We start from the raw sequence: 144,179 nt of genomic DNA on the forward strand, positions 1-144,179 counted from the left end.
AAGTTCTCCCTACATGGAGTTCGGCCGAGAGCTAAAGCTGGGGTCGAGGCAGATAACCTCGTTATTTGTAGCCTCTTGATAGCTCCCACTTCATAATTACAATAAAGTTTCACGCAAAAAGGCTTAAATACGAGTATCCCTGCCTCTCCTACACTTCCGCCATCACTTCTACTTTGGAAAACGAAAACGAATTGCTAAAGTTATGCCTTTTCATTACTGAGTTTTTCTTCCTGATTTTCATAGTTTTCACTTCTTCGTCGTCGTCTTCACTCTTTCTTTTCGGATCAAGCGAAACTTCCTTAAGCCCCAAGTAATGTCTTTCATTTGCAGCACTTTCAATTCGCAAGCTCTTGCTCTCGATTCAATTAAGCCAGGGGAAGGAGAGTTCTTTGCAGAATCAAAATCACAATGATTTGTTGCCAGTACGCTTGGCTTATGTATGTAATTCTGAATGTGGTGGAATCCTTGTTATACTTGGTTGTTGTTCCTGCCATGAGGAAAAAAAAATATTAATAAATGGGTCGTTCAAGATTGGGTTTAAGAACAAGAGGAGTGAAAGGACTTTGTGTGGAATGATAATATTTGATAAAAGGTTTATCCTTCTTCTCCAGAATTTCGAGGATTAGTATATATCCTGGAGGAGAGACGGTCTAGAGACATCAGGATGACATATAAATCAATATTATGTGGAAAGTCCAATATAGAACGGCCTTTACGAGACTTCTCGATGCAACCAATTAGAATGGGAGTGGAAACAACTCCCAGGAACTAGACACCTACATTCGGTTATATCCAAATGATTGTCCACTGAAAATGTTAGCCAAAACTGAGTTCATAGTTTTTATCATTCCTCTGATATTGCTTTTTGTAGAACACAACCTACATTGGTATTAAAGGGTAGGACATGGTATCGTAATTGGAACTGAGAGGCTGGTCCAAAACCTAGTCTCCTCACCCCTAAACTGAGAAAATAACTACATTCAGTCCGCCATTTGACTGTATATGTTGATTTAGTCTCGAAGAATCTAATGCCCAAGAAAAATTTCCTTTGATTCCGCGAGAAAAAATCATACACATTTTGTCTCCTTTTTATAGGGGAGGCCTATCAATGGGTAGACGTTCCCAATCACGGCTATTATGAGACTATCTGAGACTTCCTTAATTTTTTTCTATGGGTTGGGGTTGATGTCTTTGGAACACGCGGTTATGCCAAGTTGCCGCACTAGGTAGAATTCGAACCCACTAAAACCACCCCCGCTTTTTTGCCCATATCTCCCTGGGACCTCTTAGAACTATTTCTTCGTAAGGAGGACTCTGGCCTACGCTAATATGAACAAGTAACGCATCTGTCGCACTTTTCACGCTCGATCCAGTTCCTCAAGCTTCTCTATGATTGTGAATATTATTATGCTTGCCTCGGTTGAACTCAGTGTCTATTCCACAAGATTAGGGGGTTTGACAATTACATTGAGGGTAACGGTCAACTTCGTTCTTTCATCCGCGAATCTAGGATAGTGGAAAATAACATACTCCTGGTTTTTGCGTGAAGTGGGGCATTCTGGATAGTCGGGAGACTTATTTAATCACAAGCAATGTAAATACTTGGACTACTTGGCGGTCAAAGGGCAGTATAGCTCCCAGAGCGTGGATTTGTGCCCACGACGGAGAACAAAATCTGGGAAACGCCTGCCACCGTTTTCCACCTCCACATGGTGATCGCTGGAAATTCTTTCTTAATGAAAGACTGCAGACGGAGAAGCACGAAGGCGGGTCTCCCGCGCCTAAAAACGGGACAAATTGTACCAACTGGTCCTCCAGGTTGGGGATTGGGTAGGGCTGACAACCCAACAGGGAAAACCGAAGTTACGAAACCGCGGAAGGAGCAGACTGCAGAGCCGGAGAAGGGCATCTTCTACAAAGTAGTTGAGCGGACCGGCGAAACCTGTTCCAAGTTTGATATCAAAATCATACTTAGGGATTTTACCGGTCAAGTAGGAACTCATCATCATCATACCAATGATAATGGATTGCGGATTATTCCGTTAACAGTATCGCACGAAATAGTTCTTGGAAGTACCTGGTTTGCGCGAAAAACGGTCCACAAACAAACGTGGGCCTTTGGAGCCAAATTGATCACGTGTTAATTGAAGGTAGAAGCTTTACCAACAAGTCATCGTGCCGAAACTAAGAGGCAAATCTGATTTCCGGCAGAAAGGGCAGAAAGGACTGGCAATGAGGCATTATCTGTTTCATTCATAAAAAGGGGACATCACGCAGTGCAGCAATTATAGAGGTATCACGTTGCTGGGTGCCATTTATAAGATATTCTCCGCTATTTTGCTATGCCAAATGGTCCCATATGCCCAGAAAATTATTGGCCCATACCAAAGAGGCTTCACTCCCGCCAAATCGGGAACAGATCAGATTTTCTCTGTGCGGCGAACGATGGAAAACTGTTGGAATATGGCCACCAGTTGCACCATCTTTTCACCGACTTCAAGGCCGCCTCTGAAAAGGGTAAAACTGTACACGGCCATGAGAGAATTCCGTATCTTGACGAAATTGGTAAGACTAACTAGGCTGACCCTGTCCAGTGTGCGAGGCCAGATAAAAGCAGCAAGGATCCCTCTCAACACCATTCGACATCAACAACGGTTTACGACAAGGGGGTGCAATATCATACGTCCTCTTTAATCTGACCTTGCAAAAAGTGCTGCCGTGGTAAATGCACGAGGCACCATCCTCTTTAAGTGCACACACCTACTTGCCTATACTGACGATATCAGCATCTCGAGAAGAACGACCCGAGACGTAGAAACTGTCTTCATCCAGATCGAGCAAGCGGCGCGAGATTTTGGGCTACACATTAATGAAAATAACAGAAAATATCTATCTAGGGTCGAAAATCACAACCGATAACAACTACGATGATGAAATCCGCGCACGGTTGTTGTCAGCCAACAGAGCCTATTTCAGCTTACAAAGACTGTTCCGCTCGAAACGTCTCACCATAGGGTCAAAGCTCTTACTGTACAAGACTATGATCTTGCCAGTCCTCATGTATTCCTCGGAAACTTGGGTTCTTAGCAAGAAAAATTGCGAACTCTTGGCCGCGTTCGAGAGAAGAATCCTCCGAAGAATTTTTGGCCCCCTACATGAGGATGGACGATTTACTAGCCTACACAATGACGAAATCTATGAGCGATCCGGCTCAATAAGTTACGGTGGGCGGGTCACTTAATCCGTATGGATGAAGATGATCCCACCCGGAGAGTCTATAAGACAATATCTATGGTAGGAGAAGAAGACGAGGCAGACCCTGCCTAAGATGGAGCGATGGCGTGGGCTAGGACGCCAGATAGCTTTTAGGGATATCGAATTGGTGGACCTCGGCGCAAAACCGGAATGTCTGGAGTTCCTTATTAAGGCAGGCCTAGACCGGATACCGGTTCTTGCACCGTTGATGATGATGAACACAAAATATATGGTGGCAACGTCAGCACCAGAAACCAACCAACAACATCAAACCGCACTGGTCAAACAGGAAGGATAAAGATAGGAGACCACAACTTTGAGACCGTTGATAATTTCTCCAGGAACGAACATTACAAAGGCTGAAGACGTCCCGTTCACAAGCGGGGTCGGCTCTTAAATACTCTGCGCCGTAGGGTTTTCTTTTTGTGCATGCCTTGACAGAGGGGGAGGGAGGGAGAGGGTTTGATATTGGATAGCCAAAGGTCGGATCATGAAGATGGTTGGGACAGTAGAAGGAAACGACGTATACGAAGCCAGAGGTAGTTTCGATTGAGACACTAAAGGCAGACTTTTATGTAACGCTTGAGAATCATGGAGTTCGCAAACATCCTCCTACGACGGGTCTGAGGTCGGCAGGGAGGAACGCGTGATGATGTAGGAGAGTAAACTGAGGGGTGACGCTAATCGGGTTGTGGATCATTTAGAGATGTATGGAAGGACGTGCATGAAAAAGCTTGGGAATTCTTGGATCGGCTCTTCTTTAATTGTCGAGCTGATCGAGAAGGAGATTCAGGCTCCCCAGATAGCGCAGAAGGACCCCGCTACTATGGGGAAAGCGCTGGATACGATGAGATCGGTAGTTCAAAACCTAAAAAGGGCGGGGTTCAACTATAAATAAGGCATTCTATTTACCCCTTTTCTAGTAACCAGGAAAATGAATGTCCCAACACTTAGGGAATTCGACACATTCCAAAGGAATTGGAAGTTATCCATAACGCTAGACGATTTGGACCAGTTCCTGGAGAATCGATTGATAATAATGAGGAGGTTTCAGGGGTAGGAGAAATGTCCGCAGGAATGGTGTCTTCAATAGTTAACTTGATCATTCGGTTAGAGCACGGGTCGAAGTTTGAGACTAAGGCACTTATTGTAAGGCAAATAATCGAAAGAGGACTCCGTCGCCAACCACAACGGATCGGTGAGACCTTCCCCTGCATCTAATATCTTGCTCGAGATATTCTTGGATTAGGTATCTGTGAAAGATGGATTCCTTGCTCAAAATACACGGCTTGGCTGGGTAGTGTCGGGTCCACATATGTAGCAATGGAAAAGTTACAATTAGAGTTAAGAAGCTTCTGGGACATGCCAGTCATGAATTTATGTCAGAATTCAGGAAATTGGTCCTTATGGAGGTAGTTCCCGAGGCGTTAAGGGGGTATGTCGGTGAGGAGGTGTACTATATACCGTACCTGATTGTATTACGAAGGATGCAACTACAATGGAACTTATGAATGTGTTCAATGCATCACTAGTTGTGGTTCACTGGCCTCTTTTTTAGAAGGAGAACTCTCAACGACTTATTTCATTGCAGTCGAAACTAGGGTATACGCCCATAGAAAATCCGCAGTCAGTGGAGATAATTTCTCCATTTTTGTCATTCACACGGTTGGTGAATACGACTGCCAGATTTCTAAGGTGGAAAACGAGAATATTAGAACCAATAACAATCCTGGAATTGCAGCAGGCTGAACACGCAATAATTAAGTGTCAGCAGAGGATCCTTTTTGAGGGTCATATAAGCATAATTCAGTGGAAAAGTCTGATTAGCTGAGCACCCTCAATCCTTTTATTGAAGATAATAGCGGCGTCTTGGGAGTAGGACCAGACCCCAATCGCCTATGATCAGAAGAACTCTATTATCTTAGGCAAGTGTCATTTGTCAGACTTACTGATTCGCTAAGGGCAAGAAGAGAATACACTTTGGGGGGAAGGACTGGCACTAATTTGAGAAAAATATTATATTCCGACGTTACAACAACGACTAAAGAAGTGGACTAGGGGATGTGTGAAATGCATCAGGTTCAAGGGGCAGGTGGCGCCCCCAGGATGGGGGATCACCCTGCAGATCGGATAGCTATAGGCTTCGAGTGTAAAAACGTGGATAAGGGTCTATGTGGCCCCTTCCAAATAAAAGGGCGGCCGTTGCGAAACGCAAAACCGCTAAAAGTGTATGCTGTTGTGTTCATGTGCATGACCACCAAAGCGCTTCATCTGAAGATTTGCCTGGCCCTCACTACCTGGCTGCTTTCGAAAGTTTCCGAGTCGCCGAGGACAACCAAAGACGATGCGTGAAGAGAATGCTGTCCATGGCGAACTTGGCTTATGAGGATTTTCATACTGCAGTATGTTTTTGGGAAGCGATCCTTAACAGCGGACCATTGTATCGTAATCGATAATTAGCATGATCTTCAGGTGCTGACACAAGCACAGTTCTTAATTCAACGTGGTCTTCTTGCGCCCGCGATGAGTTGGAGGCTAAGAAGGGATATTCCTACGACAAAGTTGTGCAATCGTGGGGATCAATGCTCGTAGATTGAAAATTATAATAACTGTGGCATGTGGTGGCATACGTAAGCAGAGTGCCTTTGACCATGTGAAGAAACTTCTGGCTAAGAATTTTTTTGTTGTTTTGTTGCTGCAACCGTAAGGGCCCTAGGGCTTCAAGAGTCCTACAACTTCATAACTTTCTCTACTTGCTTGGACTGAATTATGTAGGTTGGTGTTTAGACTGGGTATACTAGCCTACATCGTGTTTCGAATTCGTAGTTAAGCTATGAAAAAAACGGCTAATTTGAGCAACTTTCTTCTTTTTAGGTTTGAAGATTGCTCAACCCTTTTGGTCGTCTGTGGCCACTCAGGATGGTCTTTTGAAAATCTCCAATAGCATACTGTCATTGTATACTTCTAAAAATTCGTTTCGGCAGATGGAGGGATGTGTAGATGAGACATTTAGACAATTCCGATTGTAATGAGACTTCACTTCTCCTTCTCTGAATGAATTTTACATCGGTCTCATACAAGGCTTTCGCGAGTGTCATATATATTTATGTCGAAAGCGAGGCCAATAAAATGTCAGACATTAAGTACCTTTTGACGTAAATTGTTCAATCATTCTTTTGCGTTAAGTCTGATTACTGGCATCAAAACCAAACAGTCCAGCTTAATGGTTTCTCCTCCCCTGTTTCCTTAATAGAGCCAAGTCGACTATCAGCTCAGTATGATTGCCCTTGATATTGCCAATAATGATTTATAACTTTAATTATTTCAAAACATTCCATTAATCAAGAGCACTTATGTTGCTTTCCTAATGCCAATTAAATCACCACATGAGGAAAAAATGCCCAAAATAACCCATCAAATGTTCGCGAACTCGGGGTCGGGGGGCCACAAAAGGCATTACATCTCCAACTAGGAAAGACGGGGTTGATTGTTAGAAAGCAGTTTTATGTATGATGAAAGCAATTTACTCTGCGGACAAACAGTCGTTTCAATACAATCCAAGGATATATATTTTCGTTATGATTGCAACAGCGCTAGAGAGCTCTCCATTAGAGGATATATAGGACTATTCGGTGGCCAACCAGAACAGTGATTTAAATGAAGTCTACCCAGTAAACAATCGGTTTTGGAAGCAACACAAAAGATCTGCACTTAATTTACAAAACGTCAAAACCATTTTCTGTACCCCTACTCATTACTAGCGTAACCGAAACAGGATTTTGACTTGGTGGTACACCCGTGAAAGTAGTTTGGCAGGGATGCCGGTCCGGTGAACAGTCGACTAAGAATTTTGGGGAACAGTTGAAGGATCAACGGAACGCCAGAAATAACCGAATGGGGATGAAAATCTGTGGAGCTCTTCAGCGCGGAATGTTGTAGAAGATTTGGCAATCGACTTTTTTTTTAAAGGGTCCTTAGTAAGGACTATTAACTCCGTGATAAATTTCCCCGGGAACGTTTTACATATCGCGCCCAATTTAACCAAATTCAAAACTTTATCAGAGTTAGCCTCTCAAGGTTGGGAGAGCTCGGCTAAGCTAGCTCTATTAGGTTGGCTCCTAACTCCTTCAATTTCCTATAAACTTTTTAAACTCCGTTAAACCCTGAACTCCCGATTCGAGATATTTTTATCTCTCCACATCTGAAACACAATTCTTTATATGTACACACTGTATCATAATAGAAAGCTAATTCTGAACCAACGCAACCATTCTCCACACTATGGGGACTCTCAAAGCCGCACGTCATAACAAAAGTGATCCTTGTTCCCCGAAAATCGAAAACAGAACTTCCATATCGATTGAAAGGTGGTTTGGAAATGTATGACACTGAGGACGGAGCCCATACGAGAGACGAAGCAGACGAAAGCGGGGGTCGACCAAATGGCGAATTGAACAATAAATCAATGACGAAAAAATGGGAAAATTGGAAAACAAGGAAATCGGGAGAAAGTTTCCCGTTCTTTCATGAGCAGAAGTGGCAGTCAGCTACAACAGGAAGTACCCAGACACGAGAAGTTCTTTCTCGATTCAACATCTCATTCCCTCAATTGAGTTTCCTGAATTCACTGGGAGAGTTCTTAATACTGGAACTGTGCCCACCTGGTCGCTGGCCTCCTCGGGACATCCGTTTGTGCAATGGATACTCAAACCGGGAAGTGTAATGATGATGATTTTCTACAGAAGATACTTTGTCTTTTTCCCGTCCGAAAGGTAAAAAGTGAACATTCTCCTTGGTTTCAATTCGGGAGCTGAATGCGTTCGTGGAATATACATGCATTGGGATCTCTTCCGGGACCAAAGCCAGGACGTCGCCGAATGCATTGCAACTGTGCTTCAGGCATGTGGGATTGCATATACCCAAGCTCGGATCAAGGGTAGCTCATAAAACCAGTTGCAAGGAACATAGCTTTCAGCTGGAAATGCATCTCTAAAATCGTAGGTTGGGTTCAGTAATTGATTTGTCATATAACCATGTTCGGCTTCCATGTCATTGGCGTAACTGGACGTCCTCAGCGTCCCATTTTCCGAAAGACATCTGGGCACAGCAGGAATATTCGCAACAAACGTTTCGTACCACTGCTTTGGGCGATTCCACTCTGATTTACCTACTGAACTGAAAGATGACAACTCAACTGAAAAATTCTGAAAAGTTTTCCACTTTGTAACAAATTTATGATAGTGCTTGGGGTTCCGTTTCTAATTTACAGCGAATTTATTATTTCAGTGAATACAGCAAAAAGTTTTGCCATGGCGGTGGCGGGTTTCGTCCTTGTTCTTCTTGAAATCTTTTCTGCGGCAGCGGCGTCGAGCTTTTTTTTTAGTTTTTCATAAAGAGACCGGCTCCTTCGTCCGCCCCAACTTTCATCACATTTTCCCGGATTTCGTTTGTCTGGTCCATGCTGGGAAAATGACTTTTTAGTTAGACTAGAGTTTTTCGTCGCCTTCACGTTGCACGGGAAATTACGAGCGTTTTCGTCCCAATATTACATACAATCATGGCGAAAAGAAAGACATATATGAGGCAATAAAACTGTCCTGGCCGAGGAACCCGAATAATAAGAAATGGTGGTGGCGCTTTCCACAAAGAGGTTGACGAATATATCATCTAACTTTAATGACGCTGAACCACCATGTTCCGTCGACAGAGCGGTCGGAACGACGTGGGAGGGTGGGTCCTGGCAGAAGGAAACAACTCTTGCCAGTTGGTAACATTTGCTGTTGACGACGGTCACACGGAGAGTCGAGCGATCTGGAAATGTCTCGACATTCGTGGAAATTTATGAAAACATGAAAATACAATTTTCAGGATCACGCGATGGCATCATAAATCAGATAATAGAGAGCTCTAGTCGCTCCATCCGTGCATCGTTCATGGCTCTCAACATTTCATTTGACCCTGCATCATGTGCCAATCGTGAAGGTGCCTCCGTTTCCATTTTCCACTTGCCATCAACTATCATAGCATATTTTCCATTTATTGTGTTTGTGTTTTCCGGTGTGGAGGGGAAAACAAATATAAGTGGAAAATGAGGTCTCATCAAACGATAGTTGGGACGATTCCAATTTCAGAATGGTTGGTATTAAGGTTAACCGTAACGACTCGATTCTGTTGGGTATCCTTGAAATGTGCAGCATTGCAAGTCCTCTGCTTTGAGTGGGTGATGATTGAGTGGAAGAGGTTAAGTGGCTGGAGACGCTTTACTCCTGTGAGTATCCTTGTGTGCGAATGCAATCCTAGATTTATTTGATTTTAATATTACATGGGAATGGTTTGTTCATTCTATTACAATTTAGGCAAATAGTCCTTGCCGTGCTCGGAAGGATTGTGACTGAGCATGTGGGTCATGTATGGTTTCATGATTTTGAATTAGAAATGACAGGAGCCGGGTCATGACCCAATTCATGAGAGAATACTAGAACGAGCGAATAATGAAAAAAAATCCAATCAATTTGGTAGCGTTGAGCATTGTTCTGAATTAAACAAACCTTGACAGACTAACAGGTTATGATCCTTGTGAAAGGCTTTTTCCAATTTGCCGGTGTCATAGAAGTGCTAGTGAGGTGGAATTAAAACCATCCGCCATCTGCGAGTTCAGGTCAAAGACCAACTACAGACCTGAACAGATTCTCCAGAGGAGACAATTACCTGGACGACTTCGATGCCTTGGATCGGGTGCTGACGGAAGATACCCTGGGATGGCAGTTTCACACCTTCAGTCGGCATCTGCACTGGTTGTTAACAGGACCTGCCGTAGAATGGTATGGGCGTCGTCAGCGTGGGGCTAGTCCCCCGCCCTGGAATCGACAGTGCAAGAAACTTGTAGAGCGAATGGAGACATCCAGAAGCTCATGAGCAATCGGGTTCAGGGGTAGGACGAGCCTTTCGACGAGTATCTCCAGGATATTCTACAGGTAGAGGACCACCTCTCCATGTTCCTTGCCCACAACGAGCTGCTCGAAGTGCTATGAGCAGGGATGAGCATTCCGCTTAGGAGAGCGCTGCCCAGATAGCGTTTTAGAATCGTAGCGCAGCTTCGTCAGGTAGGTAGGAAGCTGGAGTTCCTAGGCGGAGTGATGGAGGAGAAGATTCAGAACGTCTCGGGGACCGAACTCTTCACTCCATCCCTCCTCTCGTTCCGCTTTCAACCCCATTGTCAGCGATGTCTCAGGCGGCTAGAAATTTACACCATAGAACGTCGAAAAAGTGGACAACTAGCGGGGGGCTATTCTGCCAGCTCCTTTGTGGTGGAATTGCCGTAAGCTTGACCATCGCTTTGACCTATGTCGGCACCCCGTCGGATATTTTGCTACGGCTGCGGTGCGCCTGACACGTAGAAACCTAATTGCACGGCGTGTGCATCAAAAAATGGCCCGGAAGGGAGCACCCTACCACTAGTGGCTTCTTATCGTCAGACTGGCAGCCGTCCTAGAAAATGGGAAAGGCTGCATCAACTAATTCATAGATTTGTTGTGTCCGTAGTCCGTCCGTATCACCAGGCATAGTTCCTTCGCAGCGCGATGAATCCGGGGTTGCATTTGACGTCTGTAGTCCGTCTGAATCTGACAAGGCCATAGTGTCTTCTAACGATAACTTTATGAAAGTAACCGCAACAGCTAACTCAGATTCGTCATGAGCATTGTAGCCAATACTGGCTGCGTGAAAAATTAGTTTCCATCCGAAAACTACGCCTCACGTTAATAACGGCCGATGAGACCCCTAATTCCACGCCTGAAAAGGTTTCTGCTACGATTACGTTTAGGGGACAGCTGACTTGGAGTTCTGGATCATCCCCAGCCTTGGTCAAAATCTGTAATTGGGAGTTGATTTTGTTCGTGATTTTAATTTAGCACCTGGCTTTTTTTGACAAAGAGTATTCCGTCTACGTAAGGTTCGAGAGCTTTGAAGACAGTTGATGACACCTGTGGCCAGCGGCATGCTCTGTCGCTGGTGTAGGGGCTCCAGCTCCATGTTTCCCTCTTTCATGAAACAACGCATATCGTTAGTATCGGATCACATTGATGTAGGAGATGCAGAACTGATCAAACAGCATCACTATCCGGGATCGCCCGCTGGGGGTCGTCGAAAAGTCGCAAAGGCTTTGAGCTTCTCCGGTGGCGGTTGTCGTTATACCAGGCTAGATGAAAATGTTCCTCGATACTCGTAAAGCCAATCTCTGCACGGTAAAAAGTGTTTATCCTATGCTTCTCGTTGATGGGATCTTGAGTCGGTTGTTTAAGGCTCAATCCAATTCCGGTATTGACCTTAGGAACGCTTTCTTGCAGATACCCTTCGATGAGGCGTCAATGGATAAGACCGCCTTCGCCATTCTAGGTAGACCCTTGTACTAGTTCCGAACAATGCTAACAGGTTGCGGCTCATCTGAAGAGCGCGGGTTATACTATCAATGTGGAGAAAAGGCATTTTGCACGGAAGGAGGTATATCATCGGGGATGGAGTAGTTCGGATTGACCGTGACAAAATAAAAGCTATTGTGGAGTTTCCGCTTTCGAAATGAGTCAGACAGTTGCGTCTTTTCTTTGGGGGTCCGCGACGTAGGTTCATCCGCGACTTCGCAGTTGTTACAACTCTTTGAGTTGTTACATATACAAAAGAAAAGAACACGCCTCGGTAGATCGGAGGAAGCTTCCAGTTGGGAAATTTGTGTTCCGGGAGTGTTGACGGAGGGTTTGATTGATCGACTTCATGAACACTCCCTGTGTGCTCATGGGGGGTTTGATAAGACCCTACATTGTCTAAAAAGCGTGTACGCTTGGTCCCGTATGGCTCAAAAAGTAAAGTCATACGTGGACAGTTGTACCACGTGCAAGACCACGAGGGCGCCTAATCAAACGCTTCGCCCTCCTATGGCTCCCATTCCACTCCCCGATAAGGCGTTCCAGACTTGTTCATTGACCTCATTAGGCCGTATCCACGGGGTAAGTCGCGAACCGTCATAGCTATCATTGTGCTTGATCACCTCACGAAATTCGTTTTCCGGGAGCCGGTCCAGCGCTTCATAAGTGAAGTTGCCACCCCATTTCTAGTGGATCGAATGTTTAATGTCTTTGGCACTCCTGAATCGGTGTTGATGGACGATAGGGTATAATTCCGTCCCGCTAACTTAGGTTAGGCGATGAAGAGGCATTAAACACTTGTTCACTGCTCTGTATTCTCCTCAGGTAAAAGCCTCCGAACGGGTTAACCGATCCCAAATAGGTGCCATAAGAGCTTACGTGTTTCTTCGTCAGTGCGACTGGGACCGTAAGGTACCCGATATCTGCTGCGCGCTGAGATCATCCGTACATTCAGTCACCGGACACACCCAATACTTTTTGCCTTTTGGTCAGAATATGATCACTCACAAAGGGTCCTACTCTCTGCTGCGCCAATTGAACCTTCTTCAGGATCCTTCCTCGGTCATCTCTAGTCATGCGAGAGTAGAGCTCCTTACGCAGGAGGTCCAAGAGAAACTACAATCGGCTCAGCAGAGAACAACTGAGCATCACAACTTGTGGACAAGACCATCTACCTTCAAGGTAGGTGACAGGGTGTTCCCGAGGAACTTCCGGAAAAGCAATTTTAAAGAAGATTATAACGCTAAGTAGGACCTGAAGTCCCTGTCCAGTGTAGTAAAGGAGCGACTGGGCACCCATTTGTGGCTAGCGGATGATCGTGGGCTAGATGTGGGGGTGGTGGCAGCTCGCACCTCACCGAGCGCCTTGGGGCCAAACTGTGGCACATCAATCTGTCGTTTCGCACGAAGTTGATACCGCGGCAACCGAAAAGTTGTCATCAGCGATGCAATAGTCACTCGAGGCGATTGCCCTATTCCAGAAGGTTCAGATTTATGTGTTTGAGTTGATGGACCGAGTGGAGCAATTCCAGGGCGGAGTTGGGAGTATCTACATTAAACCGCGTAGTCGGTGTTCACGGCTGGCAAACCTGTTAGGGCAGTTTGATTGGTCGACAGTCTTGGTGGCCGTGTTGGCGCCATGGTTGTGCAAGGCTGAACTCTCATCATAACAGTATTAACCATTCTCCCATGTGCCTCGATCTCCTGTGTGGCGTTGTCAAATCTCCCATCAGGCACATCCCTTCGTACGGATAAGGGAACGCTTGGTAGATGCGTTGTGGGCATGCACATATACGCATCAGGAGATGTGCGTGCATGGGCAGGCTTATACGTAGGCCGGATAGGTGAGAAGTAAACGCCCACCAGTGGATAAAATTGGTTTTTAGGAGTGGGCAAGCGGACTCCCAGCCTCCGCATTGCCACAGGAGTGGGAAACTTGACTACTTTGGCCTCCATTGCTACAAGACCTCTTAGTGGAGTGGAAATGAGATCTACACCGGATTCTTTTCCCGAAAGCTCAAAACTTGGAAGGACGCCTGATGGCAACATTGCCTCTAGGTAGTCGAGATTCGCCGTGAGATTCGGAAAGGAACTTGGATAGTCCTCGGATTGACTTAATAACTGATGCTCCAAAAGACGACCGTGGACGGCAACACACTACAATAGCGTTTGTTCCACTGGGCGACCGCATAAGTGTGAGTTTATCAAGGAGAGAGGGAATATCCATCAAAATCCTGATATTTTGGTGCTCCGATACGTGGTATTAAGTTGTCCTACATTAGGGCGCTGGCAAAGCCATGCGGGAGACGATGCGTTGCCTTCTCAACATAAGGTACGTGAAAAAGCGGACAGTATGGACGGAATTAACTAAGACCTTGGTACCCAGCCCGTTCGAAAATAATCATTATATCCAAAAAAGAAAATATGTCTTATGTCGATATCCCTCGGAATTTTAAAGCCGATCCGAAATTGACACACCGGGGTGGCAGTGTGAGTCGTATCAGGCGTACCAGGAAGGGCGATCTGATGCCGGAGCTAAACAAATCCAGCGAGAAGACAGCAGATAGCTTTTGCGGCCAAGTGGAGGGGGTGGTAGGTGAGCAAGCAAGGTCGAAATCCACAAATAGTAATCGAGTGTACAGACCTGGACGAAGTCATATCACGCACGTTCTGCACTAAAAGAAGAATTCAACTTCAACGCAATAGACGAAAGCGCGATAAAGAGAATGAAAAAGGCAGAGGTACACAGAACGCTTGCCAGTTGAATCAGACATTAAACTGATTACCGCAGGCAAGGTAAAAATAGGCTGGATCGTGTACCGAGTTGGGGAGCAAATATCTCTCAAGGGATGTTTCAGATGCCTCAATTTCGGTCACTTTGCAGCAGCACATACTAGTGAGTACGATAAATAGAGGAAGTGTAGGAAGTGTGGAGATGAGGGCCACCTTATCAAAGACTGGTTAACACAGTGAACCAGAGAAGGGTAAATTCGGCATACCGGCCAATCGGGCTGAGGGTGTGCAGTGCAAATAGGACGGAATCTGGTGAGGCAGTGTGTGTCTTCGTGAGATGATTCCCTTGGATCTTCTAAAGAATGAGGCACACTGCCTCTATCGGAGAAGAAGGGTGAATCCGGCCGAAGTGACTGCGGGCTTTCGAATGCTCACCTGGAAGGAGCTGTACGGGAGATGACAGAAACGGTGGGATAATTGCGAAAAAGGTCGCTGGACCCATACACTGATTCAGTGTATTGAAATATAGGTCGAGCGCAAACATGGAGAATTTAATGACAACCTAACACCGTTCCTTTCGGGACACGGTTGATATAGGAAGTAGTTGTATCGCTGAGTCTCCAGAATGTCCCGAATGCGCCGCTACACTCGAGGAGTCGGAGCATGTTATTTTCCACTGTCCGAGATCCGCGGATGTAAGAGGGAGGTTAAATGACGCCCTCAACGTTGTTATCGTTCTCCATAATTTCGTGGAGGAGAAGCTGAGGTGGAACGAGCCTGAAACACACGAAGGGCGCGTGACTTAGTTGTGCGCTGCAAACCGGAGTCTCCTCGCGAAGTAATACTTCACAGTGGTCCCGGGGGATATGGGCGGAGAAGTGGGGGTGGTTTTAGTGGAGAAGAATTCCACACACTGCTACGACCTGGTGCAGGAGCGTCTTTTTAAGATTTCTACCTCCACTCTTAAAAAAAGAGGCAAAAGGATAAAGAATTGAGGACGGAGGAAAGAGGACAAGAAATGGAGGATGAAGGATTGACGGTAGCGGATAGAGGATCAAAGATAGAAGATAGAGGATGGAGCAAAAAGGTCAGAGGAGAATAAAAAATTGATTGAAGTTAGCGCCAAATAATTTCAGGTCACTTAAACTACATACCCTCCAGCGCGAAGCATATCGAACGTCAGCTTAACTTTTCCAACTTTGACTATTAAAAATAACCACTCCTAATTTGATCATTTCCCATTTGGTTAGCAGCATCATCTCAGTGAAGGTATACCTGAACCCCTTCTCGATCTTTTAAAAACCATCTCTGACTTTAGTGACCGCGGTGGTGTAATTCTAGATACCCGAGTCCTGGGTTGAACTATCCGCCTGATCCTGCTCATGAGCGCTGATTTAAGGGATGCAAATTGGTGACTCATTAACGATTTCCTTCTTTTGTCCTGGTCAGTAGTAGGGTAGGCTCTTCTATATCCGATTCGTCCCAGTCATACGCCTAGTGCAAGTGGAGTCGAAGTGCTAATTAATTAAATAACATGACGAAGTTAATTTACGTCATTTTTGAGACCTTCAATAGCATTCTCATCTCCCAGCTAAGATACGATTTAATACCTTAAAACTGAACTGCTTTTTCTATCTATTTTGTTTCTATAAACATTTTGTAGCAAACTTAATTTCACTGAGGTGCATTGGCTTGAATTTCAAGGAAACTTCCTCCACTTTTCTTAGATTAAGTTGATATGAAGGAGATACTCCTGACAGCAGGTTTGAAGTTGAACTTTCGAAGAGTTCGCTACCAACCAACAATGCACTTACCTTTTACCAACTCATATTTAATTTCAGCAGCGTTTATCGTATCTATTATCTTTTGTAGTTACAGTTTGTTCTCCCTGAAATATTCTAGAAGAAAGATTCTTTCCATTATCATTTGTGGATAATATGGAAAAACATGTCTTCTGCGAGCTCCCTTTGAAAATAAGCAAACTCACGTATGGTGGGCATGGCATTATCCGAAGCATATCTTACTCTGGAAAGCATTGACAGCGTTATCTCTGGAATTGTTATAAACCTAATAATTTCGTACAAAAACTGAATACCGAATTCCCCTTCAACCGCCGGAATGGTGTCAAAAGCATAACAACTTCGTCCTATCTAATGACTTTCCCGTGCTCGAATGAAAGTAAAATTTCTTGCTTAATTACGAAAGTTTTCCGGGAGTCCTTTGAATGGCTTTCTCCAAGTCACGCAATAAAGGAGAAACCGGCAAAGAAAAATGTTGAGTGATAGTAGCACAACAACCTTTCCTCCTTGGATAGTTGTCGAATTTAAAACACGCTCCTGGCGCTTCGTAGGATTCGAATGTCTTTGTTTCTGTCGCGCAGTTAACGGAGGTCCGGAGGAGCTTCAAATCTTGATTTAAATTACAAAGTTGATTTTCATTATTACTTCATGGAAATAAATAAATTCGTCCCCACGCTGTCGGGGTGTAATTTCGCTGGCAGAGGTTCACAGTGTGTCCTTTGAAATCTAAACTACATGAATTATTTATTTCAGTGCGGGGATAGAGAATCCATACCGGTCAACTACAAGATCCTTTGACTGCCTCCTAGAACGCATCGGGGATTTAATGTTGTTTGTTTACTGCTATCAGGACAAAGTTTTATTCACGCTTGAGGAATTCCTTAAGTTTGCGAATACTTGATTAAATTACCAAAAGTTTGTTTATGTTTTTCTTTTCGGCCCCAAAATATGATCCTGCTGTGCATTTATTTCACAGAAATATTAAGTCAGTATCGATGGACTCCAATCGAAGCGCCAAGCTGTTAAATAGGGTGGCGGAGTTGAACGTGATCTGAAATAGTTAGGGTGGTTTCCCATTTTGCTTTCATCTGAGATTAGTTGGAAACAGCAAAAAAGATGAAAGTGAGTGGGAGGAGAGGTTTAGCAAGTTAGGGAAACTCTTGACATGACGCGAATGTCATGAATTCATTCACTGTAGTAACACTAGTTTTTGAACAACACTTCCTACAAAGTCATCACTTCACTTGAAGCCATTTCTCTTTCAATAGGCTCCCTGGATTCTATCAAGTTTATTATGTCATAGCTGTCTCCTTCGGTCCATCATTCGAATAGTACCAGGGAAAATGCTTCGAGAATTAATACTCGATTAACCGCCAAGTAGTCAAGGACACATATGTAGTTAGCCAAAATATCATTAATTCGACCCTACTTGGCAGAGAGATTCACCACAGTGCAGCAAACCTCAGCGGGGATTGTTTCACGAGCCAGATCCATGATCATTGCTATCGTATCCATCGAACCTGGGGCACTATTATAAATTCACCATCGCCGCTGTATTAATGGCGGCAGCAAAGCCAATAGGTGGCCCGGTAGCGGCTGGAAGACAAATGTCAGTTATAACACTGAAATGAGGCAATTGGGTGGGGACAAAGTCGGCTCTGAGCTGCTTCAGACCCTCTAGCTTCAACGACTTCCGGTGAGCCCCGGCACCTTTTTGGCCTGCCCGGGCTCGGGATCGCTGGAGGTGTTGTCCACCGCAGCGAACAAGGTGCACGACGTGTAGGCGTGCCCCGTAGTCGCGGAAGTTTCCCGGGACACGACTCGGAAAGTGGAGGATTTGGAATCGATGGTCACCAAGCTCGCTGCGACGGTTGGTACTTTGGGTTCGGGAGGTAGGTCTCGATTGCAATCACGGTCGAGGTCTGCTTCCCGAAAAAGGCGTTCGGATAGTCGTACGCCGGGACCCTCATCTTTCTTGGGGTTCGTTGGTACCTTAGGAAATACAGAGCTAAAGCGACTAAATGTACCATCGGATGCACGTTTGGTGCAACAGAAAACTAGGCTCGCTAGGGGCCTCCGCCACGGCTACTCGAAGCGCAATACCACGTCGCCTTATAATCTTCGACTCCCTAAGCAGACGTTGCTTCCTTGTCGGTTCCCCTTTTCCCCATCCGAACACCCTATTCCCGCGAACTCGTCTCCCATCAGCACCCGTGGCTAAGGGCAGATGGACGAGAGTTTCAGACACGACCGAACGTTTCCTTGGCGTTTCATTTTAGCGGATTTCAGCATCCTCCTATTAGGCGTAGACTTCCTTTGTCACTATAGGCTCCTGGTTAACCTGCAGAACAAGAGATTATAGACCTCGTAATCACGTTACAAACGTCAGGGAAGATTTCTACCTGCCTAGATGACCATCTCTCAATGATTTTCTAGGACCTTGCCGACCATCGCATTCGCGCGCTCCTCCGAAAGTTTCGCAACATCACTACGGAAAGTAGTTTCTCCAAGCCGGTGAAGCACGATGTACTGCACCATATCAATAGCACCGATTCTCGAATTTGTTCAAAGGTGCGTACCCTTTCACCCCAGAAGCTTGCTGTTGCGAAGAGGGAGTTTGAAAATTTGTTGAAACAGGGCATCTGCAGACCATCAAACAGTTGTTGGTCCTCTCGGCTTCATATGGTCCATAAGTTAAACGAATGGCGGCCAAGCGGAAATTATAGGCTCAGACAGTTTCAGACCGATATCTCATACCACTCATCCATGATTTCGCGCACTCACTAACGAATTGCCGTGTTTTTGCGACCTTGGATCTAGCCAGGGCGCACCACCAAATCCCTGTAGCTCTCGAAGACATTCCGGAGACGGCTATTTGCATGCGGCTACTATTTCGGACTTTTGGAGTTCACTTGGCTGACTTTCGGCTTATTCAACGCTGCGCAGACTTAGAGCATCTCGAGTGCATTTTTCAACGTCTCCTTGAGGTCGGACTTGTCTTAAACGTTGAAAAATGCGGATTCTTACAGAAGCAGATGAAATTTCTCGGCCACTTAGTTACCCCTGAAGGTATCTAACCTAACCCAGACAAGGTGGAGGCGATTAAAACTTTTCCACTACCACGGTGAAGGATCTGCGAAGGTTCTGGGACACGTTAAATTTCTATTGTCGTTTCTTGGCCAAGGCCTGAACGCCTACTTTTCTGAGCCCAAAACTAAAGACTCTCGCGAGGTCGCGTGGTCTGCTGAGGCCATCCATGAGACAGTCAAACAACAGCTTGTTGAGGCAACACTGCTGGCATTTCTTCAGCCCTAGCTGTGTTGGTCGATGTCTCAGATACAGCGGTAGGCGCCGCTCTTCACCAATAGGTGAATCAAATCTGACAACCGTTGAGTTTCTTTTCAAAACAGCCCAACCCAGCTCAACGCAACTAGTTAGGAAAGCTCCTTGGCTTTAAATGGCTTGGGACTACTGCGTACCATCGACAGTCCAATGGCTGAAGGCTGAAGGTCGATCTAATGGCTCGGAACGATACGTCGTGGTCGCGGTCCTTGCCTTTCGTCGCCCTCAACGTCTGTACAGTCCAGCGAGAGGAGTTCGCGGCCAGCCCAGCAGGGATGGTTTATAGGGAGAATCTTCACATCCTCGTCGATCCTGTTCTGGATACCAGAGCAGGGTTAAACGACTCGGGAATGCTGCGTTTGTGTAAGAACGCGATTTCGAAGATGCGGCCGACTCCACCCTCCCGACAGGCAACATCGAAGGTCAACACCTCCAGGGATCTCGAGACTTGCGACCACGTACTCAGTATGGTGGAAGCCCCGCGGAGTCAGTTCTTATGTTTGTCAATAAGTTGCATGTTGTCAAAAAACTAATAGCTCTCGCTTCATGTCCGCCAACCCGGTAAGAGCTACGATCGCTCGATCATCTTCCCTAAAGTGTCTAAAACGAAAGTGAACCATACAAAAAGTACGCCAGGTGGTCCTTGGGGCTTCGGTAGCGTAGCTCGTTATTGCTTCTCCCACTGAGCGAACCTAGAATTTCTCCAGCTCCTGATGTTCCGACTCTTGCCCCTTGGCAAAGTCGCTTGAAGAAATAATTATCTCAATAGCGAGATTTGCTCGCTGCACCAGTAGTTTGGTTTTCTACTGCGGTGTAAACTTCGTTATACACTCACCTACCTGACCCACATCCCATCCCACATTCATCACTGTTTCATTCGAGCCACGGTCTCTTGTTGCCAAGAATATCTCTTCCTAAAAAGTCTCAGTGGGGCGGTCAATCATCCTAGCCTTATTAAAATGGGTTTACTGTCTGTCTTTTTATCTATCTAGAGTTGTTTTACCAAGAAAGTCGCATTAAATGGGTGCCAATTTAATGCGACTGCCGAGGTTGCATTCGAACGCTGCAAGCAGATCATCCTTGTAGCCGTCAATTTGCCATTCTTATCACGGGCGTAGTCGTCAGCTATTCGCACCGACACTTGGAGCATCACCATTGGCGCGGCTTTGGAACAACAACAATCTGATGAAGTATGGGTTCAGCTGGGCTTTTTCTCCAGAAAACTCTCAGAGTCAGAACGGTGATACTCCGCCTAAGATCGCGAGCTTTTTGTAGTTTTTAAAGATATATGTTTTTTCAACGAATCCTAGAGGGTCATTACTTGGCAATTCACGCTGACCCACACGCTGAGTCTCTTGTATTTTTCGACCCCACATTGGGATAAGCCCTTACCATATCAAAACTCAGCTCCATCAGCCAGTTTCAGGCCTCAACGGAATATACTCCAGGCATTTGAAACACTGTTAATGACGTTTGCTAACAGTCATAATGCCCTCCCGATTACGTCTCGTGCTTTCCACGAGGCCCAAGCTGGGGACAATCTCTCCTGCTAGTCAGTTCGTCACTTAAACTTCATGAGTTAGACCTTGACAGCCATTCATCGTACTACGAAGATTTCAACGGCGCATTTAAGCCATACCTGTCAGTTCCACTCCGCCGCCAGGCGTTCGATGCTACCCACCAACTGTCACACCCCACCGGTCAAGCCATAGCCAAGCACGTAGCGGAGTCTGCGCGGGGCGAAGTAATCCGTCCCACATCAGCTTCCAAAGTGCATCGTCACATTTGTAGTGAATTTTCAAAGTAGGTTTCAAGGCACCAAATGGTCCTTTCGATCACATCCGATCTAGTCAAGATGCTATTATGTCTCAGGTGTCGTCAGCGACCTTTAACGGGGCCTCATGGGATTGGGGTCGAGGCTGTGTCCCCGAGAGTACACCCGTTCCTGACTATTGCGGCAAACTTCCTTGCAGACGATGTGCTGGTAAAAATGTCCATGGAGAATAAACCTATCTGCACGAACGTGTAGAGTAACGGAAGACGATTGGAAAGCAGAAATAGCCGCACTCCCCGCTGAGAACACTGCTAGCGCCAAACGGACCACAGGTAGGGCACTCCAAAGCGAACTGGGGAAAAGTGGAAGGAGGACGATATGCTTGAAGGAAATTTTATCGAAGTAGTTTCCAGGGCCCAAAAAAAGAAAGCGAAGAAGGATAAAACAAATAAATTGACTGTCCAAAGATAAGGACGCTACGAACCAAAAACCAGTAACAGAAAAGACGAGGAAACGAAGGAGTAGACCGTCAACTCTACTCATTAAGCCGACGGAAGGCAATCCATTTGCGGAAGTCGTTTGTGAAATTCATTACAAGACAAAATCCAAAGACAACGAAGCAGAAGTGTCTTCCATAGGTCCTCGTCAAACTAGGCCCGAAGACGACAAGCAAGAGGACGTTTCGCGAAGCGGTCAAGGGATAACTGGGGCAGAAAGTTCTCGTTTCTAGTCTAAGGCCTATGTGTTCTTCAGAAATCCGAGATCATGAATGCCCGGATAGGTATCACCTCTGTAAATGCTCGAGGCCAAAGGCTCGCATCCAGGTCATTACTTTTGCGTCGGAATCTCTGATACCATCGTTAGACGGATGGAGTCCTGGAAGACTTCTCTGCGTTCGAAGTGGTTGACGCTACTTGCTGGCATGCACCAACCTGGTGCTTCCCTCAATGTGGAATATCGCGAGGGTAAACATCGAGAAGTTCGTCGAGGGTTTTGGATGAGGCAGAATCGCGCAGGAGGGCGCATTGTCGTAAACTCAGTGATACATGTGATGACGATAGCGTGTAAGGCTTTGATGCTCTCAGCCATGGGGAGCCCTCTATATACTGGTGGACGGCAAAAATTGGCGACTTACGGAGCGAGTGTCATAAGCTCCGCAGTTTGGCACAATGTTTGCACGCCAGCAAAAAGGCATGCGCAATGAAGCAGAGTATAGATTAGCAAAAAGGAGACTCCCCAGTATGGTAAACAAAGGCAAAGCTCGCGGCTGACAGGACCTGGTCAACGAGGTGAATTAGGACCAACGGGGACGTGGCTACAAACTTATTGGCCAGCATACGAAGTACCAACCCGATGCACCGCATTGTATGGGCATTATTTCCCAGACATCCCGTACAGGTTGATGTCAATAAAGTGTTCCGCTTTGCAAAACCGGACGATGACATAGATCCAATCAACGCCACCAACGAGCTGTTGGAGGAAATGACGATCGACGGTCCGACAGGGACTGACGAACCCCCACGCAAGCAGATCATGCTGAGGGTAACGCTTCTGCAGCACTCGAAGTGCGCCTCGGCTAATCCGTTTGCTTTCTTTCTAGAGGCGGACTTCGACATCGCATTAATGCAGGAGCCCTGGTTCGGAGGTGACCGAACCATCAAAGGGCTCCAAAACAAATATTTTAATTGATTCCACAGCACAGGAGGCGCTGATCAGGACAGACCAAGAGCATGTATTCTCGCAAGGAAGTGTCTGCAAACTTTTCTGTGTCCCTGACCTGAACTCCAGTGACCTAGTCGTGGTCAAGTTGGAGCAGGCGGGGGTAGGGAACGTGTATATTTCCTCAGCTTACATGGCTCACGACCGATCAGCTCCGCCAGAAGAACCACAACATCTAACGAACACCATAGTAACAAAAAAGACCAATCTGTTGATAGGCTGCGACGCCAATGCAAGGCTTTTGGGCAGCTCGGAAATCAAGAAGAGAGATGGGTCATTTTTTGATTTTATTATTACTTTAAACCTACCGGTGTGCCATAGGGGCAGTACATCAACCTTCCATTTCCCCAGGTCGGAGAACTGTGACGGTTGGACAGGGCACGTTCAAGGTCACCCTCCTCTGGGTTCCCAGGCATAGGAACATAGAGGGGAATGAGCGGGCTGACGGATGGGCCAGGCGAAGCTCTGCTCTTCGCAGCCCTTTGGTGAATACAGTCGGTGTTTCGCTGACGGCTGTCACGGGGTAGTTTACTCCCACTACCTGGCGGCTGTGGGCCTTTGACGACGAAAACTTACGGGCTGTGCCAAGTCAAGGAGAATTTGACCCGTTTATAATATAGCCCGATTACGAGAGCTCCTGTGCTAGACGCATGCAAAAGCATTAAAGATTACGGTGGTCTGCATGAAGCACTCGCCTATAGGGGAACATGTCACCAGGCTCGGTATACCCTACAATTCGCATTGCCGAAGCTGCAGAGAAGGAAGGGAAACCCTGATGCACTTTCCTTGCCCAGCTCTGATTTGAGTCAGGCTACGGAGACTGGGCAAACCATTCTTTGGAGACTTCAGAGAGACTTCTGGCTGCAGGGTGGGAGAGCTGGCTGGAATGCTACCGGCTGGCTCTGAAGATCCAAGCCGGTTACACTCTGCTTTTCTGCTCTGATAACAACAGTCACGGTCTTAGGAGTTTGTGGCATCAAAACGGCACACCATAGCGCTAATTGGGGTCCTCGGAGCAGTCACTGATATCTACCTATTTACCCCTGATGTCAATAGTGCGGAAATAGGACAGCTGGAAGAAGCGGTTCTCATCATGAGAAACAAGAAGGCGCCAGGTCTCCATGGTATCCCGGCGAAAGTTTACAAACTGGTGTTTCGCGAACGGCCAGACTTGCTGTTCGGGGCGTTCAACGCCTGCTTGAAGGAGGGTATTCTTCCTTGTCGCTGGAGGGTAGCGAGACTCCCACTGATCAGCAAAGCAACAGGAAACCTAAAGCAGCCATCTGCATACCGACCGCTGTGTGCGCTTGACACGCTTCCTATGATAATCTGAGGAGACTCGATATGCCCGAAGAGTTGTGCCTGGTCAGTTATGCAGACGACGTAGTAGTACTTGTTGTTAGACGCACTGTTGAACAGGCGCAAAGCACACTTGGCATATCGATGACTCTCACGGTTTCAGCCTTGCGCTGGAAAAAAAACCGAAGTAGTCATATTGACCAGAACAATATTGCCGAAGCTGCGACCCATATCGATCGGCGAGATGACTATAGAGTCAAAACCAGCGGTTTAATGCTCGACTCGAAGACGAGCTTCTTCGAGCAAATCAAAGCCGCAGCAGACAGGGCTGCAGCTGGAGTCAAGGGCTTGAGTCGCCTAACGGGGAATGTTGGGGCTCCTATATCTACTAGGAGACGTTTCCTTATGGGAACAACGTCGTCGGTTCTGCTCTATGGCGTAGAGATATGAGCTGATGCTCTTGATAGGCGTTCAAGTGTAGAGATGGGGAGCTGTGCGTGTGGCGTCTGCTTATCGCACTGTCTCCGAACCGGCCATGATGGTGATGGCGGGAGTGATCCCCGTTGCCGAGAAGTGCAAAGTTATCTACCGTCATAAGGGCGAGAACTTAAGAGAAGTAGTTGCCGGTGAAGAACGTCAACCCACTCTTACCGAGTGGCAACCCTTTTGGGAAAATGAGTGAAGGCGCAGATTGATTGTGCTGCTCATTGGCAATTTAGACCCGTGGCTGAACCGAACGAACGATGAGATTGATTACCTCTTTCCCAAATTCTAAGCGGTCATGGAGGTTTTCAGTCTTACCTGCAGAGAATTGGGAAGGTCCGATCTCCTGATTGTGTGTTCTGCAATGAAGTGGCGGACGACGTTGAACACACCTTTGTCTCTTATGAGAGATGGGACGGTTTTCATCAGCAGCTTTATGCAGACACAGGGGAGCTCTCTCCAGACAATATTGTCAAAGAAATGCTGAGGAGCTCAGGCAGCTGGAGTCGTGTTGCTCATTATGTTCGGGCTCTTCTTATTGCGAAGAAAATTGAAATCGATCGGCAAAGGGATCGGATGGTAAGGGGTTCCCTGAAAAGGATTCCCTGACTTGATAGCTCCCAAAGCCAGGAGAGCGGGAGGGCTAGCCCGAAGTAATGTGGCAAAAGGTTCTAGGCTAGTTCTCTGATGACAGGGAGGTGTTTCGTTGGTAGTCCGACAGCGTACTGTTGCGGGGGTCCAACACTCTGGGCGTGAAAGCATTCACCTACCCTACTCCAAGAAAAAAAAGTCGTCTGTGATGAATGCTTTAGAGTAATTTTTTCCCCATTTGTTCCGACCCGACATCAGGTAGATGTGAACTTAGGATCATCATACCCCAAACAGTAATTTAGTTCCGGCCTAGGTTAAGCTTAAACTTGTTTTTATGGTTTTAAGTTATGTAGGGCTTCCTTTTTTCTTCTTCTTTCTTTCTTTTGATATACTATCCATCTCAGAACGAAGAAGGTACATAATATCAACTTACTTCCACAGGATATACTCATACTTTCCCTGAAGCACCTTACGTAACAAGAATCATATTTTTCCACTCATCTGCATTGTGTCAGTTACATTTCACCATGAAAAATGTTGAGCCCGTCGTGTTAGGAGCTCGATGAACGACTGAGTGAACCACAGTGAATGGATGAATGAACGGATGAGTTAGAGCGTACCAGGACATCAAGGACAAACTAAACACTTGTGCCATTGTCGGGGATGTCTTATGAAGTTTCTGCTTGATATGGTATTTTATTCAAGTGAAAATGTTTAGTAGACGATGAAAATTTTCTTCGAATTATTCAAATGAAGTTTGCAACAAAGATACTAGCATTTTACCAGACCTGTCAGCATCAGACGGTTTTCACAGGGAACTCATTCCGTTGAGTGGTTACTCAGGTTCCTTTTTTCAAAGTGAAGTCAAGAATTTGAATTCAAACACCATTTTCAATGAGTGAGTGACGTTCGACCGCTGAGTAGTAGCGAACTTCGTACTACTTCAGGAAAGCTGAAAGATAGAAGATATCTTCAGGTGTAATTGCATCATTTTCTAAATATGTCAATGATATTTTGATCAGAAAACACTTGAATTATTCTCGTGGCTGAACACTGGAACCACATTCATCTCACTGACTACGAATGAATTGGATTCACTAGACACTTTGCCAGGTACTTTTCACGCCTAATTCAATTCTGCAACGAGCCAACCTCAAAATTACGCAAAGACGCACAAATGGATGCGGCACGACGATCAAACAGCAAAACATTCCATCTGAAAGGGTCCTCCTTTGATCTAAAACCGAAGTCATCATAATTAATTAAATGTTAAAAGCATCACTTCAATTAGTTTCACATTCAAAGGACACAGGCGAAAATAGACGAGAGTTCGAGTGGCTTCTCCTTGACCTACACCTGATGCTTCTTGGAAACTCTGCACGTGTATGTGTCATTTCTATTAAGTAAACATTTCATGACAACAACCCAATTTACTTCAATGCTCAAACGATGAACGGATATGGAGGGCTTTTCACCCAGAGAGATGTTAAAGTTTTCCCTGACACCAAGTCCTCCCACTGTCTCTTAAGGATGGCACGTATCAAAATACAAACATTAATATTTCCTCAACTTTTACCACAACCGCCACCTCGTCACTAATACGAAATGTGTGGGGTGGGTTCAGGGATGAAGGGGGATCCTTCACCCCGAAGCAGGGAATGAAGCAGAAAGATCCATAGAATAAAATCATGAGCCATTGAATGGGTGTAAGAAACGGAGGAATACAAGGACATATCACTGAAGACACTGCGAACTTTCATATCAGCTTAATTAAAAGCACAGGAAGTATCTCTAAATCCGACGATAAGAATCTCAACGGCTACACATACCGCTTATGGCGAAGTTTTCCTTGAACTAAGCATCTTATGGTTTGAATGGTCGCATTCATAGTAGCTGTGCATGCCTTTCTCCAGGGTACAGTCACTTAGTTCAATATCATCCCTTCCGAATGGTTTACTAATATGGCGATATTGCAAAAAGGTATGAGGCTAAAATGCACTTGAGGATGACTTTCATGTTCTAGTGCACAATGATGCTTCCTTATGAAAGTCTTAATAAGATACCCGGAAGCAGTTGGGAGTTGGTATTTATCTGTCATAAACGGGGAGGCACACAGACCTCTACTACAAAGCAAGGCAATCCAAACTTATCTATTTTGTATTTTCAGTTTTTCTTTTCAGGATTTGAATCTTGAGGTGAAAGGCGGCTAAAAATAGTTAGAATTCATGAGGGAAGTACCAGAATTTTTTTGCCCAGCCTCAGATTGAGAGAATTTTGCAGCTACGACGGTTCAATGGAAAATCTTGCGGAGGTGGATGATGATAACTATAAAGTTTAGACAAAGTTAGATGACTAGACTTCGGGGAGAATTTCTCCTCCTCACATGATACTGTTCTGCTGAGTAGTTACTTTCATGACCCGATAGTCCACTTAAGATGGTTGGACATCTTTAATCTGAAAATGGTATCTTTGCAAACCGTAGGTCTTTAAGTCTGAGAAGCAGATGAATCCTGTCCTTCTCATCTTCAATAATTGTTCCATTTGCCTTCTTCAGACAGTTGGAAGATATTTTCCTGGCTATAGCTTTGCACATCCTGGATGTTTCTATGGTTAGTTCGATCCCTTCACAGAATTCCCTGAAGCTTCTGTTTCCTGGATCGTGTTACTGTACGTCGTCAGCGCACTTTTTCATCTCTGCCAGTCTCCGGTTTGTTTCGTCCGGTTGAAGAGGTTCTGAACTTCTGTGCTTATCCTAACTAGGTTCCTGTTCTACCAGGGTATATCCGTTAATGCCGTAACTGTTTTAGCTAGATAGCTGGCTCCATATGCGCCCAGCTCTATTTCACTCCTATTGTCACCGCCCATCTGTAGATGAGCCATGTTGTCATTAAAGTGCCTTGTATAGAAGTCCTAATCGGTTCTCCTTGGATTCCTTACTCTTCTTTTTTCTTCCGAGTTCCTTCAATATCGAGTCTTGTTATTCTGTCATCTGACATAGAGGGCTCATTTGACACCCTCTAATTCATAACCAGCCTGTTCATCAAAATGTTCCCCCTAGTACCTCTTGCCTGGTACTGGTCGCTACTGTTGGTTAGTTTTCTAGATTCTATATTTCTTCTGTTGCTAAGTATAAATTCAAAAAGGTACTCACCGCTTCGATTGGTGTGGCTGCTTCTCCGGATCTCATTAGAATAACTTCTAATTCTGGTGCGATCCGGTTGGTTACCACGACTGCCTTCCCAGTTGCATCCAAAACGCGAGTTACTCGCCCCGCCAAACTTTCCACCCGAAGCTGAAACTAAGGAGGGTTTCAGCGAGGAACCAGACGCACGGCTCCCTAAACTCGCCTGCAGCAAATAAAAATGGATACGTCTCGCGAATCTCGTTCTGTTTCCGCCTTCTTCCTAGAAGAAGGGCTTTACTCGAGCCAGCCCCCTTGACTATGTCCCCGACGTTGAGATTTGAATGGTGTGAGCCTTGCTAGAGGACTTCGAAGAGGCCCTGGTAAGATGCTGCAGCGTCCGTCCTAATTATTACATGCGTACAAGATTCGAGATTCCTGGACTCGTCAACCATGTCATTGCGTCCTTGGGCGGACGCAAAAGACTAATAGTGTTGCGACCAGACCTGATGTTGATAACAGGGTCGCTGGGATGTTTCAGGTATCCCCGTATACTTGCTCCGATTGGCTGTCCGGAGGCCAAGTAGAGCGAGTGGCAGGACCTGCGACCAACAAGTCTTGGGCCCTATAGCTGCTTTCAGCGTCCTGTATTACCTATCGAGCAACCCATTGTACTGCGGGTAGTATGCGGTTGTCCGGTGGCGTATGAAGCCGAGCAGTCTGCCCAACTCTGGGAAAAGGGAGGACTCAAACTTGGTTTGATTATAAACCATTCTCGACAGAGGGCCTCAGCACAAGATTCTGCAGTAATATATCGTCTCAGGCTAGCGCGTAAATCTGTCGATCACTGTGACGCAATACCTAAAACCGTGCGAGTTTCACAACGGGCCAATGATGTTGAGGTGGGAAACACTCCTATCAGGATTGACTGATCCTGGGTGTCCTTGTGCAAGGAACGACGAAAGAAGCTTAACATGTCCAAGAACCTTCCCAGATCCTTAACAGTTTTTGGTAGCGGGAAGTTCGAAATCGCTTGCACCTTCACTGGGTCCAACTGGATGCTTTCAAGGGTTATCAGGCTGAGGAATCTCACCTGCAATTGCAAGAATTTGCATTTCTCCCCGTTAAGTACTAAACGGACTTGAAGAGGACGTTGAAAAATGCACTTGAGGTGTTCTGATTGCTTGGATTCAGAGGAACGCAACCAGAATACAATCAAGGTCCAGCAAATGGAGTTTAAGTTGGAGGTTGGCTCGCAGGTGGTATAGTTGATTGTTCTTGGCATGCCCCCGTTGATTGCACAAGATGTGATAGAGATGGGCATCGTGACTGTTTTCACTCGAGAAAGAGCGTGGGGGCGATGTTTGCAGCGCCTGCTGTATATTCTATGCGGATCTCGAACTGACTGATGAAGTTGAGTTGCCTACTTTGACGAAGCAATGTCCTATCAGAACGTGGGGTCAAGGCAAATACGACTGACCAATAGTCAGTGTGAATTTTGAAGTGATGACGCCCCAAGAGGTGTTTGAAAACCCTTAAAGCTACAAAAACTACTAAGAGCTCGTATTCGTAGATGGAGTATAACCGTTCAGATTTGGACAGTTCCCTGGGGGAAAAGCCCAGCTGAATCCACATTTAATCAGGTTGCTGTTGTTTCAATGCCACGCTAATGGCGTTACTGCAAGGGTCCTTGCGAAGAACCAGTGGCTGCCTCTCTGATAAGAATGGCGAACTGCCAGCTGTAAGGATGCCTTATTGTCCTGTTCGATCGCAACTTTGGCATTAAGTAGCAATTTAATGCGACTTTCTTCGTAGGACAACTCTTAAGAAGCTCGTGAAGCAGCGACTGGAGCTCGCTTGCGTACAGAATAGGAACGACGGTAATAGTTGAGCATTCCAAGGAAACGTCTAAGTTGTGGTGAATTCATGGGTCTGGAGAACTCTGAGATGGCTTGTGTCTTTGGCCCTGGTAGCCGAAAACCTCTCTCGTTGACGTTGTAAACTGCAAAGATTGACTTCTAGCAGGCCAACTTGGCATTTATCCCAGTTTTACTGGAGTGTCTCGAGCTGCTGGAGATGTGATGATGCTCGTTGTTTTCCGAGAACAAAAATTAGCAAATGCGGACGAATAGCAGTTTCCCAGGCAGATGGTTTACAGTGAACTGTATCGTTTGGGCTACATTTTGAGTCCAAGCGGTATGCTCCAAGACTCAAACAGACCGAAAGATGTGGTGATTTCAGTCTTGCATACATATATCTTCTGGAGCGACGAGCATGTTATAGTTGGAGGTCGAAGACTGAGAACACTGGTTACTGACGCCTTGAAAAGTTGGCTGAACAACAGTGATTATCCGGTGGTGACCCAGAAGGTCGGGACCCTGCATCGCATTCAAACTGGCCAACCAGGAAGTCACACTTCTCCCAAACACTTAAAGCCGGTGATTACACCTAAAAAGGGAGAAGTTGGGACGTCAAATAGTGAATCCAAGGTCAACATTGGCATACTGCGAGGGCAACCATAAAAAAAGACCACTGCTCAAAAAGCAGGGACAAGCAAAAGCACGTCTGAGATCAATATATCAGACATCAGGAAGGAGACAAGACTCAGTGGTGCAGGTATCAAAAGGTACTTGCGTTATCTGAAGAAAGGCCTGAAACCAGAAGGCCCAAGGCAGCCCTAAGCCATATTTATCGGAGTCAAGAAAGCGGACACCAGTGTAGAATCACCTACATGTAGGGAATGCTCCCTAAAAATGCAAACCTGAACCCAAAAGGAGAGAAAACCCTGGTAGGTCAGGGGTAAAGTCAGGAATCAGGAAGCTATGCTAGTACGAAAATTGATAGACAAGGATAACTTCCTCCAAACTACAATTTTTCGTTTTCAATGTAAATATATATTTCGGGAGTAACTTACCTCCTTCATCAGTACAAAGCTTTGTACTGTTGAAGGGGGTAAGTTGTTCCTTTAATATATATTTACATTGAAAACTAAAAATTGTAGTTTGGAGGAAGATACCCTTGTCTATCAATTTTAGGCTAGATTACAATACGCTTTCGAACAGGTCACTGGTGGACTGTGTGACCGAGGATACTGCAGAGTGACTTAGAACCATAGTTCCTAAACGACCAGGCTGGGAAGGTGTAGAACTGTCGACATGCCCCCTGCGATGATATACCAGTAGCACACATGGTGACAGTGAAAACTTACCGAGGTTTCCGAATGAATCTAGGAGGCCATGAAAACAGAAAGGACTGGAATAATAATAAATAAGAAGTAGACTTGCTGCCCAGTGAAGAACAGAAGCTGGACGATCTAGACCTCGAACTTCGGGGTTAGGATGGACAGCGACACGCAGGAGAGTGCCACGCCGAATGAGGAGGGTGATACTTCGACATTGGAGAAGAGCACCAAATAATAACGGAGCCAATGGTCTGCACCAAAATAGAACCCGTAAACCTCCATTATGGGAAAGCTATATCTACAGTAATTTCAAGGGCAAGTTCCAAGGAGAACATTGGAATAGTGCTGGCTCAGGAGATCTGGGTGTACGGGAGACAAATTCGCGGTCTGCAATGAGGAAGCGTGCAGGTAATTTGGGACTCCTAGCAAAAAACCAAAAACTTGCATCACTCTTAAACGTAATTTAAAGTATATATGTGTTTTACAGTTCCTGACCGGAGACTTTGTGACTATCCGAGTCTCACTGGAAGCCCAGGAGCACTCAAGAAGCAGTCGTGGCATCGAAATACTTCCCAAGAGACGACATCCAGATCCTAATCGCTAGACTGGTGAATTATTGTGAGAAAAGGTCGTTACCACTTCTCCTAGGCTGCGATGCCAACGTCCAATCGAAGAGGTGAGCACCTTCCTGAATTTATTTTTAGCAATAAGTTAGAGATATATAGCATAGGGAGCACTCCAACATTCGTGACCAGCACTAGACAAGACATACAAGGCAAACCTCTGGGGAATATTCGGATGGTCGATGGTTTGCTGGTCGGGAATTGGAAGGATTCGGATGAGCCCTCTATGTTGGATCACAGAATAATAAAATTCGATACTAAGGTTAAGTACGAAATAAAATGAATAATAAAGAATGCCAGGAGAATACGTTGGAATGCTCATGTAACGCACCTGTGCAATAATAAGGCTCACCTTCAAAGGGGCGGTGGTATCAGGAGCGAACTGGAATTAGGAACAGTGGTGGAAAACTTCATCAAAGTCGTCATTGACGCATATGAGACCAGCTGTCGGGCTAAGGCAGTTATCTCATGTAGGGGTGTATCCTGGTAAAATAGGAAACTAGCCAGAATAAGAACAGAGGTACGAAAACCCTTCAACCGGGCAAAATAAACTGAAGGCTGACCGAGGTGCAAAAATGCACTGACAGCGTATAGCAACCCGATCAGGGAAGCAAACCGGAACAGCTCAGGGAGATTGAACAAACCACAGAAGCAACCAGGCTTTACAAAGCTCTAGCCAAAGACGAGGCAATCTCTTCTGCCTGTCTGAAGGAGAGGATTGTACACTTTACGAGAATGAGGAAGACAGAATACACCTGCTCTTTCTCAGAACTCTTTCCCGGGTTCATACCTCAGCGTGGGAGACAACAATATTCTGTCTTACAACCCAACAACGAATAAAATAGAAAGGAGAACTGGAAAATAGCAAAAGAGGTATGCTCAGAAGCTAAGGAAAAGTGGGGAGTGGGAACTTTTAAACCATTGCAATTACCCGGAGTAGATGGCATCTTCCTGGCACTAATCCGGAGAGGCCTTGAAATCATCTTAGAGTCTCTTCTAAGGATGGCAAGGGATAGCATACTCCTGAGATATAAACCATGGAAGCGGGCAAAAGTGAGCTTTATTTCGAAGGCTGGTAAGAAGGATACTTTTCACTCTAAATCTCTCAGACCAATTTGCCTCACATTGTTCGTACTGAAGACGGTGAAGAAGGTCATAGATAACTATATTAAAACTCACGTTCTAAAGCGTAATCCCCTTTATCACTGTCAACACCCTTACCGAGCAGGACGGTCAACTGAAACTGCCCTGACGAATGCATTAAAAATAACACATCGCACACAGAGGTACAAGATAGAGCATCTTGGGATCCGCAAGGGAGTTGGAAACCCCCTTATTAATGTTACAAATTGGGCAAATAGAAGTACTGACTGGTACAAATTCTATTGTCATGAATACAACTCAAGATTGTTCACATGGTGGGTTTCTAGCACCGCTTATGTAGAGTATGGTAGCGGATGAACTCCTGGACGAGCTAGCAAATGCTGGAATACAGTCCCACGGTTACGCGGACGACATTGTTTGCATCTATAGAGGCAAATATGAGGATACCCTATGCGATAGAATCCAAAGTGGATTAAGGATTACTAGTGCCTGGTGTAGGAAGGCGAGGCTGCGTATCAATCCAACCAAGACCGCTATAGTACCATTCACTTGGAAACGTAAGCTTGATCACCTGCGAGCCATAAGGTTACATGGCATGGAGGTGAAATGAGAAGCAGGGGTCAAATATTTAGGAATTACGCTAGACCAAAAATTACTCTGGAAGAGGCTTGTCGGAAACACTTGTCGAAAAGCTATGAAGGCTCTGATGACTTCCAGGTCCATAGTAGGAAAAGAAATGGAGTTACATCCCGAAGATACTATGGCTATGGATACTAGGCCAATGATTACCTTTGGGGCGGTAATCTGGACAGAAAGAACTGAACTCAGCACAAAGACCAGGGAGTTACACAAACTCCAAAGATTAGCTTGCGTGTGTATCAATGGGTTAATGAGGACATTCCCAATGGCACCCCTGCGATTAATCCCTCTCCATCTGGACATACAAATGCAGCTAAGGAGGGCAACTTCAGGTTGTCTGGGAGTATCAGTGAGCCGGGGAGGTGCCTAAATCGAGGGAAGATTTATTATATATCCTTTGAGAGAAGATACGGTTTCACTTCGATAGGAAGTTTGAAGTACCCCTGGGATTAACCCCTCTCCATCTGCACATACAAATGCAGCTAAACGGGGCAACTTCAGGTTGGCTGGGAGTATCAGTCAGCCGGAGAGGTGCCTAAATCGAGGGAAGATTGATATCCTTTGAGAGAAGACGCGGTTTCACTTCGATAGGAAGTTTGAAATACGTTGGAATATCAAGGCAAACTGGGAAAGCGTGGCTGTGATATCCGGCTGGTTTAAGCCGGTTTAACTGGTTACTTGGTACACTGACGGATCCCTCACAGCGCGAGAGAGCGGGTTCCGGGGTCATTGCTCCAAGAAAAATAAACTTGGAGCCAATGGATTAGCACACTAGCATATTCTAGGCGGAAATATACGCAATAGGCAGATGTGCCTTCTTCAATTTTCAAAAAAGGGGCAGAGTCTTGCTATTCTAACTGACAGCCAAGCGGCGATCAAGGCACTTAGGCTCAACCAGGCGGTAGAGTTCACCAGTTTAGAAATTGGTATGGGAATGCCTTTAGGGACCAAATACGCTTGGCTCGAACAAGGAAGTCTAGACACCATGTTGGATTAGAAGGCAATGAGGCAGTGGACGAACTAGCCAAGAAGGGAGTAGGAATGCTTTTACACGGGCCAGAACCCTTCTGTGGAATCGGAAACGAATTCGTGGCTATGACAGCCAAAAATGAAGAGAAATAGTTGGTCAAGCCTACCAGAAATCGAGCAGTCCAGGGAGCTTATTGGGGGATACGAACCTAAGCGCTCAAAGGACTATTTAAACCTTTCCAAGAAGAACCTCTGAATCATAGTGGGAACTCTCACTGACCACTGCTAACTAAACTATCTACTACTATGCGGAGTGTGACGAAACCTTCATACACGTTCTGGGAAAGGGGCACAGCAGCTTTTTAAGGACGCAGTGCGACTTTTGTTAATAGAATAATAATAATGTTGTCACAATATCCTTATAAGCACGTAAAGAGAGAAACTTCTCTTCATTGTAATTCCAATGTTTGCTGGAAATTATCTAATGAAAACTGGAAAAGGACATGAATATATGAAATAGGAGATAAGGACAACTTTGTAGTCATTTCTACACCTACACACATACGTTTATCGCTTCTTTCATAATGTAACCACAAATTACAAGCAAGCTCCCAGCAAGGATTTGTTGTGGCGATCAAAATTTACGATTCCTCATTGATTCTTGCATCCTTAAGTACCCAGAACATGCGAATGCCCTCCTCCATTTCAAATTTGCTTCTCTCTTTAACCAAAGCATTCCAGTCGCAGTACCAGTACCAATGGAGCCGTACTTCAAAAGCTTGCAGAATTTATTCAACTAATTAACTGCTGACTACGCACGCTGCCCCGAAGGATAAATTTTCCTTTTGTCGACAAGGGAATATAATTAATGAAATTCAGTTAGTTTTCGCTTGCTCTCTTCTGGATTTTCTTAGTCGGAGTTAAGGGCGAGGATCAACACAAATTTCCACAGTCGGCGACAGAATACCCTCTAAATACAGAAATGATATCAGGAGGGAACACAAGGGTGAAGTTGGAAGCTGATGCTATCGTGCCAGGCAACAGGATACCCGCTCGGCTCCAAATCTTTCTCCATATAGCCAAGGAAGCATTTGTTTTTTTTTTTCGGCTGGCTCGTTTGGGCTTCAAACCCACAACTGGACGGAATGGAGGAAACAACAATAACAAAAGCCTTAACAACTCCGGAAATATTGTTTTAAACATTAGCCAGGTCAAAGTTAGGTCGTGGAATTATGAAAGAACGGACTCGCCCTCCGCGGGGGCCAGGGATATCGTGAATTCATTTGCGTCAGCACGACTACGAGGCAGCAATTAAATTGAGATGAAAAATGGAAAATTAAAATCAAAAAACAATTAGCTGCCCAAGCCATGATGGAAACAAGACCAAAAGTTAAAAAATAACAAACCCGTGCCGGGAGGCTGAGGAGGATATTCATTTTGGTTACCTAAAAATTTGATACGCTAATTTGCATGAGAGTTTCCAAGGTAGACGCTAGTATCACCGGGTATGGGGGAGGTCGTCCTCCCCCCGACAGGGGTTATATTTTTATTGGGGTTTCACTAATGGTTGAAATACAACTATAGTAATTTCGATGCTTCGGTAAAAGCCTTTCACAGGTATACAATGCCTGCACAGGCTTTATCATTTTCAGTGCGTAAGCTCCTGAAAACTCTAATTGGGAGCAGATATTCAACCTAACAAGTCGGGAAACCGAAAGCTGGGCGCTACAGGTATGAAAGGTTTTGTTTGCTTCTTGTGTAAGTATATTTGAGTGTAGAACTATCCCATTTGTACGTAGCCCGTTATGTATTGGGTTGGGGAAAAAGAAATGTCGTATTTGTGATCGAAATTTGAAGCTTTATTTAACATACTTAGAAGTATCCGATTTAAGTCAAATATGCGTCGTTTTGTTCGCAAACTTGTTGCCATTTAGAAGGCAACTTCATTATTCCCTCCTTATAGAAACCCCGACCCCAGCCCCCCCCCCCTCCTTATTTGCAAAAAACTCAGACAGTCAGTTTCCGCGAGCCTATTTTGAGGCCAACTTAGTATCACCAAGAGCGTTTTGCATGGACCGGAAGACATAATAATTACTTGGTGCCAAGTTCGGACTATACGGTGGGTGCAATAGGACATCCCATCCGAGCTCCCGGAGCTTCTGGCGGATCATCAAAGACGTGTGAGGCCGAGCGTTGTCCTGGTGGAACACAACACCAATCCTATTGACCAATTCTGGCCGCTTCTGGTCAATCGCCTGCTTCAAACGGTCAGGTTGCTCATAGTAGAGGACCGAATTGAGGATCTGGCCATGGTTGAGCAGCTCATAGTGAATGACTCCCTCCCAATCCCAGCAAATTCTTCCTGGCCGTCAATCCGGGCTTGGCGATGGTTTGGACCGGCTCGCCGCGCTTTGACTACGATCTTTTTCGCTTAAGGTTGTCGTACGTGATCCACTTTTCATCACCACTCACCATCCGCTTCAAAAATGGGTCGGATTCGTTCCGTTTCAGCAGCGCATCGCAGGCGTTGATTCGGTCCAAGAGATTTTTTTCCGTCAACTCGTGTGGCACTCAAACATCCAGCTTTTTTTGGAAACCAATTAATTGGCCTACCAGTACGGGGTGTATCTTCGACATCCACTACACCAGAACAAAATTCATCGTGTGCTGTGCGAATCGTTACAGTATCAGGCCCATAAATTTCACAATTTTTTTCGGCCGCCTTCGTTGAATTTTTACCTCTCAGGTAGTAAAAACGTCAAATATGATAAATTTCTTGCTTGGTGGACTCCATCTTTGACGCGCTATAACTTGAGACTGAAAAGTACGACCACAATACTGTCAAAGAGACAGCACGGATTGTCATCTTCAAAACGCCGTATAGTATGACCCGATGCGATAAGTATAACACAAGATATGTTTAAGTGTCGCCATCTATTGACAAAATACGACATTTCTTTTTCCCCAATCCAATTTATGCATTTAGCATGTAGTTTAGTACTTCGAGTTGTAATTTTACACGGTAAAGACAACTTTGAGCTACTGTAACTTTGTTACTAATAGCATGATTTTGATCAAACTTGGGGATAATATACTTCATATTATATTTTATAATCCTACCAAATTCTATAACTCTGGGATAAACCTAACGGGGGTTTTACTCAATTTTCCCAAAAATATGGTAATATACTATTATTAACTTAATTTAAACAGATATCGATATGGAGAGTATTTAGCGGCCTGGGCACCTTATATAGGCAGCTCCATAATTTTTTTTCAGATTTTTCAGTTGGGTAGTTTCTGAGAATGGGTCCGTTAAATAAATCTTCCCTTTCCACCCATCCCATTCTCCGCTTTTCTAACAAATCTCGAAACTAAAACCGGCTTCGAAAACCATTAATCGAGACCTTTCATTTGATACCCCGCATGACTACATTCGGTAAAAAAAAATTTACACCCTCCTTTTACATGTATGGGGACCCCCTCCCCTCCCCCCTAAACTCAACCTAGAAGGATATCACTCGCTGTATGTCTGAGGGTCCACAGTTCCCACCTTCTCGCCAAAATTTGTGTCAATCGGTATAGTCGTTTCTGAGGAAAGCGCTTGTGACAGACAGACAGACAGAATTCTGAAATTAAGGAATGCCGGAAAAAGTGCCTCAAAGCTAGGAGACGCTCCCAGCGCAGAAGAAACCGACCTGAATTCGAGGACCTACACGTGCAATATAAAAATGCGAGAAAAAAATTGCAAGTAGCTATCGCAAAGAGCAAATCCGAACATTTCAAGCGGATGTGTACTGAAGCTGCCTCTGACCCATGGGGTGGCGCATATAGGTCGGTGATGTCATCACTAAAAGGCGAGCGCTCCCCACCGATTACTTGTCCAGAGTTGTTGCAGAATATAGTGAACACTCTATTCCCAGTAGATGTGAATTGTACAAGCCTGCCTGCAGTACATTTAAATCCCGACGAAGTTCCGATAGTGGTAAATGAGGAGGTTCTAGACACAGCAAAAAGTTTGACTGAAAAAAGACTCCAAGACCCGATGGAATCCCTAACATTGCCCTGAAAGTAGCCGCTAGGACAGCGCCAGGTATGTTTGGTCGAGTTTTCACGGCATGCCTTAGGGAAGAAAAATTCCCCGAGCAATGGGAGAGAGAGGTAGGTAAACCATTGGGTGACCCCTCCTCCTATAGACCGATATGTTTGGTCAATACCATTCGTAAACTATTTGAACGAGTAATATATAACAGACTGCTCGCTGTTGCAGAAAAGGAAGGAGGCCTTTCCGAATTCGGATTTCGTAAGGCGAAATCAACTGTCGACGCAATCAGCATGCTGACTGGCTTGGCTCAGGCTGCAATAGAAGAAGGAAAATGATGGGCAGTAATAACCCTCGACGTAAAAAATGCGTTCAATAGTGCAAAATGGAAAAAAATCATTGAGGCACTCGACAAGATACAGGCTCCGAAGTGTGAAAAATCAAAGTTGGCGAAAACACAATTTACTCCCAACCATCGCTCAAATACTTGGGAGTAATTATTGACAGAAGACTCAACTTCAAAAGACACATTGAGTACGCCGCAACTAAAGCGTCTTCCATCGCTGCAACGATCTCGAGGATACTACCGAACATTGGTGGGTCAAGCCAAAGTCGACGTCTTCTGCTCTCTAGGGTAGTCAGCTCCGTGCTACTTTCCGCAGCTCCAGCTTGGGCAACTGTTTTGAATAACAAAGTCAACTGCCGAAAATTGGGTATCGGCTAAGTGCACTCCGGGTATGCAGTGCGTATCGGACAACATCAAGAGAAGCAGCATGTGTACTAGCAGGGATGCTCCCTTGGCGAATGAAGGCCGGCGACTCTACGACCAAACGTATGCAGCTGGAGAGTCTAGCGCATTTCGACGGCAGTTGGCACGTTGGGAATCTATCGAACGGTGGCAAAAGCGATGAGACGAGTCCCAAACTGGTCATTGGACGTACCGCATCATTCCGGATATTCGACGATGGTTTGAACGAAACCATGGGGAATTAAGCTACTAGTTAACACAATTCTTAAGTGGACATGGAGGTTATCGTGCTTATTTACATCAATTTGATCCCGAAGAATCACCGTGCTGTCCAAGATGTAGTAACGTGGCTGAGAATGCGGAGCATGTCATATTTGACTGCCCTAGGTTCACTGCGCACCGAACAAGAATGGAAGCGGTCGCAGGCAGACGTTTGACACCCGAAAACATTGTGGAATTTATGCTGGAGTCAACGGATGCCTGGAACCAGGTTGTAAGCGAACTGCAAGCTATTCATCAAAAGCTTAGGCAGGAAGAACTACGACGAAAACAAGGAAGGGAGAGAACCATAATGAGCCGCAGTTAAAAGCTGATCCAGCCCCGCGACGCAATACCTTATAGGAGTTCCGTGGGGAGAGTGCAATGAGAAGGAGGTGGTTATAGTGAGTAGAAGTCTCACATAACTGCGTGGTAGGAGCCAGCAGTAGGTTTTAAACCTTTCCACCTTCCAACGCCGAAAAAAAAGACAGAGAGACAGACGGGCAATACCGCTAGTCACCAGTGACGAGCTGCTGGAGATCAGCGCTAGGATAGGAGATAACAAAGCTCCGGGCCTGGATTCCGTGCCGAATAAGGCCTTTAAACTTGCCGTGAAATCCAGACCGGACATGTTCGCTCAGTTGTTCGAAGCGTGCATGTCCGAGGGGATATTTCCTGCATCATGGAAACGACAGAAGTTGGTGCTACTGCCTAAGACTGGCAAACCTCCAGGTGAGCCAACCTCCTACAGACTTATTTGTCTTTTGGACACGGTGGGCAAACTGTTAGAGCGAGTAATTTATAATAGATTACTCCCTGCTGTTGAGAGCCAGGAAGGTCTCTCAGATGGGCAGTATGGGTTCCGTAAAGCCAAATCAACCATTGATGCCATCAAAATGGTTATTGGCTTGGCCGAAGGTGCAATCCACGGAAAGGGCAGTACTAGCAAATATTGCATAGTTACCCTGGGTGTGAGAAATGCATTCAATTCGGCCAATTGGAATCTAATACGGGAATCTCTGGCGAAGATTGGTATCCCCGCTTATCTTGCAGCTGTTGTCAACAGCTATTTACAAGAACGGAGGCTTTGGTATGATAACGATGACGGACCCCAGGAGTACGTTGTCTCCGCGGGTGTCCCACAGGGCTCCGTGCTGGGCGCAGTGCTGTGGAACATTATGTGTTCTTAATCTTCCCCTTCCGGAGGAGGCCACGGTGGTGGGCTACGCCGATGATATAGCACTGGTTGTGGTCGCAAAGCATCTCGAAGATGCGAGTTATACTCATGCGAAGCGATCAGTGCTGTTAAGGATTGGCTAGAGAGTGCTGGTCTGACACTTGCGGAAGAAAAACCGGAAACGGTCCTCATCACCAAGCGCCGTAAAAGAAATTTTGCCCGTATTCAAATTGGGAATCATATCATCATTTCTAAGTCTGCCATCAAATACTTGGGAGTGATGATCGACGGGAAGCTTAGCTATAAGCAACACGTGCAGTATGTTTATGACAAAGCATCCACTGCGAGTGTGGCCCAGGCAAGAATGATGCCGAACGCGGCATGCTTCCAGGTTGCTTATAGCTACGGTAGTGAGTTCGATCCTACTCTATGCAGTTCCAGCTTGGGGAAAGGCATTGTAGGTTACATTTAACCCTAACAAACTCAGTTCAGTCTACAGAAGAACAGCCCTAAGGGTGTGTTCGGCATTCAGGACTGTCTCAGATAATGCAGCACTCGTCATTTCTGGAATGATGCCCATTGGCATCTTGGCAGATAAGATGACGAATATATATAATGCGAAGTCTATCTCTATCTTATCGCAGACGAAGAACGCCGAAAGGGAGAGACCGCTCAATAGATGGCAAGAGCATTGGGAACGCTCGGGAAAGGGTCGGTGGACACACAGGCGCATCCCTGCCATCAAGGAATGGTTGAAGAGACGGCACGGTGAAATTAATTATAATCTTACTCAGTTTCTCACGGGGCATGGAGGATATCGCCAGTACCTGTTCAGGTTTAAACTAGATACCTCACCCGATTGTCCAAACTGCGATGGAGTCCCAGAGGACCCAGAGCATGTATTCTTCTACTGCCCAAGTTTGTGGAGGAAAGGAAGAACCTAGAGGAGACTCTAGGAGAGGTGCTCGTACCAGAGAATCTGGTGCGAAGAATGTTACCATGTCAGGAAGATTGGGATGCGATCAACTGCATGGTCGTATCTATCCAGAGCAAACTGCGAAAGGCAGAGGAAACTAGAAAAGCGCGGTTACGTACGCGCGTGGAGACGAAAGGGGACCAAGCTAAAATGAGCTGCCTCCGCCCCGTGATGTAATACCCTACGGTGGTTCCACGGGGCTTGGAGGGAGTCGGGGGTGGTTTTAGTGGGTAAGAATCCCACACGCTGGCGTGTCCAGGCCAGTGTCTTTTCAAGATTTCCACCGCTTCAAAAAAAAAAAACAAAAGACAGACAGACGGACAGACAGACAGACAGACATTGAACCGATTTTAATAAGGTTTTATTTTGCAAACAGAACCTTAAAAACGACCTTCCATTATTAAAATTATGCCCGACAACCATTACTCGCACTGAATCAGGTTTGTCCCGCTGTGAATGAATCCACTGCATCAAGTATTCCACCACCTGATGATACTGCACCATAAAGTACACTCAGCCGCCATGTTTGAAAAAAAGGACATGCGAGTGTACAGAAATTAGTTTTGTGGGAGTCTCATCATCGGTGGATGGAATGAAGGCTTGTGGCTATAATATGGACGAAAATATGAAGGGAACAAAACAAAAAATTCGATGCCAAAATAGAACAAAAGGTGAAAAATGGCCATCTGAAAAATTAAACTCATGACGCTGTTCATACCGCTGTGAGCCTGTGTTTGTTCCGGGGAAAGTTAATAAGTTTTTCATTCTATTCCATTTCCCATTTCCATCCTGCACCGGACATACATACAGACGCACAGTTGGCTTATTTGCATGGAATTTTACAATTTCCGATACCGAATTTGACAGATTTTTACCTAGAGCCATTGTTTAATTAAAATGTGAAACAAAAGAGTCGCCACGTAATGAACAATATTTCCTTTTAATTAATTCTATAAATTCATAAAACTCAGTCCACAGAGATTCTATTTGTGGTGACATAAATGAGAGATAACAAACTGTGTAATTAGTTCTTTTGTCTGTTCGTTGATTGAATATGAAGTTTTTCCATTGATTTTTTTATGCAATTTGTCTCGAATGTCAAATTGTGGAACAACTCCCGCTGGCAGGTGTCAAAAAACAGAATTTGGATATACCATAACATGTTGTTAGGAAGAAGTGGACAGGACTCGAGTTTGAAGAATTTGTTAAATGGTTACCATAGTCCCCTATGTGGGGTATAGCGCATCAACCACGCCTGCACGCCAACGCTATCAGTTCCTGGCAATGCGCTTCTACTACCTCTACGATTTTCCGAGGAGCTTGTAGTCCTCTGGCACTGTTCTACGCCGCGTTGTTTTAGGGCGACCCACTTGTCGCCCATTCTGTGACGGTAGGTTCGGTTGCATGGTATAATCCGTTCTTCGTTCTTCCTTAATGTGTAACCTATCCACTGCCGTTTTCGCTTCCTGATCAATAGATTCATGAATATCTGGTCTGTACGTCAGCCAAGTTCTTCATTAATTATTGTCTTAAGTCAGAATACCATGCTTGAAGCCTTTGAGTAACTGTGGCGATCAATGAAGCGGAAGAGCCTTAACTTGATGTTAGTGTTGAAAAAGCTGTCATTAAGTTCGGTGCCGTGGTCAGGAAACAACACTTCCTATATATGCAGTTGGTCAAAGTCGTTATGACCAGTCAGACAGTAAATTTTGCTGTTGGTGGTGTTTGTCTTTAGTCTAACTCTATTTGAGTCCTTTTCCAAGTCCAAAGCTATTTGGCTAATGCAAAATGCAATCCTGCTGGGTTCCGCTTCGAGCTTCAACAATCTGAAGGGTGTTAACATCGGTATAAATGCAGAGCGGAAATCAGGTTGATCTCTGTTCATCAAGTCTTTGAGATGTTCCTTTATTCGTAGCTGGATAATATGATGATGACAGCAGGAAGCATGCAAACACCTCTCACATTATCGTGTTGAAAACGGTTCGCCTTTAGAATAGTGTTAAAGTGTGTCTTCCACCTCCTTGGCTGCTCATCATCATGGAACATACAAATAACTTACGACCACGGTTAGTTTCTTCCGCGATACGTTATAGGGTAGCGAAATGCTTACTATATGTTATAGCTTCTGCTTCTCTTCCCAGGACAATAGTGGAATTCCTTTTTCACTGCGCACACTACGTTGAACTTCTCGTACTTTTCCTCGGTAACAAAACAGCAGTGGGTCCCGGTCACATTCAATCGTAACCAATAACAAAGCCCTTAGCACCCCATATTTCGTCGATCCGTCTTCAAGTTTCCGCAGTGAACCAGACTTCTTAGGACATGGCCGACAACTTCACCCGTTTATCCGAAGGCGAATGAGACGATGTCGGAATTTCGGCGCCGGCATGATTCCCTGGAGGACGTCGTTTCGGGTACGAAGGAGCAAATCCTGGTAGGCGGTGACTTTAATGCTACGGCCTTTGAATGGGCCTGCCACAGCGAGACCGCATAGGGAAACCGATAATGGAAATGGCGGCGAGAACCGGGCTCGTAGTTTTAAACACCGGATCCACGCATCATTTCGACACAAAGGCTGGAAAGGAAGTACCCCTGACATTACTTTTGGGTTGGAATCTCTGGCACCATTGGTCGACGGATGGCGAGTCCTACAAGACTTCTCGGCAGGAAAATTGCCAGTACTTCGCGTTCGAAGCGATTGAAGCTACTTGCCGGCGTCCACCAACCCAACGCTCCCCCTGCGTGTGGAGCGTCGCGAGCCTGAACATCACCAAGTTCAACGATGTTTTGGTAAGAGGTAGAGTCGCGTTAGAAAGCGATTCGAGAGTGGTAGCGCTGCAGCTAACACTGTCTTAAACTCAGCGGTGAACCTGATAATAGCAGCGTGCAAGGTTTCTATGTCCCGCAGGGGACCCAGCTGAAACAAGCCTTCTATGTACAGGTGGACAACAGAAATTGCCGACTTACGAAAGGAATGTCATAACCTTGGCTGTTTAGCGCAACGTAAATACCCCTCCAAGAAGGCATGGGCCATAAAGCCAGAGTATAGGTCAGAAAAACAGAGTCTCCGTAGTACGATAAATAAAAGCAAACCTCGCGGCTTGCAGAACCTGGTTGACGAGATAAATGAGGACCCGTGGAGATTTGGTTATAAACTTTTCACCCGGAAAATCGGGACTAAGTGGAAATCCTGCATACTAAGTATCGACCAGATGGACCGCATTATACGACATTACTCTTCAGACATCCTGTAGAGTTGACAATTGCTCCCTTTTTAAAATAAGAGAGCTTGAAAGAGCAGTTTTCAGCATGAAAACCAGAAAGGCTCAAGTACTAACAATACTCCGTGTGGTGTTCCGGCAATTCGGAGGCCTTCAGAAAATCCAAGAAAATTGAAAATTTCTGCGATCCCTGGGTAGGAAAAATGGCCAAAAACGCAAAATTGCCGGATTGCTGCGGGCAACACCTCGTTGGCCCAGATTCAGGAAATGCAAGAATCTCGACGCTACGACGCTGAGGACCCGAGATACTGAAGGTAACGCAAGAATTTCGACTCGGTGGCCTTCCGAAAAATCACGAAAATTAAAAATGTCCGCGATCTTCGGGTGGGAAAAGGGTAATATCTCATTCGAAAGGGGAGGCGGCCCAAATTCAGTAAATGCAAGAATTTGAAACCTACGAGGCTGAGGAATCTAGACTGAGGGGCCGAGACATTGCGGATAGTGCCCTGCCTGGCAGACCTTCAGAAAACCCAAGAGAATTGAAAATTACCGCGATCCCCGGGTAGGCAAAATGCCCGAAAATTCAAAGCGGTCGGATTGCTGCGGGTAATACCTCGTTCGAAAGAGGAGGCGGCCCAGATTCTGGAAATGCAAGAATTTCAACCCTACAAGGCCGGGCAGTCGAGATATTGGGGATATCGCTGCGGGCAATACCTCGTTCGAAAGGGGAGGCGATCCAGATTCTGGAAATGGAAGAATTTCGACCCCACGAGGCCGGGGAGCCGAGATATTGTGGATAGTAACCCTCCTAGGGGGCCCTCAGGAAACCCAAGAAAATTGAAAATTTCTGCCACCCCCGGGTAGGAAAAATGGCCAAAAATGCAAAATCGTCGGATTCCTGCGGGCAATACCTCGTTCGAAAGAGCATGCGGCCCAGATTCAGGAAACGCAAGAATTTCAACCCTCCGAGGCCGGGGAGCCGAGATGTTGTGGATGGTGCCCCGTCTAGGCAGCCTTCAGGAAACCTAAAAAAATTGAAAATTTCCGCTATCCGCGGGTTGGAAAAATGGCAAAAAATGCAAAATCGTCGGATTGCTGCGGGTAATACCTTGTTGGAATAGGAGGCAGCCGAGATTCTGGAAATGGAAGAATTTAAACCTTCCGAGGCCAGGAGCCGAGATATTGTGGATAGTGTCCCGCCTCAGGGGCCTCCTGAAAACCCTAGAAAATTTAAAATTTCCGCGACCCTCGGGTAGGAAAAATGGCCAAAAATGCTAAATCGTCGGATTGCTGCGGGTAATACCTCGTTGGAAAGAGGATGCGGCCCAGATTCAGGAAATGCAAAAATTTCAACCCTACGAGGCCGGGGAGCCGAGATACTGCGGATAGTGCTCCGCCTCGGAGGCATTAAGAAAACTCTAGAAAATTGAAAATTTCCGCGATACCCGGGTGGGAAAAATGGTCAAAAATTCAAAATCATCGGATTCCTGCGGGTAATATCTCGTTCAAAAGGGGAGGTGGCCCAGGCTCTGGAAATGCAAGAATTTCAACTCTACGGGGCCGGGTAGCCGAGATATTGTGGATAACGCCCCGCCTCGGAGGCCTTGAGAAAACTCTAGAAAATTGAAAATTTCCGCGATACCCGAGTGGGAAAAATGGCCAAAAATTCAAAATCATCGGATTCCTGCGGGTAATATCTCGTTCAAAAGGGGAGGTGGCCCAGGCTCTGGAAATGCAAGAATTTCAACTCTACGGGGCCTGGGAGGAGATATTGTGGATGATGCCATGCCTGCGAGGCCTTCACAAAACCCTAGAAAATTGAAAATTTCCGCGATACCCGGGTAGGAAAAGTGGCCAAAAATTGCTGCGAGCAATACCTAGTTTGAAAGGGGAGGCGGTCCAGATTCAGGAAAGGCAGGAATTCTAACTTGACGAGGCCGAGGAGCCGAGATATTGTAGGTAGTACCCTGCCTAGGAGGCCTTTAGAACACCCAAGAAAATTGAAAATTTCTAGGAAAGGAAAAATTTATGGGAAAAATGACCAAAAATGCAAAATCGTCGGATTGCTGCGGGCAATACCTCGTTCGAAAGGGCATGCAGCTCAGATTCCGGAAATGCAAGAATTTCAACCCTACGAGGCCGGGTAGCCGAGATATTGTTGATAATGCCCCGCCTCGGAGGCCGTGAGAAAACCCCAGAAAATTGAAAATTTCCGCCATCCCCGAGTAGGAAAAATGACCAAAAATGCAAAATTGTAGGATTCCTGCGGACAATACCTCGTTCGAAAGGAGAAGCGGCTCAGATTCCGGAAATGCAAGAATTTCAACCCTCCGAGGCCGGCGAGCCGAGATGTTGTGGATAGTTCCCCGCCTAGGAGGCCTTCAGGAAACCTAAGAAAATTGAAAATTTCCGCGATCCGCGGGTTCGAAAAATGGCCAAAAATGCAAAATCGTCGGATTGCTGCGGGTAATACCTCGTTCGAAAGAGAAGGCGGCCCAGATTCAGAAAATGTAAGAATTTCAACCCTCCGAGGCCGGCGAGCCGAGATATTGTGGATAGTGCTCCGCCTCGGAGGCCTTCAGAAAACCATAGAAAATTGAAAATTTCCGCAATCCCCGGGTAGGAAGAAAGGCCAAAAATGCAAAATCGTCAGATTGCTGCGGGTAATACCTCGTTCGAAAGAGGAGCCCGCCCAGATTCTGGAAATGGAAGAAATTCAACCCTCCGAGGGCGGGAGCCGACATATTGTGGATAGTGTCCCGCCTCAGGGGCCTCCTGAAAACCCTGGAAAATCGAAAATTTCCGCGATCCGCGGGTTGGAAAAATGGCAAAAAATGCAAAATTGTAGGATTGCTCCGGGTAATACCTGGTTCGAAAGGGAGGCGGCTCAGATTCTGGACATACAAGAATTTCAACCCTACGGGGCTGGGGAGCCGAGATATTGTGGATAGTGCCCCGCTTGGAGGCCCTGAGAAAACCCCAGAAAATTGAAAATTTCCGCCATCCCCGAGTAGGAAAAATGACCAAAACTGCAAAATTGTAGGATTCCTGCGGACAATACCTCGTTCGAAAGGGGAAGCGGCCCAGATTCAGGAGGCCTTCAGAAAACCCTAGAAATTTCCGCAACCCCCGGGTGGGAAAAACGGCTAAAACTGCAAAATCGTCGGATTGCTGCGGGTAATACCTCGTTCGAAAGAGGAGGCGGCCCAGATTCTGCAAATGCAAGAATTTCAACCCAACGAGGCCGGGGAGTCGAGATATTGTGGATAGTCATCCGCCTCAGAGGCCCTGAGAAAATTGAAAATTTCCGTGACCCCCGGGTAGGAAAAATGGCCAAAAATGCAAAATCGTCGGATTACTGCGGGTAATACCTCGTTGGAAAGAGGAGGCGGCCCAGATTCTGCAAATGCAAGAATTTCAACCCTAATGCTGACTGCAAGATTCCGGTCCGGTGTTATGGATGAACGGAGAAAAGAATGCTTTCTACGAGCTCTTACACGCAGTTCAGGGTAAGCATTCTGAAGGTGACATTCTGATCGTGATGGGTGATCTGAACCTCAGGGTAGGATCTGGCAACATCTTGGCCGGACCGTAATAGTTCGTGGAGTTTTGCAACTTCCATCGCCTTGTTATTGGTGGCATATTGTTGGAGCACACCAGCTGCCATAAAGTCAGTGGGTTTTCAGTTGACCGACACAGTACGAGCAATCAGATCGACCATTAGACACAGTAGACTTAGGAGTTGTATCCTGGACATGCGTAGCAAAAGAGATGCTGACATGGGTCTCGAAAGAGATCACCATCTAATGATCGTTTACATTTGCTTGTGTGTTGCGTCCGCCACTTCTCGCAGGGTTGAGGAGCTGCGCCCCCTAAATTCAACATCTATCGCTTGTATGATCCAGTTCATCTGTAGGTGACGCTGATTGAGCGGCTATCATTTCATGCAACCCGACTGAAAGTATCTGCGAGTATTGGACTGCTGTAAAAAATGCTCCTTTTTTCGGATGCTTCGCAGGTCGTCAGTAATAAGACTTCGGAATCATGGAAGCGGGTTGATGAACTGAAAGGGTTGAAGGCTCTATTGGCCGCCCCGAATGATGGCAATGATTCCCGAAGTGCAATTACTGGAGATCTTCTATTTCCACTTGTACGGAAATCTTTTGGATTTGATACCTTTCCCAGAGAGTGGAAGAGAGGGGATGATCGTCTAGATTCCAAAGAAGGCTACCCGTTTGCGTATGACAATTGGAGGGGTATCTGCGTGGTTCCCACCGTTGTGGGGATAATAGCTAAAATAATCTTAGATCCGCAAGAAAAAATATATCGAAAGTTTGTCCGACAGAGAGCAGACAACACCCTGCGAATCACTTTGGAACAGTGCCCGGAATTTTGATCTTCGTCCCACCTATTCCTCATCGGTTTCGTAAGAACTGTCGATGTGAGTAGGGAGTGTGTCTGGTGGATTGGCATTTCGGAGAAACTAATAGCTGTTATCAGAGCGACATATGGTGGCGCGTCCCGCGCTGCACTGAGGTTAAATCTTGGAGGATTTTGAGGTCGGAAGCGGAGTTCGCCAGGGTTGCGTCTTTTCACCGGTATAATTTCTTCTTGTTGTTGGTGACGTTCTTGGTATTGCTTTGTCCGGAGGACATGGAGGTATTCAATGGACTATGGCACCTGTTGAATTCTATGCTTCTAATATTCGTATTTTGCAGATTTTTTTTATACTATAATATTATACATACAATATACATTATATTGCAATGTAAACGTAAGATATACGCGAATAAAATAATACGCGAATAAATTAATTAATCAAACTCATCCATACTTTGCAAAGCGGTACTACCATCTCATGAGAGATGCCTTTCAAAAATACTCGGCAGAATTTGCAGAAAATATTGAAATACTGCAGGCTCAGTCGGAGCACAAGACGATGGAGCAGCAACCAGCAGTCATTTCTCGTGAGGAAGCCGGGCTGCAGAAACAGGTCAGACGACAACAGTCAGTCATAGGAGCATTAAAACGAGTGCTTCAAAATGCGCTTCTGGTGGAGCAATCCCGGCAATACTATGAGTTGCAGGGCACAACCATTCAGCGCTTTTGGGATCAGATCGAAGAAATCCACAATAACATCTGGAAGGCATCAGAGGATCCTGCGGCAACAGGATACAATTTGGAGGCATATATTCAGTTAGAGCAGCAAGTTTAAAATACACTTGTAATGATAGCAGAGGCAATTGATTCATTATGCACACAGCAGCCTGCTGCTACCAGTAATGTAAGGACCCATTTACCGAAAATTACTGTGCCCAAATTCGAAGGAGATTATTTACAATGGCAGCAGTTCTTCGACCTGTTCACCCAGATGGTGGATAATCAGCCAATTGCACCATGTGAAAAGATGTGGCACCTGAAAATGAATCTTGGAGGCGAAGCGGAACGTTTAATACGACATTTAGCTTTGTCGGATTTAAACTACGCCGCGGCTTGGAAATTACTGCAAGACCGATACAACAATCCTCGGCTTCTAGTGGCACCCTTCCTCAACAAAATTCTGGGCCAATCATCGCAATCATCAGATACAACATCAGCCGCAACTCTAAAGTCATTGCATGACACCACACAAGAGTGTCTTCATGGGTTGAAAAATTTGGGAGTTGCGGTGGACACTTGGGATCCACTAATCCTACACATAGTACTCAGGAAATTGGATAAAACGACCCTCACATTGTACGAGCAGTCGTTGGCAAATCCTAAACAGTTGCAATCGCTGGCCGAGTTTCTGCAATTCCTAGAAACTCTAAGCGCTGGATGCCAAAAATATTAAAGCGGAGGACAGCAAAAAGAAGCTACTTAGAACAACGATGTCAGTCACTACCGTCAGCGTAGGTTGCACAATCTGTAAAGAGGCGCATCAACTCTTTGCATGCAACGACTTTTTGCGTTTGTCACTCACGGATCGTTTTCATCATCTCCGGAAACACAAGCTCTGCATCAATTGTTTGAAAGGTGGTCATTTTGCATCATCTTGCTCTTCGAGAGGGTGTACGAAGTGCTCCAAGAAACACAACACCTTGGTTCACTTTAAGCCCCGGGAAGAAACATCATCGGAAGACCAAACGCAGAATCTTGAGAAAATTGCCTCGAGTCGAAAGCCTTCTAAGGCGGCAACCGAGAAGGCTACATTAGCGGCGGTTAGCAACGACAGCGATGGACTTGACTGTTACGTGTTCCTTAGTACAGCAATAGTTAATGTAAAGGGACCCGATGGAACTACAGTCAGCTGTCGAGTGATCTTAGATTCGGGCTCACAAGTCAACATCGTATCAGAGAAACTATTGCGGAAATTAAATATACCGCCAGCAACTGCTAAGCCAATGCGCCTACAAGGAGTGGGACATTCGAAGCTGGAGACGCATCGAAGAGTGAGCGTTGAGGTTCAATCAGGAGTGACCAGGTATTCAACGAGAGTTGAAGCAATTGTTCTGCCTCAGATCGTGGCGCCGTAGCCTTCGCGAACGTTTGACATCTTTTCATGGAATGTTCCTAAAAACATTAACCTATCGGACCCGAGGTTCAATGAATCGAGACGAGTCGATATGCTAATAGGAGCAGAATACTACCATGAACTTTTGTGCGTTGGACAAATCAAACTGCCGCTGCTGCAGAACACGTTACTTGGATGGATAGTTACAGGAAAGCTGAAGGAAAGAGATGCATCTGTTGCTACATGCGGCATCTGCACGATGGACGAACCTCTAGAGCGCAGTATTGAGAGATTTTGGCAGATCGAGCAGCTACCAGAGGCCTCCGCGGCACAGACACCCGCGGAACAACAATGCGAAGAAATGTTCAATCAGAACACCATGTTAAGCAATAACCAGTTCACGGTAAGCTTGCCATTCTCAGACAGTGCTGAGAAACTTGGATCTTCAACGAACATCGCCAAGAGCAGATTCTATGCACTAGAACGCAAGCTTGCAAGGAATGGGGACTTGAGAAAGCAATACACTAAATTCATGAAGGAGTATCTCGACCTTGGTCACATGAAGGATGTCAACCCGGATCAGATACCTCACCCGCATTATTTCTTACCGCATCACTGCGTACTTAAACCAGATAGTACCAGCACAAAATTAAGGGTCGTATTCGACGCATCAGCAAAGACCTCTACGAACGTCACCTTGAACGACATATTGCATGTGGGACCAACCGTACAAGACGAACTTTTCACAATTTTATTGCGATTTCGACTGCCGAAGTTTGTATTCAAGGCAGACATACAGATGATGTACCGCCAGATTCGACTACAAGAAGGAGAAAGGCGCTTCCATCTAATTTGGTGGAGAGAAGATTCAAGCCTACCTTTAAGATGCTACGAGCTTTGTACGGTAACCTATGGAGCTTCTTCTGCACCATATTTAGCGACAAGGTGCCTTCAGAAGCTCGCATCTGAAAACGCTACAAAATATCCGTTGGATTGCGAAGTGCTCAGCAGAGATTTTTATATGGATGACTTAATGAGCGGTGCCAACAATCTTACAACTGCAAAGGAAATTCAAAGGCAATTAGTGACCGTCCTGAAAAAAGGAGGTTTTAAACTTCGAAAATGGAGTTCCAACCATAACAATCTTCTGCAAGAGATCCCATCTGAAGATTTGGAGGTGCGTCTTAATGATGACAATGAAGCTTCAATAAAGACACTAGGACTGATCTGGTTGCCAAGGTCTGACGTATTTCAGATTAAGGTGAATCCAATAGAACAGCGCCGAGCAACTAAAAGGACAATCGCCTCGGAAATAGCACAGATTTTCGATCCACTGGGTGTAGTGGCACCGGTGATAATGGTCGCTAAACTGTTTCTTCAAGAGCTGTGGGCACTCAAATATGATTGGGATGCGGCTCTCCCGTTGGAGCTGCAGACACGGTGGTGCACATATCGGGAAGGCTTGCAAAAGCTGGACAAAGTCAAGATCCCGAGACATGTGTTCGCTGAAGGAGTGCCAACATCAGTACAAATTCACACATTTTCGGATGCTTCGGAGAAAGCATATGGAGCTGCAGCATACGTGAGATCCATCAAGCCCGACGGTACTGTAATAAGCAGACTACTGTGCTCAAGGTCTCGAGTAGCTCCCATAGCCAAGATGACAGCAGGGATGACAAGTCTCACAATTCCACGGCTGGAACTTTGCGTCGCAGTATTAGCCGCAGAGCTGGCATCCCGTATAAAAGCAGACCTCAAGATCGAAAGAGCTACTTCCTACCTATGGACAGATTCGCAAATTATTCTTTGTTGGATTCACGGCCAAACAGAAGTACGTCCAGCCTTTGTCGGTCGCAGAATCGCCAGAATTCATGCAATATCAAACAAAGACCAGTGGCGGCATGTGAAGTCCGCTAACAATCCAGCAGATGTTCTTTCAAGAGGAACTACCCCGGATAAGCTTCTTGAGCACTACTTATGGTTCTATGGGCCATTATTCTTACATGGGCGAGAAGCATTGTGGTCTTCGTGTTTCAAGCCCAACACAAACAGGGATGAAGCAAAGGAGAAGACGGGAGAAATCAGCTTGTCCACTGAACCAGGTCCAGAACAGGACAGTTTGGGAAGTAAAGAACAGGAGAAGATGGATAAGATCGTTTGCCCGGTAATTTCGCAGCAGGAAGAAGGCGTGTGAACAAAATTGAACATTCGAATTCGTTTCAAAAGCTTCAAAGGGTGACAGCATATTGCCCCCGTTTCATAAAGCTTTTAAGAAATAAGGATGGCAAAACTGAGCCTTCAAAAAGCACTCGTAACCTCGGAAACAATAAACCATTGACTCCACAAGAATTGGATGCAGCTTTATGGGTTATAGTGAAAGCAATCCAACAGCAAGACTTCGAGGATGATATAACTCATTTAAGGCAGCACAAGGAAGTTGACAAGAAAAGTGCTCTTCTGGGACTGTCAGTATTCCTGGACGAGGAAGGTTTATTACGAGTAGGAGGAAGATTAGAAGCATCTAATATTTCGTTCGAAGCCAAACATCCCGCACTTCTACCTTACGCCCATTTATTCGTGAAAATGCTGATGACCGATTGGCACGTAAAGAATATGCATATAGTGCCTCAGGGCCTACTGGCAATAACAAGACAACGGTTCTGGCCTATAAAGGGGAAAAATATAGCACGATCTATTGTAAAACAGTGCACTTATTGTATAAAAGCGAGGCCAAAGATGTATACGCAGATGATGGGTAATTTACCACCCCATCGAGTTCAACCAGCGCGTCCTTTCATCAATTGTGGAGTCGACTTTTGCGGCCCCATCTGGATTCACTATCGTTCACGGGGAAGTCGTCCACAGAAAAGTTATTTAGCAGTATTCTGTTGCTTTAGCACCAAGGCTGTTCATCTTGAAGTTGTTAGCGATTTGTCCACGGACGCTTTTCTTGGTGCTCTTAAAAGGTTCATTGGACGGCGCGGACATTGTCAGAACCTTTACTGTGATAATGCCACTAATTTCGTAGGGGCGAAGCGTCAGTTAACGGAACTGATGTCAACGATATACTCTCAAGACGCACAGGAAAGGATTCTAAAGGAATGCAGTGCAAGGCAAATTACATTTCATTTTATCCCTCCCAGAGCACCACACTTTTGTGGTTTATGGGAGGCTGCCGTAAAGTCGGCGAAACATCTGCTGCAACAAAAGATTGCCTCAGCATCATTAACCTACGAAGAACTATGCACATTGAGCATCGAGGTAGAAGCAATTCTCAATTCAAGACCGCTTACAACACTATCAAGTGACCCAAACGATTTAGACGCATTAACACCGGGCCATTTTCTCATCGGCGAGCCATTAAAAGCTACTGTCGATCCACATGCACAACCCTCAAGGGGAGGTCTTAACACAAGATGGAAGCTGGTTTCGCAAATCAAGAAAGAATTCTGGAAACGCTGGTCCCAAGAATACTTAAGCGAACTTCAGCACCGGAACAAATGGAAAACCAAGTCACCAAATATTGAAGAAGGGTCAGTAGTTATCATCAAAGAAGACAACTCTCCCGTCATGAAATGGCCACTTGGGAGAATCGTCAGGGTCTATTATGGCGAAGATGGTTTAGCGAGAGTAGCCGACGTACACACAAAGTTTGGCATCCTAAAACGGCCGATTCATAAGTTAGCACCCCTAATTAAGCCGCCAACACAGAATATCGAGGAAGCAACGGAATTTCGTGAGGAAGCTAAGCATGGCAAGAAACGTAATCATAATGAAGGCGAATCGGCACAAGGAGCCTCTGAATGTGAGGTCACAAAGACACCATCTCGACAAAGGAAGAGGCGAACGGTGGGGAATGTATTTATGCCAGTTCTGTTGATGTCCCTGTTAGTCCCACTCGTCAAGGGCAGCGACGTAGAAGTAGTTAAATTCACTCAACCAGGACTTCACTTCGAAAATTAAGGAAAATTAAACTTGATATCCAATTACTGGAAGTTGATAGTTTATTTCAATCTGCAGCCATACAAGTCTGAATTACGAGCCTTAAAAAAGAGCACAGTAACTTTACAACAGCTTTGCCAGCAGCTCCTCTTCAAGGGCCATGTGAACAAGTGGTTCATCAAATTCGACACCGCTGCTTACACCTCACGGAAGAAAACGAGCTACTTGCTACGAAGCAAACACCCGGGAGAATGAAACGAGGCGCCTTCAACATTATAGGAACAGTCGCCAACTCGTTATTTGGAGTTCTGGATTCGAATTACGCCACGGAAATGTCGGAAAAAATTAATGATATTGACCAAAACGAAAACTGGTTCATGTCACTGCTCAAAAATCACACTTCTATCTTGGACGCGACGATCAATATCATGAAAGAGAACCAGGAAACAATTGACCAACGATGCAAGGCCCTAGAAGAAAAACTGGAAGAAGTGGTAAATCAAGGGAATAATGTCACTGATGCCCTCTATCAATTCCAGCTTCAACAACTATTTCTTTCCTGGTCTATCTACAGCATGGTCCTTATGGGTAGTATAGAAAGGACCCAAACAGCGATACTCGACATGATGTCGGAAACTCACCAAGGACAAATAAGTTACCTCTTACTATCGCCTCACCAATTCCACCAGGAGGCAACAAAATAAGGACTCATCTCCCGGCTGGTCTTTATCTGCCTGTGGAACCAGAAGATACCCTTCAGTTATATAAGCTCACTTCGGTGGAAGGCCGCCTGACCGTCAAGCACGCTATTTTCCAAATTAAAATACCATTAATCAGCATGGAGGAGTTCGCATTATTTAGAGTATTCCCAATTTCGACGTGCTATAACAAAACATTCATAAAGGTTCGGCAATCATGCAACTACCGTGCCGTTACCGCTCATCTCGATCGATATTACCCGGTGGCCGTTATCGAACTATCGAATTGCGTAATGGTACACAATTTATCTCATTTTTGTACCCAGTCACATCCCATTTATTATCATGGAGCAAGTAAGAAGGTGGTCAAAGGGTAGTATAGGTCCCGGGGCGAAACGTGGATTGGTACCCACGATGGAGCATAAAACCTGGGAAATGCCTGCTGAACCAACACCAACAGCTCTACTACCAAACCCTATCTCCACCTCCACGTGGTGACCGCTGGGAGCTCTTTCTTGACGAAAAGCTGCAGATGGAGAAGGATGAAGGCGAGTCTCCCGCGCCTAAAAACGGGACAAATTGTACCAACTGGTCCTCCAGGTTGGGGCTTGGGTAGGGCTGACAACCCTACACGGAAAACAACTCGTTACGAAGCCACAACAGGAGCCTCGGACAGGACGGATTTTAAAACGACGGACCCGGCAATGACAAAGGAACAACGATTTGCGCATTTTCTCATGGAACGTGCGCTGCCTGTACAGAGATGAAGCTGATAAGCAGCTAGCCGATACCCTGTCCCAATATAGGGCTGATATAACAGCGTTGCAAGAGATGCGATGGACAGGGACCGGTTTCCTGGAGAAGAGCCACTACACCATATATTATAGCGGTCATCCAGTAAACCATGTGCTCGGAGTAGGTTTCTTAGTCAGCCAAAAAATGAAACCTGCTGTTATCGGCTTTGAAAACATAAGCGAACGGCTATGCACTCTGCGCTTGCGAGGCAAGTTCGGAAATATAAGCCTCATAAACGTTCACGCCCCTACAGAGGAGACTGCAGAGTCGGAGAAGGATACCTTCTACGAGGCAGTAGAACGAACCCTCGAAGCCTGTCCCAGATATGATATCAAAATCATACTTGGGGATTTTAACAGCCAAGTGGGGAAGGAGCCCGTATTCAGGCGATACGTTGGCTCCCATAGCTTAGACGAAAACACAAATGATAACGGACTGCGGATTATTCAATTAGCAGGGTCACACGAAATGGTTGTTGGAAGTACCTGGTTTGCGCGGAAAGCGGTCCACAAACATACGTGGGCCTCTCCAGACGGGACCACTTTCAACCAAATTGACCACGTGTTGATCGAACGCCACCACCTCTCAGCTTTGATGAATGTCAGAACATATAGGGGGGCCAATATAGACTCGGACCACTTTGTCGTTGGCATGGTGCTCCGAGTCCGAATAACAATACCACCTAGAATCCCCTCTGACAATCAGGTGAGAGTGAACACTGAAGCCATCCACAACACAACCCTCCGCGACACCTATAAGAGGGAAATGGATGCCGCAATAACCGCAGTCAACAGAGGACCTGGAGATGAAGCATCAACAAATGATCTTCACAACCACCTGAAGAACGTTATCATGGATACGGCCACAAATATACTTGGCCCCAGCCGTAAAAGGAGTCGGAACGGCTGGTTTGACGATGAATATAAGCTAGCAACGGAACGGAAGAATGCCGCACACCGAGTAATGTTGCATTCTCAAAGAACGCGGGCACGCGCAGAGACTTATCACGAACTTCGTCGAGCGGAGAAGCGACTTCACAGAAGGAAAAAGGAAGCCTGGGAGAACGAACAAGTCTGTGAACTAGAAAAGTACAGGGAGCAACCGCACCAGGCACAGAAGGCGGAAGTTTTACCAACAAGTCAGGAGGATGAAGCCTTATACACCTCGATGCTCATCCTGCCGAGACAAAGAGGGAAATCTGATTTCCGACAGAATGGGCATATTAGAGCGATGGGTTGAGTACTTTGATGAGCTACTGAACAACCAGAACATCGGCGAGTTGGAGGTCCCGCCAACTGAAGACGACGGACAAATTCTGCCACCACCAAGTTTAGGAGAAACAGTCCGTGCAATTCATCGGCTAAAAAATCATAAGTCGCCTGGAGCCGATGGAATTACAGGCAAATTGGTTACATATGGAGGCGACCAGTTACACCAAGTGGTTCATCAACTTGTGCTCAAGGTATGGGACAGCGAATCAGTGCCTGACGATTGGCAACGAGGCATTATCTGTCTCATACATAAAAAGGGAGATATCGCACAGTGCAGCAATTATAGAGGTATCACGTTGCTATCCCATCTCTATAAGATATTCTCCACTATCTTGCTAGGCCGGATAGCCCCATACGCCCAGAACATCATTGGCCCATACCAAAGAGGCTTCACTCCAGGCAAATCAGCAACAGATCAGATTTTCTCTCTGCGGCAGGCGATGGAAAAACTGTTGGAATATGGACAACAGTTGCACCATCTGTTCATCGACTTTAAAGCCGCCTATGATAGCATAGCCAGGGTAAAACTGTACACGGCCATGAGAGAATTCGGTATCCCGACGAAATTAATTAGACTGACTAGGCTGACCCTGACCAATGTGCGAGGCCAGATAAAAGCAGCAGGATCACTCTCAAGACCATTCGACATCAACAACGGTCTACGACAAGGGGATGCGCTATCATGCGTCCTCTTTAACCTGACCCTCGAGAAAGTGATCCGTGATGCTGAGGTAAATGCAAGAGGTACGATCCTCTTCAAGTCCACCCAACTACTGGCCTATGCTGACGATATCGACATCATGGGAAGAACCACCCGAGACGTACAAACTGCCTTCATCCAGATCGAGCAGGCGGTGATTGGCGCGAGATCTTGGGCTGCACATCAATGAAGGCAAGACAAAATATATGGTGGCAACGTCAGCACCGAAGACGAATCAACCAACAACATCAAACCGCACTGGTCAAACACGAAGAAGAATAAGGATAGGAGAATACAACTTTGAGACCGTTGACAATTTCTCCTATCTAGGGTCGAAAATCACAACCGATAACAACTACGATGATGAAATCGGCGCACGGTTGTTATCAGCCAACAGAGCCTATTTCAGCTTACAAAGACTTTTCCGCTGGAAACGTCTCACCATAGGGTCAAAGCTCTTACTGTACAAGACTATGATCTTGCCAGTCCTCATGTATTCCTCGGAAACTTGGGTTCTTAGCAAGAAAAATTGCGAACTCTTGGCCGCGTTCGAGAGAAGAATCTTCCGAAGAATTTTTGGTTCCCTACATGAGAATGGACGATTCCGTAGCCTACACAATGACGAAATCTATGAGCGATACCATGACCGTCCGGTTGTGGATAAAATCCGGCTCAATAGGTTACGGTGGGCGGGTCACTTAATCCGTATGGATGAGGATGATTCCACCCGGAAAGTCTATAAGGGCAATATCTATGGTAGGAAAAGAAGACGAGGCAGACCCTGCCTAAGATGGAGCGATGGCGTGGGCCAGGACGCCAGACAGCTTTTAGGGATATCGAATTGGTGGACCTCGGCGCAAAACCGGGATGTCTGGAGTTCCTTATTAAGGCAGGCCTAGACCGGATACCGGTTGTTGCGCCGTCGATGATGATGATGAAGCGGAGTTCGCCAGGGTTGCGTCTTTTCACCGGTATAATTTCTTTTTGTTGTTGGTGACGTTCTTGGTATTGCTTTGTTCGGAGGACATGGAGGAATTCAATGGACTATGACACCTTTCCGCAATCACCTCGACTACGCTAATGACATCTGTTTACTCCTAGTCGGATCATGGACCTTGGCCAAAACCAAGGTTCTTAGTCTTACGGGTTACCCCGTTTTCTCTATCTGCATTAATGGGCAGAGCGTTGAAGATCCCGACCAATTTATATACTTAGAAAGCATGGTTTGGAGTATGGAGTACGCTGGCCTGATACTATCATAAACGACGAACTTGGTAAGCGCCCAGGTTTGGCAGTAGTACGCACTGTAATCGGAAAGCGGAAGTGACCACCCATTAAGGAGGAGGGAAAGTTGAATTGCAGGCCACGTCATGTAGTGGAATTCACTATCCCAAGATGGCCTATGGGTATCGCCCCAAAAGCACTTGTCGCAGGACAGCAGTGAAGGAGTGCGGGCCTCTCGAGAAATCGTGGAGGGAACTGAAGGACATTTCAGGTAATCACGAACGATGGCCCAAAGGTGTGGTTTAGGGTCGGGGGTTGGCGGTCGTATTGCATCGAATTTTTATACCCGACTTGACCTAGCTTTTCAAAAAGATCCTTCTTCCTTACTTGTGAAAATGGGATGGTCAGAGTACATAAATCTATTCTGAGCTCGCACCATCCCCGCATTAACTGAAATTCTAACAATAAACTTTCCTTTATTTCAGTCAACTTTCCTCATTATACACTTGCTCGTAAAACAACCCCCGATCGGAACTATTCTCCTTCTTCTATCAGAGCATGATAAGGCTATTTCAGATATTTTCGTGTATTGTCGCACTTTCCGGCTGTTCACTGTACCACTGCTACCGTTCTCCTTAGTCCTCAAGCCCAATCTGCAATACATTTATTAATAATCTTCACACGGTTAATTGCTGTGACATAATCGTAAAATCAGAGAAACACAAAGACTTAACTACCCCGAATTCCACGCTAGCTAATTCAACGAATTTATCCTCTTAACGTTTCTTCGACCTTTACGAGTTTTACTTCACGGACTCGCAGGTTTGCTTTGTTCTGTGTAAGCGTTTTCATGTAGTTATTACACCTCCTTCCCCCGAGTCCTTTCGTGGGGAATCTGTCGTGTTTGGCGCCCACATTCCTGGGATTTGTTATGGGAATAAAGATAAGAAATTAAAGCCTTCTGAATACAAGAAGGCGGCTCCCATTTCATATCGTTAATATCTTCCACTTCGGCGCTTTCATTAGTATCTCAATTCATATTTATCCTGATTATGTTGAAAGGACCACTCCTAACTGCCATATTACATTCTAATTGTCTTCTCACCTTTTGTCGATGGGACTCCAGGTGCGTCTTTACTTTGTGCTCAACTTCTCTCCCACATACATACGTGTACCGGAGGCAGGATCAAGGCTGCACAATAACCTCACGAAATCGCCACGAGGGAGAGAAGGTAAGACATCTTTCTCGAGGATGTGGATAACGCCAATTTAACGAGCGATTCCTCCTCATCATGAACTTTAATCCCGTCTTTTATTCCACCCGATGACGATGAGGCAAAAGAGCAATGCGGAGAAAGGGGCGCGGAACGTGAAGTGGAAAAAGGGTTTTTTATCCCTTCAGAATGCCAGAATAGAAATGACTGCTATTTTGAAAACCACTTTCAAGCCCATCATGTTTGTCATAATTATATCTTTGAAGATCGTGGAAGTTGTTAACTGTCTATGGTGTTTGGTTTGAGCAGTGTTACCTGGTTGGGACGACTTTTGAGTTTTAAGGACGAAACTGAAATAAGGACATGCATATGTCAAGCGCTGACTTGTACCTGATTGGCTGCTATAGTACGTCCTGATGGCTTTTTAATTATGATAGCCCTCCCAAGATATGACCAATGAAAGCAGTCAAGTGCATAATTCTTCTGCATTGGGAGCCATGTCCTACCTCTTGGTAAACTCAAGGAAACAACCGATTAATGAACAAACTTGCAATTTCATCTTACAAGGACTCCCCTTGAATTCGCCTCTACTAAAACCTGACCTGAACGCAAACTAGGTAATACTGCACTCCTCGGAAAATCCTCACTCCATCTCGCCGAAAACTGCCAAGAGAAAGGGTCAATAGCTTAAAAGGATCGAATGGAAACGATTATTTCGGATTAGACCGTGCAGAGGAGCGTTACGGGAAAGCAATGAAAATTGCATCGCAAAGTACTCCTGCTGCGAAATTGTTTGGCAAAAGACTAGTCTGGAATTGGCGTAGAAAATTGAAGATTGTTTTTACTACTTTAGAAATCCAGTTCCATGCAACTGTGCACAATGAAAAGTAATACCACTTGCTGGCAGTGCTTAGAACAAGATGCTGCTATTGCTTTTATAGTATTTCGATGGCGATTATAGACCCAACGAGTTATACTCCTTTTCCGGAGAATTCCGGTTTTTCCGCACCACGATTCGAAACTGGGGTTGTTTCGCATGCTGAAGACGATAATTATTATTAGAGAGGGTTGATTTGTTATTCCTCGGGAGAAGCAACCTTCCCGGCATACTAAAATTGCAATTGATGTTTCGTGGTAGAGGTAACGGCGCAATGGATGACGCACCCCTTTTCAATCACTCTTTGAATCAAGCAAAATGAGCCACGAATACTTAATAAGGATTTGTGTAATCATGACAAACCTTTATGGAAATTGAGAGGAGAGCGTAAGACTTTTGAAAAATCACCCTAGCGATTTGCAGAATCATTGCATAGATTTTATCCCCTCGATTGAAGGCGGATAAATGAAGGCAGTATGTGGCTAAGTCAATTAAATAAATGGGGAATCTGATTATCTGTAGATACTATTCATAGCACTGTTCTGAATTTTGAAAGTTAGGGGTTTAATTCTGCGAAACTATGTACATTCTCAATTTCACTCTCCTCAGGGTTCCCGAGCATAGGAACATAGAGGAGAGGAGGAGAGGAGGGAGAGGGAGAGGAGGGCTGACGGATCGGCCAGGCAAGGCTCTGCTCTTGGCAGTCCCTCGGCGAATACAGTCGGTGTTCCGCTGGCGGCTGTCGGGGGCGGAGTCTACTCGCACTACCTAGCAGCGACAGGCCTGAGATGGCGAAGGCTTACAAGCTGTGCCAAGGAGAATTTGGCCCGCTTATAACATAGCCCGATCACGAGAGCTCCTGTGCCAGACGCGTGAAAATGTATTCAAGATTACGGCGGTCTGCACGGGACACTGGCCCATAGGAGACCATGCCGCTAGGCTCGGCATACCCTCCAACTGGCATTGCCGAAGCTGCGGGGAAGGAAGGGAAACCCTCATGCACTTTCTCTGCGATTGGCCAGCTCTGGCTAGAGTCAGGCTGCGGACACTGGGTAAACCATTCTTTGGGGACCTCAGAGAGATTTCTAGCTGCAGGGTGGGAGACCTGCTTTCCTTTTACGGCGGTCTGCACAGTGCATTGGCATATAGGGGCCCATGTCGCCAGGGTTGGGATACCCTACAATTCGCTTTGTCGAAGCTACGGAGAAGAGGGGGGACCCTCGGGCACTTCCTCTACGTTCACCCAGCTCTAGCTAGAGTTAGGTTACGGACACTGGGTAGACCGTCCTTTGGGGATTAGGGAATTTTATAGCTGAAGGGTGGTAGAGCTGCTTTCCTTCGTGAATGCTACGGGCTGGCTCTGAAGATCCGAGCCGGCTGGACTTTGCCTCCCTGCTCCCATAACAACAGACACGGTCTTAGGAGTTTGCAGTGGCATCAAAACGGCGCACCAAAGCGCTAATTGGGCTCCTCGGAGCGGCCACTGATACCTACCTACCTATACATGTACATCCTCAAATCTGCAAAACGGGCTCGGACAGACAGGGCAAAGTTGTTAGATGGAAACGACCTTTATTATTTCCGAACCAAGTCGACTCACACCTCCTAGTTGGTAGCCCTGCATAACCACTTGTTTTAACTTGGTGGTCCACTAACGTGGGTGGCGATACCAACGACGATTCGGTATGGCATTGATTTATGATTTAGTAAACGATTCGAAATAGGATGCATATGAGCTGACAGCTGTGGTATTCTGTTACCTTAGTACACAAAAGTGACATCTGGGCTTTCAGGTTAAGTTACAGCTGCCTCCGTCCGGATAATAGCCTCCGCAGGGCTTCAAGTACATTCAAAGCTATACCACCAAGTTCGCAGTACGGGCTCAGTAGAGATTGACTCTTGACTAGCGCCTTATCCCAGTTCTGAACCCAAACTCCCATGGGGATTTGTGTCAAACCACGCATGTCCTCTCTGATCGCATAGCCAATCATGAGGATCACTTAAAACGATTTCATTTTCTAGCAGAGATACTGGCTTGCTGATGGAACCCAAACTCAAACGACAACATCAACAACAACACTCGCAACGACACAACCGGCAACAGCCGAAATTTTTAGAAAGAGCAAGAATATACAACGCCCCCCATGTCTGGCAGCTAAAATGGGAGGTTCCACTATAAATCCAAATATAAGTTACTAGGGACACCTACTGATAAGTAAAAACGTCCAACGATGAAGGCGATTGGAAGTGAAAAATGGAGTGACACCCTTAAGGCTAAGAATGTGGGGGGGGCCAAAAAGAGAGACGCCCAGGAATTCGTGTATAGAATAGAGGCCACCAGAAAAGAAAGCAAATCCCAAGCTGCGACATCCCTATGTTAGCGAAAAAATTGCCGAACTCCCCAACCAGGCGGAAACGTAAGTCACCTCACCGGAGAAGATATACCTCATCCAAGAGACAAGGATAGAGGAAGAAAAGCTAGTGAGTGGTTGTCCTACGGAAAATGAAAGCTACTGCCATCGTCCTGCGAAACATTTCCATGGATATTAAAAAGACTATTCATGGGTTTGCCCTAGACTTCATCAATCTGCTCTTTGTCTCACTTCACTCCATTCAGAGGATTGAAAGATCGATCCTCTAAGTTAAGTGGAGTCAGTCCACAGTCTACCTTACAGGCAGCCACAAGCAAGGGACTCGCCTGCTTTTCCCTGTAAAAATAAGCGCACAGCGAGTCGACTTGGCGATGATGTTGTGCTGCCACGTCACTCACGCCCCTACCTCCGATGTCACGAGGCAGGTTCATCCGCTCCATAACAGAGTTTGGATGATGCATTCAGAATTCGGACATGGCTGGACGTTTTCCAGATCGGTCTTCGTCCACGGCAAGGTTCCGAATGCATAAGCCAGTGTAGGGATAACGAATACTTCCAGTGCACTTATTTTATTCTTCCTCTAAAGATTCGATTTCAGCACCAACACACGTCGCAGGGATTCGGATAGCAAAGGATCCTTTAGATCACCAAGTGGAGCATGGGTTTCTTGCAGAATTCCTATGTACTTTTAGAAGTTTGCCTCGGACATAGCTTGGATGTGAAGGTCACCTTTACGGATGACTTGGATTCGACATTTGTCCAATCCAAATTCCATCTGTATGTCACGGCTGAACATGTCAACCATTCGCAACCGACATCTAAGGTAGTTGTCAGTACCAATTGTGTCAGCTCACACTTAGCATACTTGAATGCAAAACCATGCCATCTGACATTATTCAGTAACCTGTTTTTTTTATGGGTGGAAGTGGAAATGGATTCTCGATCATTAAAACCACCACCACTACTCCGCCCATATCCCCGTGGGACCACTGTGAAGTATTACTTCGCAAGGACGGCTTTGGTTTACACCAGCGCTACTAAGTCACGCGTCCGTCGCGCTTTCCGAGCTCGTTGCAGTTTCTTCAGCTTCTCCTGTATCGCAGTCACTATTCTGCTTATCGCACTCCAGTTTGCTGCGTATCTCAGCATCTCCTCCACGAAATTACGGGGTCCGATAACTGCGTTGAGAGCATCGTTTAACCTCCTTCTTTCATTCGCGAATTTCGGACAGTGAAACATAACATGCTCCGGGTCCTCGGGTGTAGCAGCGCATTCGGGATAATCTGGAGACTCATCCAATCCGAAGCGATGCAAGTACTTCCTGTATCGACCGCGTCCCGTAAGAACTGCGTTAGGTGGTAATTTAATCCTCCATGCTTGCGCTCGACCCATCTACATGCACTGCACACCCTTAGCGTGATTGGCCGGTATGCCGAACCTACCCTTCCCTGATTCACTGTGTTATCCAGTGTGAACGCCCAGACAGGAGCCGCATATAACAGGATGGATTTCACCACACCTGCGATAAGCAGCCGGCGACTAGATTTCGGCCCTCCAATATTTGGCATCATCCTTGCTTGAAATGAACTAGCCTTTGCTGCCGTTCCGCGTGCCCCTTGAAGCTCAACTTGGCATCAATCATTACCCGCAGGTGTCTAATGATTGATTTTGAAACGATCTCGTGATTAAGAACCAGGATTTTGACAGTGTTGTTTTTCCTGCGATTGGTTATAACGACCGCCTCCGTCTTATCTTCCGCCAGGTTCAATTTCATCATTTGGAGCTATGCTGTAACAGTATGAATGGTTTCGCTTGCTTACAGTTACACGTCGACTACCACTGCCAGGTCGTTTGCAAAACCAATCAATGTTGACTCCTTTGGCACGCGAAGGCCGAGCACTCCGTCATACATTAGGTTCCACAGCATAGGCCTTTGTACGGAGCCTTGGGGAACACCTGCTGTCACAATATATTTCTTCGGTCCATCGTCCGTCTCGTACCAAAGAAGTCTCTTCAAAAGGTAACTCACAATTATCCGAGCCAAGTAACCAAGGGCACCCAGTTTAGCCAGGGTGTCCTTAATCCAACTCCAGTTGGCCGCATTAAAAGCATTCCTGACATCCAGCGTTACCACTACGAAACCCTTACTGCCGCTCCGATAGACCACCCGTTACCTCGACGAACGACAGCAGCCTGTACTATATCACCCTTTCTAGCATCTTCCCCATAGTGCCAGGTGGTTTTTGGGGCTTCGGTAGTAGAACCAACCTCTGCCTCTTCCACTGAGCGGGAAACATTCCTTCAATCATGCATAATTCAAATGTACTTATGAACCATGCTAGCCTGATCTTAGCAGCCAACTTTAGGGCTTTGGTCGGAATTCCGTCCAATCCCGGAGTCTTATTTCCTCCGATTCGTCCACAGATCTCCTGGAGTTCCTCCTCGGTAACCCCTGGGATTGTGAAGACGTCCTGTTGCACCGTTGGTTGAGGTCCACTTTCTTCCTGTTGTGTGAAAATAACTGCGATTATTTTGAACAAGCGTCGCAGGCACGTCACTTGGCGTCATTTTCGTCCAAAAATTTTGTTCATTACAGCCATGTAAGCGGCGCTCCACGGGTTCATATTTGCTTCAAGGCACAACTTCTTGTAGCAATTCCTCTTGCTTCCCCGTATAGCCCTCTTAAGGCTACTTCGAAGATCGCGGTATTCTTTTTCCGACCGTTGATGTTCTGGCCAGAGAGCCATGGGGTTTTGGGTATAAGCTGGTTACCAAAAAACTCGGTGACCATCGGTCACCCTGCTCCATAGAAGCAGCGAAGGTGGAAGAAAAGAGGGCCTGCACACCTCTTTTCTGTCCACTCCATCCAAGCTGACGTTGCCGATGAACAAGTAATGCCTATTATTTACTGCGAAGAAACCAGAGGAAGCGATCCTGAAGGACAAAAGAGACACCAGGACCGGAGGATATTTTCAGCGAAACGTTGAAACTCGTATTTAAATACAAGCCGAACTCGCTTGTCGGCAATTTCATTGCATGTTTGCGGGTGTTTTCCCTCCTGCTGGAAGTTTGCGAGACTCGCACTGATAAGCAAGGACAAAAGCGACCCCGAGGGGTTTCTTCTCATGAGATTCAAGAAAGAGTGAGTTGGACGGGACCAGGCAAAATATAGTATACTTTCCTTTTCATGATCGCATATCGTCCGCTCAGTATGTTGGGCACAGTGGTGAACCTGTGTGTAAGGCTCATCAATTCAAGACTGATTGACGCAATACGTGCTGCAGGAAACTGTACACCAACACAATATGGCTTTAGAGTGGAGTGATAAAACTGGCCGACGAACACATTGACCACTGTTCGCGAGTGATGCTCCTTGTGACCCCCGGCGTGAAAAACGCCTTCAATTCTGCAAGGTGCTGCGACTTGCTTGAGGCACTGGAAAATCGTTTCCATACTCCACGCTCCTATTGCGAATTTCGAAGGACCATTTAAAGGACTGTCCCCTGCTCTACGTGACCTGGGAAGGACAATGCAGAATTATGATCACATCGGGGTAGCTCAGGGAGTTATCCTGGTCCGGACATTTGGAACGCTTTATACGATATTTTTCTACGTCTCAAGATGCCTGATGAATCGGATCTGGTTGGATTCGCGGATGATCTTGCGGCGCTGGTTACCCCATACATGGGTGAGCAAACTCAGCGTACACTAGGAATGATGATGCAGCGAGTAAGAAGATGAATGGCTGAACTTGGATTCTGTCTAGCCCTGCAGAAAATCGAAGTCGTTGTGTTGACCAAGGTGAGGGTTCCTCTCTATTCTGGTTGGTGGAACAAAAGTCTTGTCCAAGGCACGAAGATGAGCTTCTTCGACCAGATTCGCAGCACCGTAGACAAGGCTGCGGTTAGAATGTTTGCGATTTGCCGGCCAATGTCAGAGGTCCCTTATTTAGCAGGCATCGTTTGTTGATGATTGCGGTTCAGTTTGTCCTTTTTTACGGTTCCGAAATATGGGCTGACTTCCTCAGCATCGAGATGTACCTCAAACACTTGGTGTAAGTACAAAGACAAGGAACTTTGCCAATTATGTCCACCTATCGTACCTTCTTGGAGCCAGCAGTAGTGGTGTTAGCGAGAGTTATTCCGATCGCTATCCACGCTGTCAAGCGGAGAATATACCTCAGAAAAAGTTAGGAAAATAAGGAAGCTATCGATGGAAAAGGAACCGGTAGTTGGACCGCGCATCTCATCAAAAACATGTGGCCGTGGTTCAATCGAAAGCAAGGTGAGGTTGACTATTGCCTAACCCACCTGCTAAACGGACATTGGTATTTTCGACCTTTCCTGCATACTATCGGGAAATCACAGTCGCTCGACTGCATCTATTGCAAGGATTCGAAGGATAGTGCCTGCCACACGTTTTACTTCTGCAGAATGTGGGAACGCCATCACCATCACCTTTCGATGGAAGAAGATCTTGCGTCTCCCGACACCATGATTCAGGCCATGCTGCAGAGCGAGGACATTTTGAGCCGAGGGGGACGTTACACTCATAGTATCCTTAAGGCGAAAGAGAGGGAGATGGATAGAGGATAGCTGAAACTCCCTGAATCCACGGCGTTGCGCTCCTATACTGAATAGGCCTGGCCTGGCCTGGTGTAATATGTCAGACGGTTCCGGGTCGGAGTCCTAGACGTTCCAGGGGGCGTTTTAGCGGATAGTCAGGAATTCAGCACTGTACTGTAACCTTTTTAGATTCAGTCTAGGCTAAATGGAGATTCCAGATGAAACGTTTGGTACGGAATGGCTAGCCACTAGGCAGTGAATATGAAAATGTCCAGTGTGACAAACAAACAAACAAAAGGACATTAGTATTAATTCTGAGCGAAGTGCAGGGCACTATTGGAAATTTTTGCAGAAGAACTTAAGTTCAGGCAGCGGAAACCGAGCGACCCTCCAGCGTGCCTTAAATTTGGAAGTAATTTTCCCCAGTATATGCCAACAAAGCGTGCCAACTTCAGCTCAAAATTGAAATTAGTGTAACATTCAGCGTCAACAGAAGCATCATCCTTGGAAAATCCTTGCAAAGGAGCCGACTATATTGTCCTGTAGCGCTCCCACCCCCTTTGATTTTCCCCCGGCTAAGAAGATGCGACAAGGGCTGGAACCAGCGAATGGTGACTGACTACCCTACGTCGAATCTTGTCTTTGTGAAACGATAATGCTTTCACTTCCGCTTTTGTCACGTTTACTCTGATTTCCATCACTTCAAAAATCCGTCACGAAAACACAAACGAGAGATTGAAGAGGTCTGATACGTCGAAAATCAAACCAAGGCAAACGTTTCGAATCTCATCGGTTGGCATCGGGAAAGGTTAGTGCCATGGCTCGGTCCCAAGTCTCAAGTTTAAATCCGCGTCGAGTATTGAGCGTGAAGGTTTGCATTCCTTTAGGTTTTAGTTGCTCCAAAAGGTAGACCTTCCTCCTTGTTGCTCCCCGTTATTCCGATATATCTAATACGTTCCGGTGGAATTCTGGGCGACATTCGCAAAGGCAACGCCACTAGAAAGCTGTCATACTCAACTTGGATGTTGCTATCTTACATGAAAATCATTTTCAGATCTAATGGAACGTATTGCCTTCGGAAAATCATAGATGGGGCGGATAGATAGATAGATGGATGGCTCGATAGATAGATGAATGAACGGATGAAATAGGGCCGATATCTTAAGACGCGACGTGGAAAGTGAATTGGATTTGAATGGAATTGTCGTGCCATGCGACGAACGTGTATTTCTCTTGGATTCTCTTTAAAAGTCAGAAATAGGCAAAAACCACCGAGGACATTGTCAGAGTAGTGTGGTGTCTGACAATCTTCTGATTTCTTTGAGATACCATCTCTTTTGTAAGGTCGGAAATTAAATAATTGAACTCTACATAATTTCGCTAGGCTGGGGAGGGTGCGTTGCGATTATCTTCGCGAAATATCTCCGAGGATTCATTTATTTCCAGGACGTCTACAAATCTTCCCCAGCCCAGCACGTTTCCTGTCCGTTGAAGTACGAAAACATGAAAAAGTAGAATCATTCCATTTCATCATGCTTAGCAGATATATGCAGCTTGCTACTGGATGCATCATTGAGCGCTAGATAAAGTCACTAATATTCATGCAGATAATTTCTTTGAAGAATCTTGAAAACTCCATCGTTCTTCTCACAATGACTGCCAACTGTCTTTCTTTTACTTATTATAATTATTTTTTCATCTGACATTTCTCGTCACCTACTCTGTTCTTCACTCTTGTAGCGAGGTCTGAACTGAGTGGAGAGCGCCGGTGACGTCATCTGTCCGCTGGTATTCGCGACATTCGAAATAAATTTCGAAATAAATTTCGAATGCCGCGAATCTTGCCGCGCCACAATTCTTTGAACTATTTACAGTATCTTAACTTCCCCTTCGGCTTCCTTTAGGAAATTAACACAGGAATGGTGCACACGCGTCTCGACTATAGTAGCAAGGATCCTCAGAATGCTAACTTTCTCCAACCTGGGCCGGATTTCCAACGATATAAGCGAGAACTCCTCTCCTTCTTGCCACGCTCAGGGCAATGTGATTTTGAATCTGGTGTCGAGTTACTTCTTACGGTTACTGCAAGTCCCGCTCTATTGACTTGGGAGCCGGTTTCTGCAGGACTTCTGACAGCAAGGCTCCGGTCCAGGTTAAGGAGCTTCACTGTTTTACCATAATACCCACTAACGGAGACTCGCGATATAGTGGAGAAAGATGCTTCGTACGAGCAGTTATAGGCGGTTTAGAAGAGGCTACTAAATGTGATAGGTGATCTGAATGCCAAAGTGGGCGGACATGTGATGGGGGAAACACGGTCTTGATAACAATAACGATAATAGTGGGAGGTTTGTGAATTTCTGCAACTTCTACCAGCTTGCATATGGCCGCAAGTATTTGGATGATTCTGTGAAGGACGTTAACGGTCGACTCCTTATTCAGGATGATGAACAGCTGAAGAGGTGGAAAGAACACTTCACTACGATTCTTACCCATACCACATCGGGTGAGGTTCCTTATTCTCTGGATGAAATTGATAGCCACCGCAACACGCGGATATGGACTCGCATTTCAGGTAACCGCGGACGAGTGTAAGTAGCTGTAGCTGATGCCCTAAGCCCCACCTAGGGGTATTAAGTGGAGCATGCAAATTTGATAATACTGCGATAGTGCTGGGCTGGGTTGCGAATATGAAGCCACGAGAGTTTTGGACAAGCTAAGTCGGTTTGTCGGTATGTCTTCCTGGGCTTAGTTATCAGTGACTTTACAGGAGTTTGAAGAGTTTTAAAGTGAGCGGGGCTTCCTTGTACTTTATTCCTGACGAAGGCTCTTATAGATCTCAGCGATTAATGAATAAGAATAAGGGGATAGGGTGCTGGGGATAGGAAAGGACGTAAAAAGGAAGCAGATGAGAATAATTTCAATAGATTCGAGGGCTTGCTTAAATATTAACGAAGTGAGGATAAAATCCCAGTTGATAAGTTGCCTGTCCTGAAATGACACTTTGAAAATCGCCTTTTTTGCGGCTTACACAAAACATGGGATTTGAACCAAGCAAGGTAAGAAGGAACATTCAAATAGCATAGGTATGCTTGAGAGAACAAGATCAAGAACACACTTCAAGTCAGTTCTGAGGTGTGCATGAAAGTGCAGACAAAAATGGGAGCAATTATTCGCTGAGGGTGGATTGCTAGGAAGCAAAGGGAGATTAAAGTCACCACAAATAGTGAAGGGGGCTACTATAAAGAGAAGATGAGGAGGAAAAGGGGTGCTCCGCCCGGAAGGAAGATATAACAGTGACCAAAATACCGCATGTCTTCAAGCAGGTGTGGGTTAGGGTGCTGCAATGCTGTTATCGGGCCAAGGTCACACGTCACAATGAAAGATAGATGCAGGAGGAAACTTGGTTTGAAGAGACAGTTAGCCTTTTATTATTTGAGGCTTCACCGAAGCCATGTGGTGCAGGCAAGAATGGAGGATTGGGCACACGGAGAGGATAAGGTTTGGAGCCAGTAACAGCACCAATGTTCACTGGGACGCTAAATTAATGTTATCCTACCTTCTTTTTCCCAGTATCTTCCCGACTGAATTATTCAATAATATCGTCAGCATAAATCTCCAATCATTTCTCCATCATTTTCGGTAAATTCTTATAGGACATGCATATTTCTATTATTCTATAGTAACGTCAAGCTCCATATCTACCTTGCGCTCCTAGAAATTTTGATATAATTGTGAAAACCTCTAAATTCGTTACAATTTTATAGCTGTTAGATTTTGACAGTTAGGCTAATGTCAGGCAGTGCAAGGCTTTTCCGCATAATCTCGCATAATCAATGAAGACTTAGGACTAACAGCTTACAAACGATGTGCGGAACATTTACTGACAGAGGGCATAAATAGGGTGGTAAAATGGAAAAAGCTTTTACAAGAGTAGGGAACAAGTATCAAACGATCCCCTTTTGCTGATAAAAACATTTTTACACCCTCTTGCCTCAGTAATGGGACGTTGGTGGAACGTTAGCTACGATGTTGTTACAAGCATGTATTTCTGCGAAAAGAGGGTTAAAATATCGGCAATAGTGTAGCAAGCAGGTATTTTGGAGGCCCCTATTAAACCTTTCAGTCAATCCCTTTTGAAAAATCAGTATTCGGGGTTTCACCAGTAGTCTGAGCCAGCACATAAGGCTCGCTCAACTGAAACCTGGCTCGAAAGTAACGTCTCCAGTTTTATTTCTGCAGGCAATTGGCCTTCCGCTAGTCGAGATCTTAACCCATTGGACTACAAATTATGGTCACTTTTAGAGGGCATGGTGTGCTCAAAAAGATATCCAAGCATCAAAACGAGCAGTGCAAAATTTTCCTGATACATAACAGGCAACTCATTTCAATGCTTTTACCAAGGTTAAAGGTAGACACTTCAAGTAATATTTTTCAGGTAGGTATCAGTGGCCGCTTCGAGGAGCCCAATTAGCGCTACGGTGTACCATTTTGCCCCAAACTACTAAGATCATGACTGCTATTTTGATTGCAAGGAGGCAGAGTTCAGCCGGCTCATATCTTCAGAGTCATCCCGTATCATCCACGAAGGAGAGGAACTCACAAACTCTGCAGACAGAGGTTCCCAAAGAATGATTCACCTAGTGTTCGTAGCTTGACTCTAGCTAGAGCTGGGCAACTGCAAAGGAAGTGCCTAATCTTGTATCCATTTCCACATGTCTAACGCAAGATCTTTCGCGATCATGTATTGTTATAAGCGGACCAAATCCTCCTTGAGTTGGCGTAGGTGATGAGCTTTCGTTATCTGAGGTCCGCGGCTACTAAATAGTGCGAGGCTCCACCCTTGACAGTCGCTAGCGGGACACAGCCTGGACCCGCCGAAGAACTGCCAAGAACAGAGCTCCGTCAGTCCGCTCATTCCAATCTATGTTCGTATCACTGGCAATGCAGAGGAGGGTGAACTTGAGCCTGCCGCCTAGACTATTCAGCACGTTTATGTCGCCGTATACAAGGCCTAAATGGTCCCTTTCCTATCGATCAGAATGGCTATGTTACGCTATGTTAGCCATCGACAGGCTGTCAGTATCGCCAGAATTTTCGCTTGCAATACATTGCCAAAACCTGGCAGAGCATATGACTCGGATATACTGTATGTATTCGAGAAAACCCCCGCACCGACTCCACGGACCACCTTTGATCCGTCAGTGAAGAATACTGTGCCATGGTCTTGTAACACGCCGCCTGTCTTTCACTATGCCCTGGTTGGAAAGTCCACAGCAAAGTTTCTCGTGAATTTCAGCTTGCGTGTGACTTATTCTGTGGGGAATACCCCGATTTTACGAAGTATTTCTTCTAGGATGGCACAATGGCCCTAGAGCTTTGCTGTTCAACATCCTGGCTCAAGTAGTCTGACAGCACAGCACGGTGCAACGTATTTGATGTGGAAGTCAAGGGGGAGGAGGTGCAGTAGTACATTGAGAGCACCTACAGGACTGCAGAGCCTGGCAGCCATTCTTTGAAGCCAGTTAAGCTTTGTTCAATTCTACTTTTTGCCCAAAGCCTGCCACCATACAATAGAGCCATACGTTAGAATGAGGCGCACCACAGCTGTGTACATCCAGCGAACCACAGATGGGTGGCTCGATAGATGGATGAATGAACGGATGAAATAGGGCCGATATCTTAAGACGCGACGTGGAAAGTGAATTGGATTTGAATGGAATTGTCGTACCATGCCTGGAACGTATATTTCTCTTGGATTCTCTTTAAAAGCCGGAAATAGGCAAAAACCACCGAGGACATTGTCAGAGTAGTGTGGTGTCTGACAATCTTCTGATTTCTTTGAGATACCATCTCTTTTATAAGGTCGGAAATTAAATAATTGAACTCTACATAATTTCACTAAGCTGGAGGTTGCGTTGCAATTATCTTCGCGAAATATCTGTGAGGATTCATTTATTTCCAGAACGTCTATAAATCTCCCCCAGCCCAGCACGTTTTCTGTCCGTTGAAGTACGAAGTAGAATTATTCCATTTCATCATACTTAACAGATATATGCAGCCTGGAAATGGATGCAGCTTATGCATGGTTCACCGCGGAATAAAAGTTCACAGATGGTCATCTTAAGCGCTAAACGCTGGACATCCTGGTCCTAAGCGAGATAAGATGGTGGGACTGTGGCGAGTACTCATCTCCCTCTTGCCACACTCAGCACAATGTACTTCTGTACTCTGGAAAACCTAGTGATAACGGACGTGAATCTGGTATCGGGTTGTTTCTGACAGCTACTGCAAGTCCCGCCCTCTTTATCTGGGAGGCGGTTTCTGACAGATTTTTGACAGATTTTTGACAGATTTTTGACAGCAAGATTCCGATCCAGGTTAAGGAGCATCACAATTGTACAGTGCAGTGCATCAACGAAAACTTCCAGTATAATGATGAGAAAAGATGCCACCCGCAATTACATGCCTGAAGTGCATGGGGGCTTCCTAAAGGTGACATTGTGATCATGATGGGTGATTGGAAGTATTATAATACCTTGCTCGGATATGTGAAGGGAAAACATGGTCTTTGCGACCGTAACGATAACATAATGAGGTTCGTGGAACTCTTCAATTTCCACCGCTTCGATATGGATGTCACATTCTTCGAGTCCAGAGCTTGCCATAAGGTCAACTGATCGACTCCGTACGAGCCATCAGATCGACCAATTGCGATCAGCAGTACATTTTTTTTACAGGTGTTGTCTCCTGGATGTGCGTAACAAGGGCGACGTTGGCATCCGCCTCCAAAGGGACCACCATCTGATGGTCGCTTACGTTCACCTGCGTGTTGCAGGGCTGAGGAGCTACGATCCCCCAAGTTCAACATAGTCTGCTTGTATGATCTAGCTACCCCTTGACTGTGGAAGAGCTATCTAGCTGCAGATACACTGAGCAATATCGGTGAACATTGGGGCCGCCATCAAACGTTCTGCTTTCCCGGACGCTATGCAGGTCGTCGGCCACGTCCCGAAGGGTAGTCATACGAACTAGCTGATTGCGGAAGCACTTGCTTGCATGTGGTCGAAAATCTTCTAATGGTTCTGTGAAGGAAACGTGGTGGAAGGAACACTTCACTACAGTTGCTAACCACATCACATTCAGTGAAATTCCTCCTGCTGTGGATGAAATGACTAGTTACGGCACCATGAGGATCCTTCACCGTGGTTAGTAAGGGAAAACTTTTTCTCGCTTCAACCTTCCTTGGGTCAGGTAAGATTCCGTCATGGATAATCATGTGGCCGAAAAACATCACCTGCTCCTGTAGGAATCTGCAACGTTTAGAACGTTTAGAACGAGCTCGCTCTCGAGGAGGCGTTGAAAAATGCACTTAAGATGGTCCAAATGCTCAGATTTGGAAGAAAAAGTGACCAATCATGGTTCATATGTACGAAACAGAAGTTAAGTTTCATAGGGCAGAGTGTGTTAATCTCTGAAAGGTCTGCGTAGCATTGCACTAGCCAAAAGTCATCCTGGTGAAATTGAAGAGTTCGCAAGGTGTGCAGATAGCCTTTTCGGAAGTAACAGGGGTTTGGTGATAAGCCTTGGCTAGATCCAAGGTCGTGAAAATGTAGCAGTTTTCTGAGGAGTGCATGAATGCGATGGTCGGCTACATAATCGAAAACAATGGAAAGAGTGTCGTCTTCGCAGGTGGAAATTTTTCCTGACAAAGAAATTGCGGGGTCTATTACTGCTTTGTTCTGCAGGTCCAACAACAACCCCCCATAGTGACACGGGAAGTTTGCGCCAAAAATGTAGTTGGTAATGTCCGCCAGAACGAATCGCCACGAAAACGGGATGCGGGATGCGGATGGGAAAGGAGTTCGCGGTAGCCAGTCGCAAGTTCTGCGGTATGAACTTGTTTAAGCGGAATACGGGGAGAACCGACACCTCAGCCGCCTGTGTCGACCAGAAAGCAACGTCTGCTCAGAGGGTCGAAAACTGTAAGGCGACGTGTAAGCTGTGCTTCGGGTAGCTGCCCCAAGGCACCCTGCGAGCCTAGTTTTTTGTTGCATTGAAATTGCAGCCATTGGTACATCGTCGCTCGAGCTCCGTAGTTACGGTGGTACCAACAAATCATCGGGGCCGATGAGGGTGTCGGCATGCGACTACCCTTTTTGGGAAGTAGGCTTTAACCTTAACTACATTTAAGATTACCCTCCCAACGCAAAGTAGAGTCCGCGCAGATCAAAATGACGCGGGTGGTCTCCGTGCTGCAATCAAAGGGATTTTAATAGTTCTTAGCCGATCTTAATCCCACCTGATGCTTCAGCTTGTCTTCCTCACTCACTGACAATCGGTGTATGAGTTCTTTCTTCAGCCGCATGTAGAAGCAGTCTTCCAATTTCACTCGTCGAGGTGCAAATTAAAACTCGTTGTCATCACTTTAGCCTATTACGACTGCTTACGGGACCCTAATGATTACTGGATCCAGAGATATCCCAACGGCCAAAAAGAAATATTCGCACACGGAATCGTCTCTACTCGCACCAAGGTAGCTGTCAGAAGTCTCCTTTAGTTAATTGACTAGTCCCAAGTATTGTGTGTCGGCGAAGGGGAATTCACCACGGCAATGCAGACGTGGTTCATGCCTCCCATGTGCAGCGGCAGACTGTTCCTCCAAGCAGAACAGAAATCATTCCGGTCATCATTGCATTCAAGCGGAGTAAAATCGCAGGATTGGACGGACTCCGCGCAGGGTTATTCGCAGTCACTGTAGATCTGCTGATTTGAGGAGGTGATCGTCAAGATTTTAAAGAAGGGGAACCGCTTTGGGTTTGACAATTGGAGGAGTATCTAGCTTTTGACAATAGAAGGATCATTCCGGAGAAACTAATGGTGCTTTCAATATTCCGACAATAATCCAACCAGGATCGCCTCTTGGCAGTCTTCATGGCCGGCTTGTACTTCTTCAAGCCATCATTGTAAGGCTGCCAATATTTGTGGGTGTAGCAGATGTTAAGATCTTCCTAGTAAGCTTCTTAAGGGTGGACAGATCTTTATTCCGTCACGGTGGCAGGCTTTAAGCGCTGTAGGGAATGCATTTCTAGAGCTCCGACCTTTTCGTCTGTCATACCAATCTTACCAATGCGCAGACCGGAGACCGGACCAGTCGATCCTCCTGAGGCCTCTAATAGGTCTGTGGCGTGATCTAGACTGAAAAGTATCCAACTTAGATCTAAGAAGGACCTCTAGTCAGTCACTCTCTAGTAATCCACCCTATGAACCCCACTGTCAGTTAGTAGGGTGATATCAAGGATCTCCTCTCAACCGCCATAGTTCGCCGAGCTGGGAAAATGGAAGTTGGTGTACTGTCCCTATTACACAGCTAGATAGATTTGAAATAATAATAAAATTAAAGGGTTACTCACTTCTTTCGTTGATTTCCGAGCTGCCGCAAAGCATATGACTTCCATTGGGGTGATAGCCTGCCAACAGGTTTGGTTTCTTGCTGCTACGGTAGCCGTCAAATGTTGCAGTTTTTCTGGCGCAGCTGACTGGTCATGAGCCATGTAAGCCGAGAAAATAGACATGTTCTCTGCCCCCACCTGCTCCAGTTTGACAACGACTAGGCTGCTGGAACTCAGGGCCAGACACAGAAAAACGATAGACTCTTCCTCGAGAGGATGGATGCTCTAGGTCTTTCCTGATCAGCGTTTCTTGTGCTGTCGAATAAATTATAATATTTCCATTGGAGCACTTTGACGGTTCGGACGCCTCCGATCCGCCTCCGGGCTGCTGTACTAGTGCGGTGTCGATGTCTGACTCTAGGAGGAAGGCAGGTGGATTAGCTCAGGCATACTTCGTCCGTCCCCGCCGAACCGTCGATCTTCATCTCTTACAATAGCTCGTTGGCCGCGTCGACTGCATCCAGATGGTCGTCCGGTTTTGCGGAGCGGAACAGTTTCACATTTGCGTTTCGCATTCAGAACCGCACTTTGTAGTCTACCTTTTCCAGACACTGTCTGCTTTATCCGATGCAGGAAAGGTTGGTTGTGTGCCTTGTGATCCTCCTCCTTGATGACTACACAGTCGTCCACGGGGATTAAACGAGCTTGTTCTCATCCATCTTCGGCAACCATGTGCGAGCGATTGGTCTTGTGAGAATTTAGTCGCAGGGGATGACTTTGAATTTTAGAGCCTCCCAGATGACGCTGATTTAACAACACATGAACCGAAAAAGTTTCTAGAGAATTGGTCCTCCCATGCTATAACATGGAACCTATGGACCACCTGAGAGGAACCGAAGCAGAGAATAGTTCCTGAGTGTGGCTTTGGGGTCTTGTAGATGCTCGATGGCCATCTCCGACAGCCAGGTTTCAACGCTGATCCACCCCTCCGGTGCAAGTTTGCCGCTAGTCGAACTGCCATATACCAGCGCCACAAGTAAGTGACTCCTCACGTCGCGTCGCTGAGGCTTTTGCAGTCCCTTGCTCGTCGGCTGGCTATTGTTGCTTACCTGCCTGCAGAGGTTGTTTAGCGTCCGAATCCTTGCTCATTCTATTCCGCTTGTGGTTTTGTTCGTCCTCATCTTTAGATCGATTATATTTGCGAGTAGTGGGGCTTGCCTTCTGCTTGTCTGAAAGGCGTTTGTTGTTAGATACTGCAACAATCGCCTGGTATTTAACAAGGTCGTCTTCATCTCGTTTGTAGACAGCACCGACCTCTTTATTCTTCGTAATTTTGTTGAGGATATGTATGGTCTTCTCCTACTGGTTCTTGAGGATCGAATCTGCGCTTCTTAGCTAGTTTCCGGTAACTGACATTCACTAGTCCGTCTGCCACCTCGCTACGGAACGTCCCTGCGGTTGGTTCCAACACAGCTGTGCTATGACTAGGACCGGTTGTACTGCCCGCAACGACTACTGTCTGGAAGTCACAGCTCGTCCTCCGATGGTGCGCCTGGCATCACCATCCTCTCTTCCTTCCTTCATATCCTTCAGTCATTATGTGGAGAATGTACCTAGTGTGTGCGTGCTAATTGCTACGGATAAAATGGAAATTATTTAAAGTAAAAGTAAAAGAAAAATCAAGGAAAACCAAAAACAATCTTCCCGTTGATGTGAATCCGTTGCAAAAAACTCACCCCCCTCCCCACACCTCCTTAGAAATCCAAAAGGCTTAACCTCACAAAGGATGATGACCCAACTGCTCCTTGGCGATTCAAAATAAAATTTGGTTTTACAGAATTTTTTTTAGCAGGTTCGATCCGTCCAGACAATGCTGAACGAATGCCTCCAATTTTTCATCTCTTAGTCAAGTTATCTAAAAGAAATACGAGATATAAACAAAATAGAAACAAAAAAGAAAATGCGCCCGAAATGACAACCTCATAATAAAATCTCTCTCCACCACGGTCCAGAATCCTTCCCCTAAGTTTATTGTACAATGAACAGAACTGCCAACTCATTTACGATACGATCGAAATCTCAACCAAAAATGATCTCCTCTGCCCATTAGCTGTCTCTCGATCAGCCGGCCCGCTAAATTTGGCCTTGAACTTCTCGAGTTCATGTTGTGAGCAACATGTGCAGCAGCGTTGACGGATGCGGCAGACCAAGCTTGCAAACTCAATTCGGCTGCGAAGCAGATAAAAGCAAAGCCTGAAAATCAATCTAAATAATGCAACTTAAGCATCAAAGCAGATCAAAATATTGAAATTCATAGAGAGACTCCGCGTTGTTATTGGCTGAAGTGCGGTAACTATCGAGTTGATATTCTCCACCAGCGGGACAATAGGGTATAATGATGGTTGATGACTTGTCTTCTTAAAATTGAGCGGACAAAGCTTTCTTGCTGCTATGGTAGTCGTCAAATGTTGCAGTTCTTCTGGCGCAGCTGCTCCAGTTTGGCCACGACTAGGTTGCTGGAACTCAGGGCTTGACACAGAAAAGCGATAGACTCTTCCTCTCGAGGATACATGCTCTTGGTCTGTCCTGATACGCGTCCCTTGTACTGTGGAATAAATTATAATATTTCCTTTGGAGCACTTTGACGGTTCGGACGCCTCCGATCCAGGGCTGCTGTACTAGTGCGATGTCGATTGCTCTGAGAGAAAGGCGGGTAGATTAGCCGAGGCACACTTCGAGTCCTGTAGATTTATCTGCGTTACCCTCAATGCTTGGATGTGTGGTTCTTCAGTTCAAGCCGGACCGTCGATCTTCATCTCTTGCAATAGCTCGTTGGCGGCGTCGATTGCATTCAGGTGGTCGTTCGGTTTTGCCGAGCGGAAAAATTTCACGTTTGTGTTTCTGACTCTGAATCGCACTTTGTAGTCTACCTTTTCCAGTGCCTCCAGATACTTTCCGCTTTATACGGAGCAGGAAAGGTTGGTAGTGTCCCTTGGGATCCTCCTCCTTACTACCCTTACCCGTTACCTTCCTTACTACACAGTCGTACATGGGAACCCTGAGGTTTTGAAGACACAGGGATTGGACGAGCTTGTTCTAATCCATCTTCGGCAACGCTGTGTGACCGATAGGTCTTATGAGAATTTCGTCGCAGGGGATGACTTTGAACTTTACGCCCTCCCGGATGATGCTGCTTCAACGACACGCGAACCGAGAAAGTCTCTAGAGAATTAGTCCTCTCATGCTATAATATGGAACCTATGGACCACCTGAGATGAACCGAAGCAGGGGATAGTTCCCGTATGTGTCATTGGAGTCTTATAGATGCTCGATGGTCATCTTCGACAGCCAGGTCTCAACGCTGGTCCATCCCTCCGGTGCAAGTTTGCTACTAGCGGAATTGCCATCCACCAGCCCCACACGTAAGTGACCCTTTGATGAAGGGTTTCCCAGTTCATGGTTCGCTGGCTGGACTTTGTTGCTTACGTGTCTACAGAGGTTGCTTAGCGTCCGAGCCCTTGCACATTCTGCTCCACTCGTATTATTGTTCAACCTCGTCTTGAGATCGATTGCGTTTGACAGTCAGGCGTTTGCTGTTGTATTCTGGTATTTGACGGGGTTCTTTTCATCCCGGTCGTCGACAGTATCAGCCTCTTTTTCTTCGCAAGCTTGTTGAGAATATGCATGGTCTTATCGTACTGGCTCTTGAGCAACGAATCTGCACTGCTTAGCTGGTTTCTTGTGACCGATATTTTTGTCAATCCTTGCTTTGGAGGGGCCCTCAACATTGACGGTTTCGGGTTAGGACTATTATAGATAGTACCCGTTTCACCCAGCTTGACGGCATTGGATTCCTAGCTGGACACCACTAGTCTTTCTACTGTCTTGCTTCGGGAGGTCCCTGCGGTTGGTTTCAGCACAACAGGTACTGTCTCCTGGTTGGATGCCAGCAGCTCATCCTCCGATAATACCCTGGGATCACCATCTATTCTCCTATCGTCAGCTTTTGGTTTTTATTAATTGAGTCCATGTGTTGGTCGCACGAGTAGTCCAGGAAGAATGTCCACCCTGGCTAGCCCAGCGACCAGGATAAGAGTCTATTCGAAACTGAAGGGTCCCAAGGTGTTCAGAGTTCGCATACCAAGGACTATACTCTGCATTAGCCACGCAGTCTTCGGCGTATGCTGTTTCACCTTGATTTGGGGTCATTTTGGGTGTAGGACAGGTCACACTGCGGGGATATTTTCAGCACCTTGCCTCAGCCGATTTTGGTCAGATACTGGTATTTTGTTTTCCATCTCTCTACCCGTTTCCTCCAAACGAAGGTGGAGGACAACGGGTAGGTGGGTTTGACGGTGGACCAGATACTCTGACAGTTGAGAATCAGTTAGATGACGCCAAACTTTTTTAGGAACAGCGGTCTTGTGTTTATAGAAAACTTACAAACTCATTTCGGCTGCAATGCAGACAGAAGTAAAGGCGGAGAATCTATCTAAATAATGCAGTTTAAGCAATGGTCAAAGTACTCAAATGTATAGAGAGACTCTGCACTGTTATCGACCGAATTGCGGTATTTATCGGGTTGATATTCTCCGTCAGCGGGACAATAGGGTATAATGATGGTTGATGGCTTTTCTTCTCAAAATTGAGAGGACAAAGCAATAAATTTTACTTATCACATTACGTACTTAGAACTATCACCCCTCATCCCTCTCGAACATCGATCAAGGCAACCACTCATGGCAATCCATTTGCATATGAATGGAAATTTAAATACGTCCGCCCGCTTCAGTGTCATTTTCATAGGCACGCAACCGTTTCTAGGCCACTTTCATAATTGTTAAAAAGCAGCCTGCATGAAAGTCCTTCGCTCGCAATTGTCCCAATCTTAATTGGACATAACAAATCCATTAAGATGACATACACAATAAAAACTATGTCAATATTTCATTCAGATGTGACCATGCCCCTGGAAGTTCCCTCTTCCACTTGACTGGCGAAAATATGAATAAAACCCGACACTGTTGATTTTCAATCTGAATTCATTGTGAATTCAATCCGTCCCGGAGTCGTTTACTTCAGGACATCTTTGTTATACGAGCCAGGATAGTGCTGGAATATGCACTTTTACGAGAAGATGACACAATGGAATTGAGCTGGAAGTTTTTACGAGCTAAGCTACGACTTTCCCGTCCAACAGAAGGAACGGATGAATAAATAAAAAATCTGCCCCGAATGCAATCACAAAGAAAAGCAGGACAAATCCCTGGGATAGCTGGGCTTACGGTTCCTTTGTCCTTTTTCGTCAAGGGAGCTCAGCTATGCAGGTGCATCTCATACTGGGATAATGTGAATCACTTCCACATTGTACCCCGAACGAAAGGGGAAATGGATTCGGAAAAGCGAAAATTTTAATAAAATCGAAATCCTTCAAAAATTCCATTACGTACATATAAGGCTTGCTACGTTGTTTATTCCGTGCCCTATAAAGGAGGTGTATACGTGTTTACGTTTCAATAAAAGAAAAGCCATGCGAATCCCATCACGCTCGATTTCCTCGGATGAGAGCCAGTTTAGTCGTGAGTGTGGGAAGTTTGGGAAAAGCGACGGTACCGGTGCCGAGGATTTTTGGTTGACGCTCCTTTTAAGGAGAAGACCGGGATGTTTGCAAGCAAAATTTCGATTTCAAATGAAAAATAAAGGAAGATATTCGTCACCAGTTATGGAGCTCTCTAATTTTAGTGAAATATTTTTGGTTGTAACCAATGAAAGTGCGAGGACTGTGTTGAGCAAGCTGTCAAAATTTCGACCCTACACATATCCTTTCTGCACGATGACACATCGTGAACGTATCAGCTAAGTTTAAACCAAACCCAGAATATCTTCTGCTGACACGAACACTCTTTTCTGACAATTTCCCTGAAACCCCGCTTTAACATGTTGTCGTTTCCACTAATGCCACATTACCATCGTCACCGTCTTGCTACCTTAACCGGATAAACGATAAGGTTTTCGAACATACACCTAAACATTGGCTTACCAAAGGGTTAGGATCCTTCTGAATAGATTTAGCCAATTTTCAGACGATGGCGCCCGGCAAAGGGGGGGACGACAACAGTAGGATGAGGGACTACCGCGCACGTAAGATGAAGAGGTTTTCAATACAGCGGTTTTGAAGAAAAACAGCATTTTCCTTTTTCGTACAACGTTAAAAGTTCTATTTGAGGCTCCCCATGCTCCTTTGTTCAGCCTTCTCGCCTATTCGACACTAGGCAGGGACGCTTTCACTTTCGAGTAGCAGAATGAAAGGGGATTAGCTGGTTAAATTCTTTGGTAAGCAAGTAAAAAGGTCTAAGAAAAAAACATTGAAGGTGTAGTATATGGTCCCGAGCCTAAAAGGGGATGATATGCTTGCTTTTCTTCTTGCTTTTTCCTTTCTTACGGCTTAGTGCCAGCAAAATTGTTAGATGGTTCCATTACAGGATCACACATTTTTAACAATATAATGGAGAATGTGCCAAAAATATGGGAGGACACGTTCCCTGTGAAACGGGATGAAGGCGACCGGATAGATATTTGCGAGCAGGTGTCTTTTTTTTTAAGGGAAACCGTATAAGCATTGTGTATATGTGCGTTGTTCGACGTCGATGGCTGATTGAAAGTAATGTTGATGTCCTTACAACATTCGGATTAGAGCCATTTTCAATAATTCCTGAGGATTTAATAGGAAATTCCGCATTTTATTGTCAGTTGCATAGCAAGGCTAAGCTTAAGTAGAAATATGATAATACAACCTGTGATTTGGAGAATTTGTTTTAATAGAATATGCTGGATGAAGATGAGAATTACCGGAGCAATAGATCCTTTTAAATATCAAATATTGCTAATTTTTCACGGGTTACCTACTCCTTTACTGCCTGTTTCGATTGGCATCATCGACAGCTCTCTGTCGGCGTCCATGGAGTGATGTGACCCTAGCTCTACCAAGGTGGTAGTTCTGACCTGTATCAGAAACCAACCCTTCGGGACTCTGGTCGGGTAGTGTGCATTGAACCCGTGTTAGGAGACTGCATTGCCCCGAACGAGCGTTGATCCATCCGTGAATTCCGGGATCAGCTGAGCGTAGGTCAGGCCTCATAGAACTGTGGTAGGGGCTGTGTTTCCCAGGGTACACCCATTGCTGACTATTGCGGCCCGTTCCCTTGCACACAATTCGTTGGTGGATTCTCCATGAAGAATAAATCCAAACCAACAAAAAAAAAGATCGACGAAATAGCAGGGAAGGAGGCCGAGTTGCGTTGTTCACCCTAGGGATCAGCGAGAGAGGTAGCGAGGGCTGGAATACTCGATATGACACCCTGAGGTCCAAATAATGAGGAAACCTTATCAAGTAGCGCGATTGATGGTGCGGGGACGACAACCCCAATACACTGCAGAAGGAAAGCCCAATCAGAATCGCTAGTCTTGAGCAAGGGCACATGAATCGAGTAGGGCAGTCTACCGTCCTAGCTAGAGCCGAAGAGGAAAGGCTCATCAGGAAATGCGCGGCAATAGTGAAACGTATGCGGCCAACCACGTTTCTCCAGAAGGACGTCAGCAAAGGCATCCAAAACGGGCTAATAGAACTGAAGGAACTATTGGATCGTATATCCTCCTACAAGCAAACGTGAAGAGCAGCAGAAGACGATTTGAAAGCAGAAGCAGCCCCGCGCTTCCCGCTGAGAACACTGCAAAGCGAACTGGGGAAAAGCGAAAAGAGGACAATGTGCCTGATGGAGAGTTTATCAAAGTAGTTTCCAGTGCACAAAAAAACAAAAGACGACGAAGACGCATAAAAAGAAATAATTGATTACGCCCCCAGAGACCCGTCTACCCAAAGACAAGGGGGCTACAAGCCAAAATCCAGTAGCAGAAAAGACAAGAAAACGAAGAAGGACTAGATCGTCGGTTCTGCTCATTAAACCGACGGAAAGCAAGACATTCTCGAAAATTCTTAGTAAAATTCAATACACGATGAAACCCGAAGACAATGGAGCAGAGGCGCCTTCCATATGGAAAACCAAGGGTGCGGAGTCATCGTTGAACTGGGCCCGAAGACAACTAGCAAGAGTACGTTCTGCGAAGCGGTCACAGGATTATTTGGCGAGAAGGTTTTGTTTCTTGTCTAGAGCCTATGTGCTCTCCAGAAATCTGAGATCTTGACTGCTCACAGAAAGGTTGAATTGGAAGAGGCCAGAAAGTACAAATGTCTTGAGGTAATCAATGGTCACCTCTGTGAACGCTCGAGGCCAACATCTCGCCGTGGTGGCAGTCCCCGAGCAATATTCGAGGCGACTCCTTAGCAGCGGGAAAATTAAAATTGGATGGGTAATATATAGGGTGCGAATGCGGATAGTCCCCACCAACTGCTACAGGTGTCTGGACTATAGACACACATCAGCAACTTGCAAAGCATTACACAGGAGGACAGAATGCTTCAGATGCGGTGAGGTAGGTCACTAAGGAAAGACCTGCAATCAAAGCGAATGTTGCGTTCTCTGCAGAGATCGTAGTGCGTTTAGTGAGAGAGTCGCACACCCTGCGGACTTGGGACGGTGTCCAATGTCTTGGCCGGAACTGGAAAGAACTATGATGCGAATGGCATGATCCGCTGGCATCTGGGTTTGGACGACGTTCGACTTCGCATTCTTGGTCAAGGTCGAGGGAATGGGTTCGTCTAGATTCGGTGTTTAGGGATAAAGTTTGGAGGAGGACGCCGTCTCGGGAATGGGAGGAGAGGGGGGGGGGGGCACATCCTGGTCGGTAGTGATTTTAATGTTAGGGCCCTTGAATGGGATATGCCTGAGGAAGCATCTCTGATATCACTTTTGCGTCCGAATTTCCGGAAGGGTGGCGAGTCCTGGAAGGCTTCTCGGCAAGTGGTCACCAGTATATCGCATTTGAAGTGGTTGACACTACATACCACCATGCACCAACCGGACGCTCACCCTGCGTGTGGAATGTCGAGAGGGTGAACAGCGGGAAGTTCGTCGAAGGTCTTGGAGTGGACAGAGTCGCGCTGGAAGGAGCTTTGAGGGTGGTAGTATTGCAGATGACACTGTCGTAAATTCAATGATGAACCTGATAACGACAGAGAGTAAGACTTCCATGCCTCGAGGGGCCTATAAAAGCAAAGTATAGATCAACAAAAAGCAGACTCTGCACTGCGATTGATAAAAGCAAAGTATAGATCAGCAAAAAGCAGACTCTGCAGTGCGATAGATAAAAGCAAAGCTCGCGGCTGACAGAACCTGGTCAACGGGGTGAACACCCGCGGGGAATTGTCAAACGGAAAATCTTTGCCGGCATCGATTGGATCCAGGTCGTCATCCTGTTTTCCAGAACGCAACACTTTCACCTTTGCGTTCCAGTCTCCAAACCGTGCTTTATAGTCTACCTTTTCCAGTGCCTTCAGACACTCTCCGTTTATACGGAGGGAAAAAGGTTGGCCGTTTGTCTGGGGTTCCTAGTCCTTAATAACTACCCAGTTTTCAAAAAAAGAACGAAAAAGTTGACTGACGGCTTCGTCCAGGGTAGAGGCAACTCTTCAGACACTGCCTCACCTCTGCCCTGGAAGCAGCGTAACCGAAAGTAACGATAAATGGTAATCGCTCCGCTCCAAATATAATCACAAACCCGTAATGGGTACGAATTATATTCAAGTCAGTCAACTCTTTCGTTCTTTTTTGAAAACTTGGGTGTTGAACCGAAAAAAGAGGAGTCCATGAACTACAAAAGAGGAAGTAAGTTGCTTCCCAAGTGGTCCGGTCCGTCACTAAGTGGGTGCGGACTCAGTACTGCCAGTATCCTCAACAAAAAAACCACCCAGTTGTCCATGGGAATCTGGGGTTTTGAAGGCGCCTTATCCATACAGATCTTGGGCAACCAGATGCGAGCGACGGGCACGGCTTTGTAAAAATCCTGCATATTAAATACCGACCAGATGGAAAAGGAGACCCGGAGCTGCCGTCTGTATATCGACCGCTGTGCATGTTTGCCATGGTCGGGAAAGCTCATCAGGAATGGAATTGTTGAAGCGATCCACGCTTGATGTCAGAAATGCCTTCGATTCCGGAAAATGGAAAGACATTCTAGGCACATTAGAAAACTCATTCCGCGCTATTTCTTGCGGATATTGAAGGATTATCTGAGAAACCGCTCCCTGCTATATGAAATGCTAGAGGGTCAGTGGAGGATGGAGGTAACGTCGGAGGTAGCACAGAGATCTATCCTGGCCGACATGCCAGAAGAGTCGCGCCTGGTCGGATATGCAGATGATGTCGCGGCGCTTGTTGCTGAACGCACTGTCGAACAGGCGCGAAGCAGACTAGGCATATTGATGCGATGTTTAAGCGGATGGATAACTACCCATGGTGTCAACCTTGCACTGGAAAAACCGAAGTAGTCATCCTGACTAAAGAGAGAGGTTCGATCCTGCGTCCCATATCGTTCGTCGAGTCGATAATCGAGTCAAAACCAGCGGTAAAGTACCTTGAGCTGACTTTTGACTCAAAGATGACCACTTTGTAGCAAATCGAAGCAACAACGAACAAGGCTGCAGGTGGGTATTCGACATTTAATAGGCTAATGGCAAATTTTGGGGGTCTTACGTCTAGGAAGCGACGTCTCCTGACGGAGTTAACGCAATCTGTCCTACTATACGGTGCAGAGGTATGGACTGATGCTCTTGACAAGGAGGTAGATCGTAAGCGTCTCACGCAAGTACAGTGAAGCCCATGGTGTTTTACGTAGGCACCTGTCGTGAGATTTAATCCTACGGTCCTCTTCAGACACGGATTGATTTTGTGACCACAATCAGAGCCCCGCTGAGACAAGCAACAACGGTAGCAGTCTATACCAAGTGCATGGCTTAGCATTCATGCTGGTGGATACAAGAATTACCTAAATCTCTACCGAACTATGGAGTATAGCACCCGTCTCTTGAGCATAACCACAACCACCATGAAACTCCCACTAGGGGGGCCAACCGCAAATAACCGAGCTGTCCTCACATACAACAGGAGTTCACCCGAAGTATGTGAGTCCAGGGACTTTCCCGGTTCCCATGGTACCAGTATACCCCTGGTAAGGTTTTTGCCACTTCAGATGAGTCCCCGTGCAGACTCGGGTCTGATCGCCCTGATTAGGCCTTTGGAGCATTCGCCTACTGAATCACGGCCGGCAAACCAAAGTGATTACAGCGTCTCCCGGTGCCACCACTATGAAGGTTCTCCTCGGCCACTTGGTATTGGTTTGGCCGATAGAATTGCCGCCCCATCTTCCTCGCCGCCACCTCTGAGCACCTCACACCGCACTGCGTACCGCACTGTCCCTGAACCGGCGGTGATGGTGATCGCGGGAGTGATCTCGGTTGCCCTTTTTGCTAAGGAGCGTTAAGCCATATACAAGCGAAAGGGAGAAGAGCCAAGCGACTTGGTTGTTCGTTAATAATAGCAACGCACCCTAGACGAGTAGCAACTCTTCTGGGAAAATGAAACTAGAGGCAGATGGACTGCGCGACTCATCGGAAACTTAGATGAAAGTGACTATTTCCTTACCGAGTTCTTAAATGGGCATGGGGATATTCAGTCTTATCTGCACAAGATTGGAAAGCCACCATCTCCGGATTGTGTGTTTTACAATGGAATTTTGGACGACGCCCATCACATTTTTTTTCTTGTGGAATGTGGGATAGGGTTCGTCAGCAACTCTATTTAAACACACGGGATTTCTCTCCAAACAACATTGGGGAAGAGATGCTGAGGAGTGCTAGGTGGAGCCGTGTAGCCCAGAACGTTCGGGTTCTACCCGTTGCAAATAACCGACCAGTGGAAGAGCGGGATGCATTCACCTACCCTACACCAAAAAAAAAATGCTAGGCGGCGTTAAAATCGATGAAAAGATGGTACAGCTGATGGCCAGAGAGAACCGCTGAGTGAAAATCTGATCTGTTGCTGATTTGCCTGAAGTGAAGCTTCTTTGGTATGGGTCAATAACATATCTGGTTATCCTACCTAGCAGGATAGCGGAGAATATATTATAGATGGTACTCAGCAACGTGATACCTCTATAATTGCTGCACTGTGTGATATCTCCCTTTTTATGTATGGGACAGATAATGCATCGTTGCCAATCGTCAGGCATTGGTTCGCTGGCCCATACCTTGACCATAAGATGATGAACCACTTGGTGGAGTAGGTCGCCTCCATATTTAACCAATTCGTCTAGAATTCCATCGGCTCCCGGCGACTTATGATTTTTAAGCTGATGAAATGCAGGGACTTTTTCTTGTATACTTGGTGGTGACAGTGCTTGTTCGTCGTCTTCAATTGATGGGACCTCCAATTTGCCGATGTTCTGGTTGTGGATGCAATGGCTCTTCTCCAACGCGTCTCCTGCAACGCTGTTCCATCAACCCTATATTGGGGCAACATATCGGCTAACTGTTTGTCAGCTCGTTCTCTGTACAGCGAGCGTATGTTCCATGAGAGCACGCGCAAATCTTTTTTCCATCAGTCGTTGCCGGGTTCGTCGTTGAGTACTCACTGCTGTTCGAGGATCCTTTTGTGGCTTCGTAACAGGTTGTTTTTCGGAGCCTCTGTCACATCGAAAGATAGAATAACCTTCAAGAAGCTGTTCAAGGAATCTGAACCCCGATCATTCAACCAAATTCTAGTGATGTAGATGATGTGTTGTTGGAATGTTAAGGCAGATGAGTATAAACTTGGCGGCTTTGTTCTTAGACCCCCCCCCCCCCCCTTAGATATTTGGAAAATCTTTGAAGTTCAACGAGGTACGCGGACAGACCTTAGATTTTCGGGAACTTGGTCTTTTGATAAGGCTTAATGGAGACACCTTGGTGCCAAAAGAAGATTGAACGACGGTGTCGAACTCATGAGGGTATGTCACTTTGACAGGAACTTTCACTCGGTCGGGAGAACCATCCTTCGTTAGCTTCATACTTTAGAAAGGGGATGTAGTTGAAGACGTCTTGCTTCTGATGTAGGCTAGAATATCCCAAGTTGTGGAGTAAACTAGCCTTGACACGAGTAGCTGTTTTTTTGGTGAGGAACGTTCAACAGAGGGCCACCGGGGCGATACAACACCCAGGTAATGACAGGTCTAGCCTGTTAGTCTGCGGTCACATGCATCGTGAAGTGTATGTAAAAAGAGCTGGAGCTAATTACGGATCGCACAACTTTCTGAGGCACTTAATCACAATTTTGAGGATATTGAGGCACACATTTCGCGCTAAAATTGCTAAAATCGCGAGTATCGAGCAAAGCACAGCAAATATACATCGGGAAACGACTCGGAGAATAAGATAAAAAGAACTCGAAGAGCAGTCGGGATACAAGTGCATCTAGCACGTCCGTTTTAAGTGCTTATAAACCTTCCGAAAAAGAGTTCTGGGGTCGTTAGTAGAACTGACTTCCGTAAGTGCTGGGGTGTATAAATTAATTATTCGTGAGGAGTCCTTTGTCTCCTCGGGCTCATCTCGTCTCGAACTGACATCGAAAAACATTAAACAGCCTTCCGGAGAGCAAACAGGCCATTCAGACGTGTGTGGATTCGGTGTCCCTAGATACGTTAGCTGTCATCGCGGACAAAATCCATGAGCCCCATCGTTAATTCTTGGGCCGGGCAGTACATGGCATGCCGGAAGTGCAAAACAACAGGGCATGTGAGGAAAGAGGTAGGAGTGTTCCCTGGGCCCATTGGCCCTTTGCGAGACTCGCACGGTTTCAGGTATTACCTCACAATCATCAATAGGTTCACGCAGTGGCCCGAGACAATATTTCTAAAAGACATTAGTGAGCAATCCTGTGCACAGACTCTGTGTTGAGAATGGATTCTACGCTTTGGTGTGCCGACAATTGTAATCACCGGCCAGGGAATGCAGTTTGAGTCCTCCATTCTCTCAGAGTTGGGCAAACTTCTCGGCTTTAAACGCCATCGGACAACCGCTTACCACCCGCAATCCTATAGGATCCTTGAAAGGTGGCTGGAGGACGCTATAATGACCTGAGGTAGCCCCTATTGGTCGCAGGTCCTACCACTCGTTCTTCTTGGCCTCCGAAAAGCCAATCGCGAAGATTTTGCTGCAAGGCCCGCGGGGCTGGTATACGGGGAGAATCTGAGACTGCCCAGCGACCCTGTTCTCGACATCAGTTCGAGACTCAACACTACCGGCCTGTTGAGTCTGCTCAAGGATGCAATGTCAAAAATGAAGCCGCCACCACCTACCAACCATGCAAAAACCGTGACTGATGTACCCAAGGATCTGAAACCCTGTAAGCTTGCCTTAATTATGACGGACCCTCCTCGGAGGCTGCTGCAACCATCTTATGAGGACCCCTTCGAAGTTCTCGAGCGAGGCTAATATTATAATTATAGCCTCAATGTCGAGGGTACGACGGGTCTCCTTGGGTCGGCTAAAGCCTTTCGTCCAACAAGAAAACGTGATCATGTCGAAAGGCGCACGGTAGCTGAGGGTTGAGGGAGCTGTGTGTCTGATTCCTCGCTGAAGCCCCCCTGTGACTTTAGCTATGGGTGGAATGTTGTGGCGGAGCGAAAAACTTGCGTTCCGCACCTGCACAAGTGCGAATCGAGTTGGCCATCAAAAAACAATTTTTGACAGCGATATCAGTTCTGGACGAGACAAACCCAAAGAGACAATGGACCCCTCACGGATAATTAATTTATAATTAATCCTTATGGTAACCAAAGGGAATTGAGCACCAAATATATTATCAGATTCTGCAGGAAAAGAGAACGAAGAAAGGATCCTTTTTGTTGGATCCCACCACCTTCTAATGTCTCTTTAAACTCTTTAAACTTTGAGTACTGCCATAGAAAACAGAAATTCAAATCACAAAACATGCGGTTATGTTACAAGGGAACCAATTAAGTTTATAAGTTGACAAGTGGGAATTCCCATAGCCAACTTAACTTGCAACCTAATACCATGAACAAGCTTACCTTCATCCCACTGTCTCACTCCATCAAATATTAAAAGAATTAACCCCCAACTTCCTTTGTATACTTAGGTACATATATCATGCCTTTCCTCCCGTCACGACAAAATACATTCCTAATGACCTTCTCGTAATACATCCGATACCCTGTTCGCAACTTCTCGCAGATACCACATTGTCCTTATCATCACCGTTGTTTGGTGTCATCGGACACAAGCCTTTTCAGCTTTATCACCGTCAGACACCATCATACACATGTGCATTACCATCAAACTTCGTCATTCACGTTGGTCATGTAGTTTCAGCAGGAGAAGCCTCCCTGCTGATGCTAAAGAAGTTCGGCACGTTGAACGAAGATGACTGCAAATAAAAGTGTCTCACCCCCTGCTCCTTGCAAAGTATCCCATAACTCCTCACTTCGTGTTCCCAGCTGTGTGCAGGAGGATATCGACAGCACGGAATTCTGTAGGGACAAGAAAAACAAGTAGATGCAGGCCAAGAAGCATCTGATGCTTCCCAGTGCTAGGATTCGTATACCGCTATGCATGTCCTCAGCCATTCTAGTCTAGTCTAATAAAAAATAGCGTTTACTATATCCCAACATATTAGTTTCTTTCGGAATGGCGAGTGGAGTACCCGAAGTGACAGGATTTTTTCCTTTTCTGATTCTTCTCTGCTCGGTCGGTCCTTTTATGACAAATTACCCTTGGCGATAGTGCACTTTATGTGCATATGCATACGTGGTCACACAGTGAAATGTTTGTTTGCTCATTGTTAAAACAAACGTATAAAATGTTTTACGTGCTTTGGTCACATTTTTTATGGCCTTGATGAGATTAGCGAACCATTTTAGAAGTAAGGAGTAAAAAGTCAGCTGGTGCCTCACCATCTGTTGCTTTATTGATTAGTAGGAGGTTCCCTTTTTACCAGCATTGAAGCAGCTCCCAATCCGCTCAGCGATGCACTAATTTCCTTAAAAATCATGTCCTAGCCTTCCATGATTTTTAATAAGCCCATCCATTTTGGTACGTCTATATACCATGTCCTGATTTTGCATATGCTTCCACGTCGACAAGCTTTGCGTTAGGCCAAACATTCCCACTCGTCTGTCATTGTTACGAGCGTATCCCAAAGCAAGTCCTAGTTCCGAATCGATATAATATTAATGTTTTGTACTGAGAGAGAATAATGATACTGCCGTAAGCCATTTCATGATAATTGGTTGCTCCTCGTAGATGATACGTTGCAAGGCCAACAGCTTCAGCCTGTCCCAAATGAGGAATTCAGCAATGTTTCCCAGGTAAGCGAGGTGGCGAAGTGGGAGAGATATCGCATAATGCCAGTTGGATACCGGTGTACATGTCGCTCTGTCAATGGAACCGTGTAATTTAATTTTAACAACAGACTCTCGATATGCAATAACGACGAATAACCCCCGGATTCAGGTTTCAGGATACAACACAACAATCTAACCTCCGCCTCCCCACATAACGTCCGGGACTCTCTCTCTGATATTGTGCTCCATTTCCTGGAATGCGCTCTGTACACACATTTCGTCCGGTTGAACATAAATAGGGAAATGATAGGATTCTCCGGGTTATCCCCAGCCTTGCTCTTTCACTTCTCCCGCTGAGAAGCACTACCCTTTATTGTTGTTTGATGCATCCCCCTATGCAGAAAAAAAAGGTTTCCATACAGATATTGGGCAAAACAGAAATACGTATGGATTTCAGTGTCGAACAAGCCATTGTTGAAGGGTTGCTGCAGGTTATGAATAAAACAGGATACCACTAACAAAACATCCCAGCTCTGAGTTTTGAACAACGAACTCCCCCACGGGAGAGCAATGCATAGCTTTAATAATGATTGTTTTGAAGTCGTGGCATGTAGTTATGAATTATGTGATTGAAAGTCGATACAGCATTTGGGAAGGGTCGATCGAGCTGGTTTGTAAGGAACGATAATGCCTCTAGCATCGCCATTTTGACGCAATCGGAAACTGTATTCGAATCATGTGTGCATGGTTGAAAATGCATATTTGTGAAGTTGTAAAGGAACAACTGTTTCGAAACTTGGTGGAGATGAGTCCATTTTAGATCATCTTGGAACAGTTAAAAACGAAAGATTTGCCTTAAAAAATCAAGGGGAACGCTTGCGTGGTTCTGACAAGGCTCACGTCTTTAATGGCGTTGTGTGGAATTTACCAGGTTGTGACTAGCTAAATTCCTCTTTGAACTGATTAGCAAAAAAAAGTCTCTCTCCTGTGCCTCCACACTACCCCGCCTCCAGCTGATACCGGATTTCAGCGACAAAATCCGACTCCTGGCCCGACAATTTTAGGGGCGCAAATCGAATCTGACGCGCCATGCACCTTTCCCCTTCTTCCCCGAAATCTCAGCCCTGGGGACAAAAGGCTTTAGCTTGGAACGTCGACGTCAAGCCTAAAGAAGTGTTACCCTCTGTTTAATACTTTATATGGGCTTTCATATGGTGGTTGCAGGGTCTTCCAGGCAGCATTCACGCAAACGAGGACGTGTGTGCAGACGTCCAGGTCCTTGAGGGTGTTAGACTTCGACGGAATGCCGGGGGTCATTTTAGTTTGGCCACGGCGTCCTAAAGCAGGCGTGAAAGCCCAGTGGTGACGCTAACGAACACAGGATCGCTAGGAATTCTCAAATGCCCTCCGTATAATTGTTCAGTGGAGCTGGCGGCAAACTCTTCACTTCTTCGTGTCTCCCCGCCCAACTTCCTCCCGTTCATTGTGTTCATTGTGTATATGTCCCCTGTGCTAGCCCTTCTCACCTGTATGAAGAATTGTTTGACATTTTGTTTGAACTCCTTACCGTCAGATTCCCTTCCCTCCCTTTCTTCCTTTGTGGAGATTTCAACCTCCCCAAGCTCAACCGAACTAATCATCCTAGCGTTCCAATTCCTTCCAACAACCTCTCCCATTCTTCCCTGCCACTTTCTTCCTTTATGTACACTTGCTCTGCCCTGAATTTCAATACCACCAAAAACTCCTTGAGCCGCACTCTCGATCTCTTTCTTTCCAACCTCCCCGAGCGCCACCTCTCTTTATTTCCTTGCACATCCCCGTATGTCAAAACCGACGTTCACCACCCCGCGGTTCAATTTGAAGCGGAGCTCCCTCGTTCAAAACCCAAAACCAAGCGTAAACCCACTAAGTTCAACTTCCGCCAAGCCAATTTTGACGGTCTGAACTCAGCTTTAGCGTCTTTCAACTGGGTACATATATTAACCAATTCATCGTGTGATCAAGCTCTTAACACCTTCAATAATATCCTCTCTGATCTCCTCTCCTGTTATGTCCCTTCTTCCCCTCCCTGCCTTCGTTCGTACCCAACTTGGTTCACAACGGAACTTCATATTAACATTTGCTTGAAACATACACTGCGAAAGAAGTTTCGGGCTTCTAAAAATGACGCCGACCTTCCTCACTTTAAGGCTATACGCTCTACTGTGAAGTCAATGGTCAGAAAAGCGCATAAAAGGTACCTATTGAGCGTCGAAGCCGCCCTTGCCCGTGGTCACTTAAAACGCTTTTGACTCCACTGCCAACTCCCCACAACAATCCTGCGACGTTCTCTGCACCTACTTCTCTTCTGTGTTTTCTCCCTCGAGCCCTCTTCCCTCTACACCTTTCATAAGTACAGACTCCTCCGAATCTCTAGCTATTCCTCTCCTTACGCCTTCCTTGGTTGGGTTCCTCATTGGTAACCTTGACCCCAATGTCGGACCTGGCCCCGATGGGCCTCCTAATCTCTTCCTCCTTAACTGTAGAAAACACATTTCCCTCCCCCTGTGTATAATCTACAACAAAAGTCTAAATGAATGCTAATTTCCCCATCTCTGGAAAGAGGCCCTTATCATTCCTATCCTCAAGAGCGGAGACCCTTCCCTTGCTGTGAACTACCGCCCCATTTCCCTTCTCTCCTCTTGCTCGAAAATCCTAGAAAGATACGTCAACGACTGGTTGACCGCGCACTTCGGTCACCTCATTGTTAAAGAGCAGCATGGTTTCGTGAAACATAGATCAACGGCTTCAAATCTTCTGGTTTTTACCAACTTTGTTGCTAAATGCTTGAATTCACGACAGGAGGTACATGCTATTTATACTGATTTCTCCAAAGCCTTTGACACTGTTGACCATCACATTCTCCTCTCTAAACTTTCATCGCTAGACTTCCCTCCCTCAGTCATTTCCTGGCTTTCCTCCTATCTTTCATACCGTTCCTGCAAAGTTTCCTTTCGTGGTCACTCATCTGGTTCCTTCTCTCCTTCCTCTGGTGTTTCCCAAGGCTCCACACTTGGCCCCCTACTCTTCCTGTTTTTTATCAATGACCTCGCCTCCATCCTCACCTGTCTGTATTTGCTTTACGCAGACGACCTTAAATTGTTTGTCTCTGTTTCGTCTCCGTTGGACTGTGCTCTCTTACAATCCAACCTTGATAATTTAGCCCGTCGGTGTTCGATCAACAAGCTAACACTGAATGTCAACAAATGCCACTGGATGCGCTATTCCCTTAAATTCTCCCCATCATCCTTTTCCTATTCTCTCAGTGGACAACCCCTTTCACTACTGACCTCCTTCAAAGACCTGGGTGTAACATTCGACGATAAACTTCGCTTCAATTCCCACTTCGTTGACATCATCAACAGAGCTTCCAAGATGTCTGGTTTTATCCTACATTCCTCCTACGACTTTACCTCAATCCAACGCTCCTTAACACTCTTCCATTCCCTTGTCAAAAACATCCTTGAATATTCCTGTGTAGTCTGGTCCTCCTGCCGCATCCGTGACGGCCGTGCTCTTGAAGCTGTATAACGCAAATTCACCCGGACCCTCTTTTACAAAAAGAACCTTCCACGGGTCGATTATCCGCCACGACTCCGCACCCTCAATCTCCCCTCCCTACAGCAACGCCGTATCTTCCTTGATATGTGTACTCTTTTCAAGCTCTGCAATGGTCTGATGGACTGCTCCGCCAACTCGGATATTACTTTCCGTGTCGCCTCGTCTCATAACATATATAATGCGGACATTTTTAATGTACCCTTCGCGGAGCTCGAGATTTACTTTCACTCTCCGATCCCGAAGTTTTGCCGGTCCTATAATGCCCTACAGCTTGGGTCCTTCGACTCTATGTCCCTCTCTAGTTTTAAGCGTAAAATATACCATTTACTTGCTCCTCCCTCTGAGGACAATATGTAATAAGAAATTTGCTTTCTGTGTATTGTCCTCATTAAATAAATAAATAAATAAATAAATAAATAAATAAATAAATAAATAAATAAATAAATAAATAAATAAATAAATAAATAAATAAATAAATAAATAAATAAATAAATAAATAAATAAATAAATAAATAAATAAATAAATAAATAAATAAATAAATAAATAAATAAATAAATAAATAAATAAATAAATAAATAAATAAATAAATAAATAAATAAATAAATAAATAAATAAATAAATAAATAAATAAATAAATAAATAAATAAATAAATAAATAAATAAATAAATAAATAAATAAATAAATAAATAAATAAATAAATAAATAAATAAATAAATAAATAAATAAATAAATAAATAAATAAATAAATAAATAAATAAATAAATAAATAAATAAATAAATAAATAAATAAATAAATAAATAAATAAATAAATAAATAAATAAATAAATAAATAAATAAATAAATAAATAAATAAATAAATAAATAAATAAATAAATAAATAAATAAATAAATAAATAAATAAATAAATAAATAAATAAATAAATAAATAAATAAATAAATAAATAAATAAATAAATAAATAAATAAATAAATAAATAAATAAATAAATAAATAAATAGATAAATAAATAAATAAATAAATAAATAAATGAATAAATAAATAAATAAATAAATATGGGCTGTACGTAGGCCAAGTAGAACCACAAGCAGGACTTGCGACCACAAAGAGTCATCGTGTGCCAGTATAGCGGCCTTTAGTGTCCTATCCCAGCGTTCCAGCATCCCATAGGACTTCGGGTGGTACGCAGTCGTTTGATGGTGTTTGAAGCCTAGGAGTTTGCCAACTCCGGGAATAGGGTAGACTCGAACTGCATTCCTAGGTTAGTAATGACCTCGGCTAGAACTCCAAAGCGTGGGATCCATTCCCGACAAAGGGCCTCTGCGCACGATTATACGGAAATGTCGGCCAGATGTATTGCCTCAGGTCCCGCGTGAACCTACTTCTTTTTATGCGTGCTTGGTGACTTTACACTTCTGGCATGCGATGAACTATCTGGCCCAGGAGTTAACATCCTTATTCATTGAGGCCCAGAAATATTTGCTAATGACCAGCCGATTCGTTGTCCGAATGCTTGGGTGCACTAGATCGCGTACTGCATAGAATATTTCCTTGCGAAACTAAAGTCGGCCTTTTTGCCTTTTCGTGTCTTACGAGGAGCCAAAATTCGCTCTCTCTTTACTCCTCTTTTCAAGCTTACCACCCTTTGGATTTTGAGGGAGCGTCTTTTGCGTTGCCTGAATGACGCTTGATTTTGTTAAGGCTCATTTTTCGTCCTTGACACTATTTGTACAGTATACGAATGGTTCTGACCATATCTGTCCATATTCTGACACTGTCCCTCTGAATGGTTTTCCGTATTTATTAACCTTCTGGAACTTCCCCGATTTCCTTCCTTTACCAACATTGCCTTCGGGGAAGATTGCAGGATCGTCGAGCTTCTCCTACATGGATCAAGGATTAGTTATAATATAATAGGTCAAGGTTGTCGCCGACCCTTAACGGTTCGCTTACGATGCGGGGAGTGGCATCCTCGAGGTGCCCGAGAAAGTAGTTCTGACCCCCTAGCTGGGGTAATACCTGTGTCCTAGGTAGTAGCCTCGAGAAAGTTCCTCGGTGAAGAGCGAGCTGCTAATGATCGATACTCATGGGGACACACTGTGGTCCTCCCTATTGTCGACGTCGACGGGGTGATGTGAGCCTCCCCCCTTCCCTCTGTAATGGTGGTAGTTGTGGCTCTGGTCGGGTAGTGTGCATTGACCCGGTATCATTAGACTGAGATCCGGGATCAGCTAATAGTATGTCAGGAGTCCGGGAACTGGGGTAAGGGCTATGTTATGTCCCGGAGATTATACTCTTTCCTGACTATTGCGGCCCCCTTGCACACAATACGCTGGTAAAAAACCTCAAATGACGAGCACAAACAAAATGAACGGGTAGTGGGAGTGGGAATTGAAAGTGAGCTGACTGCGTTTATACGCAGCATACAAATGCGCACTCAACAAAGGAAGCAGCAAGGCTGAAATACCCGACGAGACACCGGGATACGGAAATAGAGGAGAAGACTCGCAAGTGATGCGGCCCCTGCAACGGAGAAGGGAATCCAGATAGTACCACGCAGTGCTATAATTACGGAAAAAGGCACAGTGGAAACTGCCGAAACTAACTAAAATCGAATATAAGCCGAGTGGGGTGCTGTTGACTAGTCTGGCGAAAACTGAAGAGTAAAGGCTTATTGAGAAATTCGCGGCAGTTGTGAATAGCATGCGATCTGTGTCGGTCCTCCAGAAAAACGTCCGCAAAGTGGTGAAAAATGGGCTGGTAGAGCTGAAAGAGCGTCCAGGAGCTCTTCCAGTTCCACCAGTCCGAATTTTATATTATAGGTGGACATGGAGAGTAAGAGAAAATCCGTTGGAAGCAGAAATAACCGCGCCTCCCAAAGAGAACATTGCGAGCCCCAAACGGATCGCAAATAGCCAATTGAAGAGCGAACTAGGGAAAAAACAAAATGAAAAAGGGATATCTGAAGGAGGCACCCTCTAGGGTTCAAAAGAAAAGAAGGCGGAGGACAGGAGAGGGACAAGAGATGACAACATGCGGCGTCACCAAAAAACCCTTTGGTTAAAATCAAGGCGGACACGAAGGATGGAGCACCAAAAAAAAGGTGGGGAGACGAAGGAGGACAGGCAAGGTTTTTGCGGAAACCCTCAGTGAAATCTGTTACAAGATCAAACCGGAAGATAGCGAAGCAGAAGCGTCTTTCATCCGTAAAACGAAAGGCGGTTGAGTCCTACTCGAACTAGACCCGAGGACAACAAACAAAGTTACATTCTGTGAAGCAGTCAAGTGGCTTCTGGGAGAAAAAAACTTTGGTTTCCTTAAGTGCGGTTAGGCTGGCCATAAAGCAAACACCTGCAACAAAAAAGACAGCAGCGTCCACACTACGTGATCGGGGCGGTGTCCAGTCTTCAGAGTCGAACTGGAAAAAGCTAGGACACGGTCAATATGATTCCCATCCTCACGAGTTGCTAGCGTAATTCGGTGCGGAGACCAGAGCTGGTTTAGTTTGCACGAGCGATCAGTACCGAAACAAGGACCCAGTTGCATGGCATCTTGGCATCCTGACCAGGTACCGCTGCCATCTGGGTTCGAGACTTCACTCTCCTTAGAGTTCTTGCCCAAGGGCGAGGGGACGGTTTTGTCTGGATTCGGCGTTTAGGAATAACGTTTTTCAGTGTCTATCTTATGCCGCATGAGACCATGCCGGACTTTCGACTCAGACTTGATGCTTTGAAGGATGCCATCTTGAGAACGGATGGGCGGATCCTAGTGGGGGGACTTCAATGCCAGGGGCACTTGAATGGGGGATGCCTCATTCAGACTCCAGAGGGACGTGAATTCTCGAAATGGCAGCGAGAACAGGGTTGGTTCTAAACATCGGATCCACCCTAACGTTCCAGCGCCCAGGCTGCGAAGGAAGCATTCCGGACGTAATCTTCGCGTCGGAGTCACTAGTGTCGCCGGCGGACGGGTGGCGAGTTCTAGAAGATTCTTCGGCAAGCAACCATCAATATATTGTCTTCAAAGTGGTGGACACAAGCTCTCAGTGTGCGCCAAGCGCTCTTTCTGTGCATGGAACGGTGCAAAAGTGAACACCAGCAGGTTTATCAAACTCTTGAAACAGGTGGGGTCGCGCTGGAGGGTACTCCGGGGGATGATCGCGTGCAGCTGACACTATCATAAACTCAGTTATGAACCTCATAACAACGGCCTGCGAGACGCAATAATAAACCTAAAATGTATTGCTGGACTGTGGAAATTGCAGAGCTCCGGAAGGAGTGTCACAGACTCCGCTGCTTAACATAAAATCTACACGACCGCTGCGCTGATCAGCGAAGAAAAGACGACCCTGAGTTGTCGTTCTCATACCCCCCACTTTGTATGATTGACACTGCTGAAAAAGTGCTCGAAAAGCTCATCAGAAGTAAACTCGCTGAAACGAACCATGCCTCCGGAGACTTATCACCACGGCAGTTTGGTTTTTGAACAGGGAGACCCCCACAGTTGATCCGATCAGGCAAGTCATGGATGCCGTTCGTCGAGCGAGAGCACATAGCCGCTGAACTCGACGGGTGATGCTCCTCGTAATGCTTGCGTCAGAAACACCTTAAATTTGAAGATGGAAAGACATTCTAGACATACTAGACAATACTTTCCACGTGCCGAACTATCTCTTACGGATATTAAAGGACTATCTGAGAAACCGCCCCCTGCTCTAGGAAACCCTAGAGCGTCAGAGGAGGATGGAGGTCACATCAGGGCCGCAGTTCCGAGACGCTACCTATGATTGTCTACTTAAACTCGACATGCGAGAAGAGTCGCGCCTGGTGGGTTATGTAGGTGATGTCGTGACGCTTGTTACTGAATGCACGGTCGAACAGGCACAAAGCACCGGGTAGGCAGATGGTTTAAACCTTGCACTGGAAAAAACCGAAGTAGTCATCCTGACTAAAAAGATAATTCCGACCCTGTGTCCTATATTGTTCGGGGAATCGATAATCGGGTCAAAACCAGCGGTAAAGTATCTTGGACTGACTTTTGACTCAATGATGAGCTTTTTGGAGCAAATCAGGAGCGAATAAGGTTACAGCTGGGGTTTATTAGGGGTCCTACGTCTAGCTGGTGACGGCTCCTGATGAATTCAACGCAGTCTGTCGTGCTCTACGGTGCAGAGGTAAGGGCTGTCACTCTTGGCAAGGAGGTATATCGTAAGTGTTTCGCGCAAGTACATAGACGGGGAGCTTTCCGGGTGGCGTCTGCGTACCGCACTATCTCTGAACGAACCGTGAGGCTGATCGCGAGAGTTATCCCCGTTGCCCTTCTTCCTGAGGAGTGTGAAGCCATATACAAGGGCAAGGGAGAAGAGTCAAGGGAGGTGGTTCGTCGTGAAGAACCCAACACACCGTAGATGAATGGCAACTCTCTTGGCATAATAAAACTAGGTACGTGGCTGAATCGGAAGCATGGTGACAATTTCCATACCCGGTTCTTAAATGGGCATGGAGGTTTTCAGTCTTACCTGCACAAGATTGGAAAGGCACTAACTCCGGATTCTGTTTTTTGCAATGGAGTTGTGGACGACGCCCATCACACTTTTTTTTCTTGTGGAATGTGGGATGGGCTCCTTCAGAAGCTCTATTTAAGTACAGGGGATCTCTCTCCAGGCAACATTGCGGAGGAGCTGTTGAGGCGCGCTGACAGATGGAGTCGTGTTGCCCATTACGTTCGAGTCCTCCTTCTCTTTGCAAAGAAGATAGAGCTCGACCGGTAGAGGAGCCAGATGGCAGGGGATTCCATGAACTGATAGTTCCCTTCCTCCTCTCCCCTCCCTTTGGTGAAAGGAATTCCTTGATTGGAAGGCTCCGTAAGGCGGGAGAGTTCGGGGACTAGCCCGAGGTAATGTGACAAACTGTTCCAGGCTAGTTCTCTGATGATGGGGAGGTATTTAGTTGGTAATCCGACGACACTCATCTGTTCACCTACCCCACAATATAAAAAGTAGGTTGTCGCTTCAGTGCAGATTCTTCCTTATATCAGTGGCACACGAAAGTGAATGTTCTGACATAATATATGGATAAATGTTCACTCAGATATGTAAGAAACATAAAAAATTGTTCATAGCTGAAACGTCCAGTTTCTGGTTTCCCGGTTTGTTTTGAATACCAGTGGAGCCAAAGTGGGCAGGTTTTCTTCGCGATATGATGGTAGTTTTAGTCGGGGACCGCATCCAGTGTGTTGACCTTTAAGCAATTCAAAATATTCACGCCTTCAATCTGGTTTAGTAAATCAAAGGAAATTTGTAATGGAGTTTACGGTGGAATTCAGTATTTATTTCTTATCATGACGTCACAGGATTATAGTAGGAAATGAAAAGGAATTAAACCCAATTAGTGTATTTAACTAAAATTGTACCTTCCCTGCCTAGGTTCCTTCTTCTTTAGTATTTATTTCGTTTAGCTGATTCGGCATATCTTGATCTACTTTGTCATTTCCCTTGGACGTAAACTTACTTTGGGTAGAGTCGGTAGATGTGCAAATCACCCTCAAGCATATCGACTCATCCATGTTTCAGTCCACCTCTGGCTAATTTCACATTAGCCTGAAAGTTCATACTAGTATTAGCTATAGGGTTCACCGGCGCGATTACGATCGTGATCACGTCACCGACAGCGGTCCCCTCGCAATTTCTCTACAATGGATGACACGCCATATCGATCGCGAATGTCTTATTTGAAATGTGATTATAGCGCGAGGCGGCATTCATTGCCTTTGGCCACTGGCTAACACTCGAAGCCATAGACGGTGGTAGGGCGCTGTGAGGCGTAGTTGGCTTGGACGAAGGAAGCCCGTTAACAAGATCTTAATAAAAGATACATAGTTCTAGTGAAGCTTCAACAGTACCGAATTGCTGAAATTGGACCGCTATATGGGAGTGAATTTTAGAGTAGAATATGTCACTAAGTGCGGACCCGACAAAGGTGGTTATAACAAGAATATTCCTCTGATTCTTTCTGATAGTACCAACATTCGGAAGGATGAAAAGAAGACCGAGTTACCGAAAATTCGATCCGGGACTAGGCGTGAAAGTGAAAGAACCCGAAGGAATCCAAGCTCCACGCATTTACATTCACGATCTGAAATACATACAAATCAATATTCAATACTCGCTGTCTGTTTATTGGATTTCTACCCCCGGGGTGATCTGAACTGACTGTCAATAATCCAATCTGGCCCTTTCCTTCCAACCAGTACCGCCTAAATCGCTTCCTTATTTTCTCTATAATTATCCTGGTCACTGCCTTTGATGAATTTCAAATATAAGTTGATAAGGAGGGATTTCCCTTTCGCCGAAACCACACTCCTGTCACTTTAACCCAATCATCAATTCTGTTTATATAAGACACGTCCTCCAATCATACATACACTCATCTACACAAAATGTCAATTTTGAAAACGATCTCGAAGTAGTTATTCAGGTATGTGTGGCTACATTGGCAGAATGCCAACCAGTAGGAGAATGTGACCCTTTTTTATTAACATTCTTGGCCACAAAAAGGGATTCAGATTGAATTTTCTACGACGTAGGGCGCGCAATGAAAGAAAATCCAGAAAGGCGGAAAAAAATCCTTAAAGAATCAAAGGCATTCGGAAAGAGTTTTCTCGGCTCATCCCACAGGAAAGAATGCTATGAAAAAAATATACTGACGGTCTAAGGACATCAGCAGGAGCCAATACATGCAAGAAATCAAGCAACTTTGGTTCTACTCCAACTTGAATCTTTTCAAGGGTCATTGCAATGATTTGAATTATTACTTTCTGGTCGCTTTATGGTTCCATTTTTTTGCACCCGCATTTTCCGAATATTCCCATTCATTCTGGGTATCGAGCTGAGATCTTTTTAAAATTCCTTTGCGTGGGCTTCAGGTGCACGGCAAGGGGTTAATAAATATAAAGGACCGTTATAATAACAATGGCGGTAGATATCGTTTTGAATATTGTATCGATGAAATTTTATTATGGCCATATTTGTAGAAGAGCTTGGGAGCTTCTATTTTGGGAATTTGATTTTTTACAACCACTAAGCCTCCAGTATGGGACCATAAAATGTGAATATATTTAATTAATAATAAAATCTTTTTATTACGGACGATAACGTACGCAGATAGCAATCCTTAACTGAAAAAATGGATGTCGTTGATGGTCAAGAAACTTCCGGGGAAGCAAATATTACTGTTGGCCTTTGTGATAACTTTTCATGGACTCTGGAATATTTAAGAGTTTTTGGCATTCTTTGTGGGTTATTCATAATTTTAGGCAACACAGCCAAATAGGAACATGAAAAGTGACAGATGTAATGACGTTGGAGTAGTAAAGATGGAAAAAGGATATTCTAAAATTCAAAATGTGTACCTGTAAAAAAGCAGCAAAAGCCGGGACTAAATGCAAGTAATTTTGTTTACAAATGGTAAAGCGTGTGGTCAGGCCTCACAAGAGAGGCATGGACAGGGAGATACCCTCTGAGTCCAGAGTTTGGCCGGGGGCCTGGAATACAAATTTCAAGGATGAAAAGGATATGGCATATGCTTTCAATTCAGCTGTTTCTTTTGTAGGTGTTAGAAGCGTTTACGCACATGGTGTTGGACTAACGCAACAGTACGCCGTTGGAATATCAACTAAATAGGTCCTTGTCGTCAGAGAAATAATCTGAAAACGTTTCCCAAATTTCCTCAAGCAAGTCCTCTCGCTCTCCTCTCTTAGGACCACCCGGCTCCTTCTCCATTCGAACTATATCTTCTTTGTAACAAGAAGAACCCGAACGTAATGCGCAGCACCGGTCCATAGTTAAACTTCGATCGTCACGATCCAACCCCGAGTGAAGGGGCAACCCTGAGCTCATCGATGGAGAACCTGAGTCTAGACTCAGATTCCCCACTTATTCAAGTGGGAACCAATCCAATTGGGACCCAGTCTTATACGGACGAGCCGAAGCAGGCTCCTTCTGTCAGCACTCCTGACCCCAGGCTCCAATCAGTGCCACCTGCTGAGGCTAAAGTCTTGCCCATGGGTAAGCACCCGCCCCCGGCAGCAAACCGCCTTCGGGCAAACCGCCTTCGGGAAAACCGCCTCCGAGCAAACCGCCTTCGGACAAACCTTCTTCGGGCAAACCGCCTCCGGGCAACGCACAACTTAAGAGCTGTGCAAAGGTTGAGGGGAAAGGAGCGTTCGGGGCACCTGCGGCTAAGGGGAGACCGAAGCGGCAGCGGTCCTCGGACGATCCTAACTCTTCGACACAAAAGGCTGCAAAGAGGGTTCGGCCGGCAACGGCTAGGCCTTCATTTACAGCCAAGGCTATCGAAGCCGATGGATGGGTCCTTTATGACGACTCTAATCCATCCGGCTACGATACTGAGCAGTGCGAACAGCTAAAGAGGAAACTCCTCCTAGCTGTAAGGACTGCGTCCATGCAAGGCACTAAGCTTTGCTTTGAGTCGATAGGTATATACCGTAAAATGTTACGGCTGAACTTTGCCGACGAAGACACGAATGAGTGGCTCAGGCAGTACTGCTCCTCCCTTAACGATGTGTGGGAGGGTGCGCGACTAACCTTGAAAAGGGTTTCTGAGCTTCCATCGATCAAAAAGTGCTTTCTCTGGCTTCCAGAAGAGGAGCGAAATGATGTTGGTGTTCTGGAACAACTTGGTGTACAGAACAACCTTAACACTTCCACCTGGTTGCTGCTAGGCAGCAAAACAGGAGAAAGAGCCGATAGGCCGGGAACCTTTCTTACTATCGGCGTTCCCGAACCTGATGTTAAGAAGGTTCGGGAAAAATCGGGTTGCCGGCTCTACTATGGGCTGGGGACCGTCACGTTACAAGTGTCGGCTCCTAAAACCATTGAAGGGGACATGCAGCCCCCGGCATCTTCATCTGAAACGTAGATGTGGAGCCACATTTCCAAAATAAATTTGCAGCATTGTGAAACGGCGACTGCACTTATCAGTCGTCGGGTCAACACCTGCAAGACACTTACATACCTCATACAAGAACCGTGGGTTGTTGGTGGGGCAGTCAGGGGCCTAAACTTCCAACATGCTGACCTATTGTATGCCAACGGAAGCGATCGACCCCGCACCTGCATGGTAGTCTCCAAAGACTTCCAGGCTAACCTGGTTAACGACTTATGTGATGGCGACACCACATCGGCTAAGCTAACCATAAAAAGTCAACAGGGATATAAAGAGATACTATGGTACTCTGCATATTTTCCCTACGACGCAGAAGACGTTCCCTGTGGAACATTCATCAGAGCTATCCAATATGCCAAAAGTAGAGGCAGGGGGGTAATAGCAGGATGTGATGTCAACGCTCACCACATAAGCTGGGGAAGTTCGAACATCAATGCAAGAGGATCGAGACTACTGGAGTATCTAGTAGGAACCGATTTGCAGATCCTAAATGTGGGTAATGAACCCACTTTCCTCAATGTGGTCAGGCGAGAGGTCATTGACATCACGGTGGCATCTCCTGACATCGTGTCTCTGATCGGAGAGTGGAGAGTATCTAACGATATCACACTCTCGGGTCACAGACGCATTGGTTTCGTTATGGACATGGACCCACCTCCACCCACTCCATTTGGGAATCCGAGGAAGATAGATTGGGTGATGTATCAACTAGAATTGAGCGCCCGAGTCACGATCCCTGGGAAACGCATCAAATCCATTGCCGGAATTCAGAAGACAACCCAGATGATCACAACTAGCATGAGAGAAGCTTTCGAAGAAAGCTGTCCACTCAAGATGCCAAAGAAGAGTAAAACACCATGGTGGAACTCGGATTTGGCAAAACAGAGGAGAACGACAAGGATGCTCCTTAATCGTGCTCTGAAGGGTGAATCAAGCACTAGCTGGAATCGCTAAAAAGAGGCACAGAAGGCTCTAAAGAAGAGCATAAGATCGGCTAAACGATCATCTTGGAGACGCTTTTGCGAAGAGACTAACTCTTTTGAGGCAACCTCAAAGCTGAAGCGGATTCTGGCCAAAGAACGTAGCCAGAAACTGGGCTATTTACGTCTACAGAATAGGAAGTACACAGAAAGCGATGAAGTAACGGCAAACCATTTGCTTGAAGTACACTTCCCAGGCAGCATCCGAAATCTAATCTCGCGGCCAACAGGTGCATACAGCCCCCAACCGAGAGACTAGAATCTGGGATGCAAAGTAGTATCGCTGGAGCGAGTGAAATGGGCATTTAACTTGTTCAATTGATACAAGTCTGCAGGTCCGGATGGCATCATCCCTGCGCTAGTAATAGAAGGAATGGATGCCCTTAAATGCCGGGATGTGAAGGTGTTTTTCATTCCCAAACCAGGAAAACCCACCTACACAGACGCAAAAAGCTTTCGACCGATCAGCCTAACGTCCTTTCTGCTAAAAGGACTAGAAAGACTAGTAGATCGGTTCATAAGGGATACACACATTCCTAAGTGGCCACTTCACCATAGGCAACACGCCCACCAGAAAGGCAAATCCACGGAGACAGCACTCCATGAACTTACGGCAAAAATTGAAGAGGCGATGTCCGAAAAAGAATACGCCTTAGGCGCATTCATGGACATCGAAGGTGCCTTCAATTATGCCTCATTCGCGGCAATTTGTGATGCGGCAAGACAGCATGGGATCGAACCGTTGCTAATCAGTTGGATCCTTCACATGGTAGAGTGGAGAAAAATCCACATATCGGTCGGCCAGAAGTCTATTGAAGCAGGATGTCTCAGGGGCTGCCCACAGGGAGGGGTTCTCTTTCCAACCTTATGGGTCTTGGTAATGTAATGGTACCCTGCTGTGGCTCCTGGAGGAAAAAAGTCTTCGCGCAAGCATTTGCGGACGACGTCGCCGTAATAATTACCGGCAAGTTTGCGGACACAGTATGTGACCGCTTGAATGCAACTCTGCATGTAATCCACAGCTGGTGCCTCCGCAATGGACTCACGGTGAACGCTAGGAAGACTGGACTAGTTATGTTCACTAGGAACGTCAGGTGGGGCAGCTATACGCTACCCACCTTAGCAGGGGCGGAAATCCAGTTGGCACAAACAGTCAAGTACTTAGGAGTACATTTCGACTCCAAGTTAACGTGGAAGCATCATATCCAGGAACAATATCAGAAATCCTGCAGATTGCTCCGGTGCTGTAGGAATGCGGTAGGTAAGACCTGGGGATTTTCACCCAAATGGATATACTAGATGTGTACATCCATAATAAAACCCATTTTGATGTATGCATGCATCGTCTGGTGGCCAAGAGTGAACTTTCCTAACAGCAGGAACCCGCTAACGCAAATTCAGAGACTTGGTTGCCTAAGTATGAGTACTACGTCAACTGCGGTACTTGAAGCTATCCTAAATCCTTCACCGACGGGTCAGCCATGGAAGATGGATCGGGCGCAGGGATGTTCTCGGAGAACCCGATTATAGAACTGGCCCGACCCCTCGGAAAGATGACGACCATATTCCAGGCGGAGATATATGCCATTTCACTGGCAGCAGAAGAATGTCTGCGACAGAAATGGAGGGGTCGCACCATTCGAATCTGTTCCGACAGTTGGGCGGCATTATCAGCACTAAATGGCAACAACATATCAATCCATTTGGTGTGGAGTTGTCATCAGGTGCTGCTGAAACTTGGCCGACTGAACGAAACATTCCTGATGTGGGTGCCGGGGCTCTCTAACATCGCCGGTAATGAGGAGGCTGACAGACTGGCTCACCGAGGGTCTGGATCCACAATGGTGGGGCCAGAACCAGCTCTTGGAATCCGACCATCTACTGTCAAGTCTACCCTGAAGGGCGAAATTGCAAGGACTCACGCAACCGAGTGGAGAAATTTGGATTCTTGTCGGCAAGCGAAAATCCTTGTGAAAGAGCCTAGTTCCACTAGAGCGGCATTTTTGTTGTGCCTTAAAAAAACCCTAGTAGGGCTTTTACGGGACACTGCCCCTTAAACTACCATATGGAAAAGATTAGGGTAGTGGTTTCGGCTAAGTGCAGCCAATGTGAGGAGGAGGAGGAGACGGCCCTGCCCGGCATCCTCAGATCTCAGACGAAGAAGGCACCTTGGCAAGGTTTTCTCAACGGAGAATCTACACACTCTCTGCCTCTGGAGAATGTTCGCTAAAGCCTGCGAACACCGTAGGCGGGAAGCCATTGAATAAGCAACTTACGGGGATAGTACAATGGGTCTAACAATGGCCTGAGTGCTCGGAGCTGCGGCTCCCCCCAGTTAAATAAACTAAACTAAACTAACCGGTCCACCTGTCAGCGCTTCTCAGCATCTCTCAGTCAATGTTATCTGAAGAGAGCTCCCCTCTGTTTAAATAAAGTTGTTGATGAATCTCATCCCAACTTCCATAAGAAAAAAAGGTTCGAACCGTGTTATCTAGAAGCCCATTGCAAAACACACAGCCAGGAGCTCGTGCATTCTTAATCATGTGCAGGTACGACTGAAACCTCCGTGCCCACTTAGGAGTTAGGCAAGGAAATAGTCAGTCCCTCTATGCTTTCGACTCAACCACGCACCTAAGTTGCCAATGAGGGATGCAATCCATCTGTCTCTTGCCCCGCTTTCCAAGAGAGTTTCCACTCATGTAGTGTACGTTGCCGTTTTTCACCAGTAACCACCTCCCTTGAGTCTTGACGATTCTTAGCAAGGAGGGCAATGGGACTCACTCCTATTAATTTCATCACGGCCGATTCAGAGACAGTGTCATAGGTGATAGACAGACGCCACCCACTTTACTTGTACAAGGTGCTTACGATATACCTCTATATCGGGAGCATCAGCCCATGCCTCCACGCCTTAGAGCAGACTGCGCTGCACTCATTAGAAGACATCGCCTGTTAGATGTCAGATCCCCAATGTCTAAAAAATGGGGGGGGCGGTCTTATTCCCTGACTCTTTTATTTGCTCGAAAAAACTCATCTTTAAGTTAAGCGTCAATCCAAGGTACTCAAACGTTAGTTTTGAATCGATTATCGACTCGCCGATTGATATGGGATGCAGAGTCGGGACTTGGTTTTTAGGAAGGATGGCTTCTTCAGCTTTTTTCCAAGGTAACGCTAAAACCATGAACAGCCATGCATCAATAAGTCTAGTCTGCTTTGCGCCTGTTGAAACTACTTCCGGTAACTAGTGCCGCGACATAATCTGCATAACGGACCAAGCGCTACTCTTCTAGCATGTCGAATCTTGCCAGACTGTCGTAAGAAGCGTTCCAGAAATCAGGACTTGAGATGGATCCCTGAGCTATCCCGATGTGATCTCCATCCTCTCAAGAAGAAATAGTTCAGAACGTCGAATGTATTGTTTAACGTGTCTAGAATGTCTTTCCATCTTATGAAATTAAAGGCATTTCTGACACCAAACGAGAAGGACGACCCGTCGAGATCGGTTCCTGTCTACTTCTTCATGATGAACCGCGACTTGCATGACATCACAGCGTTTCCACTGAGTTCCGATTTTTCAGACCATTGGGTCCCCATTCACCATGTTGACTAGGTCTACAGCGAGCTCTACTTGCTGTGTTGCGGCGGATTTTGTGATCCTTCTTCCGTGTTCGGAAATTTCCACCATTCACGAATTCATAAAAACTTTACCACGCCTCGGTATCCTCCTGGGAAGCTCCGCAGGTTGTCATTATAAGGATTTTAATAAATTTATGAAAGTATTAGCTGCAGTCCCCGGAGTGCCTTTCAGTACGTCTCCACTTGTTCAAAGAGCCTATACAAATCTGCCGGTGTTAATCTTCGCGACATTCAACGCACAGGAACAACGCTGCGCTAGTGCGCACCGAGAAGTGGAGTCCACCAGCGACACCAGTGATTCCGACGCGAAGGTTACATCATAAATGCTTCCTTCGCAGGCTGGGTGCTGGGGCCCGGTGTTTAAAATTAGGGACCCCGCTACCATTTCTACCATGACAAACCCCCCCCCCCTCTCCGTGCTCAAGACAAGGTTCTCCGCAGCATCAATTGTGAATTTTGCCGGCGGTGACGGACAGCACCTCCAGCGACCTTTGAGTCCGTTCGGAAGCCACTGCGTCTAGAGGGACATTAACAGCTCTGACCCGAACTTATCCCCACCCAACTGCTTCATTTCGCGACGTAGCTGGGCGAGGGTACGGTCGCTCAATGTTTGCTCGTTCAGCAAATAATTCAGTTTGGCCTCTTCATTCATTGACAGCTGGTGTATGAGCTGCTCCTTTAATGGGGCGTAGGAACGGTCCTTCAAGACCTCCACGATCAGCGGGATGGTCTCTTTACCGAGACTGATGAGCGGGTGGCAACACCCTCGAGCGCAAATTGCGCTTCCAGTTGCGGAACCACGCAGCCTAATTCCGACGCTAAAAGGGGGGCATCTTAACCGCCACAGCTGTCACAGGGACATTGTGATGCCTGATGTTGATTTCTCCCCTGCGACATATGGGGTGGCGCCTGTCGAGTTGAGCGATGGCGGTCCACAGAAGCCAAGCGGAAAGAAAAAAAAAGTATCTTGCCTTCGCCGAAGCGGAATTAGGGCCCCACAATCCTTAAACAAAAAGAAAAGAATTGGGTTATCCATGATCCCCATGCGCGTACGCACTCGCAACGGGAGACGCGGTTACTTCTGGTTTTCGCGCATCTCCTGTTGTTTTCCATGCGCACCTTTAAATGGGACACACGAGCACTGTAGGGTACTAGGGTTGCCTTCCCCAGCCCGGGTGTCGCATCGCTTTGCTCGTTTTCTTCTTTGTTTGGCTATATTCATCTTCACCTCTCGTCAGGTAGTTTAACTCTTGCTGGATCCTTTGCTGTGTGCTGCGGCTATCGACGCATTTTCTTGTTGCACACAAGGGTAGAAAATTCAAAAAAAATTTTCAAATCAGATTTGCATTTTCCTTGTGGGGCTTTTACCACCACACCGTTTGCATGGGAGCGAGCCGTAATAGTCAGAAATAAGTATACCCACCAGGGCAGAGTCTCAGAATCAGTTGCCTGAAGCCTGACCTATCCTTAGCTAATCCCGGAACTTACGAACTCATCCCGCTCGCTCGGGCTAACGCAGTGTACTAATGCCAGCTCAATGCGCACTACGCGACCATGGTGTTGAAGGGGCTGACTTCTGATACACGGCCCAACTACAGCCTTGGCAGGGCTAGGCTCACATCACCCCATCAAAACCAGCAAGGACTAGTCAATGGGGACATCCAGTGTGTCGCGACAGTTCTTTATAGATAAACTTCCTCGAGGCTACTATCTACGACACAAGTATAATGCTAGTTGGGGTCAGAACTACTCACTGGAGCAACTCGGAGACGCCAGTTTTCGTATCGTAAGGGAGCCGGTAAGGATCGTTGGCGACCCCTGAGGAGACTATTGGCCAACGCGGTCTATTAATGTCAGTTCCCCGACTTTGGTCCTGAAGGGGTTGGCTTCTGATACATGCCCCAACTACCACCTTCGCAAAGCTAGGCTCACATCGTTTCATAAAAGTCAGCAACAACTAGTCAACGGGGACTTCCAGTGTGTCCGAACACTTCCTTCTTTACCGAAAAAACTTCCTCTAGGCTATTATCTAGGACGCAGTTATAATCCCAGTTAGGATCGGGCACCTCGCGGACGCCACTCTCCGTATCCACCTCCCGCAAAGGATCGTTGACGACACCTACGGGGACTTTGGGTTCGAATTGGTAAAAAGAGACTTAGGGAACTCTGAAGAAGTAAATAAGGTCGGCTGAATAACTATCGTGGATACGCCATTTTAACGAAACTAACTAGCTTGATGTGACCTTGAAGTTGAAGCGGATCCTTGGCAGGAGACCTTTCGCTGGCCAACCTGTGTTTATCGAGCGGGAGGAACACAGAAAACAGGAAATCATTTGCTTGAACTCCCCTTTCCAATCGGCATCCAAAATCATAACTCTAGACTTTAGTGTGCAAAATAATATCAGAGCGAATATACATTTTTGTTAGCTCATTCCGTTGACACAACTCTGCCTGCGGAGATGACATCATTCTTGCCTTAGTAATGGAGGGAGTGGCTAGCCTGAATCTACTTATTGGAAACATATGCCACACATGCTTGACGTTCTCTTATACACCAATCATTTTGCGCGATGTAAGATTGATCTTTATTCCCAAACCGGAAAAAGGAGCATAAAAAGGACGACAACCATATTGCTGGTTACGCCGTGCACTGAAATCCACTATCTTATGACAAGCGGGTCGCCACAGGAATACGTGGCGCAGATCATTGGAGAAGAAGTTCGAAGGTCTCGGGAATTAAGCAGAGACATATTCCAGTAAATGGTTAATGATAGCGTGTAGGCGGGGCTGTTGGTCTATGCTTCATCCAGGGGTGACGACCAGAAGAGAAATTCGCGGAGACAGGGCTAGTTTGGGGTAAAAATCCAGAAGGGAATCTACGAAAAAATATGCGATTTGGGCGAATTCATGCCTTTAACTATGTTTCATCCGTAGCCGCTCTGCTGGATTCTTTACGTGTTAAAGCGGAGGGAGATCCACATTGCGATGGAAGGGATGGCTGTTGGAGCAACATGACTTAGGTTCTCTTTCCCCTGATATGGAAACGGAAATATCGTTATGGCTCCTAGAGGACACAAAGGATTTTACAAGGCAGGTAAAACCCGGGTGAATCGGAAAGCAGCTTTCATGCCAGTGGATACGAGGGCTAGACGCCTGAGTTGTACAGCGTAACCCTACTTTTGAGCCCAGGAGGAGCTCTCTCGGGAACACGGGTACAACAATTATTACCATAGAACTCCTATGAAACTCTCACAAGCGGCCAACCCCAAATAATCGGACTTAGAGCACATCATCCAGGTATTTTTCTGGAATATGTGTGCTCGGAGGACCACCCCGGTTCTCATGGTACCAGACAACCTCCGGTGAGGCTTTGTGGTAAGAGCTAACACCGATGACCACTTACACTACTCGAGTACGTGGGAATGACCTTTCGAGTTACTATGTCCTAATCACCAAAAGAATTGTCGACAAAAAGGTGAAGAGTCTTTTGGTATTACAAACGTAATAATCTTCAACATATATTATATTCTAAAGAATACTATATGTTAGTCCTGAGTACAGCCTGCTGCTATGGGAAGGATACCCAGAAATAAAACCAAACATGGAGGAGCAGAAGAAGAATGAAGTTACGGTGCAGGGTTTCGGAAACCCAGTACCGGCGGCTTTTAGGAGTGAGCAAGCGGCCTCCCGGCCGTCGATATCCAACGACCGCAGTGCTTCAGTAGTGGGAACCTTGGCTATTGTGGCATTTAATGTTACAAGCGTACGGGAGGAACTTGAACTGGCTCCAGTGATGGACCCGTTCAGAAGGAGCTCGATTTTTCGCAGATCCCCTCCCACACGGGCACAAGCCCCCACGATCGCTACCTCCAGTGGGAAGCGTATAGCGGGAGTCTTCGATGAGGAAGAACCACTGACGCTGATTCACCCGAACGATGTTTTGGGCAATGATCAGTCTGGAGCTGCCTTTACTGCCCTCGGTAAAAGATCATGGAGCTGTGTGAGTTTATCAAGGAGCGCAGGAACATTCACCAAAATATAAGGGCCATGATAAGAGGCATCCGTTTGATGTACGGCAAGGCCGAGGATGAACGAGTAGGAAAGTCGCCGATTGGAAAAGTGAACCAAACAACTCAAGTAACGCCGATTCAAAACACAAAAGGGGAGAAACCGGAGAAGAAGTTACGCGAGAAGCTGAATGACTCAACAGGCCAGCAAACCCCGAAAAGAAAAAAGGACTCAACTCCCAAAAAGGCGGAGTTCATGAAAAGTACTTCTGAAGCTGCCAGTGAAAATATTGCAGTGGCTACCTCGAGAAAAGGGATCGAACCTTCAAAGGCGGTTGTGGAAGCTTGGAGGAAGGTAGAACCGCCGAAAAGAAATAATCGGAGGAAGATAAGACCGGACGTGATTATTATTTCCAAACGAGGCTAAGGGTCATACGCTGACATTCTCAGGAAAGTGAAGGCAGACCCCGAACTCACCAATTTGGGAGACAACGTCAGCCGCATTAGATGGTCCCAGAAGAGAGATCTTATGTTGGAGCTTAAGAAATCCAAGGATGTAACCGCGGAAAAATTTCTAAGCCAAATCGGGAAGACTTTAGGGCAGGAAGCCGACATAAAAGCTAGCAGTCCGAAGATCACTATAATCTGCAAAGATATAGATGAAATCACGACGAAGGAGGAGGTTCGCGAAGCGTTGGAGAAACAGTTCGATCTTGCCGGACTACAAGAGTCAGTGGTGAAAATGCTAAGGAGAAGCTATGGGGGAACACAAACCGCCATCATCAGCCTACCAGTGGAGAACGCACTCAAACTGTTAACAGCAGGGAGAGTGAGAATAGGCTGGGTTATGTGTCGCCTTAGGGAACAGGTGGCGTTAAAACGGTGCTTTAGATGCCTTGGCTTTATCACATTGCGAAGGCATGCACTAACCCAAATGACAGGTCAAAGCAATGCAGGAGATGCGGAGCGAAAGGCCATATCAGCAAGGACTGCGGAGCTGACCCAAATTGTTTACTATGCAAAGGAAAGGAGGGTGTGGATCATCGCCACATTGCAGGCGGCAGCAGGTGCCCGGAATACAGAAGAGCCCTTAGCAAAAGTCGCAAATGAGGTTGATACAAATCAACCGAAGCGAAGCGGCGCAGGATCTACTCGCGCAAACCATCCGCGAGGAAAACATCGATGTGGCCATACTAAGTGAACCATACCGAAACCACGGTGGTAGCGTTTGGGTCAAAGACCAAACGGGCCAAGCAGCGCTGTGGACTTGTGGAGAACAAGCCTTCCAGGAAATAATGGAGCACCCGGAGGAGGGCTTCATCAGAGCGAAGGTGAAGGGCATCCACATCTACAGCTGCTATGTTCCACCCAGCACTACACTCGTCGAGTATGAGCGGATGCTTGCTGCTCTTGTTCTAGATGCAAGAGGATGTCGGCCGATCATAATAGGAGGCGATTTAAATGCGTGGGCTCTTGAATGGGCCAGCCGGATAACTAATGTCAGGGGACGTGTTCTCCTCGAAGCATTCGCGGAGCTAGACGTGGTACTCGCGAATGTTGGGTCTTCGTACACTTTCCGGGGAAGAGGCCTGGGGTCTATAGTGGACCTGACATACGTGAGTGCCACTTTAGCCAGTAGAATCGCTTGGCATGTCAGTGAGGACTATACTCACAGCGACCACCAGGCAATCTGCATAGAGATCAAGGGCGGATCGAGCTCGAAAAAGAGTTTTCGCAGAATGCCGGGCGGTATGCTTGGCTGGAGAGTGAAAGCTTTCGAGGGGGACACGTTTTCCGCGGTGCTCAAATCCGACATATTCCTGAATGGTACGGCTGGAGAGAAAGCCACCCAGATGACTCGATGTGTGACGGAAGCATGCGATGCTACTATGCCCAGAAGGCGATTGCTCCCCAGTAAGCAACCCAACTACTGGTGGAACAACGAAATCGCAAGTTTGCGAGCCGCATGTTTTCGGGCAAGGAGACTTTGCCAGAGGCTCACGGGAAAACCCGGTGGCGACGGTCGAGAGGAGGCACACAAGCAACTGCGTGGCCGCCTAAAGGAAGCCATTCGGAGGAGCAAAAATAACTGCTTCAAACATGTGTGCGACCATGCCGAAATAAACCCTTGGGGCGAGGCGCGCCTCCTGAAACAGATTGTTACCACTCTGTTCCCTCACCACGAAAATAGGGGAAGGCAAATTTTCGTCCAACTAAATGACGGCATAATACCGCCTGTAACTGTGGAGGAGCTGCGGGAAATATGTGGCAGGTTCGGTGATAACAAGGCCCCAGGTTTGGATGGCATCCACAACCGAGCTTTGAAACTGGCAGTGAAGACTAGGCTCGACCTTTTCGCCGACACCTTCGAGGCGTGCCTAAAAGAAGGAATATTCCCTGCCCAGTGGAAACAGCAAAAGTTGGTGTTGCTTCCGAAGCCTGGCAAGCCACCTGGAAACCCAGCGTCATTTCGTCCTATTTGCCTATTGGATACAATGGGGAAGATGATGAAGAGAGTCATCTACAACAGACTCCTGCCCATCGTCGAAGCCAGCAATGGTTTGTCGGAACGCCAGTTTGGTTTCCGATGCGCCCACTCTACGGTGGACGCAATTGGCATGGTGGTAAACCTGGCAAAAGATGCACTGATTTCTGGCGGCTGCTGTGCCGTGGTGGCGTTGGATGTCAAAAACGCATTCAACTCGGCCAACTGGAATAGAATTAAACGGGCGTTGGGTGACATAGGTGTCCCCGGATACTTAGCGAATTTGGTGAAAAACTACCTCTGAAAGAGGACTCTCTGGTACGGGACGGATACTCTTTGGTCCCAAAGAGTACATTGTCACGGCCGGGGTACCACAGGGATCGGTACTTGGTCCCCTGTTGTGGAATATCATGTATAATGGGGTGCTTGCTCTTCCCGTCCCAGAGGGGACTACGATTGTCGGCTTTGCTGATGACCTAGCTGTGGTTGTTGCAGCAAAACACCCAGAAGATGTGGAGGTTTACGTAACGGAAACAGTGGGAGCGGTAAAGTCCTGGCTAGAAAAGGCCTGGCTGACCTTGGCGGACGCGAAAACGGAAGCAGTCTTAATAACGAAACGCAGGAAAAATAACACTGTAAAAGTGGAGGTCGGTGGACATACGGTCGTATCAAAGCCGGCTATCAAATACCTGGGGGTAATAATTGATACCAAATTAAGTTTTAGGGAACACCTAGAGTATGCATGCCAAAAGGCAGTCAGTGCCACCACGACACTTGCAAAAATGTTGCCAAGTATCGGTGGACCGAAACATTGCCGGAGGTTAGTGCTAGCCGGAGTGGTGCGCTCCATCCTGCTCTACTCGTCGCCTGTGTGGGCAGAGGCGCTTGCAAACTCTCAGAGATGGAAGCAGGTGAACTCGGTTTACCAGCGGGTGGCTTTGAGGGTTTGCAGTGCTTTTAGAACCACATCGGATGAGGCAGTATTGGTGGTGGCAGGCATGATCCCGGTTGACATTCTGGCCAAAGAAATGAGTGTCCTGTACAATGCAAGACGTATGGAGGGGTATGCATAGTGTAGAAATGCGGCAAGGTCAGAGTCGCTTGATCTCTGGCGACGCAGATGGGACGAGTCTACGAAAGGTCGGTGGACGCACAGGCTCATTCCCAACATTAAGGTGTGGCTTGAGCGAAAACATGGGGAGACCAATTACCACATTACCCAGTTCCTCACGGGACACGGTGGTTGCTACAGGCAGTATCTGCACCGCTTTGGGTTGGATGATTCTCCGAACTGTCCCAGATGCGATGGCATACCGGAGGATCCAGGGCATGTGATGTTTCACTGCCTACGATTTGCGATGGAGAGAAGGAGCTTAAACCAGGTGCTGGCCAGGAGCGGGACCCCGGAGAGTTTGGTTACTGAGATGCTGGAGTCCGAGGAGAAGTGGCTTGCGGTTGGTGGTTTTTAGTGGGTGTGAATCCCACACGCGCCCGCTGTAGTCCCGGCGTTCGGGCGGCGGAGCTGCGGCGGACGTGTCTTTTTAAGATTTTCCACCTCCGTGTACGCACACAAAAAAAAAAAAGCCTTCTGTTTTCAAGCATAGATTGTACATTTATATGAGAGGTGATTTTCGGGAATTATGGTCACCGAGAGCTGATCCAATACAAATCCCAATTCAAAGTCATCAATCTATTTATGTCTGATTTATCTAAATGCTAAAAGCCTACAATCCATCACTCGTCCAACGGCTTATGAACCAAGGATTTAGAAAATGCAATTAAAATGAGAAAACATCCATTAAATGAAAATCTGTTGCCGGAGGCGTAGCCAATATCCAAGTTTTGTGAACATCCATTACATCGCATCACACCAGGACATTAATTATAATATTTCCTATCAAAGATTGATTTCGAGCAAAACAAAATGAAAATTACGAAGTCATAGCAGGTATTGCGCGCTGAGCATACCTAATAACCAGGTAAATCCGATTCGTTAATGCCAGGCACGTTCCGCAATCCTAATGAGTCATCAGTGTAAGTGTTCGCTATACATTCAGCAATAAGAATACCACCGGCATATACTCCCCCCCCCCCCCACTAGTCTGCGAACACCATCTGCACCCGCGGCATCCCTTGAATAAACGATCTCTAATCACACGTGGAATGGTAGACAATTTTTCACAACGTCGGTCATGAACAAAAAACTTGTCGGTCAAAATAAAACCCTGGTCCTGCTGAAACTCTACAACCATCTTTGTCACTGGCATCGTCTCCTCGAACAATTGTCCAGCCGGGATTAGATGCTTCCCTGCACTAGGGGATGCGCAACAACCCCCACAACTAGTTAAGGGGGCCCAAGACAAGAGCTCGGCAGATGGATACTGCCGAAGGCATCACTCTAATCGCAATTACGGGAACCACTCAATCATAACTAGATGTAAGGACTTAGCGTATGCGATGTTGAAACTTGTTAAAATGCCACATCACTCATATGCGTCTCACCATTTTCGAGCTGAAAAAAAAAGTTTGCCATTGACAACGTTTGATTTATCGGTCCTGAAAATTATTCAGTGTTTCATTCCGCACGGGTCGATAATTGACAAAAGAGGTGGGGGGATATCTTTGAAATTGGACTTTGGCTGCACGTGGTGAAAGATTGAACACATTCCCTAAGTATATCCACGCAGGAAGGGGACTTTGGGAGTCCTGTGAACTTTTTGACTTGAATTTCGAGGATGTTGTGTTCCAATTTGTAGAGGCATCAGATGTTAGGACGTTCATGGCTGGACGCACTTTAGTCAAATCAATCGTTTTTCCAGGAGCTCTAGCCAGTGTACTCTAGTCCCTTTTAGTTTGCTTCTCAGAAAAGGTCTGTGAAATGTGAAACGTTATTATTTTAAAAATAAGCGTTGTTTGGACTTTGCTTTATTCCAATAAAGTGTCAGGTGAACATAACTCTAGCTATCTTTCCCTTTGTCCAGCTATTGCATTCTCAACACCCCCCCCCCCCCCCCCTTGCCTTTGGCTCTCTAAGGATTCATTGAATCTACGCCACCTAAGTTTTTCTCCTCTTACCCTCTTCATATAATATCGTGGGTTAGTTGATTTAGTTTAGTAGGGCGGGCCGTAGCTGCGAGCACTCAGGACTTTGTTAGGTCCTTTGTACTATACCCGGAAGTCGCCTTTTCAACGACCTTTCGCCTACGATGTCCACAGGTTTTCATGAATCTGAGATCATTCTCTAGATACAGAGAATGCGCAGATGCGTCGTTGAAGAAACCCTTACCAAGGTACCCTCGTCTGAGATCTGAGGAGGCCGGGCAGCTGCATACGAACTGCAGGGCCCTCTCTTCCTCCTCCTCACATTGGCTGCATATAGCCAAGACCACAATTCCAATTTTTTCCATGGGGTAGCTTAAGGAGCAGTGCTTCCTTAAATGCTCTATTAGAGTATATGCAGGCCCAGGACATTGCTTCTTTTTTTTACTCCAGCAGGAATAAGGTCCATTTAACTCATTCTGGTGAGTCCATTCTTTCAGTTGAGGGGTTTCAGGACCTGCCGTCCTCGTGATGAGATTTAAGATGCTTGTTGGGAAGAGCACTTCAAGCTTTTTTGGTACCTTCCGCTCTGTTGATAATCCAACTGCTGGCTACTTTCTTTGACAAGGATTCAATTCAGATTTGAGGTTGCCTCGAAAGTGTTGGTCTCTTCGTAAAAGCGTCTCTGTGATGATCGTTTAGTCGACCTTATGCTCTTCTTTAGGCGTTTTTGAGCCAATTCTAGCCAGAGCTCGGTTGAGCACCCTTGTCGTTCTTCTCTGTTTCGAAAAATCCGAGTACCACCACGTTGTATCACCATTCCTGGCATCCTGAGTAGACAGCTCTTGTCGAAAGCTGCATAGTGGCAAAAAGAAACAGTCAACTGTGTCGATAGAACTCAATCTGTCTAAAGTCAAGGAGGAGCAACAGAAGAAAATGCAAAGAAACGAGGGAAACCAGCTCTACTCACTAAGCTGATGGAGCGCAGGACTTTTGTAGAAGACCTCGTTGAGTTCCACCATCAAAATGCAGCCCTAAGGTCGTGGAGTAAAAGTGTCTGCCATATAGAATCCAGGTTGAATTAGGCCCCAGAACAATCGACGAAAATATGTTTTGTGGGGCGTTTAAAGGGCTACGGAGAGAAAAGGCTTCACTCTCTAGCCTCGAGGGTGTGTGCTCTTTGGAAATCCGGAGGCAAAAGTTAACCTAGTATTAATTAGCGAACAACATCGGAACAATGTCCCAGCTTCACGGCATCTTAATTTGGTCTTGTCCAAGATTTTGTCCGGATTTGGTCTTTGGATAACATTTTGCAGCGTCTAACTAAAACCGAATGGACGATGACGGACTTTTGACGTAGGTTTAATGTTCTAAAGGATGCCATCTTATACACGGAAGGTTTGTCCTGGTTGGGAGAAACTTTTGTGTGAGGGTGCTTAAATGAGGCATGCCGCGTCGGTTGCCAGGGAAGCACATCCCATGGAACCTTGCTGCCCTGAAAACTTCTCTGTTAATGGAACCTTATAATAATAATCGTTGGCGCAACAATCCATATTGGATCAAGGCCTTGAAGTGTGTTAGAGCACTTCATTCAAGATCGCAACGGTATACCGCAGTACACTGTGGGAGGCAATGTGGTCAGCATAGCGCTCGCCCGAGATTATTACCCTGATTTGACTCAGGTACTCATTCACAGCTGAGTCGACTGGTGTCCGACATCCAGTCACGATAAGAAATTCCTCTGCCCCCCAGCGAGATTTGAACCGCGACCTTTCGCTACGATAGCGTAGCGCTCTAACCACTTGAGCCATCCAGACACTGGACACTGGACAATGGAACCTTGCAACCTAGATGTTTGTGGTCATCTGGGTTGTTTTCTCAGTTCCAGCAATGGATTTGATTCGTCTGCCAGCATATATGCTGGGCGTTAAGGTCACACCTGGCTATTATACCCTTGCCTTAACTTTTAGTATATTGATTAGCTCTGATGAATGTTCCCCTGAGAACTTTGTCTTCGTCCTAAGACAAATAAACAAAGCACCAGAAAATCTAGGCAGATAAGTTCCTCCCGGTTATCGTTGTGATGTTGCTGTTACATAGATTGTTAACCAAGGTAGCTTGGAGGTCTTTTGAAACCACTATACAGGAACGGGGTCTTCACTCCCATTGGCATACCAAAAGTCAGCATGTCAGAAGTTAAACCCCCTAATTTCCCCACCAATAACCACATGGCTGTTCTATGATATGTACATGGCTTGCAGCTAATGATCCGAACACTGATAAGTTCAGTTGCCGCTTTACAGTGCTGAACATTTTTTTGAGAGATATGGCACCTCACCTGCGACTCAGATGAAGATGCTGTGGACTGCACGTCTCTTTCGATGATTTTAGGAGCCGACATGACAGATGATTTTAGAAACGAAACACGTAGTAAAGCCAGCAGTCTGTTGCCGAACCTTCCTAATATAAGGTTCAGGGTCGCCGATAGTGAGGAAAGTTCCAGGCCTATCGGCTCTGCCTGCTGCTTTGGTACCTAACAGCATCCAGGTGTTGGTTTTGAGGTTATTCTGGACACAAAGTATACCTCGGATTTCAGCACCCATTCGCTCCTCTTCTGGAAGCCAAGCAATTTTTTAATTATGGCAGCTCGAAAACCCTCTTCAGAGTCAGGCGGGCATACTCACGCTCATCGTGCTTCCATCGGTAAAGTTTATTGGTAACATTTCACGGCATACACTTACCGTGCTTAATGTCTTGCCAGGATGCAATCCTTGCAGCTAGTAGAAGTTCCTTTCTAAGCTGTTCGCTCTGCTGAGGATCGTAACCGGATGGATTTGTGTCGTCATACAAGACTCATCTATCGGGTTCGATACAAATGAAGACTTGGCCGTTGCTGGTCGAGCCTTCTTTGCAGCTATTTAAGCCCAAAAGTGCTGCTGTCGTTTTGGTTTGCCCTTAACGACAGATGCTCCAGATGATCCTTTCCTTTCAACATTTGTACAATCCAGAGATGTTTCCAGGGGCGGTTTTCCGGAAGGTGATGAACAAGTGGAGAATGATGAGCTCAGGGTTGGTACTCCGCTCAGGGTGGATCGTCATGATCTAAGTGTGTTTAACGTTTTTGTTTTGTTTTTTGCTTTGGGTTTTTCATTTTGTTTTGTTGGCTGCCCAGGCCTTCGGTTAAATAAGGAAAATAAGTCCATCTCGGCAGAACCCCTTTTACCGAGACGATATTAGATACTAGAATTAACCGTTCAAGGCTACATTTTAACCCCTGTGACCATTCAGCATTCGGCAGGGGTAGTCACATATTGACTTAAGGTTTTGATTACCTTGAGGTGTCTCCTCCGGATCCCTAGAAGATCCTCCTTATTGAGCCCGCTCAGCACGGTTGGATAGGTAATTGGGAAGGGAGACGTAACACTGTATTCCCAATATTTTTTCCAGGCTTTCTTTTCGTGAATCTATGATAATGGCAGACGACATGCTCCCTCTTTTTCGGGGTTCGTTTCAGCTGGTGCCATTAAGTGAACTATCCAGTTTGAACCTGTACAGGTTCCCGCGGTAACCACCATACTCCGTAGGAAATTCTTTGAGATAGTAACTCGTCTCTTCATTCCTCCTTCTGTGTGTCTACAACTTGATGCTTGGAATCGATGTATGGGTTCCCATCGACCCTCTCCGCACGTTCCCATAGTCGTTGCCATCTGCTTAATAATTTCTCCCCTTCGGTGTTTTTTATGCGCAAATCAAAGAAAAACCCAGGCATACCTTAAATGCGTACCATTTTATCGGCCAGATTGCCGATCGGCATCATTCCAGCTATATCTTATGTCTTACCATCTGAGACGGTTCTGTAGGCACAGTAGACGAGTAAGGCGATCCTTAGGGCAGTGTAGAAATTACTCCTCCAGCTATAAACTCCCCATGGATGCATCGCGAGTTCCCAATCATCTTTGCAAGGGCCGTGCCTGAATTTTTTAGCCACTGCTCTTCTTCAGATGAACTAGAGCGTTGAAGACATCATCATACATGATGTTTCCATGCAGGCAGTGTAATCCTTAGGTCCATCGTCCATATCATACCAGATTTTTCTGCAAATCTCTAGCATTTCTTCTGTCGTTACTACCGGTATTACCACAAAGTCCATAGGTCTCTGAAGACTGTTGCTGTGCCCTCCCCCCCCTCCACTAATGTCAAAAATAAACCTTCAACAACGTCTGATCTTTAAATCTTCCGATACGAAACCCAGCGGTCGCCTTGTCATGGCTTCATATCCACTTCCACCCAGAGTTGTTAAAACCAGTCTATCTTGCCAGCTTCAAGGTCTTCTGAGTTTCCTTGTGGAAGTAAACGTTTGCTAGTCAACTAGTAAGATTAGCTTGACGTACTTCTTATTCTTGGGCATGGTAGCCTTCATTCACTTGGCATGTTCTTCAAGTTCAGAAAAATTTCCCGGAATTCTTTGTGAGTCTAGCCTGCACCGACGTCCAGGACGTATTGCGACCTCCTGATGGGCTAACTAACGCCAAGTTCAGAGTCAAATCGAGCCTTTTTTCCGGTGTGTATTAGACTGACCACCATTAGTTAATATGAATCGAACTGCCCAAAGCACTGGAAAGGGACTTTTACTTTTAAGCAGAAGACCGACAAAGCATCCCCTCAACAACTCCGGCACTTAAACTTGATAAGCCAGTTTACTTTGGGCAGACGCTCTGTCACGCATTTCAGGGTTTAAAATCCCTACCACGGTCGATTTTTCGGCAAGCGCCGAGACACAGAAGGATGACGCAGTGCTTCAGAGCCTCAGGGACAATCCCAAATACAAATTTCGGGAGTTTCTCCTTTTCGGACCAACCTCCGAAATTGGCTGGGAGGCCTCTGAAAAGGAACCTAGGTCATATACTCCGGCCACTCTTCGCAAGGAAGTATTCCATGCAGTATACGATCTGAGCACCCAGGCATTCGGACAACGTGGCGGCTGGTCATAAGCATATAGTTGAGGCCCTCAATGAATATAGTATTCTTGCGGTATTTACCAGGGCACGCAACTTCAAAGGCGTCTTCGAATGTCCTTTCATTCGTCTGTCGTGCCAATCTAACCAATTTACTTATTGGAGAGTTAGTTCCGGATTACTTGACCAAACTTTCGTCAGTCGATCCTCCTGGGGTACTCTGAAAGGTTAGGAGACCTTTGCAGCGAGATCTAGACAAAAAAATGTTAAACTCTGTTTTGAGAGGCATCTCTGGCCAGGCACTCTCCAGTTGATGATATCAACGACCTCTTCCCAACCGTCACAGTTCTGAGAGCTGGGAAAATGTGAGTTTGGTGTACTGCCCCAATAGGGCACCAATACGTTAGTAGTAATAATAAAATGAAAGAATGACTCACCTCCCCGTTGATTTCAGAGCTGTCCCAAAGTGTATGCCTTGCACTGGCGTTGCAGCCTATCAACAGGTTGGCCTTCTTTCTTTCTATGATGCTCGTCAAATGTTGCAGTTCTTCTGAAGGACTGATCTGTCGTGAGCCATGTAAGCCGAGGAAAAAACTTTGTGCCGATGAAGGAGGATGAGGAGGAGGATGAAGTTGCCCCCGAAATACATAACTACATTAAAAAATGAAAACTACAGTTTGGAGGAAGCTGCTGGTCTACCAATTCGAGGAAATGTACACCTTTTTTGGAGAAAGACAAACAGGCGCGTACTTCGAGTGCTGCAAGATTTATCTGCGTTACTCTTAGAATGATCTGCTTGCGTGCGGAGTAGGACCGTCAATTCTAATCCCCTCCTACAGCTCATTGACCGCGTCGATTGGATCTAGGTCGTCGTCTGGTTTTGCAGAACAGAACACTTTCACCTTTGCGTTCCCGACTTCGAGCCGCACTTTGTAGTCTACTTTTCCATTGCCTCCAGGCACTCTGGGTTCATACGGGGCTGGAAAGTTTGGCTATTTGTCTGGTGTTCCTCCTCCTTGATAACTATCCAGTCATCCATTGGAATCCTGCGGTTTTGAAAGCGCAGAGATTGGACGAGCTTGTCCTTATCCATGCGGATCTTTGGCAACCAGATGCGAGCGACCGGTCTTTTCGGAATCTCTTCGTAGGAGATGACTTTGAGCTTTACGCCCTCCCAGGCTTCGTTGATCTTTACGACCCACGAACCGAGAAAGTCCCTGGAGAATTGGTCCTCGCAAGCTATAACGTGGAACTCACGAACCACTTGCGAGGAATCCAAGCAGGGGTTGGATGCCCTGTGTTCGCCATTGGCGTCCAGGAGTACTCAATGACCATCTTCGATAACGTGGCCTCAACACTGGTCCGACGTTAGTTTTCCTCTAGCGGAATTGCCATCCACCAGCGCTACACATAAGAGGCCCCTGACCACGTCGCTGAAAGGTTTCGAAATTCGTGCTTGTCGGCTAGCTGTTGCTGCTCACTTTTCTCCAGTGGCTGCTAGCGTTCGAGCTCTTGTCCTCTTTGTTCTGCTTGTGCTTTTGTGCGACCGCGTCTTCAGGTCGATTGCGTTTGAGAGCGGTGGGTTTCACCTTCTGATCGTCTGCCAGGCGTTTGTTGTTATATTAAATAATCGAATGGTATTTAACGAGGTCCTTTTCATACCTCTCGTTGTCAGTACTGACCTCTTTATTCTTAGCCATCTGGGTCTGGGTCTTGAGCAGGAGTGGACCTTCGCTTCTTAGTCGGTTTCCGGCGATCGACCTTCTTGTCAGTTTTCATTTTCGAGGGATCCCCGACGTCGAGGGTTTCAGTTAGGAGTATTATGTCTAGTACTCGCTACACTCAGTTTGACAGCAGTAGATTACAACGAAACTGGCGTTTTTTTCTTACGACAGAGACTGTTGTTATTGTTGAATATTACACCTTTTTCTAATGCATATATAAACCGCAGGAAAGAAGAAACTACGAAATTTTAAAGAAGGAAAACTGGCCCGAGACATTCGAATGAATTATGTTGCCAAAACGCTAAGCTAGCGGACACAGGCCGATTTCTGGGTTAACTTAGCTCCCGCTCATTCTATGTGCGAATTCCTCTTTTTTTTTGTTTTTTTTTTTCGGGTAGGGTAGGTGAATGCATTTACACACACAGTGTTCGACTTCCGATTCGGTACGTGGTCGGACTACCAACTAAACACCTCCCCATAGTCAGAGAGCTAGCCTGGAACCGTTTGTCACATTGCTTCGGGCTAGTCCCCGAACTCCCCCGCTTTGCGGAGCCTTCAAATCAGAGAATTCCTTTCACCAACGGGAGGGGAGAGGAGGAAGGGAACTGTCAGTTCAAGGAACCCCCTGCCATCCTGCTCCTCCACCGGTCGAGTTCTATCTTCTTAGCAACGAGAAGGGCCCGAACGTAATGTGCAACACGGTTCCACCTCCTCCACATACCTCCTTTTTAAGAGCGCCAGCCCATACCTCTGCGCCCTAGAGCAGGATAGACTGCGTTGTGTTCATCAGTAGACGTCGCCTACTAGACGTAGGACCTCCAATGTTTGCCGTTCGCCTACTTAACGCCGAAACTCCAGCCGCAGCCTTGTTCGCTGCTGCTTGGATTTGCTCACAAAAGCTCATCTTTGAGTCAAGAGTCAACCTGAGGTACTTTACCGCTGATTTTGACTCGATGATCGACTCGCCGAACGATATGGGACGCAGGGTCGGAATTCTCTTTTTAGTCAGGATGACTACTTCGGTTTTTTCCAGTGCAAGGTTGAAACCATGAATAGTCATCCATCCGCTTACCCGTCGCATCAATATGCCGAGTCTGCTTTGCGCCTGTTCGACAGTGCGTCCAGCAACAAGCGACATCATCTGCGTAGCCGACCAGGCGCGATTGCTCTGGCATGTCGAGTTTAAGCAGACTGTCATAGGTAGCGTTCCAGAGGTCCGGCCCTAGAATGGACCCCTGTGCTACCCCCGACGTGACCCCCATCCACCTTTGACCCTCTAGTGTTTCATAGAGCAGGGAGCGGTTCCTCAGATAGTCCCTCAAAATCCGTAAGAGATAGTTCGGCACGTTGAAGGTATTGTCTAGTGTGCCTAGAATGTCTTTCCATCTTACGGAATTGAAGGCGTTTCTGACGTCAAGCATTACGAGGAGCAACACCCGTCGAGTTCGGCGGCTATGTGCCTCTGCTCGTCGAACGGCGTCCACGACCTGCATGACAGCATCAATTGTCGATCTCCCTGTCCTAAAACCAAACTGCCGGGGAGATAAATCTCCGGCAGCGCGTATCGCTTCAGCGAGTCTACTTCTGATGAGCTTTTCGAGCACTTTCCCAGCAGTGTCAAGCAAACATAGTGGGCGGTATGAAGACGGCAATTCGGGATCGCCTTTCCTTTTAGGGATCAGCGCAAGCCTCGCAACTTTCTAACGAGCAGGGAAAATGTCCTCCTTCAGGCAAGCGTTGAATGCGCCGAGCAGTAGGTCTGGCATACCAGTTTGTATACCTCTGCTGGAATACCATCGGGTCCTGGCGCCTTCTTGTTTTTCATAGAGAGGACTGCCTGTTCCAACTCTTTTATAGAGAAAAGTGGACAGTCCACTGTGTTCTCCGCGCCGACGTTACCATCCCATACGGGGTGGGCAGGGAAGAGTGCCCCACAATGCGGTCCATCTGCTCGGCCTTAAGTGAACAGGGTTTCCGCAGAGCCCCCATTTTTCGGGTTACCAGTTTGTAACCGAGTCCCCACGGATCCCCATTCATCTCGTCGTCCAGATCTTGCCAGCTGCGAGCTTTGCTCTTGTTTATTGCGCTGCGGAGTCTCCTTTTGGCTGATTTGTACTCCACCATTATGGTACATGACTCCCCCTGTCGCCTAGACGTTGGGGTAGATCCGGTGTTTAGAACTACCAGTCCTGTTCTCGCCGCCATTTCCAGAATTAGTTTACCTCTGGAATCTGTGTGAGGCATGCCTCATTCAAGTGCCCTAGCATTGAAGTCACTCCCGACCAGGATGCGCCCATCCGTGCTTAAGATAGCGTCCTCCAAAGCATCAAGCCTCCGACGAAAGTCCGGCATCGTCTTATTCGGCGTAAGATAGACACTAAAAAACGTTATCCCTGAACACCGAATCCAGACAAAGCCGTCCCCTCGGCCTTGGGCAAGAACCCCCAGGAGGGTGTCGTCCCGAACCCAGATGGCAACGGGACCTGATATGTCTGGGTGCCATGAAACTGGGCCCTTGTTTCGGTACTGCTCACTGATGAGTACTAAATCAGCTTTGGTCTCCGCAGCGAACTGCGCTAGCAACTCGTGAGCGGTTGCACTCCGGTGCATACTGATTTGTAGGATGCGAATCATGTTGACCGTGTCTTAGCTCTTTCCAGTTCTGCTCTGAAAGCTGGACACCGCCCCGATCCCGCAGTGTGCGCAATACTCTCATCAGTCGCACCACGGTCCCTGCATAGGGCGCAGTTTTCCTTTTCATTGCAGGTGTTCGCTTTATGGCCTGCCTGACCGCATTTACGGCATGTTGCCCTTCTGTCAGGTCCCCGACAATTTGCAGATGTGTACCCATAGTCCAAACATCTGTAACATTTGGTTGGGGCGGCCCGAATTCGTATCCTACACACTACCCAACCAATTCTTATTTTCCCGCTGTTTAGAAGCTACTTCGCGTATTGCTCGGCAACTTTCACCACAGCGAATTTTTGGCCTCGGGAGTTCGCGGAGGTGATACCAATCCGGACATTGCCCCTGTTTTGGAAGTAAGCTCAGTGAGAAACGCTAGTCCTGAGCAGATGGATTTGGACACAAATCGAGTGGAAGTGCATTCGACCGTCCTTGCTAGAGCCGAAGAGGAAAGGCTCATCAGAAAGTGCGCAGCAGTGGTGAAACGTATGCGGTCGGCAACGTTCCTTCAGAGAAACGTCAGCAAAGGCGTCAAAAACGGGCTGATGGAACTGGAAGAACTACTGGATCGCATTTCCTTTTATAGACGCACGTGGAGAGCAGCGGAAGACGATTGTAGAGCAGAAACAGTCGCACTCCCCGCTGAGAATGCTGCTTGCGTCAAACGGACCGCAGATAGCCCTCTGCAAAGTGAACAGGGGAAAAAGCGGAAAGAGGACGACGTGCCTGAAGGAGACTTTATCGAAGTAGTCTCCAAGGCCCAAAAAAGAAGGCGAAAAAGGATAAAAAGAAACAACGGACTCCGTCGCCAGAGAGACGTCTGTCCAAAAACAAGGAGGCTGCCAACCCAAAGCCAGTAGCGGAAAAAACGAGGAAACGAAGAAGGACTAGACCGTCGGCTCTGCTCATAAAGCCGACGGAAGGCAAGACATTTGCGGAAGTCCTTAGTGAAATCCGCTACAGGATGAAACCCGAAGAGAACGGAGCAGAGGTGTCTTCGATTCGGAAAACGAGGAGTGGTGGAGTTCTCGTCGAGCTGGGCCCAAAGACGACCAGCAAGAGCACGTTCTGCGAAGCGGTCAAGGGGCTATTGGGGGAGAAGGCTCTTGTTTCCAGCCTAGAACCCATGTGCTCTCTAGAAATACGGGATCTTGACTGCCTCACAGAAAAGGTCGAAGTAGAGGAGGCGCTAAAGCGTGAATTTGTGAATGTGAGGTAACCAATGCCCGGGTAGGTATTACCTCTGTAAATGCTCGAGGCCAAAAACTTGCCGTGGTGGATGTCCCCGAGCAATATGCGAGGAAACTGCTTAACAGCGGGAGAATCAAAATCGGATGGGTAGTATGCAGGGTACGAATTGCGGATAGTCCCCACCAAACGCTACAGGTGTCTCGACTATGGACACACGTCAGCAGCTTGCAAGGGTCCGGACAGGAGGATAGCATGCCGAAGATGCGGCCAAGCGGGTCATCAAGCGAAGACTTGCAAGGAAAGCGAGAGTTGTGTTCTCTGCAGGGATCGTGGCGCGTCTGGCGAAAGCGTCGCACACACTGCGGGCTCGGGACGGTGTCCAATCTTCAGGGCGGAATTGGAGAGGGCTAGGGTGCGAACGCCATGATCCGCATTTTACAAATTAACATGCACCGGAGTGGAACCGCTCACCAGTCGCTAGCACAGTTCGCTGTGGAAGTAAATGCTGATCTAGTCTTGATTAGCGAGCAATACCGAAACAAGGATCCGTCCTCATGGTATCTCGACTTATCGGGCACCGCTGCCATCTGGGTTCGGGACGACGTTCGACTTTGTGTTCTTGCCGAAGGCCGGGGCGACGGATTTGTCTGGATCCGGTGTTTAGGGATAACGTTTTTTTGGCGTTTACCTGACGCCGAATGAGTCGATTCCGGACTTTCGGCGCCGGCTTGACGCTCTGGAGGACGCCGTTTCGAGCACAGAGGGACGAATCCTGGTTGGGGGTGATTTTAATGCAAGGGCTCTTGAATGGGGCATGCCTCAATCAGACTCCAGAGGGAAACGGATTCTGGAAATGGCGGCGAGAACCGGGCTCGTAATTTTAAACACCGGATCCACGCCAACGTTTCGGCGCCCAGGTTGTGAAGGAAGCATTCCCGACATCACTTTTGCGTCGGAATCTCTGGCATCATCGGTGGACGGGTGGCGAGTCCTAGAAGACTTCTCGCCAAGTGATCATCAGTACATTGCGTTCGAAGTGTTTGACGCTACTTGCCGGCGAGCACCAACACGACGTTCCCCCTGCGTGTGGAATGTCGCGAAGGTGAACATCGGAAGGTTCGTCGAAGCTCTTGGAGCAGATAGGGCCGCGCTGGGGGGCATCCGGGGGGTGGTGGTGTCGCAGCTGACACCGTCGTAAATTCAGTGATGAATCTGATAACGACGGCGTGTGAAGCTTTCATGCCCCGGAGAGGCCCCAGGCGCGACAAGCCTTCTATGTACTGGTGGACGGCGGAAATTGCCGACCTACGGAAGGAGTGTCATAAGCTCCGCCGTTTGGCACAACGTTTGTACGCCAACGAGGAGGCATGTGCCATAAAGGCACAATATAGATCAGCAAAAAGGAGACTCCGCAGCGCTATAAATAAAAGCAAAGCTCACGGCTGGCAAAATCTTGTAAATGAGGTGAATGATGACCCGTGGGGACTTGGCTATAAGCTTGTCACTCGGAAAATCGGGGCTCTGCGGATGCCCAGCATATTGAGCACCGACCAGATGGACCGCATTGTGCGGGCATTGTTCCCCAGACACCCTGTACGGGTTGATGTAAACAGCGCGGAAAGCGTCGTGGATTGCCCCCTTTTCACAATGGGAGAACTCGAAGAAGCGGTTCTCACTATGAAAAACAGGAAGGCGCCAGGTCCTGATGGCATCCCGGCGGAAGTTTACAAACTGGTGTTCCGCCAACGGCCAGAATTGCTGCTCGAAGCGTTCAACGCGTGCTTGAAGGAGGGCATTTTTCCTTGCCGCTGGAAAGTGGCAAGACTCGCGTTGATCAGTAAGGGTAAAGGAGACCTGGAGCTCCCGTCTGCATACCGACCGCTGTGTATGCTTGACACGGCTGGAAAAGTGCTCGAGAAGCTCATCAGGGGTAGACTCGCTGAAGCGATCCGTGCTGCCGGGGACTTATCCGCAAGGCAGTTCGGGTTGAGAACAGGAAAATCTACAGTGGATGCTGTTATGGAGGTCGTTGATGCGTTTAATCGAGCCGGGGCACACAGCCGCCGATCTCGACGGATAGTGCTCCTCATAACGCTTGATGTCAGAAATGCCTTCAATTCCGTAAGATGAACAGATATGTTAGGCACACTAGAGAACTCCTTTCACGTGCCAATCTATCTCTTGCGGATATTGAGGGATTATCTGAAAGACCGCTCCCTGCTCTATGAGACGCTAGAGGGCTAGAGGAGGATGGAAATCACGTCGGGAGTAGCGCCGGACCTCTGGAACGCTTCCTACGATAGTCTGCTGAGACTCGATATGCCTGAAGAATCGCGCCTGGTCGGTTATGCAGACGACGTTGCGGCACTTGTTGCCGGACGCACTGTTGAACAGGTGCAAAGCAGACTTGGCATATTGATGCGACGGGTAAGCGGATGGATGACTGCTCACGGTTTCAACCTTGCGCTGGAAAAAACCGAAGTAGTCATCCTAACCAGAAGGAGAATCCCGACCTTGCGTCCCATATCGATCGGCGAGTTGACTATAGAGTCAAAACCAGTGATTAAATACCTTGGTTTGATGCTCGACTAGAAGATGAGCTTCTTCGAGCAAATCAAAGCAGCCGCGGACAGGGCTGCAGCAGGAGTCGCGGCCTTGAGTCGGCTAATGGCAAATGTCGGCGGCCCTATATCAACTAGGAGACGTCTCCTCATGGGAGCAACGCAGTCCGTCCTTCTCTATGGTGCGGAGGTATGGGCTGATGCCCTTGACAAGGAGGTGCATCGTAAACGCCTCGCTCAAGTGCAGAGGGGGGGGGGGGGGGCTTTGCGAGTGGCGTCTGCTTATCGCACTGTCTCCGAACCGGCTGTGATGGTGATTGCGGGAGTGATCCCCGTTGCTCTCCTTGCGAAGGAGCGCAAAGCTATCTACCGCCGTAAGAGCGAAAACTTAAGAGAAGTGGTTGCCCGTGAAGAACGTCAACGCACCCTTAACGAGTGACAACTTTCTTGGCAAAATGAGCCAAGGGGCAAGTGGACTGCGCGGCTCATCGACAAATTAGACCCGTGGTTGAACAGAAAGCACGGTGAGATTGATTACTTTTTTACCCAACTTCTAAGTGGGCATGGAGGTTTTCAGTCTTACCTGCACAGGGTTGGGAAGGCGCGATCTCCTGATTGTGTGTTCTGCAATAGAGTGGCGGATGACGCTGAACACACCTTTTTCTCTTGCGAGAGGTGGGACGGCCTCCGCCAGCAGCTTTATGCAGACACAGGGGAACTCTCTCCAGATAACATTGTGCGAGAGATGCTGAAGAGCGCTGCAGCTGGAATCGTATTGCGCATTATGTTCGGGCTCTTCTTACTACGAAGAAGATTGAACTCGAGCGGCAGAGGGATCGGACGGTAAGGGGTTCCCTGAACTAACAACTCCCTTCCTCCCCTCCCCTCTCGTTAGTGAAAGGAATTCCCTGACTTGAAGGCTCCCCAAGCCGGGAGAGTGGGAGCGCTAGCCCGAAGTAATGTGTCAAACGGTTCCAGGCTAGTTCTCTGATGACAGGGAGGTGTTTAGTTGGTAGTCCGCCAGCGTGCTGTTGCGGGAGTCCAACACTCTGTGCGTAAACGCATTCACCTACCCTACTCCCAAAAAAAAAAATCCGGACATTGGTTACCTCCGGGCATTCGCGTTTGATGGCCTCTTCTACTTCGTTCTTTTCCGTGAGATAGTCAAAGTCTCGGATTTCCAAAGCACACGTGAGTTCCAGGCTGGAAACTAAAGCTTTTTCTCCCAGAAGCCCCTTGACTGCTTCACAGAATTCTTCTTGGTTTCAATTCCGACTCCCCAACTGTACTCAATCTCAGCTGTCGCCTCAAATGAGTTTTCCTATCTGATAGTGAATCAGCTACATCTCGGCATAAGCATGTGCATCGTTTCACTTTAGCTAGAAACAAGCGTTGGAATTGCATTTCGTGATAACCAGCATAATTTAAAGTTATGGGGATACCATAATAACTAAGGTAAATAAATGATTTTTGAACTGGTCAAAATGTTGATGTATTAAACTAGATATGTCTAAATGCATTTAGGGTTTTGTAGGAAGCTGAAAAGATAATAGGGTTTTGTAGGTTAAGTTGTGAAAAGTTTTTGAATTAATATTTTAAAAGGCGTGAATGCCGCTTTTCGGTAAAACGCAGCTTTATTAGGTTGAGATAAATTGAAGTGACAAATTTTTTTTCTGAAACTGTAAAGCTCAAAATGGATATTCTACGATATATTGAAATGAAATATACAAGTCGACAGGGTATCTTTGATGTGGCTTTCCATTTAGGTTAATTGTGGACTGCTATCGGTATAATTTTGTCCTCCCAATGGATCTAACTTGAAATAACTTTATCCTGAAGATTATCAAACCTCTTCTGGGGAATACTACATAAACTCAATTTTACATAAGATACTCCATAGATACGAGTGCCGTATTGGAATGGTTGAATACCTGCACAGGCTCCATCTTGTCCCAATTGACTAATAAATCACGTCCAAGTCAATTTCAATTAAGTGTCCTTCTGTCGGGTGTTCTACGTGTTTGTGAATTCCACTTCACCATTAGGTCCTCGATATTTTACAATTCAACTTTCAAAAACTTGAAATTCTTGCTTTTCGTTATATTTTTCCCCTAAAAACAACCTCTACATTTTGGTATATCCTGGAGAGTGGGTTCCACGGGGATATGGGAATACATCGTCATCATTGAAACATATAAGCGGCAAGGAAAACTGCTGGAAATGCGTTCCAACCTTACCCACAATTCAACATCATTCTTGCCAGCAAAGTTCTTGTTTTTCGGGAAAACGGATAATATCCCGGCCCGGGCAAAGGACCTGTACCTCGTCCTCTCCATCATCTCGTCCCTGTGTAGGATAAATGTTGCATAAATGGAGCGCCGGCGGTACATTGGTACGTCCTAGTCTACTGCTCTTCCGAAATACCCGGTTTGAAAGTCTTTTAAAAAAGTTTGTTTTATGGAAATGGAGAAGAAATTTATGGTCTCTGGGTAAAAGATGAAGAACTTCCGGTTAGTTTTGCCTCTTTCAGATTGGATTTTGGCTTAAGTGACTGGAAAGGATAAGCTTGCTTACTGTGATATTGTGTAGCGTTATCTCGTTGCGTTAGGCAGAACGACGGACTACAAAGAAGAGAACATAAAGTGCCGCGTTTGGAGCCGAGTGCGGATGGAGGTCCATGGAAATTATTTTTAAAAATATTTCCTCGTCGAATCTGCAGATGCAGATGCAGTTAGCTGGGACCTATGAAAGGCAGAACTCACTGAACTGAATTTCCAAACACTTGATGCACTCGTTCGTCAGGAGTTAACTCTGATCATTAAGTGAGTTCATGAGTCCACTCATTGAACAAGGACCGAGGCGTGGAAGGGTAGCTGCAGTCCTCCACTATATTTTAGATATCCTTTGCTGCATTTTCTATCTTTTACTCTTTTCATGAGTGGTTTGAAGACTTGCATACCTCTACACGCATAGACTACTACATCAATCTTTAGCATGGGAATTCCAGCTTGTCTACTCTTAAGGTAAAGCACCATGTTCTGGTTAAGGAACATCAGTCCATCAATTCATCCCCTCCCCCATTCCATGCAACTGATTCAATTTAATGATGTTCGCTCTAGATGCTCCATTATATCGTCGGAATGCAAAGGAACGTGAAATTCCAGTATCAATAATGCACTCAAATAACATCATCATCCCCCCCAGAATCTGCAAGTGGAGCCTGCTTTCATCTCAAAAAATACCAATTTTCGTTGGAGCACGTATTAATTACATCCCGTAGGGTTAAAATTCAATTAGTACCCAATGCAATTCGTTTCAATTAAAATCTTTTGCCGTAAGGAGTTTTCCGAAATCATCAGCATTATTACAATCATGCCAACGGAAGATGTTTCACCGGGGGTGGAACGAGCAAATGTTGCAAGTACCGAGCGCGAAAGAGGTCCTGGCAGTTTACAGGCTGAAATATGTGGAAAGGTTATCGGTGGTGTTGGCGATTGCGGCCTCGGTGGGGGGAGGGTATTAAGAGATCCTGGAGACGATTTCGGCATTTATCAATTGCACGAATTCACTTAATTGCCACACTCCAAGCCGCTCTCGATAGCCGAGATGGAAGGACTCCGTGCTCGACATTCGCTTTGGCTGGCATAAATCATACACTTCGCAGATAAAATTTCTTTGATAATAAAATATGCAAAGTATTATCATAAGTTACAGGAACGTGACGAGAAAATTTCACTATCTCGATGGTAACTTGTAAAGAACAGCACAAGGGTGGCAAGGGAGGAAAACGGTTTGCGCCCGAAATCGCATCATTTCTGCCAACCATTCTGCCGGTGGTGGTGGTCGAATGTGTGAGTAAGGAGCGGTTCCAGGATGCAAAATTCGAACCGGCAAGTAGGTGGAACGAATTTAACTCATTTTGACATTTTCACCTCGTGCCACTTGTGTCGTATCAAACTAGTGTCGTGCATATCGCTCCTGAGCTCGTGACAGCATTGACTTGGGGATTTCGCACCCAACTCTGCAGGCATCCCTGGAGACGGAAGTGAAGTGGGCCGACCATCCCATAATGGAAAATAAAACCTTACAAATGTATGAAAAATTGAATTTTCCTATCGTTCTATGTCACTACTCCAAGATCGTCGTCTCAACCAGGACATTTTTGGTGTCTTCTCAAACTCTAACGAGTCTAGGGTTACCGGTCAGTGACAGAGCAATGCCAGCAATCTGGAGGGGAAAACCTGCTATTGTGAGGTGACAGATCATGTAACAAAGGACAATGCATCGCGGAACATAGATCTAATCCTTTTGTATTGAATGGCAAGTGATCTAAGTACCTTCGACCCTTACAAGGACGAACATGGATGACCGAACTTTGCAACACCGTCCGGGAAAACTATACGGCTATACCCAGACAGTCAGTCATCCAGCAGTCAGTCAATGAAATATCGCCTTGCAATATGAGCTGGTTTTACATATCGCCTTTTTGGACGACCAACGCGCTGTTAGATGTCTGTCGGAATCGATATACTCTCGTCATGTCCTGAATTTCAAATTTTCGCTCCTCCGTTAGACGGTGGAAACATTTTCGAAACGGTACGCTCTACGAAATTGCGACACCCGGGACCAGACCACGTTCCTTCTTTTCCCGGTCCCACGAGAGCGTTTTGTTCAGAAGTTGGCGGAGATGAATGAAAAAAAAACCCTGGGGGAGGGAAGGATATGCAAAATGTTGACGACTTTTGAGCTAAAGTGTGGCATCTTTGATGGCACATGACTGACATTATTTTAGCTTTTTAGCCGGAGAGTGATGCGGTCGTTTGGAGCCGGTGGATGGAAGGACGACTTCAGTATGTCTTGCTCCTGTGAATATTGCTACTATGAAATATGACTAGGAGAATCGAGAACATTGTGAAGGTTCCATGATGAATTTGCCCATTAAGATGATTGCTAAGTGCTTCAATATTATCATTAAATTACAGAAATTATCTTGAACTGGATAAACTATTTGGGGGTTCGTGTGATTTATTACTCCCCGTACATCTAGCTCCTATGTCGCATGTGGGAATCTCCAATTTCGCACGCAAATTTGCGGTATCGCATTTAATGAAATCATTTTCCCGGAAATCGCAGGCAATTCACCTAAAACGTGTGGATGTCGCTCAAGTAACTCCATTCCTCCATTAAACCCTTTTCACTTCATTTTCATTTATTCAATACCTTTTCATTCTCGCTCCTTTATGATACTCATCATCGTCGCCGTTGTTGTTATTATTTCCACAGGATTTGTGGCTGAATGGACGAATCCATGAGCAGCGGAGACAAAGAAGGCAAACAAATTTGGAACCAGAATATAATATTCACTGAATGCCAATCATAATCCGGACTCTGGGAATTATTGTGATAGAACAGGCCCGCCACCATGAGAATAGCCATTATCCTAATGGATATATTAGGAATAACTTTGGGGCATTTATGGCTTTGAATCAAACTAATGGTCTACAGAAAAATGCCTCCTCGAAAGCTAAGCAATTAACTAGAAAGCCTTTCACTTGCACCCCTCCTCCCTTCTACCCCCAATATCAATATTTCATAGACTGTTTGATTTTGTTGAGTTGGTCAGGTTATTGTCCTTGGGATAATCTATAGTTTGACACAAGTGGAGTAAAATGATATCCTGCACTACTACTCTCATTGCTCTCATTTAACTAAATTTGAGTCCTCGCTCCTTTATTACCAATAATCATATGTTCAAAATAATGGTCTTTGGGGACCTCTTGTTAGAAATCATATGTCTCTGAAATACCTGGTCAATCACGGAGGTTACACCATAAATACAACCGGCTGGAATGTTACTTTTGTTGGTTAAAATATTCGAGCAAAAATGTCCCAGAGAGTGAACAGTTTACCTTAAATGGCGTCACAATGGTTGTGGGAGTAGAGCTCCCATTTTATTATCCAGGATTTGAATACTAGCCATCGCGGTCATTTGTGTTAGTCTTCTGTTCCTGTCTCACTGCTGGTATGCCAATCATTCACATTGACCTTCTACTTTTCTCCAAAATGGCATGTCATGGGATGCACTTTGCCTGACGGCTGCGTTGGACATTTGTGGGAGAAAAAGAGTTATTATTGCACGTAGGAAACGAAACTCATGGTTTTTTGTCGAAGATGGAGGGTTGGCCGTCCTTTGTTATAAAGAACATAATCAGCTGACTTGGGGAATCCGTTTTTGGATTGCGAGGCTGTCGAGCAAAATGAAGTTTTTGCCAGGGAAGGCAAGGCCATGGTGGGCCATTTTGTAACGTTCTTTTTTTCAGAATTGCTGTATCGTCGAATTTGTTATATTTCAACCATCCAAAACACAGACAGCAGAAAGGAAGTTATTCTAATATGGCGTCACATCGGAGGTAAGAACTATCGACTCCATTGCCGGGGGTGAGAACACCTTCGTCGACGCACTGAACTGCCGATGGCACAGCTAGAATCCTGGCATGTGGTCGGCGCGTTGCACTTCCACTTCCTGCTTGTTCCGACCGCCGGCGAGTGCGGATGCAGTCCACGACATTTGTGCAGAAAAATTTTGTCACTCTTTTTTGAAAAGCAGTCATGTCAGATTTGCGAGTGGGTTGATCGAACTAGCCGTGTTAGCTCCTCTCTTGGATGTATTTTGAGGCTTAGATTTCGATTAGATGCATGACTATGATTTTTTTTCAGATTTTTTTGGTGGGATAGGTTTTGAGAGAAAGACCTGTTACACTCTTTGGGGGGCCACATTTTGAGCCCTTACTCGCCTACATTTCATTCCCGATATTAAATGTGGGGCCAGTTTTGGAGAGAACCAATTGAGCCTTTTTATTTGATACCCTACATGACCATATTCTGCGAACAAAATGTTGCACCCCCCACTTTCGCATGTATGGGGAGCCCCTTCTTAAAGTCAACACAAAATGGTGCCAGTTAGTAGGATGTAAAGGGATTCACAGACTACAAGTTTTCATCAAATTTCGTGACAACTGGTCCAGCCGTTTCCGAATAAATCGAGTGTGACCGATAGACGGATGGACAGGCAGAAATCGATTCTTATAAGGTTTCGTTTCACACAAGACCTTAAAAAGCTGAAATTCATCACCCTCATTGGGTGCACCGAATACCAAAAGATTCCGACGAGGATTCACGTCACCGCTTGAATCGGCCTTTCTACAAAATCAACTCAACATCACAATAGGTGTCATCACTAAACGGCAACGTGAAGTTGCCGCTTCCCCCGAGTCGAAGCCAAGGTCACCCAAAGCTGCAGGATATTCAGGGCGTCCGCCAATTGAACGCGGTTCATCTTCCAGTGGCAAACTAGGTCATAACGAGCGATTCTGAACTACCCCCAGGGAACAAGTGCAGTGGAGAGCTCGCAACGTGCCTTTTGTTACTCATCCGCCTAGAAGTGCCTGGAACCGCGCAGAGGTCCACAGCGAAACCATCTTACTTCGTTTATTTAGGATTAGTTCATATTTAATTTCATTCAATAAACATATAATCTTTGCAAGAGCCGGCGCCAGTCTCTAGGTGGCTGCGATGGTTTTATTGTGTCGGTGGGTGTGATTTCACTCCTTTCATTTCGTCTTTCTCCGCTTCGATGTTCCGCCTCCTCGAAAACATGTCTCGTGAAAATAAAACTGCGGGAGGCGTGATCCCTTCTGTGGCAGTGGTCAGAGTGCCTGATCCTGCCAATGGGGTTACTGGGCAAACCTAACGCTTCGTGGACGCTTGAAGCGTCCGCCGGCTCATCGAACGATTTCAATCTCGACAAAAAGACCCACTTGGGCCCGCCTCGAACGTCGAGCTTGAAGGAGTGTGCACCGCGCTCCAGAACTCTAAAGGACCCTCGTATGGTGGTTGCAGTGGCCTTCAAGGAGCGTCCACCCAAATAAGGACCTGTGAGCGCATCTCGAGGTTTCTGGGGATGTCGACCTATGTTGTCGTGTATCGGGAAAGTGGAGTAGTCTCTGAGCAGACTCAGCATGCTCGAGTCGCTTAACTTTCTGATAT

The sequence above is a fragment of the Hermetia illucens genome, chromosome 3, assembly GCF_905115235.1.
Source record: "Hermetia illucens chromosome 3, iHerIll2.2.curated.20191125, whole genome shotgun sequence".
Lineage (NCBI taxonomy): Eukaryota > Metazoa > Arthropoda > Insecta > Diptera > Stratiomyidae > Hermetia > Hermetia illucens.